This window comes from Pongo pygmaeus, chromosome X (genome assembly GCF_028885625.2).
Source record: "Pongo pygmaeus isolate AG05252 chromosome X, NHGRI_mPonPyg2-v2.0_pri, whole genome shotgun sequence".
NCBI lineage: Eukaryota > Metazoa > Chordata > Mammalia > Primates > Hominidae > Pongo > Pongo pygmaeus.
In genome coordinates this window covers 77,684,851-77,829,029 of record NC_072396.2, presented here as the reverse complement: position 1 = coordinate 77,829,029, position 144,179 = coordinate 77,684,851, and the positions used below count along the sequence as shown (strand labels likewise).

General features: G+C 44.2%; 1 protein-coding gene and 2 pseudogenes across 1 annotated transcript; 1 reads left to right on the top strand and 2 right to left on the bottom strand.

Moving 5' to 3' along the window:
* Positions 1-24,998: 24,998 nt before the first annotated feature.
* On the bottom strand, positions 24,999-134,737 carry SLC16A2 (solute carrier family 16 member 2). Its single transcript, XM_054472583.2, has 6 exons — positions 133,411-134,737; positions 37,776-37,920; positions 34,097-34,547; positions 33,013-33,156; positions 29,508-29,736; positions 24,999-27,585 (listed from the first exon to the last, which is right to left on the bottom strand). Exons 1-6 carry the CDS (start codon positions 134,060-134,062, stop codon positions 27,365-27,367), a joined length of 1,842 nt encoding a protein of 613 aa, XP_054328558.2. The 5' UTR covers positions 134,063-134,737; the 3' UTR covers positions 24,999-27,364.
* Positions 82,469-83,407, top strand: LOC129025092 (heterogeneous nuclear ribonucleoprotein A1-like; annotated as a pseudogene).
* Positions 134,738-143,626: 8,889 nt separating the features above from the next.
* LOC129024805 (small ribosomal subunit protein eS7-like) overlaps positions 143,627-144,179 on the bottom strand; it is a 589-nt pseudogene continuing 36 nt past the window's right edge.

Genomic DNA, 144,179 nt, shown 5'->3' with positions numbered 1-144,179 from the left:
TTATTAGTTTTATAAAGGTGGTTAGTTTGGCAAAGGGCTATTATCATTTAAACTATAAACTAAATTTCTCCCAAAGTTAGCTTGGCCCACATCCAGGAATGACCAAGGAAAGTTTGGAGGTTAAATGCAAGAGGTTAAAGGTTAGATGAGATTGCTTCCACTGTCATAATTGTATCACTGTTATAATTTTGGCTGGGATGAAAGTCTGGGCTCTCTACATAGTCTTCTGTAACTGCCCAATGAGTTCACCTTGCCTGCTGCCTAGATAGAGCCAATTTATCAAGATAGGGAAATTGCAATAGAGAAAGAGTAATTCATGCAGCACTGGCTATGCGGGAAACCGGAGTTTTGTTATTACTCAAACCAGTCTCCCCGGGCATTTGGGGATTGGAGTTTTTAAGGATAATTTGGTGGGTAGGGGCCAGTGAGTCAGGAGTGCTGATTGGTTAGCTTGGAGATGAAACTATAGGGAATCAAAACTGTCCTCTTGCACTGGGTCAGCTCCTGGGTGGGGTCACAATATCAGATGAACCAGTTTATTGATCTGGGTGGTGTCAGCTGATCCATCAACTGCAAAAAAAAGATCCATCAAGTGCAAAAAAGCACTGATCTTAGATTTTACAATACTGATGTTATCCCAGGATCAATTTGGGGAGGGTCAGAATCTTGTAGCCTCCAGCTGCATGACTCCTAAACCATAATCTCTAATCTTTTGACTAATTTGTTGGTCCTACAAAGGCAGCCTAGTCCCCAGGCCAGAAGGGGGTTTGTTTTGAAAAAGGGCTGTTATCATGTTTGTTTCAAAGTATAAACTATAAACTAAGTTCCTCCCAAAGTTACTTCGGCCTACACCCAGGAATAAACAAGGACAGCTTGGCGGTTAGAAGTAAGATGGAGTTGGTTAGGTTGGATCTCTTTCACTGTCTCAGTTATAATTTTGCAATGGCGATTTCACTTCTGTAATGCTATCCTGGTGATGGAAAGGAAGGGTAGTATGTTACAGGAAGATGAAAATGGTTATCTAAGCTTTCTACCTCACTTTTGCTGGCTGGGGTGGAAGTGGAATCACAGTTTTTTCCATGGTGTTTGGCTAGAGTAGAGCAGCTATTGTGTAAAAGTTTTCTGTCTTGCTAGGCTGTCCCTTTCCTGGTTATTTGGCTAGAAAGAGCAAGATTTTATTGGGCTTTTTATGTCTGTACCCGTTCACATTTCTGGGTTGCTGGCTTCTCCAGCACCACATCTGAGATGTATGAGGCAAAGAAAAAAAAAAGCCAAAAAAAACAGAGCACTTACCTCAGGTGACTCAATACTTAAGTTCTGAGGCTTTAGCTGGTCTGCTTTTTTCTCTCCACCTTTCAGAATCATTTTAGGTTTGTTTTATATGAAATATTCAGCATTTTAAGCCGTTCTTCATGGGATGAATAAGAAAAAATACATATAATCAGTCTTTCCAGAAGTGTAAGTCTCGATTGCACATAACTTTAAAAAAATGTTTTAAATTTCAAACAACAGAATCATTTTTTTTCAATGTTAAAACCATTATTCTGATTGAAGAGAAGGAAGAAAGGCCCAGCACTCCACAATCTATTGTTTTCCCAGATATTCAGTGAACCTTGCAGTATCTCTGTAAATCCTCCAAAGATTCACAGAGCACAGTTTGAAAATCACTGGACCTGAAGTTCTCCACTATTTCAACTCTGACCTTCTTTGGGTCTTTGATTTCCTCCTGGTAGGATTGATAGACTTAACCAATTTAGTTAAGTTTTTCTCACTGAATTTTCTCACTGTCATGTAGGCTGTTTCCCCAGTAAGATGAAATCTTATGGCCTATCCCAGTTAGATAAATACATCTATTCTTGTGTTAAGGTATTTCCCACTGGTACGTGGATTAACTGGTAGACATCAGGAAGTCCTAGCTGGCACACATTTGTCATCAAGTAGAAATGGTTGAACTACAGCAAGTCTGTAGAAAAGGTAGTGTGACCACCTGTAGAGTTATCAATCACTTTAAAAGGTGCAATCAAAGGGGTTGCAGAGTCAACAAACAGGGCAGTTCCAGAATGGAAGGCAAGGAGAAGAAAGGCAGTTCAGAAAGAGAAGACAGTGGCAGCAAGAAGAACTAAGGTGGAAGTGGCCTTGACAGAGTGCAAGGAGGGTAACAAGAGGGTACAGAGTTCTTTTCAGTTTTAGATTTAGGGCCTGATGTAGATTTTCAAGCTTTTGAAGACACTGATTAAATTTTGAATTAGTCTCTTTCAAGGAGGTAACTAGAGACTCCATTTCTTTCTTTTTTCTTTTGTAAATTTTTGTGGGTACTTGGTAGATGTATAACTTTATGGAGTACATGAGATGTTTTGATACAGGCATACAATGTGATATAAGAACATCACGGAGAATGGGGCATCTATCCCCTCAAGCAATTTATCCTTTGAGTTACAAACAATCCAACTATACTCTTTATTTTAAAATGTACAGTTAAGTTATTATTGACTATAGTCACCCTGTTGTGCTATGAAATAGGTCTTATTCATTATTTCTAACTATCTTTTTAGAGCTTTCATAATACCAGTTGAAAAAGGCCTCCCAGGCCGGGCACAGTGGCTCACACCTGTAATCCCAGCACTTTGGGAGGCTGAGGCAGGCAGATCACCTGAGGTCGGGAGTTCAATACCAGCCTGACCAACATGGAGAAACCCTGTCTCTACTAAAAATACAAAATTACCTGGGCATGGTGGTGCATGCCTGTAATCCCAGCTACTCGGGAGGCTGAGGCAGGAGACTAGCTTGAACCCGGGAGGCAGAGGTTGCAGTGAGCCAAGATCGCGCCGTTGCACTCCAGCCTGGGCAACAAGAGCCAAACTCCGTAAAAAAAAAAAAAAAAAAAAAGAAAAAGAAAGTAAGAAAGAGAAGAGAAAAGAAAAGAAAAGAGGCCTCCCATTGCTTTTGAGAGGTCCAGAATTCTCTCTGCTCTAATTGTGCATGTTGATAGACTAATTTAGGCATATCAAAAGTTCCCAATTATTGCCAACAAAGCTTTGAGTCATCCTGGGTTATTTGCATCCAGGATCCTAAATATTCACAGGAGTTTTTCCCATAGTTTTAAACATATAGGCTGCTGGAGTTCCCAATGGTGGCTGGCCAGTGACCATTACTTTAGTGGGTGAACTACCTAAAGCACTCACCTAAAGAAGTCAACTTCAGAGTGTAACTATAGAGCAGGTGTTCCTGTTTATAACACAAGCATTAAGGTCTACCTGCAAACCAGATGGATTGCCCTATTTAAAGAAAATAAAACCTCCTAGATCTCAACCTAAAAGGAGATCTTGGATCCAAGAATGCTTACCCAACTCTTTCCTACCATGGCCAGAAGACAACTGGACCTTACAGCATCCTTGCTGACACCTAGGCATTGATTGAGGCAGTAGAGGAAAAGAAATTGGGGACCACTTTGGATCCTATTCTCATCATCAGAAATGTTAACAAAATGACTATGAGATCTACAGAGAAAGAAAAAATGAGAAAACTTTTATTTTCAGAGCAACAGTCTGCAGAATGGAGAATGTAGCCTCCAGGGAAACTGTGAGTATGCATTCTATGGAAGGGAAGGAAACAGCAGCATTTAAGCCTTCCAGGACTTGTCTTACATGTATATTCATCAGGTTTGGGTAATATCTATAAAATTTACAGGGAAAGTCAAGCACATGTGCAGTGAGTTAACATATGCAGTATACATATTATGTTCACTTTGGGATGGGGCTTTAACATTAAAATGAGGTTGTTACAGGTAGTTAGGCATAAGCAGGGCAGGAGAGGGCTCTCCCCTCAACCCACCAGGAATGTCAGGCAACCATCAGCTGATGGCTCAGCAGTTACCACACCGCCTCTCTAAAAATGACAATTTGGCAGCCGGTGCCAGGGAGAGACAATCTCCTGATGGTCCACAGCTGTCATACTAAAGTGTTAATTGAACACAAGTGCCAGGGAGAGGCAACTTCCCAAACAGATAAAAACACTCGAGATTGGTAATTGGCTTTCAGTAAAATCTCAGGAGTTGGGCGAGTGAGCCTGGGCATGTGCATTAAGAGACAAAATGGTGGATTCCACCAGAAAAGGGAAGAAAGCCTCAGATGGGCACGCATACAACTTCCTAAACACACTGCGCATGCTCACTTCCCAAGCATAAGGGCATTGCGCATGAGGGCAGCCCACCCTAAGGGAAGAATCACGGGAAAGGGGTACAAGACGCCGAAGGTGGGCCCACATATAAAGTCCTAGCATCAAGGTTAAACACTGCACTTGTCCTTCAAGTTGCTTGCTTGGGTCTCTTCCAAGTGTACTTTCTTTCTTTCCTGCTCTAAAGCTTTTTAAATAAACTTCCACTTCTGCTCTGAAACTTGCTTCAGTCTCTTTTTCTGCCTTATGCCCCTCAGTTGAATTATTTCTTCTGAAGAGGCAAGAATTGAAGTTGCTGCAGACCTGTACAGATTTGCCACTGATAACTCAGATACCGTCTAACCCAACAAGGTGGAATTTGCCTTTTTAAGTCAACGGGTGAACTATAGGGCACAAAGACATTTTGTGCATAGTCTCTGTAAACTGGCTGGAACTGGTTTAGGGTCTTTAGCTGTTTATCAGGAAAGAATTTTTGTAAGGTTGATCTATCCAGTTGGTGCCACTGGCAGGATCCTCAAGGCAGACATGTCCCAGTTGGCTGGTGGTCAGGCAGTCCACAGGGGTCAGTTGGGCAGTGTTTTGTTAGAACATGTTCCTGCCTACTTGTAGGAAGGAAAACCTTATGGCATTTAACAAACCTTATAGTATTTAACAAACCTTATAGTAATTAACAATGTAGGAGTACATGACTAATCCCTTTTCCTGGCTATGGTGGCTTACTTTTTCTCTTTTTTAGAGACAGAGTCTTGCTCTGTCATCCAGGCTGGAGTGCTGTGGCATGATCATAGCTTACTGCAGCCTTAATCCTGGGTTCAAGCAATCCTCCTGCAACAGCCTCCTGAGTGCATGGCTAGGACTACAGGTGTGTGCCACCATGTCTGGGTAATTTTTTATTTTTGTAGAAACAGGGTGTCACTGTTTTGCCCAGGTTGGTCTTGAACTCGTGGGCTCAAGCCATCCTCACACCTCAGCCTCCTGCGTTGTTGGGATTATAGGTGTGAGCCACCGTGGCCCACTGTGGCCACTTAATTTTCTCTCAAATCTCTCATCTCAGCCACAGAGTCCATCTCATCTGTAAGCTGGCATTATAATGTTGATACCTTTATTTATTTTTATTTTTTTATTTTTTATGTTTTTTTGAGACAGAGTCTCGCTCTGTCGCCCAAGCTGGAGTGCAGTGGCGGGCCATCTCGGCTCACTGCAACCTCTGCCTCCTGGGTTCAAGCAATTCTCCTGCCTCAGTATCCCAAGTAGCTGGGATTACGGGCACGTGCCACCACACTCAGCTAATTTTTGTATTTTTAGTAGAGACAGGGTTTCACCAGGTTGGCCAGGATGGTCTTGATCTCCTGACCTCGTGATCTGCCCGCCTCGGCCTCCCAAAGTGGTGGAATTACAGGCATGAGCCACCGCACCCAACATGTTGATACGTTTAACCCCTGATTTCCTCTTAGTAATTTTCCATCCTCTGACCTCCATCCTGGTCCTTGGCTATAAAGTCCCACTGGCCCATGCTGTATTTGGAGTTGAGCCCAATCTCTCTCTCCGACTGCAAGACCCCATTGCAGTGGTTCTTGTACCTATCACGATGGTCCTGAATAAAGTCTTCCTTACCATGCTTGAATAAGTATAATTGAATAATTTTTAAAAATACACACACGGAGACCGGGTGCGGTGGCTCATGCCTGAAATCCCAGCACTTTTGGAGGCCGAGGCAGGTGGATCATTTTAGGTCAGGAGTTTGAGACCAGCCCAGTCAACATGGTGAAACCCCAACTCTACTAAAAATATAAAAATGGCTGGGTGCGGCGGCTCATGCCTGTAATCCCAGCACTTCGGGAGGCTGAGTTGGGCAGATCACCTGAGGTCGGGTGTTTGAGACCAGCCTGATGAATATGGAGAAACCCCATCTCTACTAAAAAAAAAAAAAAAAAAAAAAAAAAAAAAAAAAAATACAAAATTAGCCGGGCATGGTGGCACATGCCTGTAATCCCAGCTACTCGGGAGACTGAGGAAGGAGAATCACTTGAACCCGGGAGGCAGAGGTTGCGGTGAGCCGAGATCACGCCATTGCACTCCAGCCTGGGCAACAAGAGCAAAACTCCGTCTCTAAATAAATAAATAAATAAATTTAAAGAAATAAAAAATTTAGCTGGGCGTGGTGGCAGGCACCTGTAATCCCAGCTACTCAGGAGGCTGAGACAGGAGAACCGCTTAAACCCGGGAGGCGGAGGTTGCAGCAAGCTGAGATCATGCCATTGCACTCCAGCCTGGGCAACAGAGCGAGACTCTGTCTCAAAAACAAACGGACAAAAACAACAACAACAAAAAAAACAGGTGGGAGACACCCAAGGAAAAATGAGTAAAATGGGTAAAAATGAATTCGTTCAACTGAAACAAAGAAAGTGGGGTTGGGGTGGAGGGTGCGGTAATGGGGAGGTAACCAGGAAAAGGACAGTAAACAAGGGTAAGGTTTGTAATGCAGAGTTAAGTTGATGTCTTCCCTATTGATAAGAATCTCTCATGATTTAGTCATCCTTTTCTTGGTACTGAGGGAGAGACACCCTTGCAAATGAAGATTTTCTTTATAGATGTAAATTTCCCTTATAAAAGGGTAACTTCTACTCTGTATTCAGAGCTTCTCTTGCATCTGCAGTTTCTCAAAACAATCAGCTCAAAATAATCCTTATGCCAAAAAAGGCATACTTTTGAGTGGCATATTCTAGTCTTCTACAATCATATTTTGTGGTGGCATATTCTAGTCTCACACTGTCTTCTCAAGTGGCTGTATCATTATGCATTCCACAAGCAATGAATGAAAGTTTATGGTTTGTCATTGTTTTAGTTCAGCAGGTCTAATAAATAGCAGTTTCAACAGGTGTGCAGTGCTATCTCATTGTTCATTTGTTTTTTTGTTTGTTTTTTTAGACCAAGTCGCACTCTTGTTTCCCAGGCTGGAGTGCAGTAGGGCGATCTCGGCTCACTGCAACTTCCACCTCCCGGGTTCAAGCGATTCTCCTGCCTCAGCCTCCTGAATAGCTGGGATTACATGCATGCGCCACCGCACCCGAACAATTTTTGTATTTTTAGTAGAGACGGGGTTTCGCCATGTTGGCCAGGCTGGTCTCGAACCCCTGACCTCAAGTGATATGCCCACCTCGGCCTCCCAAAGTGTTAGGATTACAAGCGTGAGCCACTTGCGCCTGGCAGTGCTATCTCGTTGTTGTAATTTGCAATTCGCTAATGATATGTGATACTGAGCATCTTTCTGTATGCTTATTTGCCATCTGCATACCTTATTTGGCAAGGTGTCTGTTTATATCTTACCCATTTTTAATTAGGTTGTTTGTCTTATTTTTTAGTTTTGAGAGTTCTTTGAGTATTTTGAATACAAATCCTTTCTCAGATATGTATTTTACAAATATTTTGTCCTGTCTGTGGCTTCTGTTTTCATTCTTTGAACATGGTCTATCACAGACATGTGTAACATTTTTAATGTTATAATATCCATATTATTAACTTTTGTGTGTGGATCAGCTCTTGGCATTGTATGTTAAATCTCATCACCAAACCCAAGGTCACATAGATTTTCTTCTATGTTTTCTTCTAGAATTTTGATAGTTTTGCATTTTTAATTTGTCTGCGGACTATTCTGAGTAAATTCTTGCATAAACTGTAAAGTTTGTATCTATGTTCATTTCATTCCATATGGTTTCAAATGACTTGTTCCTTCAGCATTTTTGTTAAAGACCGGGATAGTGGGCTCCATTTTAGTTTGCATTTCCAAAATTACGGCACTGAATAATCTGCACATTGAGTTTTTTTTTTTAATTTGAGATGGAATCTCACTTTGTTGCCCAGGCTGGAGTGCAGTGGCACCATCTTGGCTCACTGCAAACTCCACCTGCTGGCTTCAAGCGATTCTCTTGCCTCAGCCTCCGGGGTAGCTGGGATTACAGGCGCGCACCACCACGGCCGGCTAATTTTGTATTTTTAGTAGAGACGGGGTTGCACCATTTTGGCCAGGCTGGTCTCGAACTCCGTACCTCTGGTGATCCACCTGCCTCTGCCTCCCAAAGGGCTGGGATTACAGGCTGCACGTTGAATTTAATTGATTCAGCAGGACAGCCAGGAGGGGGCGCACGGCTACCGCTACACAGTGAGTGTTGAGAATCCCGCACTGTCTCTGGTGGCCAGAAGGGGGCGCGCGAACCCGCCTTTTCTGACCCCATGAAGCGCCCTGTGTTCCGCTTATGGAGTTCAGCACCAAGCCCACTTCAAAGACAAGAGTTTCGTTTTCCTCAGCACAGACCTAAGGGGGCACCGTCTCACTTTAGGACAACTGGAGACAACGTCAATGGTGAATAAAAACCTTCCTGTTCGCAGCCGTGACTACTGAGGGGCAGTAAGTCTTCAGAGTACCCAGGAGAGGAAGGGCTTCATGTGGAAAATTGGAAACAAAAAATCCTACTGTTTCCACCATACCTCAAGGTTCTTCTCCACAACCAAGGTGTAGTGGCCAGTAACATTACGTCCACACAGTGGCCTCTTAATACTAATGTAACATTCAGACTCTTAGAAGAGCAATTGGTTTCACAGCTTTGGCTGATGTGGATTTGGGTCAGGCTTAGCCTCTATAACAAAGTTTGATATTGTTTCTGCTTTACTGAAATGATATTGACATGGTTGTTTTAAAAAGTAGTTTACTTCCTAATAATTTCGTACTTGTAGAAAACCTGCAATAGCAGTACAAAGTACTCTTTATCCTTTCTCTTAGATTCCCCAGTCGTTATTGCTGTATCAGATTCCCAATTTCACACAAAATACTCCAGTATATTTTACCCAAAGCAGGGACACTCTCCTAGGTAACCATCACATAATCCCCAAATCAGGAAGTACATGATTTCTACCTGACATTCCAATCTGCAGACCCATTTCACTTCACCATCTGCCTCAACTAGGAGAAAAAATGTCTTTTTCCATTCAGGTCCAGTTTTCTTTTTCTGGAACTGTTCCTGAGACTGTCCCTCAGTTTCACAACCTTGGTAGATCTAAAGAACAGAGGTGACTCCAAACTAGATTTGCCCGGTGTTTCCTCCTGAGCAGACGCAGACCCTGCATTCCTGGCAGAAACACTCTGGCCTGATGCTATGGTCTCCTCAGTGTAGTCCACTGGGAGGAGCACAGATTCACCTGCCCACCATTGGTGAACTCAACTTGATAATGGCAAAATACTGATTCACAAACATAAATCTCATCATGTCATTTTTTTTTTTTTTTTGATGGAGTTTCACTCTTGTTGCCCAGGCTGGAGTGCAATGGTGTGATCTTGGCTCACTGCAACCTCTGCCTCCCGGGTTCAAGTGAATCTCCTGCCTCAGCCTCCCAAGTAGCGGGGATTACAGGCATGTGCCACCACACCTGGCTAATTTTTGTATTTTTAGTAGAGACGGGGTTTCTCCATGTTGATCAGGCTGGTCTAGAACTCTCGACCTCAGGTGGTCCACCTGCCTTGGCCTCCCAAAGTGCTGGAATTGCAGACATGAGCCACGGAGCCCAGCCCATGTCACTCTTCTGGTTTAACTTTGGCAGTGGTTTCCCACTGGCCACAGGGCTTGAAAAATACATTCAGCTCTCCATATTAGCAGACTCCACATCCATAACCAAACAAGGATCAAAAACATAGTATTTGTGGGATGTGAAACCCACATATATGGAGGGCCAACTTTCTGTATCCACGGATTTCACAGGGCTCACTGCAGGACTTGAGTGCGTGTGGATTTTGGTATTGGTAGGAGTCCAGGAACCAATCCCCCATGGATACTGAGGGATGACTGTAGTTTCATATTACTATTATTTTGTTAAGGTTTACTACATCTATGTTTAGAAGAGATATTGTTCTGTAGTTTTCTGTCCTTGTGATGTCATCCCTTTAATATGTTTGGTTTGATCTGGGGTTGGGGTTGGATATAGTATTTAGGCTGTTTAGGATTAGAGGGTTAGGGTTTAGATTTTAGGGGTTAAGGTATAAACAGGTTTGAGGTTTAGAGTTAGGGTTAGGTGTAGGGTTGAGGCTGGGGCTAGGGCTAGGGTCAGGGTTTAGGAGTTAAGGGAATAAGGCTAAAGGCCAGGTGCAGTGGCTCAGGTCTGTAATCCTGGCACTTTGGGAAGCTGAGGTGGGTGGATTGCTTGAGTCCAGGAGTTCAAGACCAGCCTGGGCAACATGGCGAAACACTATCTGTACCAAAAAAATATTACTTCTAATGGCAAAATCTGCAATTACTTTTGTACCAACCTAAATAAAAAAAATTAGCTGGGGCCACGTGGAATGGCTCACACCTGTAATCCCAGCACTGTGGGAGACCAAGGAATTTGAGAATCTTGAGGCCAGGAGTTTGAGAGTAGCCTTGCCAACATGGTGAAACCCCGTGTCTACTAAAAATACAAAAATTAGCCAAGAGTGCTGATGCATGCCTGTAACCCCAGCAACTTGGGAGGCTAAGGCATGAGAATTGCTTGAACCCAGGAGGCGGAGATTGCAGGAGCCGAGATCGTGCCACTGCACTCCAGCCTGGGTGACAGAGTGAGACTCTGTCTCAAAATAAATAAGATAAAATAAAATAAAAATTAGCCATGCATGGTGGTGTGGACCTGTAGTCTCAGCTACTTGGGGGGCTGAGGCAGGAGGATCACTTGAACCTGGGAGGTTGAGGCTGCAGTGAGCCAAGATCACGACACTGCACTCCAGCCTTGGTGACAAAGTGAAACCTTGTCTAAGGAAAAAAAAAAGCTAGGGTTAGGGTTTTGGCTACAGCTACAGCTAGGGTTAGGATTGTTTCACTATTTCCTTCCCTTCTCTCACCGTTACCTTGTGGGTTAACTAGCATTCCCCCTAGGCTAACACCTTGCCTCTCTACTACATTTCCACCTGGTCCTATCCTTCTCTGGTCCTTCCACTCTTGTCTGGATTGTGGATCCCAAGTATTTACATGTATTTCAGAGGCTGCTCTGTGGAGCTGGAAGTCTCAGGGAGGAGAAAAGTGCACAAATTTGCACTCACCCCAGCTTACTCCTGTCATGCAGGTATCTTTGCCTGTCTCCACTGTCACCTGCTCTGATAGTTGAGTCCACACCCACAGGGCCTATTTCTCCATCTGCAAGAGGAAGTGATCTCTAAGGCCCTTCTGGTGTAACCCCACCAGTGAGCTCTCCCAGGTGCACCCTCACCATTCTGCTGTCCTCCACCTACCCCCACAGTGTTGTACAGCCCCTGAGTCCCAGGAGCTTGGTTGGGCAGGAAGCAGCAGGATCATGACCAGATACTGCCAGTTAAGGCCAGTCATGGCAGGTCAAATCTGGTAAAAAAAAAAAAAAGTGAAGACCCATCAAGGTCAGTCTAAGCCAGCCAAGGCCTGTCAAGACTGGTCAACGTCAGTCAAAAGTGGTCAAGACCAGTCAAAACTAGTCAAAGCTGGTCATGGCTGGTCTAATCTGGTAAAAGCCAGTCAACTCCAGTCAAGGCTAGTCATGACCAGTTAAGACCAGTTGAGGTTTGTGAAAGCTAGTCACAACTGGTTATTGACAGTCACAGCTGGTGAAGTCTGATTATGGCTGGTCAAGGCCAGTCAAAGCTGGTCATGGCTGGTCAAGGCAGGCCAAATCCAGCATGGCTGGTCAAGGCCAGTCAAAGCTGGTCATGGCTGGTCAAGGCAGGCCAAATCCAGCATGGTTGGTCAAAGCCAGTCATGGCTGGCCAAAGCTGGTCATGGCCGGTCAAGATAGGCCAAAGCCAGTCACAGTTGGTCAAGGCCAGTCATAGCCAACCAAAGCTGGTCACAGGTAGCGAAGGCCAATCACGGTTGGTTAAGACCAGTCATGGCTGGTTAAAACTGGTCCAGGCCAGTCAAAGCCAGTCACAGCCAGTAAATACAGGACAAAGCTGGACACAGCTGATCTAAGCCGATCAAAATCAGCCAATTCTGGCCAAAGCCAGTCATGACTAGTCAAAGCCAGTCACGTGTGGTCAAGACCAGTCATGGCTGGTAAAAACTGGTCAATTCTAGCCAAAGCCAGTTATGGCTCATGAAGGCCAGTCACGACCAGTCAAAGCTGGTCATGGCCAGTGTAAGCCAGTCAAAATTGGTTAAACTCTGTCATGACTGGTCAAAGCTGGTCACAGCTGGTCTAAGCTGATCAAAACCAGTCAATTGTAATCAAAGCTGGTCACAGCCAGTCATGGCCAATCAAGACAAGCCATGGCTGGTTAAAACCTGTTCAGGCTGGTAAAAGTCAGTCACAGTAGTCACGACTGGCAGAGACCAGCCAAAGCTGGTCATGGCTGGTCTAAGCCAGTCAAAACTGGTTAAGGCCAGTTACAACTGGTTAAAGCTGGTCACAGCTGGTTAAAACTGGTCCAGGGCATCAAAGCCAGTCAAAGCCAGTGAAGACTGATCAAATCTAGCCACAGCTGGTCAAGACAAGCCAAAGCTAGTCATGGCTGGTCAAGGATGGTCACAGTAGGTCCAAGCCAGTTACAGCTGGTCAGGGCCAGTCAAGACCAGTTAAGGCCAGTCAGAGCTGGTCACAGCCAGTCTGCCAGTCATGGATGATCAAGACCAGTCAAAGTCAGTCATGAATGGTCAATATCAGTAATGGCCAGACATAGCCTGTCATGACTTGTTACTGGTGGAGTTGGAGTCAGGGTTGTGATCAGAGTCTGGTTTAGGGTTTAGCATTAGGATTAGAGCTGGGGTTGGTGTTGGGGTTAAGCTTAGGGTTAAGAATAGGGTTAGGACTAGGGCTAGATTTAGGGCTAAGGTTAGGATTAGGGAGGGAAACCTGTCTCATGGTATGATCTGGAATAGATTATATGGTATTAAAATAGACTGCTTCTTGGAAATGTGCAAAAAAAATCACCAATAAATAGTTTGATCCCAAATAAATAAAGGAAAAATTTATAAAGATAGCTTTTCTCTTTTCTTTCAGTTTGTTTTTCTACAAAATTGATGGATATATCATGGATTGCCTTAATTGTCCAAGAATATAGAGAAAATAAAAGCCTAACAAACTAAACACAATGCCCATTGCATTATTTATTCATCAGACATTGATTGAATACCTGCTGTGGGTGAATTGATTTGCTGAGTGTTGGGGTTTGTATAACATAAAAACAAAAGGTTTTCTTTTCCTCTTATACTACACACACTAAACACATAACACTTCTGGCCACCAATTGTGAGGGTTTTCCCACATTGACAAATTTTCTGATTCTCTGCAGACACCAGCTGGATCCATTCCATTCCATCCCATCCCATCCCATCCCATCCCATTCCATCCCATCCCATCCCATCCCATTCCACATTCTGCATTCCTCATAGACCCCACAGGTTAAGGGCACAGTCTCACAAGAATCCTCCTCGCTTCAGATGCCAATTACAAGTCCCAGGTTGTAACTTGTACTTCTGACTGACCAGCTTTAAATTGGGTTTCCTATGACCTCCGACTTGGGTTGGATAATTTGCTAGGAGAGCTCACAGAGCTCACAGAAACACTTGCTTACATTTACTGGTTTATTATATAACTAAGGATATAAAACAAGATACAGATGAACAGCCAATGAAGAAATATATAGGGTGAGGTCTGGAAGGGTCCTGAGTGTAGAGCTTCTGTCCTTGTGAATTTGTGAAATGCTACCTCCTGGCATGTAGATGCCTCAAAGCTTTCTGAACTCTTCAGAAGCTTTGTGAACCTAGGAGTTTTCTGAACACCATGGTTTAGGGACTTAAAAGCTTCATCACATAGGCATGAAGTTTTCTGAATGCCAACCTAGAAAGCTTTCCGAACACCATAGTTTAGGGACTTATATGGAAGCTTCATCACATAGGCATGATCTATTATTACCTCAATTTCCAGCCCCTCTCTCCTTCCCAGAGGATAGGAAATAGAGCTGAAAGTTCCAAGCTTTTTATCACAGCTTGGTCTTTCTGGTGACCAGTCCCCATGCAGGAGCCCACCAAAAGTTGCCTCATCAAAACAAAAGACATTCTTATTACTCAGAAAATTCCAAGAATTAGGAGCTCTGTGTCAGAAGCCAGGGTCAAAAAACAAAAATTTTTTTTTTTAAGATGGAGTCTCGCTCTGCCACCAGGCTGGAGTGCAGTGGCGCAATCCTGGCTCACTGCGACCTCTGCCTCCTGGGTTCAAATGATTCTCCTGCCTCTGCCTCCTGAATAGCTGGGACTACAGGCGCACACCACCACACCCAGCTAGTTTTTGTATTTTTAGCAGAGACGGGGTTTCACCATGTTGGCCAGGATGGTCTCAATCTCTTGACCTCGTGATCTGCCTGCCTTGGTCTCCCAAAGAGCTGGGATTACAGGCGTGAGCCACTGCACCTGGCCACAAAATGTTCTTTGTTCCTAACACTCCTATTGCTCAGGGAATTACAAGAATTTTAGGAGCTCTGTGCCAGCAACTGGGACAGGAGACAAAACATATATTCCTTATTATATCATCATATCACAGAGATATGAGGGTATATATCACCAAAAAGAAAGGTAGAAAATTATGAACCTGAAATTACTAATAATTGGTTAAAAGGGATAAAGGAGATAGTGTAGGAAGAAGATGGTTCACAAAAACCCAATGTACAAGTTAATTATACATAAATTTAGTATGTATTTGTGTTAGTGTGTATATGCATGGAAGAAGAGATGTATTAAAGGATTGTCACTTTATTTCTGTCACTATATTGCTGCCATAACATATAACCATAAATGTAGCATCTTAAAACTCATTATCTCACAGTTTTCATGGGTCAGAAGTCCAGGAATAGCATGGCTTAACTGGGTTCTCTGCTTAGGGTCTCACAAAGATGAGATCAAAATGTAGTCCGGGATGCAATTCCTTTCTGCGGGCTCTGGGGAAGAATCTGCTTCCAAGCTCCCTCAGGTTGTTGGCAGAATTTAATTTCTTGACCAGGTGCGGTGGCTCACGCCTGTAATCCCAGCAGTTTGGGAGGCCGAGGCAGTTGGATCACCTGAGGTGGGGAGTTTGAGACCAGCCTAACCAACATGGAGAAACCCCATCTCTACTAAAAATAAAAAATTAGCCGGGCATGGTGGTTCATGCCTGTAATCCCAGCTACTCGGGAGGCTGAGGCAGAAGAATCGCTTGAACCCGGGAGGCAGAGGTTGCGGTGAGCCAAGATCACGCCATCGCACTCCAGCCTGGGCAACAAGAGTGAAACTCCATCTCAAAAAAAAAAGAATTTAATTTCTTCTTGTTGTAGGACTGAGGTTTCCATTTCTCACCAGCTGTCAGCTAGGGCATTTCTCCTAAGAACTTCAGACTGCATGTATTTCTTTTCACATGGCACCCACATCTTCAAACCAGCAAGGACATGTCAAGTCCTCACACTTCAAATCTTACTTTTTTTCCTTTAGCGATGAGGGTCTTGCTATATTGCCCAGGCTGGTCTCCTAGGCTCAAGTGATGCTCCTGCCTCGGCCTCCCAAAGTGCTGAGATTACTAGGCCTGAGCCACCACACTTGGCCTAAATCTGAGTTTCTTTTCTGTTCCTATTCTCTGCTTTTAAGTGCTCATGTGATCACATCAGGTCCACCTTTATAATCCAGAATAATTGCCCTATCTTAAGATCAACTGGTTAGTAACTTTAATCACATCTGCATAGTCCTTTTTGCCATGTAATGGAACATGTTCATGGGAGTAACCCCGGCGAGTGAAGATCATGGGGGCCAAAATTCTGCCTACCACAGTCAGCAGAAAATTAATTGCAGTCACCTCAAGGTAGAACAATTTCAAATGTTCTCTATTTTTATCCACATACATTCCTAAGGTGTTTGAATTTTAGAAATGATTTATATGCACTAATTATAATCAGGAAAATAGCTATTTATTCTATAGGGAAATAAAGCTCACTGGCGTAACAGCCCTGGCTCTTAATTATTGATTAGTGTTGGTGGTGGGGGTGGGAGTTCTGCAGCCCCCCAGTGCCTTCGCATCTAGAGGATATATTATCCCATCCTGTCACTGTTTTGCTTAAGACTATCCAACTGCTCCCCTTGCTTTCACAATCTGAGAACGATAAGATCCATTTTTGGGAATTGAATCCTAGGTAGGGATCTGTGTGTCACTCCATGCCAGTTGCCCAAGATGGTATGCTGAGCCTTTGCAGCAGGTTGCAGGACTTGAATTTTTCAAGCCGCTTCCAGGAGAAGATCGCTTCCAATAGAGTCCTTTGGATACAAGCAGCCCCAGAAAAGCTCTGATTTTCCACAGTCCTTTGGGAGACAGCAGGAGGACTAGCTCCCAGGTATCATGTGCCAGGTTAACAGGCTAATAAACTTCATCTCTTGGCCACTCTCAGGCCCAACTAGAGAAGAGAAGAGCAAACCCACCAGTCTGCTGGCCTTTTCTGGGCTAAGGGTTAGTGTTTCTGGGAATCCAGTCTTCCAGGTCAAAATGATTTCTGCTTTCCTTATAAGAGATCAGCACAAATCAGGTTTGTGAGGGATGAAATGAGTCCTCTATGTCCTTTTCAATGACCGGTAAGGTGACCGACTTGAATATTCTCTGTGGAGGAAGTGGTGAGTCTATGTGCTATCAGGAGCTTCCTAGGGTTGATAGAGTAGATGGTCCCTTCAAGTTCAGAATGTGCATGGATGAGCAGAGCAGCCTGGGCTATGCCTGGCCAAAGCTGAGCAGAGGTCCCACAGAGCAGAGGCCTCTGTTTGGGGGCAGGAAGGGTCTGTTTGGGGCAGACTTTGCAGAGATACTATGAATGTTCCTAATATGGGAGGAACCTACTATGGGTGTTTCCTTAGGTGCAGGGTAGAATATAACTTCATATTAGGAAGATGAAAAAAAAATATGTTTCTATGCGTCTATACTTACACATCTAAATATCTATCTCTGCAGGGAGCATGGGCTGGAGTGTTCATGGCAGTCACCTCTTGCAGGGGTATGAATGGTCAGGAGTATGAGGGAAATACTTCTGATTTTTACCATCTGAAATTTTTAACAAGTGCTTGTATTATGGGAGAGAGTGACCATGACATTAATGTCAGGGCCTAGCAGCCTGTCCCTCAGTTTTGTCTCTTCCCTGGTCTGTGGCCATGACCAAAGGCTTAGCAGTCTCCCAGCCTGTGGCAGTCCTCTCAGTCCTAGGCTAAGCAGCTTCTGTTGTTCTAAACATACAGTTTGCTCCATCCTATGGGAAAGAGAAAAGGGCCTGAGGGGGTCATGAGGCTCTTTTCCACCTGACATTGATCCTTAGCTGGATTCCACAGGTGTTTACGGCCACTGGGCATTTGAGTTTACATAGTAGTCTTCTCCAAAATCCCTGGCTTTTTTTCCTCATATAATCTGGGAATTATGAGAAATAAGTGTGATACAGCCAAGAAGGGAAAAAGTATTTAATACCGTGATTGTGAAATATGAGACCTGAGGTGAATGGGAAGGTCAGTAGAACAGAGCATATGAAATTGAGGCTTTTGGTGGAAATGGGGAGGTTGCAATTGAGTGTGTGTTTCCTAGAACCTCAGTCCCTCCCTCTCCACACTTTCCAGCTGCTAAAACACTGAATATATTCCTTCTCTGTTCCTAAATTAACCCCATGGTTATAGTAGTCTCTTTCTTAGATCATTTTACATTCATTCCAGCCTTGTCAAGACAATGATCCAGACATAAGTACAGTTCTATTGCGCAAATGATGCAGATTCATATGGAAAAATAGATTCACATCTCCTTCCACCCCCACATCCATAGTCCCTGCCCGTTTCTGTATTAAACCACTCTAGTCAGAGCAACCCACTATGTAAATTCATTCTGCATTCAACTCAGCACCACCCAGAAAGCTAATCAGAAGGAAAAAGTACAGCCCTAGGGCATAGGATCACAGAATAAGAGAAACAAGTATGTTCTTAAGCGCTTCCACCCACAACCTGTATACTGCCAGATCAGCCAGGCCACACCCACCCAGTCTCAAGCACACATCCTTCTTTAAAGGTGCAATAAAATATGTCGAGCCAAAATAACCAATTATTTAAGCATTTACTTCCAATATATAAAAAAGGAAACTGCAGAGCTGTTGATCAGATAGGCACAGATGGCTTTATTCCCCTTCAGGTTTCTCTGTTTTACTGCTGCCCCTGTCTCAAAATTTGAAGTTTTCGAGAGGGCTATATCCCAAAGAAAAGGGTGAACTGGGCCCTAGGGAATCTTGGGTGTGCTCCCAGCTTTAGCAAGAAGGAGAGGTAGGTTGACAGTGAGGCTGAGGATAATGCTCTCACCTCAAGTGCATGGTGAAATGTCAGTAATCTCTGGAACAGTGGTCTCTCAAGACAAACAAGGATGAAACATGGGTAAAGGCTCACCTAACAAAACTCCCTGAAATGGTAAATTCTCCATGGAGCTCGCTACACCAACCAAGAGCTTAGGGTGATTAGGTGAGATTGCTTCATCCTACAAACAACAGAACACAAACTCCTTCTATTGATCCTTCATTGGGAGTGTCTAGGAAATTTAGACTTACTACATGGGAAGCAGCAATGATATCACCAAGGTCATGTAGGTCATGTTTCCAGGAAAATGTAAAGAGAAGGTAGTTCCAGAAAGGAATCCCTGGCAACCACCAGTTGAGCTTCTTACTATGCAGGTTATAGAGTAGTGAGCAGACTAGGCTTTTCTTTTTTCTTTTTCTTTTTTGGGATGGAGTCTTGCTTTGTTGCCCAGGCTGGAGTGCAGCAGCGCAATCTTGGCTCACCTCCTGGGTTCAAGCGATTCTCCTGCCTTAGCCTAGTGAGTAGCTGGGATTACAGGAACGAACCATCATGCCCGGCTAATTTGTGTATTTTTAGTAGAGACAGGGTTTCACCATGTTGGCCAGACTGGTCTCGAACTCCTGACATCAATTGATCTGCCTGCCTTGGCCTCCCAAAGTGCTGGGATTACAGGCGTGAGCCACCACGCCCAGCCAAGGCTTTTATATAATGTGCCTTTGCCACCCTTAGACTGCATAAAGGACCTTGATCAAAAGTTGGTGCATTGCTGGTTTGTGGTCATGCCTGTGTTCCCGTTTCTCTGACCTCATCTCCATCTTTCTTTCTCTGGTTTTTCTTTTTGCTGGACCTCCCAGCTTTGTCTGGAAGTTTCAGACTCAACATCATGTTTCCATTTGCTGAAAAGAATAGGAACAACAACAAAACCCCAAAGTAAAGCAACGATATTGAGAATTCTTCCAATTCATTTTATCGGGGTAAAGCCTATATTGTTTTTCAAACATTTAGCAGCCTCTGATGGTTTGTAGAAGAAAATATATAAGAAACAAACATATTATATGGATATTAACCAAAAACTGTGAAGAAATCAGTTGGATAGAAAAAGGTAAATAAGGTATGTTGGTTTGAAGCTCCTGTGCTTTGTCAACATGTTAAAAGTGTTTCTGGATGTCATCAGTTACAACTATTTACTGAACTACCGAAAGGAACTAGCTTTGCATGGAACTTGACTTTCCCTGAAACAGCTCCTCCTGTTTTCTAGGCCCAGCCATTTGTGGATGACAGGTGAGTCTTCATCTTGGAGAGACCAGGCTTGGATGCTTGAAGCTATTCATCCTGAAGGAAAGGCTTAGGCTAGAACTTATTGGGATCTGGAGAGTTAGAGACCACCGAAAATGTGGTACTGAGGGGTAGGGGCTGCTAGAAAACACCAAACTCCCCTGTGGATATAAGGAGTCTCTCAACTGGCACCAGGCAAGTTGAGGTGGAGGGTAAAGGCCACAGTTGGGAGGCATATACAGAACAAGTCCACCTCACTGAGGTGTGTGGGCAGGGGTTTATTTATTTATTTATTTTTTGAGACGGAGTTTCGCTCTTGTTGCCCAGGCTAGAGTGCAATGGTGCGATCTTGGATCACCACAACTTCCGCCTCCCGGGTTCAAGCGATTCTCCTGCCTCAGCCTCCTGAGTAGCTTGGATTACAGGCATGTGCCACCACGCCCGGCTAATTTATTTTTTGTATTTTTAGTAGAGACGGGGTTTCTCCATGTTGGTTAGGCTGGTCTCAAACTCCTGACATCAGGTGATCTGCCTGCCTCGGCCTCCCAAAGTGCTGGGATTACAGGTGTGAGCCACCACGCCCAGCTGTGGGCAGGGGTTTAGACATGTTCTTCCCTTTTCTTTTCCCAGGGGCTATCTTGGGAGCTCCCTTATCCTTTTGCATAATATTTGCTGCTCTTTTCCATTTCCTCCCTGTAGCTTGATGCAGGGCTGGAAGTCTGGAAGAGAGGAAGCCCTGGACTAGCTGTGTTGACCTCTTAGACACGCAAATCCTTTCTCATGAAAGCAGAGCCTCCCAGGAGCTGCTCCTCACCCTCCCGTCCCCAAATAATCAGCCCAAAGAATTCTTCCTTTGGTGGCCTGTGGGCATCAAGCAAAGCCCTGGAAATTAGCCCTCAGTGATGATAATTTTATTGAATCATGAGAGAAGGACTGAGGGAGTGGAGCACAAGCAAGCTTATTTTGGAGTTTTTCCTCCATGTTAAGGGGGAGAGGAACCTAGAAGACAATGACCCATACTCCCAGAGAAAGGCAGACTTCCTCTTCCACATGCCCTCCTTGGGGGAGTCCAGGGGGTGCACAAGGACTGTGGTTCCGCTTCTGCGGCCCTCCATGCCTCCATCTTGGGGCTGTAGTGCCGCTCCCAAATAGTGCCTTCATTGGGGGATAGAGTGGACAAGGGAGGAGCAGGTGCTGACTCCAGGAGCAGCAAGCAGGCTTTCTGAAGTCAGGGAAAATGAGAGATTTGCTCACTTCCCTACTTTCGGTGAAGCGGGGTGGAAAGGGCCTTGCAGAAGCGTTCAAAACCCACATTCAGTTCCCCCCGGGCCTCAATTCCCCCAACTATAACCCGGCTTAAGAGCAGTTGCCTCCCACGGTTGGGGGGAGGGCCAATTGTGATGAGGGATATAGGAGCAACTGTGAACTGTAATTTGTCCACGCACAGGTGTTTGGAGATTTCTCAAGGTTTTTGTTTTGTTTTGTTTTGTTTTTGCGGGGTCGAGGGGTGGTCTATGTCCAGATATGCTGCGGGGAAGGATGAAAGGAGTGTGGGAGGAGGTGGAAATGTGGCAGGAAGCTGGAAGATCCCAGACTGACAGGAGGAAACTCTGCCTTTGCAAGGCCTTAAGGCAGAAGGATCTGCGAGGCTGCCCGCCTCCCAGGAGACTCCACCTTAGGGGACGGAGGGTGTATGTGAAAGTTGGGGGGAGAAGTGAAGGTAGTTGTCCTCTCCTTCACCCCCCACTAGGCAAGCGCAGAAGGAAGCCGGTTAGTGGAGACTAGGGTAGAGGTGTGTAGGAGAATAGCAAACTGAAGAGGGCGGCTCTTAGAGTCAATCTGGTCCTTCTCACCACTCTTGAGGCTCCGTCCAGGCTTGGAGGAGGGTTCTCAAGCCTAGGAAATCCCGCTTGCTCCCCTGTGTGATCGGGAACTGTGAGATGGGGGAGTAGGCCTGAGCTGGGAGCTCCCACCAGCATGGTTGATTCCCCGGAGTTCTGAAAGAGTTTTTATGGAGACTGGGGGAAGGGGCGCTTGAAGGGTGGGCCAAGTCTTTGGCAGAAAGCAGCCCCACCGGGCTGACCCACTGTGTGGAGGAGGAGGCCCCGTAGGGCCCTCCCGGGTTGGAGGTTGCAGAGGAGGGCGGAGGAGAATGGCTGCCCCGGGCGGGAGCGCTTCCTGGCGGCCGAACCCGCCCTCAGTCTCCGTATCCTGGCGGGCCTCGAGTCTGGGCTCATGTAGGTCTTTCGCTAGCAGCGGCCTGATCCCGCCCTTGGGACGCTAGGGACGAGGCCGGTCGGGAGAGAATAGGGGGCCGCCGCTTGTAAAGGATCCTCGACAGGCCCAGCGCGGATCACCTCGAGGGCTCCGGACCGAGCGCTGGGGGTGGGGCGCCGTCGCCGCTACCGCCCCTGGTGTCGGTGGAGCGAGCAGGGAGGTAGAGGGCGGGGGATCGAGGAGGAGCTGAGCTCAGACACGCGGCAGCTGCTGTCTATCCGTCTGGCTTGCTGGCAGTTGGCAGGGCCCGAGGCTAGGTCTTCCCGCCCCCTTTCCCTAGGCGGGAAGGGCGGTTGTCATGGGCGGGCGGATTCCCGTCTGAACAGCAGGGGCAGATGCATTTCCGTGGCGCGGCTCCCGGGTTATTACCCCTCCCAAATGGGGAAATGGATGGAGACCCGCGGAGGGGGAGGAGCCAACCCCACTCTCCGCGTCCCCGCCCAAGGTGGCCGGAGGCCAGCGGCAGGTCCAGGAACGACCGCCAGGGCCAAATCCATCCCCAGGCAGTCCCGGAGTGTGGAGTGGGCATGGGGACCTGGCGGGAAATAGTGTCGATTAGCACCCTTAGGCCCGGATGTCAGGGCCCAGTCGTGGCGAGGTCAGTGGAGGGTGGGTGTGTGGTGGGAAAGGAGAGTAGAATACCCCTCCCCTGGCATTCCAGTGTATTAACATTTGGCAGGTGGGCTCGGCGCGGTCTCTGCTGGGGCGAGAGTTGGGGAAAGATGCTCCCAAGTGTAGTCCCCCCGGTCTCCGCGGCGGGGCCACAGTCTCTGGCAGGAGTGAGGGAACGAGGAGGCCCACGACAGGTGCTGTCTGTCCGCTGGTCTGACAGGCCCGGGCGGGAATGCGGCCCGGCCCAGTGCTGCTCTCCCCACCCCCTCAGCTGGACGCGTACTCTGACACTTGTTAGTGTGAGCAATCGACTAATTTTATCCGGCTGGGGCTCAGCAGGAAACCAACGCCGAGGCGCGGGTAGTTCTTCCGGGCGACTGTCGCCCCCGGGAGGATAGTCGTGGGGAGAGGAAGAAGGGTTGGGGGTGGGATTCCTGCCGCCTCCATTTCACTGGGGGCGTGGTGGCTCCTGCTCTGCCTCAGAGAGGACCGAATTTTGGCGCTAAGGTCGGTACTCTCCGGGCACTGGCGCCCAGAGAAGAAAAGGGTATCTTGGAAGTTAGGTAGTACAAACTCTTTGTGTTCTTCTGTTTTTTTCTACTTATGTTCCTTTCATTCCTGAAGTTCCCGGATTCTAGCAGAGTGTCTGACACGCAGCAGGTCTCTAGAGAAGACTGCTTAAATGACTTGAAAACCAGGCATGGAACTTTGCGCTTGGTGACCGCTAGAGAGAGCTGAAAGGCAGGAATCAAAGGGGCTTTGAAGCACAGCCTCCTGAATCCCTGCAGGATTTGGGTATCTAATCCCTTTCCTTGTGCCTCTGCAGTCTCTGCTGCATTTCAGCTTATTAGAACTTCTGAACTTGCTTCAAGGGCTCTTATTCTACCCGTCACCCACCCTATCTAGGCGCCAGCTATGAGACACTAGGGATTTGTAATCCTTGTCAGCTGGCCTGCACTGCTACTATGGAGAAGTGGCAGGGAGCTGCTGGCCGCCTTTTCAGACATGAAAAGGCCCTAGAGGAGAGCATATGCTCATAAAAATTATGGAGATTCCACAGCTTTGAAATCTAATAATCCTGAGTGATCAAACACAGACTGGGCCCTTGGGGCTGCTGGGGAAGGGGCTAGGGGAACGGGGCAGACCTTAGGTGGGAGAACCTGGGGCCCTGCAATGGGACAGAGTAATTAGCCTCAGTGGGAGGAGATGAGGAAGCCAGCCTGAGGGTGTCTACACTGAGTCTGAGGAGAAACAATAGCCAAGAGCTGGGTGGTAAACCACCTTCTTCCAACCGGAAACCAGTCACTTCTCTTTGCCCTTGCCCTGCCCAGTATGTGGCCATTTGGAGATGGATTTTTTTTGTACCTCTTGAGTTGCTGGGGGTGGAGGGACAGTAGGTGAAACCAGGTCTCCAAGCCAAGATTGCATGAAGGTCTGGAGTGACTGGGAGACAGAATACCAAAAGTATGTGTCAGTTGCGGGTGAGAGTAATCATGAAGACATGGGGTATGCTAAAAGTTAAACTTTGCTAAACTTTCATTTTTGCTCAGAGCTGGTCCTGCTGACACACTTATGGAAATGGGTTTGGTACACAGTTGTTGAATGAAGTGGGCAAGTCATTTATCCCTCCTAGGGCCAGTTTCTTCATCTGTAAAACCAGGGGTGTAAACTGTACTGGAAGTCAATGACACGAGTTCAAGTCTCATCTTGCTCTGTCACTGATGAACTGTGTGAACCTACTGCAGTCTCTTCCTACCTCTAGGCTTCAGTCTCTCCACTTAAATTCAATGCAGAGTATGGACAAGGGAGACTCTAAGGTTACTCTCAGCTTTGTCATTCTTATAGGTCTGTCTCCCGCATCATCCTTAATTCCAGGCTCTGTCACTGCCAGGCTGTGTCAGCCAGCCATATAAGTCCCTTTAGGTTCCCCATAAATAACATAAGGGAGAGGGAAGGAGAGCTGAATTGGATTATTGTTAATGCCAGTTTTCAATATGGCACATTTGTAGCAAGGCTGTGGCCTTGGTGGGGCCTCCATTCCAACTCAGCAAGTAACCACATTCTCATTTTGTGAAGTTACCACTTTTCCACTTCAGATCTTGTTTAAAAATCCAATCTCAAATAGTCGACCAACTCCAAACCCCTATATAGCTCTTTTTCTAATGTCTGCTCTCACAGAGAGCATAGAACCTGGCAGAAATTTGATTTGAAATGAGACTTCAGCTCTGAAGTCAAACTTTCTTTTTTTTATTTTTTTTATTTTTATTATTATTATTATACTTTAGGCTCTATGGTACATGTGCGCATTAATCAGGTTAAGACTATTTCCTCCTTGTAGGCAACATACATACCCAAACCAAATTTTTAGATCTGTTTATTTTGTTCCAAACTCCTTGAGGATTTAAATGTCCCATGTCTTGAGCTCTGAAATTTTGTTCGTTCTAGATTTAACTGTGGTGCATAAGAGGCTGCATCCTACTCTAAATATTAATACTGTGCTGCTTTTGCCAATCAACATTCTCTCCAAAAGCACACAAGCTCACATGTGCACAACCACATGTGTGGAAGAAGTAAATTGATACCCCACCATGTTATGTGACATCTGAATGGGCAGATTTGGGACCTATGAATGTCTTCCCTTCATCTGGAGAGAAGTGAGAGACTGCCTGATTCTTAAGAGCTATCTGCATCTTAAGCAACAAAAGAGGTCCTACAGAACCACCCTCTGGTGACTTGGTGAGAGTGAGGTGGGGAGGAATGGAAGCAGGGGCATTGTTGCTCCAGTATTTTCAGTGGTCTCTCCTGGGAGTTACAGGGCTCCTAGGGCCCAGATTCTCCTGTTCCACTACTGTTAGAACAGACAGGGTAGTAACTAGGCCCTTTCTAGGGCCCCTTCCTACCCACAGAGCTAAGAACCAGTGGGTTTTCCTTTGGGGAGTTGATAAGAGCTGGACTGGGACCAGTGGAGGGGGCTCAGGACTTTGGCCTTGAATGAAATCATCGGAGGCCAACCATGCCCCAGCTGCCTGTTTGTAACGGAAAATCATGAGTGGGAACTATTGTCTTCTTTGGAGCCCCTCAGGACAACCTCATCCTCCTGGCCCTGGGACGACCCTGCCTTAGGGTGGCAAGTTACTGTTGGCTCCAAGTGACAGCCAGGAATGCCTGGCAAAAAGATGATGAAAGGGTGGGTGACAGGAACACAATAGACAAAGGCTCAGAGAGGGGAAAAAGAGACACAAAGAGGCAGAGTGAGGAGAGAGGCTGAGCTCCTAATGAGGTGAGCTGTGCTAACTGAACACAGCCTGGCAGTGCCCTCTGCCCCTAGCCAGGGGCACTGGGAATGTTCTTCAGTAAGATTGTTGCCAGAGCCTGGGCATGAGGAAGCATCAGTCACCTACTTCAGAGGGATCAAAGTGGTTCAGAGTCTACCTTTCATGGCACCTTTAATGTCCTCTAAGCAAAGTGGCCTAGGATGCCCAGCATGGGAGACACATTGGGTGGTAAAGGCTAGGATGGCTTCCCCTTCCCAAGAGAAATTGTCCAACCCTATGTGCAACTGCTGCCTGTACCTTTTTGGGATCCAGGCTGGGAATTGATTTTTTTTCTTAAATAGTCTCTTTCCTGGCCTGGCCCAGGTAGAAATATAGACCTGCCATGAAAACTGAGAGATGGGGCTGGTCCACCATATCAATAACTACTGCCCCTCCTCCCACCATGGCAGCTCGTGTCATGAGTCCTCCTCTGCCTGCTGAGATGAAAGGAGTTTCTTCACATTTTGCCATGTGTATACAAGAATGGGGTGCTGGGAGGGCCTTGAGGTTAATGCCTTGGACTGTAAAATTTGTAAAAATCAGTGACTGGAACATGGAACGCTGTGGTGTTTAAGGTTTCTTCCCTATATGATATTCTACTCTTCCAGTCTAGGATTATATAGCTTGAGCCAAAAAGTGAGATGTGGCTCAGCCTGAGATGAGTGGGACTGATGCCAGTGTTAGGAGTGGACTGGGCCAAGGTGAGGCTGATTGGCCCAAGTTCCGGGTCCCTCCTTTCTCCAAGCACCCATGTGTCTACGAAAGTCATACAAAGAAATAGAGGGGAAAGAGTATGGAGAGCAGTCAGTAGAGGAAAAAAAAGAAGGAAGGGAAGAGGGGAGCAGACTATTAACCAACCATACGATAAGGGCACTGCCTGTACCCAGTTCTTGGGAAGCCACAGCCACCAGCAACTCTAAGGCTAACCAAGGCTACTTGTCTCATTTTGCCTCCCTGCCCCTCCACCCAGTGGCTCCCAAATATGGATGGCAATGACCTCCTCAGCAAACAGAGGCTTGGGCCTACCGTATTAGGCTCCTGGGGACACGGTAGCACCTTTGGCAGTTGATTATAGTGGGTGACTAACAAGCTGGGGCCAGGAGGTCTCATCCTCCTCCTCCCCCAGGGCTTAGAAAGTATATGGAGAGGTTCCAAAGGCCAGGGGGTGATCCCAAGCTTTCCCAGATCCTGGGAGGAGAAAGGCCCTGGAAAATTTAAAGGCATTCTGGGGAGAATTTAGTTAATGAGTTTGGAACACCTGGAGCTTTGACTCCAAGGAGATTGTCAGGTAGCTGAAATGCTGTGTGCGCAGGTCTGGGAACAAGTGTGCTGGTGGCAAAAATGTAAATGCTGAGCAGGGTGGGATGAAGGGGAAGAGCTGGGAAAGGGCACACAATGGCAAGAAAGGCATTAGATTGGTTCCTCAGGGTTGGGGGAGCCCGGCAGTAGCTCCCCATTGGGGTCTGGGTCAGGGGCCAACATCTTATCCTTGCTGGAATCTCTCTGCTCTTTCTTGAACATCCTTTGATGCATCAGAGGGACGAAGAAGAGGATTACAGCCCCAATGATGGGGGGCACACCGGCAAAGTAGAAGGCCACATGGTAGTCCCCAAAACAGTTGCGGAGTAGGCCTGAAACAGTCAAGAGAGACAAGTCAAGCTCAGCTTTGCCCTACTGTCCAAAGGTACTCTCAGCCCCTTCTAGGGGCCATCACAGTGCCTATCCAGATAATCTTGGCGTGTATTGCCTTAACTCAGGAGCTCCCTCAACTTCAAGGGCAGGTGACTCCTCCCTAAGGCATTGGAGCTGCAGGCCCTTGAGCGAATGCTCATTATGAAAGAAGCTAATGAAGCTTCTCTTAAAGTTTCTCCATTTATGACTTTCATCAATCTAAGATCTAGTCACACCTAGTTACGGAGTTAGGAGGAAACCTAGTTTAAAAGAACTCCACAGAAGATGGACAAGTGTTGTCTTGGTCCACAGTGATATTTCCCAGCCTCCTACCCCCGCCCCCCACCCCCACAAATGGTTCCTGTGGTACATTTCAGATGAGTTTTTATTTTCCTTTTCTCTGAAGTGACCCTTCTCTGAAGTTCCATTTGTCCTAGCAAGAGGCTATACGTGCTCCTTTCAGTTACATGTATGGTTGTCCCCTCTGGGTTTCTCCAAGCTGCCAAACCAAGGATATGTTTGACCTGGGATGCAAGACCTTCCCTACTCACTTCCAGAAGCTAATGTGTGGTACCTCATAGTACCTCAGAGCCCAGAAACAGTATTCAGGAAAGGCAAAAAGGCCCTTGGCCTTTTGCTTAGTCAGGAGTTAAGCAAATTGGAAAGAAATGTGGATTCTGGGGCACTGTTTGGATCGGGGGTGAGTAGAGGCCCCCTTCCCCCAATGGGTAGTGTGGCTGTTGCCCAGAAGCCTGAGTGAAAGCTTTTGCCACTGTCACACAGTGCCCTCATATCACCTTGCACATAATTTGTGTTCGAAGAATATTTGTTGAATTAACCCATTTGACCAGCCTAGGAGAAGCTAATGCATGAATCAATGTTTGCAATAAATCCTACAGAAAAGAAATGGAGTTGCTGGGTGCGGTGGCTCACGCCTGTAATCCCAGCACTTTGGGAGGCTAAGGCGGGTGGATCACAAAGTCAGGAGATCGAGACTATCCTGACTAACACAGTGAAACCCCATCTCTACTAAAAATACAAAAAATTAGCTGGGTGTGGTGGCACGCATCTGTACTCCCAGCTACTCGGGAGACTGAGGCAGAAGAATCGTTTGAACCCGGGAGGCAGAGGTTGCAATGAGCCGAGATAGCCAAGATTGCACCACTGCACTCCTGCACTCCAGCCTGGCGACAGAGCAAGACTCTGTCTCCAAAAAAAAAAAAAAAAAAAAGAAAGAAAAGAAAAGAAATGGAGTTCTCTTGTCATTGGTTTTCTGTTCCTTGTTCCCTGGGATACCAACAGTGCCCTTCTGGGAAACTGGAGGGAGAAAACCAGGAGTGCTGAAAGATGGCAAGTCAACACTTTTCCTGCTGAAGGTGAGCCTCACTGGCTTAATTCTGGGGTGTTACTTTAATCAAATATCTTCTACAGGCTCAGTTCAGAAGCCAGCAGAGGAGGAGGAGGATGTCCCTAGGTTTTAATAAAACCAGAGCCTGCTTTCTCCTTCTCTTCCTACCCAACTACCTTGCAAATAATCACATGCCTGTAGAGAGAGTGAGAGGATACTAGATCAGTGGAATTGTCGGAAGGCCAAACTCATTTTTCTCTCCACCCCCCTGGAAGGATCCATGCTGTCTGAAATAAAATCCTATTGAAATAGATATACTGCCATGGAAAATCCATCCCGCAGAATGGATCCATGCATGTGTACTGTGTTTAATCTCTTCCACCAGTAGTGATAAGGGGTTTCATGCACTCTGACAAAGCTGCTTAAATAGATGATAAGAGGAAAAGGGGCCTCAAGGAGAGGTGCTCAGGAGAGCCAGTACCCAGGGAAAACAGGACTCCCTGATTCATGCCCTCCCTGGAAGATCAGCCTCACCTGCAATGGGGGGCCCAGCAATCATTGGCAGGGCCATCATGCCCAGGAGGTAGCCAATGGCCTGTGAGGCCTGCATTGGGCCCACCAGCTCAAATGCAATGGGGGCCATGATGGTGATGAAGAAGCCATCGCAAAGGCCCAGGAAAAGACAGACGACGATAAGGCCCCCGAAGTCCCGGCACAGGGGAATCATCATGGACATCAGGCCCAGGAGCAGGAAGGAAAGGACCTGGAGAAACAAGGGCCTGAGGTCAGGTTGTGCTGGCCAGCCAAGACCACATAGCATCACATCTCCTTTCTCAAGTCTTCATTTCTACCATCTATAAAATGGGGAGGTGGGAGGGGGAAGGTGTCAACAGAGAGAGCAGTTGGACTGAATGGTTAGGCCCTTTCAAAGTCTTGCACTGAGGGATTCAAAGTCCAAGAAAGCCCCTACTTAACTGATTCTGTTGGGATTAAAAAAAGAAAGTTGGGGGATACTTGGCCCCTGGCCTCAAGAAGTTTGTCTTTGCACTAGACCCTAAGATAAAAGGAATTGTTGTTTCTGCTTTCTGAGCCTGTATTTGGCTTCCCCAGGGATCAGGGTCTGGGATCAGGCCACACTGGTATTCTCAGATCCAAGTAAAATATGGAAAGAGGGAAGGGAGGACATGAGGATGGCTTGCATGATGATCAGATGGGGTTGTAAGTGGAAGGCACAGCTTCTTGAAATGGGGAAGGAGCCAGTGCCCATTTTTGTGGGGGCTGATTTTATAAAATACCTTGGCATAAAGGAAACCATTGGGACGTTCACCCAGGTTCCTATGCTTTAGGACATGGACTGCACTGCCTATCTCAGACATCTCAGACACATGGCTCTGGGGGCCTCTGGGCTTGGCTGGACACCCTGAGAAGACAACAGAGGAGCCTTTCAGGGGAACCAAGCCACTGGGAAGGTGTATGTCTAGGGAGAATGAAGCCAACCCAGGAACACTGACTAGCCACTGGGCTTTCTTTGGGCTAAGCAAAATGACTCCAAAATGAAGAAACTGCCTTTCCAGAGGTTGTTTTTTTTTTTCCCCTTCTCCACAGAGAAAAGGGCCGCTGCAAACACAGCTGGTCTTCATTTGCAACCTGTGTTGGCCAGCTAGACTGAAGACCTGGGCTTCAGGCAGAGAAAGGAACCCTGCCCCCATCCCGCTGCTGCCAACCCCCTGCAGCCAGTAGAGCCAGGTCAGAGCCAGGTCATCCCAGGGTCAGGGCTAAGATCTGATCTCTTTATCAAGGCCTTAATAGGCCCAAGGATTTTCCAATAGTTCACACAAGCAAGCCAACTTAGCCAAGAACACACGGAAGGAGTAGGGGTCAAGGCTATTTGGTGCCTTAAAGATTTTCTATGTTGTTGCTGGCAGTGAGTTTTTTAGGTTGATCAGTTGATTTTTGGAGAGGATAATGCCATCTGAGGACATCTTTTTGTTGGGAGACTTTGAACTTTGCCCAGGCAGTTTTGAGGTAGCTAGGCAGAAGCTAGGAATAAGAACCCCGGTACCTGAGCTTCTCCTCTGAGAGATTCACACACAACTATAAGATAAAACCAGCCACACCTATCAACAAAGCCCATTATGGAAATTAAAAGTTAATACCATTATATAACACAAAGGACCCTATTAACTGATTTTAATCAGGTCTAAGTATTACCTATTGTATCTAGCTGTCTGTTAAACATCCTCCATGAGGCTTTGCCAAGATTCAGAAATTGAAAATCCCTCTTGGACGTGAGAAACAGGCCTCAAGAATTGGGCACAAAGTGAGGCTGTCCTGCAGCCTGTCGCTATTTCCTTTCCAGCAGACTGTCCAGGGGCTTGATGCCAGAGACATGTGCTTGTCTTTACCAACAGTAGGAGCCACAGAGTCTAATGGATAGCTCTTCAGAACCTGAAGGTGTGTACACTCCTTTCCTCCCCCAGGCCTGTACTCCTGCATTACATGCAGGGAGAAAGGGGGGCAAATTCCTGTGATGGAGTATCTTAACAAACTCAAGAGAAAGAAGTTCATCCATTGTCTTGTGCTCTTGGCCCAAGACACTCAATTTGTAAAATGAGGAAGTTGAACTACTAGTTGATGAAGATATGTTTCAGCTATAATGTTCTAAGATTATTTTATATTATTCTAAGTGGTAAAACTCGGTGAAGCAAGAGTAAGGAAAAGGGGCAGGAGCAGTGGGTGGGTGGTCAGCAGAGGCACTGGGTCCTAAGCCTATCTTGGCCTCTAACTGGCTAATGGCTCCCTGTCCCTTGGACTCCCACTGTATAACAGAAAGCAAAAGCTGCTCAGGCTCTACCTTTCTCCTAGGGACTGTAATAAGAATCACATGAGTTATACGACTAGGCAGGGGCTGCTGCCTCTTCTCAAGATAAAGCCCTGGCCCAATGCCAGATTATCCTGATTTCCAGAACCCTTTGGCATCTTGGAGCTGCTAATACTGGCAGGGAAGACTCACAGGGGTGTCATGTGGGTGAGGCTGGGAAAGCCACATATACTCCTATGCAAATAGCCACCCAGATAAAGCACTTGCTGGTATTTGCACAGGCATTCAAAATCTCAATTGGTTTATCTCAATCACAAGATTATCTCTTGGTTTGACCTTGGTCAAGTCACTTATCATCTCTGAGACTTGGCTCTGCCATCACTTAGGGCAAGGTAGAATATGAGAAGTGTGTTGCATAGGAGTTCAGCTCTGCTACTACTGTCTGTGTGAACCTTTCCTTCTGTTTCTCCAGCACTGTAATGAGGTTGGATTGGATGAACCTTAAAAGCAACCCTGCCTCTGACAAAGCGGATTCACCAACTCTTGCAATCTAACACCAAAAAAGTTAAGGAAAAGTTAATCATATTTCCATCCAAGATATTTGAGGGTACTTAGGAGACCACTTGGGGCTATAAGAGACAGAGAAATCACCACTGTAAGTGTAGCCAGGTCCCCTTGCAAGTGCTTTTAGGGCTTTCCCAGGAGATAAATGAGTCAGAACTCAATCACCTTCCTGATGGATTATTTGTGACTACTTGATTTTGGGGGCTATCTTTGCCCCTTCACAGGGTTCTGGACTTGGGTACCTCTTCATAAAGCCACCTGCAGGATCATAAGTCAGATAAGAAAGACAATACTGCTGCCAGGTAGATAAAGACTGACAGCCTGAACAGTGGCCTGTATTCAGACCAGACCAGAGCCTAGTTTACACAGAAAATAGCCTTGGAGCATGGAGAGCCATTATTAATAAAATCTTCCTTTACACGTGTTCTAATAGGTTCCATATACACTGCTCTCACAGAATCCTCACTCAATCTTGGTAAAAGGCAGAACAAGGATGATTTTCTTTGTTTAAAAGCAGGTGAAATGGAGGCTCAGAGAATTTGATTGACTTTCCCATGCTACACAACAAGCTACCATTCTAACCCAAAGGCTGTGGATAACCTTGCATTTGTGGCAGGCTGTTTCTCCCCACAGTGGACAAGTGGTCACACTCACCTGCAAGTAGATCTTCTTAAGTCCAGGGATGGAGTCACTGATGTGGCCTGACACAAGACGCCCAAGGCCTGAGGTAGCCCCAATACACACCAAGAGCACCCAGGTCTCCTTGATTTCTGAGAACTCCTCTTCCACATACTTCATCTAAAAAGCATAGCACAAGGTTCCCCAGAAACAGGAGGAGAAAGAGGAGCTGACTGGTTAACTGTAGGCATATCCAGAATCCTCTACTGCTTACTTTCCTGGAGCAGGACAGAAACCCCCTCTCCTGTAGCCCTACCTCCATGACAAGCTCTCTAGCTGCTTATCCCTTGGCTCTCTGGATTCTGGACTGCTGAGCAACAGCTAAGGAGGGTGGGTACCTCCACGCCCCTTCTAAGCCCCAGCAGGACAGAAAATAGCCTAAATGATTGAGAAAATCCAAGGGTTTCTCTACAATCTCCCCATTCCCTTACCCCAAACTGACAGCCTAGGGCAACATCAAATCACCAGGGGAGAAGAATCCACCAACTTCCAGGCAACTCTTCCAAAGTGTGTTTTAGGAAACATGAAGCCTGTGGAGGATAACAGCTGGACTACAACCAACAGTTCTGTAGTTGTATAAGTTTGGTGGATGGTGAGTTAAACAAAGCTGAATGGGTTTCTTTCCTACAAATTTTTTTAGTCCCTTTAAGAGATTACTACACATTATAAAGCTAGAGAGATCCAGCATATGTTACTTCCTAAACAAAATCATTTGACCACAAAGACCAGTATTCCACAGAATCCTGTCTTGGGTCACCGGGGCCAGTCTCCTGCATCCTGGCAATGCGTATCTCTTCAAAATCTATCTAAATTTTTACTGTGGGAGAAGCCATGGTCCATGGGCTTCCCCCTGTGGAATTGCCCCCATTTTCCACTAAGGTCTTCCCTCGACCTCTCTCTTTTCCCCTCTCTGGATCTCTCCAACAAATATTTTGTTTCTTTTCCCAAAGGTCCCAGCTCTGCCCTTTCAATGTCTCCCACCCCCACCCTCTGGAATCTAGGCAGGTTGAGGGTAGCTTCTTGGGGCCAGGTGGGGTGGGCCCACCCTGGTATTCCTCACCAGGTGTACGTAGGGAACAAAGTAGCCAAGGGCAGCAGCAGCAATCCCGAAGGCCCAGATGCGGTAAGTGCGTTGGCGGAACACTCGCATGTTGAAGTACTTCCTGAGCTGAGCCAGAAAGCGCTGGTGCAGGGTGCGGACACCTCTCTTGCTTGGGGTGTCCTGGGAGCTGGGCAGGAGGGGCCGGTAGGTGAGTGAAAGCAGCATAAGAACAAACATGAAGGTACTCAGCACCTGGAAGGTTTGGGCCAGCTTGATCTTATCCCCCAGCATTCTGATGAGGAAGGGGAAGGACATGGAGAAAATGCTACTCCCAGCAGACACCACACCATTGGCCAGACCCAGGCGGCGTTGAAAGTAGTGGCCCAGGATGACGAGGGATGGCTGAAAGGCGAAGGAACAGCCACAACCAAAGAGAATCCCGTAGGTGAAGTAGCGCAGGCTTAGGGAGCTGTGGGAGAAACACCAAGAGCTGTCCTCAGCAGCCTGACCAGCAATCTACCTGCCCTCCCCTGTCAGCTTCCTGAGACTTCCATTCCTCCACCCTTAACCCACAGCCCCACTTGCCACTGACCCTCAGAACAGACAAAGAAGAGGGCCTTCTGATCCCTGTGTTGCAGATGGGGAAGCAGAGGCTCAGCGAGGTAAAATGATTAGCCCAAGGTAACGTAACTGGGAATCAGCAAAACTTGGACTTGAATCCAGGTCTGTGTGACTCTAGCATGACTCATAGCACCCCATCAAAGAGGACTGTTCAGAGGAAAGCCAGAACTAGCCCATGTAAAAGCTGGATGAGGGGCTACAGGGAGTCATTGTCTTAGAGAGAATAGTCTCACCTTACTATTGGTGGTGGCCAAAGCTTTTATCCCAGGTAGCAACAAAGGTCTGCAAGAAGTCAAAATCCTGGAAGATTGAAACCTTCCATGGGACTCTTCAGTGTCTTTCTCCATGCTAAGGCCATTAATATTTCAGAGAATGGCTGATGATCTTCTGAGACATATGCCCTCCCCAACCCTGCCCAAGGTCCCCATATCCCAAGTCCCTTTACACTAGGCCCTGGATGATCTCAGTAGGGATCATTAGGTAAGGAGTCTCTTTAACTTTTAGAGTCCTGCTTTTGTTTCTGGATATGGTATAGATTTGTTCCCTAGAGTAGCCTGGCTCCTTGACAAGAAGTGGAGCCTCAAAGAATTTGTGGGCCTGGCCAAGTAAGACAGGTCCTGGCTTAAAACTCATAGGCCCTGCTGTGGCCATAAGCCTCTGTAACATAAAGGGTCAGAAGGGGAAAGGCAATAGGAAGGTCAGTTTGGCCAGCCATATGCCCCCAGATAATATTGGCACAACCTAGTAAAGAATTTTGTTTTCTTTTTGATGCCTCAATATATTTTGCAATAGTTCTTATCTGGCCACTAAATTACCTAATACTCTTCTTGGCCAGGCAGTTCTTCTCTGGAGATAGACCCAGTCCTCATACTAAATTACTGGGCCTAAGCTGCAGAGAAGATGTGGTGCGTGATTCTAAGATAGCTGTCATCACTATTGCTTTCCATCTGCTGGTATTCATTGGACGTGAGCAAGGATTTGGTTTTGAAAGGGTTGTCTCTGCTTGGAACACATAGCTAAGCCAACTGCTCCTCTTCTGTCAGGTTCCTTTGGGCCTGTGCCCATTAGATTCTAGGTACCCTATGGGATTGGCCTGGCTTGGGGGCCTTATCCAAGGGGCCTTGTGTTAGACCTTCAGGGAAGGGGCCAGTGGGGGAAAAACATAGGATTTGGTTTAGGGTGCTGTGTGGTGGATCTACTTCTAGCTGGGCCCCAGGACTAGAGGCCCATTGTTTGGGTTTTCCAAAGCCCCACCAGCCCTGCCTGCATCCTGCCCCATTCCATGTCATTCAGAGGAACTCAGGGCCCTGATTGAGACAACAGGAAGGATGATTTGGAGCTCTAGCCATGAGCAGAACCATTTTTCCACTGGATGTGAAGCCATCCAGAAAGTTTCTTGGCTCTGAAGATCCTCTTACAGAAAGAACAAAGCGGCTAGAGAATAAGGTTAGGGGCTAGAGAACAGAATGCCTACTCCAGTGTGCATACAGAAGTGCGCCAGAAGAAAACACCACATCTGAGCTCCTTCCCCTCCTGTAATTGAGCCCATGTGGATTGGAAGGGAAATGGGATCCATATGTTGCTAATTCGTTTACACTTTGCTCTGCTCGGTCTTAAAAAACAGACCTTTGCTGTATAGTGCTGAGACTGGAGCTGCTTTTGAAGCCTAGCTCCTCCCCACAAGGAGCCAGGCACCAGCTTGCTGGGGGCGAATGAGGCTGACCACCAGAGGGGTTCTGAAAAGGTTTGGAGCTGCTGCCCTGGGAGTGCTGAGTAGTTTCCAGGCAGGACACGGTTTTTCCCTTCTCTGTCCCAGTTGGACGGGACGAAGCCAAGAAATGACTGCAGGCCAAATCCAAGCTCTGCTGTAGGGTAGGCTGGGCAGCTGGAAATGCTCAAGTCATAAAGAAAGCTGGCTTACCTCACAGGGCCCAGTTAAGGCAAAACACAATTATCATTCTCTACTGTGAGTGGAACCTTAGGCCTAGAGAGCCATGACGCTTTTCTGGGCAACTAAGCTCAGAAAGCAAGTCTCTGACAAATTAGCTCTGACCTCATCCCAGACGTGTCACCATGGCCATTTCTCATTTCCGTGTTTCCAGGCTGGCATTCCCCTACATCGGCCCAAGCAGATTGGAAGTAGGAGGTACCATAACTTCCAAAGTGTCTTTGGCAGAAAGTCAACAGAGTTCTTTAGGAATTCCATATTCCTCAGGCTGTGGTATAGGGTATTTATTCTCCCTTACCCTACACACATTCTTCTGCAGGGCTGGCAGAAAAGAAAGCAGAAAATGAACCTAGAGCTTGCTTCTCGCCTGACGCTGCCAAGTTCTGCCAGTGGAACCAGTGGGACTAGGGTTTCAGTTTAGCCCAGACCTAGCTGGGTAGCTGGGTTCTGGGTTTGTATCTCAGTAAGGGATATTGCTAATCATCCTTCTGATGCCCATGCTGTAAATCATTATCTGTCCCAAATCATCCATATGTCAGCAGCCTGAGCTATCTGGAAAAAGAGTCAGAAATGCTAAACATCCTTGGGCTCAGTTGACCTCTTTTTCAGCATAAGATTCCTTTGGGAATCCTGTGCTAGGTGTTCACGTGGGCTCACTAGAGAAGCTCAATCTTGGGATGGAAAGTGAGGTTGTGAGATGTGTGGCACACTGAAGGGGAATCGAATAGCAGAGTTGAAAGAGATGTAAAAAGACCATATGGTCAAATCCCCTCATGTTACAGATATAGAAATTGAGGCATAGAAACAGCAATGGTACTCATCAATTGTTCCATTGCCATTCAGTGGCCAAAACCGGACTTGGGCCCAGCTCTATGAACTACCAGGCTTAGAGTACTCCTACCACTTTGGAACTCTTGGGTCCTCTCTGGGGATATTCCCTACCAATGTGTCCTGGGGACCCTACCTAGATGAGTTCACTGGATTCTGAATCCAGGGTGGAGGATCTTTGAGGGCCCTACAGGGCCATGGCCACAGGGGATTCTGCAGTGAGAAAAGTAACCCTAGCTAAAGCCCAGAAAAAAACCAACCCTCAGCCTTGGGGAAATAACCACCAACTCTTAGCCTTACCTGGTGAAGGAGCTGGTATGGAGGCCAATGAAAGCAACGGCAGCCCCCGCGGTTGCTGTGATTCGGCAGCCCAAACGGTCAGTGAATATACTCACAATGGGAGAACAGAAGAAGATCATACCCATCGCGAGGGCTCCTACCCATGCTGCAGAGAAAACAAGCGCAAAGACACTTTAGCTTAGTGTAGTGCCTGGTGGTACTGCTGGTATCTCAGCTCTTCTTCTCTGGCCTTTCACAGGGAGCATTGCATTGGTCTGCATTGCCAGCTTACTAGTCCCTGATGATCAGAGAGTTTTGCAAGAAGAGACTAGATATAAAACAGGGGATTCTATCACTGGGGTAAGATTTGGACTAGTCAATATTTCAGGCCTTTCCAGGGATGCTAAGCCAGATCTACAGCCTTAGGTTCTAAGCCACTGGCTTCAGGGGCAAAAAACATTGGGGTTGAGCTTTCAGGAGCTAAGGTCAGGCTTGTCTCCAGCATTAGAACAACCCTGTGAAGATGATAAGACTAAGGAGCAGAGAAGGCGACAGACAAAAGCCTCCTGGAATTGTACTAGGATACAAGGCAGGTTCATGGGCCACCTAAAGATTTCTAAGGACACTGTGCAAGAGTCATGTAACCCTCATGCTGAAATCCGTCATCAGAACCCATGTTTGGCAAATTCCTGACTTCAAACTCAAGAAGATATTATCCTGTTTCTAAAGGCTTTTAAGTGTCTATAACAATCCTCACTAAGGAGGAAGGAACTTGCCCTTTTACTTAGATTCTTCCAGTCTGTTTCCCTTTGCTCAGCCCTCAGAAGGAAAGTTCAAGCTTTTTTTTTTTTTTTTTTTCGTCTGAAGGCTGTTATCAAGTTTCATCTCGAGTCTCTCTTTTCTCCGCCAAATAATCTTAGTTCCCTTAACTTTTCCTCTTAGCTTTAATTTCTAACTCTGAAATTAATTTCAGAACTCTCCTTTGAACACTTCCAACTCTTCATCATCATCATCAAAGAGCATTAATTGAGTGACACATGAGCTAGGCACTTCTGGGCCAACTTCTGGCTCTCTCCAATTGTGGAGCCCCAATGGGCCAAAGGAGCTCAGTCTGGGGCTAGTCAACTGGCTGTGTCTCTTACCTCAGTGCCAAATAGGTTGCTCAGCTCCCCACTGGGAATCTTTACTTTGTTGGAGCCCTACCCTGAGCCCTCTCTGCCTGGCTTCAAAAGTACTAGCCTGGGACAGCAGGAGACCTTAACTTTTTATCACAGTTTCACCTCTTACCTTGCCATTTCATCTCCTATCAGCTGTGAGATCTTGAGAAGTCACACAGCATTTCTCTAATCCTCAGTTTTCTCATCTGTGAAATGGAGATTAAAATTTCTGCTTGTGCCTGCCTCAAACATTTCTTTTTCTTTTTCTTTCTTTCTTTTTTTTTTTTTTTTTTTTTTTTTGAGACACAGTCTTGCTTTGTCGCCCAGGCTGGAATGCAGTGGCCTGATCTTGGCTCACTGCAAGCTCCGCCTCTTGGGTTCACGCCATTCTCCTGCCTCAGCCTCCTGAGTAGCTGGGACTACAGGCGCCTGCCACCAGGCCCGGCTAATTTTTTTTGTGTGTTTTTCGTAGAGACGGGGTTTCACTGTGTTAGCCAGGATGGTCTCAATCTCCTGACCTTGTGATCCGCTGATGATCAGGGCCGGGCGTGGTGGCTCACGCCTGTAATCCCAGCACTTTGGGAGGCCAGGGCAGGCAGATCACGAGGTCAAGAGATGGAGATCATCCTGGCTACCACAGTGAAACCCCGTCTCTACTCAAAATACAAAAAATTAGCTGGGTGTGGTGGCGGGCGCCTGTAGTTCCAGCTACTCGGGAGGCTGAGGCAGGAGAATCGCTTGAACCCAAGAGGCGGAGCTTGCAGTGAGCCGAGATCTCACCACTGCGCTCCAGGCTGGGTGACAGAGTGAGACTCCGTCTAAAGAAAAAATAATCAGATTTAATTATATGTATAAGAGAACTTTGTAAATATCAATAATCACATCATGTTTAAAAATCAATGCAAAATGGATCATAGACAATGTAAAACTTAAAACTATAAAACTTCTAAATGTTTAAACATTTAGTGGCCACTGAAAAATGTACTCAAAGAAATCACATTATATCTATATAATGGTATCACATCATATGTATACATCATTGGTGTCGACATGTTACTAGTTTGAGAGGAGTATAGAAACCTAACCTCCCTTATATCTCCTCACCCTCCCTCATTTATAATAAAATTGTCTTAAATATTTCCTCTACATCTATTAATAACCACATTAGGCATTATTATAATTTTTCTTCAACTGTTAAACCTAATTTACAAAACACAAAAGGGACCAGGCACTATGGCTCATGCCTGTAATCTCAGCACTTTGGGAGGCCAAGGTGGGCAGATCACTTGAGTCTAGGAGTTTGAGACCAGCGTGAGTAACATGGCAAAACTCCATCTCTACAAAAAATCAGCTGGGCATGGTGGTGCACACCCATAGTCCCAGCTACTCAGGAGGCTGAGGTGGGAGGATCACCTGAGCCCAGGAGGTTGAGGCTGCTGCAGTGAGCCATAATTGTGCCACTGCACTCCAGCCTGGGTGACACAGTGAGAGCCTCTCTCCAAAAAAAAAAAAAAAAAAAAAAAAAGAAAAAAAAGAAAACACAAAAGGAGAAGAAATCTAAATCAATTATATTATAATATCTGTTATATTTATGTATAATTTTACTTTTTCCACTGTTCTTTCTTTCTGATGTTCCAAGATTCCTTCTTCTATTGTTTCTTTTCCGGTTAAATAATTTCCTTTAGCTATTCTTTTAGGGTAGGTCTGTTGGGGACAAATTCTCTTAGTTTTCCTTCGTTTGAGAATGTATTGATTTCCTCATTCATTCCTGAAGGATACTTTCACTGGATATACAATTCTGAGCTAAGAGAGCTTTTATTTCAGCACTTTGCCCTCCATGGTTTCTGATGAGAAATCTTCTGTCATTTTAATTGTTTTTCCCCTAGAGTTAAGGTGTCATTTCTCTCTTACTGTTTTCAAGATGTGTGTGTGTGTGTGTGTGTGTGTGTGTGCAGGCACGTGCATGTCTGTGTGTTTAGTTTTTGAAAGTTTGACTATGATGTGTCTTGGCATAGAGTTCTTTGAGTTTATTCTCTTTGGGATTTGCACAGTTTCTTAAATCTACAGACTTATGTTTCTACCAGATGGGAAGTTTTCAGCAATTATTGCTTCAAGTATCTTTTCAGCCCCGCCTTTTTCCTCTTCTGGGACTCCTCTGATGACAGAAATGTTAAATATTTTGTTATAACCTCACAGGCATCTGAGGCTCTTTCCATTTTTTTCAATCTATTTTCTCTCTGTGGTCCAGACTGGATAATTATTATGGTTCTGCCTTCAAGTTCAGTGATTCCTTCTTCTGTCTTCTCTCATCTGCTGTGGGGCCCATCCAGTGGGCTTATTTTATTTGGGTTATATATTTTTCAGCTCCAAAATTTTCCATTTATTTCATCTTTATATCTTCTATTTATCTGCTGAGACTTAGTATTTTTTTCATTTGTTCCAAATATGATTGTAATGATTTGTTAAAGCATTTTTTAATGGCTGCTTTAAAATCCTTGCCAAATAATTCAATTTCTGTGTTATCTTCATGTTAGTGTCAGTTGATAGTCTTTTCTTGTTGAAGTCAAGATTTCCCTGGTCCTTGATGTGATTCGTGATTTTCTATTGTATTCTGGAAATTTTAGATATGAGACTCTGGATCTTATTTAAATCTTGTGTTTTAGAAGGCCTCTTCTGATACTGTGCCATTGAGGGACCACTTCATTACTACCAGATGGGGATGGAAGTCCAGGTTCCCTGCTTAGCTTCTATTGACACTCTAAGAAGGAAGGGTACCTTGTTATTGCTGAGCAGGGGTGGGTATTCAAGATCCCTACTAGGCTTCTTTTGATATCTTCCTGGTTGGGAGGAGTAGGGGTTCCTTGTTACTGTGTCCCATGTGGTCTTACCTCAGTGAGTGATGGTGAAATTCCCAGTTTCCTACTTGGCTTTCACTGACACCACCTTGGCACCTTGCCAGGAGTGGGAGAAGTGGTTGGAGGTTATACCTGGGCAAGGGTGAAAGTCCAGGCTCCCTATGTGGTCTCTACTGACACCATGGGGGAGGGGTAGGCCTTGTTACTGCTGAGAGGGGAAGAAATTCCTGGCTCCCTACTAAGTTTTCTCTGACACCACCTCAGCATGGGAGGCGGGGAGGTTGAGCACCTTGTTACAGCTGGGTGAGTGTAGAAGTCTTGGCTCGCCAGTAGACCTTTGTTGGCAAAGGTCAAGTGGGGTGCATTTTTTCCCATGGTGTTAGGCTGGAGTAGAGGGGTTATTGTTTAAACTTTTTTGTTTTGCTAGGCTGCCCCTTTTCCTGTCTTTTGGCTAGACAAATCAAGCTTTTTTTTTGTCTGCTTCCATTGGCATTTCTTGGTTGCTGGCTTCTTCAGCTCCAGGTCTAAGATATGTGAAGCAAAAAGAAAACTCAGGTTTTCTGTTACGTTTTTTCTTAGATCCCAAGTTTCCTAGCCCATCTGCCTTCTTCTCTCCAATTTTCAATCTTGTTACATTTGTTTTAAAGATAATGTCCAGCATTTTTAGCTGTATTGCATTGGAAGTATAGAGAAAAGTGCCTTAATACAGTTTTTAATACTAAATGTATATTTTTAAAAATGAAGTAATTCATATGTTATATTAATTTATTCAACAGTTATTTAACATTCTCTCTGGCCCAGACACATGTCTATCCCATAGGCATTCAAGATGTTAAATGAGTGACATATGGTATTTGACTTCAAGGATCTCACAGTGGAGTAGGGAACACATTGTTTTTTTAAGTAGGGCAATAAAATTTATGAACCTCATGGTTCAAGGCCAGAATAAAATTTTCTATTTAAAGATTTTCAGAGAAGTCAGAAACTCCAAGTGAGAGAAAATTTTCTATAAAGGGAGAGAAAGGTAATCTAATAGTTAGATTGTGACTGAAGAAAAATAGCATTATATAAGAGAAGTGACTTAAGGAACTGTTAGTGGGATAGGTTATCCAAAAATTTTAGTAAGAGAAAAATAATCAAGCAATGACTATATTAAAAAAGAAGAACTAATAGTCATGATAACAATTATGGTGACAATTATAACCATATTGATAATAGATAGGTGTTATTGGGTGTTACTGGTTATCCTTTACCTTTCTTACATTCAGTTTCCCATTTTGGAAAATGCAAAGAGTAGGTAGAGGTTTTCTAGAATTCTAACAATTCTTGGACTCAAAGCTAGGAGTTTCTTTCATTCCCCATAATTACCCCTGCTCTTATATGGGGAAGACAAAGAGATTTCAGTGAAGCAGCTGAGATATGTGGGAGAGTTGGGTGGATTTCAACAGGCAATGTACAGACCTATCTTTCTAAACAGACTTGGAAAAATCAGAGGTGGAAGCTTATAACATTCCATCAGGGAGAAAGCATTATTTTCAATCCACAGTGCATAAGTGCTGAGCAAGTATCTGATTCCTGACTAATAAATTTTGTGTTCAACAGATCCTTGGATTTTGAGGATGAACTATTATAATTCATATAATTCAATGGTATAATTATTATACCATTCACACTTTTCCTCAGTGGTTCCCAGAGTTATTTTCAACCTTAACCTTCTCCTCTCAGCGGTAACAAGGCCTACCCCTCTCCTATGGTATCATGGAGTGATGCCATAGGCCCCAAAAGGCCTGTACCTAAGTGAACATATGTCTGTATTCAGCAGGCACCCTTACTTTCCTCCTCAAAGCACCCATATCTAACTAGATTTCTGTTGGACCTGGGCACCACAAGGCCAGAACTCTGGCTTTTCCAGCACCATCCTGGATCTGTTGGCTCTCAAGCTTCCTCATCCTCAAAGTCTTTTTACTCAAATACTCAATTAGTGCCTTGGCTCCTTACCCAGGCACTCAGGCTAATGTCTTTGAAGTACAGGAGACTGCTCAGAAAATAATTCAAGTGTGAGACCAGATTCCTCACTCCTTGGCTGCTGAAAGCCAACCTCTCTGAGCTATCCCCCTCTGAGTTGAAAGAGAGAGAGGGGGTACTCCAAGAGCCAAACTCTCCAAATACATTATAAGCTTTCATAAATTCCTGTTATTGTGGGGAACTAACAAAAGCTCAAATGAGGGAATGATGGTGCAAAGTCAAATAAGGGTCAAAGCTAGGTCAAGGGTAGATAGGAAGAGAGATAAGGTGGGTGACACAGGGGCAGAGATGGCTCTATTCAAGAGCCCCTACTTCCTGACAAGATGCACAGTACAGTGAGAGAATAGCAAATAGGATTAAGAGGACAGGTTCTAAGGCTAAGCTATCCAACTGCTATACCCAGTGCTAAGTGGAGAGAATGGCACCATGAATTGGATTCTGTGTTGCCAGAAATATTCACTTGCTTCTGCCCCATCACCACACCTCTTCAGAGTTCCCAGAACATGGTGATGTGTCTACATCTAGTTTGGATAAATGGGATAGTTGGAATGGTATTGGTTTGGCATGGGGACAGTGTGTGGCAGGTAGCAGGCAGCCCAGGACTGTGATGACTTATGCCGGCACATCCAGCCAGGTGGTGGGCACGCATTAGTCAGATGACTGAAAGAATTGGTGAAACATATTTAAAAGGAGGATGTAGGTGAAGGCACTTCAGGGGTCAGCTGGGGAACTCCAGAGGGAAGAAATGCAAGACTCTGTTCTTCTTTGGGGACTGAGATAACAGGAGCCCTTATCTCTGCAGCGCACCAGAAGAGTGACCTCCAGCTGAGTGTCATTTATTAATTATTTCCCTGGCCTTGGGCAGGGCCCAGAGTTAAGTGCTACATAACTGTCTGTCCAGTGAATAGATGAAACACTCTTGCTCAGAGAAGCTTCTTTCAAACCTTTTTCCATTTTCTGACAAACACTGTGTTGAAAAGCTCTTTCTTCCAGCACTCAGACACTCTAAGCCCATTTACTTTGGTAGCTACTCACCATCCATCCATTGTGTCTAGAATTCTACTTCATATTTCTAGCAAGTCTTTATTTTAAAAGCCCAAAAGTACTTTCATATTTGTCCTGGCATTGGGTTCTCCCAGTATCTTACTTTTTTCTTCATTATAATGTGATGGTGTTTTTCTGGGGGTGGCACAGCAATACTAGAAAACATTACTTTCCAAGCATTCCATATCTAAACAAATCGCGGCCGGGTGCGGTGGCTCACGCCTGTAATCCCAGCACTTTGGGAGGCCGAGGCGGGCAGATCACGAGGTCAGGAGATCGAGACCATCCTGGCTAACACGGTGAAACCCCGTCTCCTACTAAAAATACAAAAAATTAGCCAGGCGCGGTGGCAGGTGCCTGTAGTCCCAGCTACTCGGGAGGCTGAGGCAGGAGAATGTCATGAACCCGGGAGGTGGAGCTTGCAGTGAGCCGAGATCGGGCCACTGCACTCCAGCCTGGGCGACAGAGCAAGACTCCGTCTCAAAAAAAATAAAAATAAATAAAATTTTTAAAAAAACCACACAAATCTCATTTTTATCTTTCCACATTTTGTCTCAAGACATGTCAATTTTCTTGGGCTACCTAATTTGAATTTCAAAACTTTGTTTTCTTTTTAGAGACAGGGTCTTGCTCTGTCACCCAGGCTGGAGTGCAGTGGCACAATCATGGCTCACTGCAGCCTCAAGCTCCCATGCTCAACCTATCATCCCACCTCAGTCTCCTGAGTAGCTGGTACTACAGGCACGCACCAATGCACCACCACACCCGGCTTTTTTTTTTTTTTTTAAGTTTTTGAAGCGATGGTATCTTGCTATGTTGCCTAGGCTGGTCTCAAACTCCTGGTGTCAAGTCGTCCTCCCTCCTTAGCCTCCCAAAGCTCTGGGATTACAGGTATGAGCCACTATGCCCAGCCCAAGTTTCAAAGGTTTTAAAGCCAAATATTCACTGAAAATATAAGTTGTCTTATTACCTCCATATTAGGTTATTTGGCCTCCTTCCCTCTGCAGCTATTGTTTATTTACTTTCACTTTTGGAGTTAGAAGATTTAGGGGTTCAGTTACTAATTTTACAGAGAGTCAAACTGAGACAGAGTCAGACAGAGAGAACTACACTTAAGAGTGCCCATGCCAAGTCTGAAAATGAGACATTTTAACTCTTGTTCCAGTCCTTCAAGGGTAACTGGGCTCTACTTATGGCCTATGGCCACTGATTTGAAACCCACTGCTTTTGGACAATGGTCAGTTACCTACTTTAGTAGCTAAGGCAGATTACAGGTTTTTTTTTTTTTTTTTTACTAAAACTCACCAGTATTGGGAGAAACTATGGCTTGAAACAGTTTCCTCATCTTTCTCTGAGAAGGCTGGCCCAGCACCTACAGACTCAGATTGTCAGACATTCACCTAATAGAAGGTATGGGAAACAGGCCAAAGACAAAGACAGACAAGAAATAAGGAGACAGAGAAGAGACACACATATCTAACACAAAAAGATTGAAGACAGAGTCTTATTAGAACTGCAAGATGGTCTTATTAGAATGCAAGCCCCATATGAATCATAGAGGGGCTGACCAAGATGGCTTCAATTGTGAATTCCAAACATTTAAGGAAGAGATAATACCAATTCTACACAAACTCTTCCAAAAAATTGGAGGAAACACGTCTCAACTCATTCTATAAGGCCAGTATTACCCTAACACCAAAACCAGATAAAAAATATCACAAGAAAAGAAAATGACAGATGAAGATCCATCCTGAACACAGTTTCAAACTCTTAACATTTTAGCAAATTGAATCCCACAATATCTAAAAAGGATAGGCTGGGAGCGGTGGCCCACGCCTGTAATCCCAGCACTTTGAGAGGTCGAGGTGGGTGGATCACTTGAGGTCAGGAGTTCAAGCCAGCCTGGCCAACATGATGAAATTCTGTCTCTACTAAAAAAATACAAAAAAATTAGCTGGGCATGGTGGCACGTGCCTGTAGTCCCAGCTACTTGGGAGGCTGAGGAAGGAGATTCGCTTGAACCCAGGAGGTGGAGGTTGCAGTGAGCCAAGATTGCGCCGCTGCACTCCAGTCTGGGCAACAGAGTGAGACTCCGTCTCAAAAAAAGAGGAAAAAACGCTCAAAAATCGATCAATGCAATATGCAGTTATACCAGACTTAAAATTAAAAATGTATATATAATCATCTCAACCAATGCAGAAAAAGCATTTGACGAAATCCAGTATCCATTCAAAATTTTTAAAAAACTCTCAGCAAACCAGAAATACAAGGGAATTTTCACAACCTGATAGAGGGCAACCATGAAAAGCCTATAGCTAGCATCATCTTGTGAAAGACTGAATGGTTCCACACTACGGTTAGGAATAGGGTGCCAGGTGCAGTGGCTCACACCTCTAATCCCAGCAATTTGGGAGGCCGAGGTGGGTGGATCACTTGAGTCTAGGAGTTCAAGACCAGCCTGGGCAACATAGTGAGACCCACTCTCTACAAAAAATACAAAAATTAGCTAGGCGTGGTGGCACGCACCTGGAGTTCCAGCTACTCAAGAGGCTGAGTCAGGAGGATCACCTGAGCCTGGGGAGGTGGAGGCTACAGTGAGTGTGATCACACCACTGCACTAGCCTGGGCAACAGAGTGAGACCCTGTCTCAAACAAACAAACAAACAAAAAGGATAGGAAAAAGATGTCTGCTCTCACTAATTCTATTTAACATTCCATTGGAGGTTGTAGCTAATGCAATAAGACAGTAAGAAGACGTGGGAGGGTGGGAAGAGGGAAGAGGGAGAGTAGCAGAAAAGATATTTACTGGGTACTGGGCTTAATACCTGGGTGATAAAATAATATGTACAACAACCCCCCGTGACACATGTTTACCTATGTAACATATTTTCCCATGTACCCCCAAACCTAAAATAAAAGTTAAAAACGAACAAACAAGACAGCAAAAAGAAATAGAAGACACACAGGTTGGAAATGAAGAAGTAAAACTGTCTTTATTTACAGACAACATTAAAATTAACCTAGAAAAATCAAAGGACTCTACAAAAAAATCTACTAGAACCAATAAATAAGCTAAGCAAGATCTCAGAATATACAAAGTCAATATACAAAAACAAATTGTATTTATATATACCAGCAATGGATAATTAAACATTGAAATAAAAATACCATTTGCAATGTCATCAAAAATTTGTAATACTTATGGATAAATTTGATTTAAAACATGTCAGACCTCTATATTGAAAATTACAAAAAGTTGCTAAGAGAAATTAAAGAAGACAAATAAATGGAGGGATATATATTGTTCATGGGTCAGATGTCAATTCTCTACAATTGTTCTGTAGATACAATGCAACCCTAATTAACATTCCAGCGAGGTTTTTTTGGTAGAATTTTGCAAGTTGATTCTCAAATTTAAGTGTAAAGGAAAAGAACATAGAATTGAGAAAATAATTTTGACAAGGAATAAAGTTAGAATACTTATATTATCTCATTTCAAGACTTACTATAAAATTACATGGTTGGTAGGAATGTAAATTAGTACAGCCATTATGGAAAACAGTGTGGTGATTTCTTAAAAAACTAAAAATAGAACTACCATATGACCCAGCAATCCCACTGCTATATATTTATCCAAAGGAAAGAAAATCAGTATGTCAAAGAATTAAGTGTACTGCCACGTTTATTGCAGTACTATTCACAACAGCCAAGATATTGAATCAACCTAAGTGTTCATCAACAGATAAATGGATAAAGAAAATGTAGTATATATACACAATGGAATACCATTTGGCCATCAAAAAGAATGAAATCCTGTCATTTGGTATTTGACTTTCTGTGCTAACTTATTTCACTTAAGATAATGGCCTCCAGTTCCATCCATGTTGCTGCAAAAGACATGATTTCATTCTTTTTTATGCTTGAGTAGTATTCTGTGGTATAAATATGCCACATTTCCTTTATCCAATCATCTACTGATGGACACCTAGGTTGATTCCATGACTTTGCTATTGTGAATATTGTAAACTTTGCTATTGTGAATATTGCTGCAATAAACATATGAGTGCAGGTATCATTTTTGTATAATGACTTATTTTCCTTTGAGTAGATACTCAGTAGCAGGGTTGCTGGATTGAATTGTAGTTCTGTCTTACATTCTTTGAGAAATCTGCAAACTGCTTTCCACAGTGACTGAACTAATTTACATTTCCACTAACAGTGTATAAGTGTTCCCTTTTCTCCACATTCTTGGTTTCCTGCGTATCTACATATGTAAAAATGCGTCAAATTATACACTTGAAATATATGTGGTTTACTATTTGTAAATTATTCTTCAATAAAGCTTTGAAAAAACAAAAACAAAAACAAAAATCACAGATGAGGCTGGGCGCGGTTGCTCATGCCTGTAATACTAACACTTTTGGAGGCTGAGACAGGCAGATGGCTTGAGCTCAGGAGTTCAAGACCAGCCTGGGCAACGTGGCAAAACCCCGTCTCTACAAAAAAATAAAATAAAATAAAAATTAGCCAGGCGTGGTGGCACGGGCCTGTAGTCCCAGTTACTTGTTGGGGCGGGGGTGGGTGTTGAGGTGGGAGGATCGCTTGAGCAGGAGATCGAGGCTGCAGTGAGCTGAGATTGTACCACTGCACTCCAGCCTGGGTGACAAAGCGAGACCCTGCCTCAAAAATAAATAAATAAATAAATAAATAAATAAATAAATAATAAATATCACAGATGAGAACACTGAAGCTCAGAGAGGACATAAACTACTCAAGGACATACAGCAAGTCAATTGCTAACTAAGCCAGGATAAAAATCCCCAGCTTTGGAATCCTAATCCTGTGCTCCTTCTACTGTACCGTGATACCTGATAAGCCTCTGATAAGACTGTTCTCGTCATATCTTCTCTTCTATTGCCCTCATCTTTCTGAGTCTCTCCCCTGGGGCTCCATGGGAAAGTCCCTGAGATCTCCCTTCTCCCCTAGACCTGCTTTTCTCTGTCTGCCCACTGAACCATTTATTTGACCTCTCTCTCTCTTTAGATATTAAGTAAATCCCAACTTACCTCTCAGCCAAACTCACCTGCCTCCAGGGGTGCTTTTCTAGTATTCAATTAGGCAATGGCATTATGGACTTGGCCTTCGTGAACTCTAGGGCAGTGCCTCCCAGCCTAGATTTACCTCAAGGTTTTTACAGTCCCCTTCCCAGGTTCCCTGCCCCATATCACTAGGCATGGAGAGGTATTAAGCAAAGACCGATCAATGATCTTTCTGTTGTTTACAGATGGAGACATGAGGCCCACAGACTTGGTTTATAGCAGGGTAGGGACCAGGTCTCAGGTCTCCTCCATCACCATGCCCTATCTACTTCCCTGTCTGGCTTTCTGTCATTTTAGCATCTCGGCCTTGCAACCTTTAAATGGTGGGTTGGAGGCCTTATGGTTACCAGAACCCTGTGAGGTTAGGAAAAGGAACCCTGAGCCCATGGGCCAGAAGGAGTGAGTGTGAAATTAGAACTGCGCAATGATGTCTAGAGCTCACCAGTTGCTTCTTATTAGGTTAGCAAATCTCTATACCCTCCTTGGAAACATGGCTGCTCCATCGATCTGTCCCACCACCAGAGAAGAAGCAGCGGGAGTCAGATGAACAATTTTCTAAGCTCAGCTTTCAGGAAGCATCAGTGCCTTTGTAAAGCCAAAACAAGAAACAAGTACCAAAATGATGAGCCTCTTCCTACTCTTGAGACTGAATAGGGCCCTGCTTATAGCTTTAAGGCCACTTTTGAGCTAAAGACGCAGCCAGTTTGGGCAGCTGCTTCCAGCAGGCACCCCAATGGGACAGGTTATCACTCTGTTACCAGAAGCAACTCTCACTATACTGCAGTTTAACATTAGGAAGGAAACCTGGGATGGTCGGCCTGGGGCAGATGACAAGGTAATCAATCCAGGGAAGGCTGGCTGCCAGGATTAATATGGCTTTGATCCTCAGAGCTGAGCCAAGCACTAATGTTGGCTCCACCGTCAGGGGGCCTGCTGCTACGACTTCATGAAGCATGAAAACCTGCAGGAAATCTCAAGAGACCACTTAGGCCATGTTCCTGCCTCTAAGCAGGAATAGGCTGACAATCCCTAGCACCCTTGAATTACTTGTCTGAAGGAAGGGAGGTAGGGGAAAAGAAGGCAGAGAGACTGCAAAAGTATGGACAGAGCTCATTTTTCAATCTAAAATGCCTTTTCCGGGATAATGCCCCTTTTTGTTAAGTGTTTTCTGAGAGAGATGGGGAAAATGAACAAACAGCAGAGGAAGGAAATCAAAAGTCCCTTCAGGACAGAGGATATTACATCAGTTGGCTGGTTAACAACCTGCTTCCCAGCTGGGAAATTTCCTTAAGCCTCACCTTAGCCTTCCTCAAATAAGGCTGGGACCTCTGTCACTACATGAAGCTTCTAGGATAGATGAATTTTCCTCCTTTAGAATTTTTTTTTCCCAGCCACTAAACTATCAGGGATGGGCTGGATTAATCTTTCTATAATGTTTGTATAATGATAAATGTGCAGGCTCTGAGTCAGACAGACATGGGTTTAAGAACAAGGTGTATGTACCTGCTATTTGTGTTTTTTGTTTGTTTGTTTGAGACAGGATCTTGCTGTCACCCGGGCTGGAGTGCAGTGGCATGATTACAGCTCACTGCAGCATCAACCTCCAAAGCTCAAGTGATCCTCTCACCTCAGCCTCCTGTGTAGCTGGGTCTACAGACATGCCATTACACTCCGCTAGTTTTTGTATTTTTTTGTAGAGATGGGGTTTCTGCCATGTTGCCCAGGCTGGTCTTGAACTTCTGGGCTCAAGTCATCTGCCCACCTTGGCCTCCCAAAATGCTGGGACTACAGGCGTGAGCCATTGCTCTACGTCCTTACTTTCTATTTGACCTTGAGCAACTTATTTCATGTCTCTAAGCCTCAGTTTTCTCATCCGGAAAATGGATCTTATAAAAGTACCAACTAAATGATTGTTCTGTGAGGATTAGGTGAGCTAATGTAAGAGACCTGGCATGTATGACTTAAATATAGTCCTGGGGCAGGCAGATGTGGACAGCCACTTCTCCAGGCTGCTAATGAAGACAGCACATGTCCCAGGCCCTCAGTAGGGCAAATGCAAAGTGAACTCTGGGTCTGCGTTGGGCACTGGCTACTTATCTGACAGGTGCCTCTGTAGTAGGGGTGGGAGTGGTAGAGTTAGCAGAAGGTTGGAGGTCAAAGTTTCTAACCCCTTCCTCTAATTCAATATGCCAGGAGGCAAGATGGGTGGGTGGGAAGGGAAGACAATAGCCACTCATGCCAGCACTGATCAAGTCAGAGTCCATGGACTCAAGAGCGACCTGGCAGTGAGGGAGAAGGTCCCAACACCTTTATAATTTAACGTCAATCTCACCTCACTTCTGTAGAGTTCTTTTATCTCCCAAAACCCTTTTTCAGCACTTATCTCATTAGATCTTCACAGCAACTGTGTAAGATAAATAGGGCAGCAAATGTCCTTCCTCACATCTTTCTTTTCTTCATAGTAGAAGTAGAAGTAGTAGTACTACTAGTAGTAACAATAGTTAACACTTACTTAGCACTTACTATGTGACAGACACCGTGTCCAATTCTTTACATATATTAGCTATGCTATTTCATTTAATTCTCACACCAACTGCATAAAGTAAATAATATTAGTGTTCCATTTACCTGCTCTCAAGTAAATAAACATACCAAGAAAGACTTGGTAAGTAGATTAGATCACACAGCTAGTAAGTGGTAGAGTTGGCATCCAATCCAGGTCTGTCTGACAATAAGGTCTTTGCTCTTAGCTATTATGCTATATGCACCCTATTTTGCAAAGGAAGAAATTGAGGCTGAAGAGTTTGAATGTCTTCTCCAAGGATACGAAGCAAGTTAGTACCAGAAGACCAGAAGTAGGCCTAACTTTGGGTCTTCTGACCCTCCATCTAATGTTATTTCCCTTATTCCCAACTGCATTATCTATGGCATGCCCTCACACACTTGGTACTACGCTCCAGGCTCCCTGTGGTCACTATGAGATTGGAACATCAGGGATCAGGTAAACATGCCATCTTCCAGCAAGGTCAAGGGTTAATCTTTCATTCCTTGATGCCTGATCTGTAACGAAGGTGCAAAGAAGGCAAAGAGCTTGCTCCAGACTCCCCACTGTACCAAGAGTGGAAAAATTCCACTCCTGAAGTTCTTAACTTTGAAGTCTGGGCTTGTTTCACTTGAATACCTATGTATGTGCCAACAAGACAGCAAAGAAAGCAGTATGGGTCAAAAGAAAATCAGAAAAAAGAAACCCAGTCTACTCCCTGTCTCCTTTTAATTGGGTCTGTGTGAGGTGGCTGAAGAGAAGGTCAGGGTCCTTTAGAACAAGACGGGTTTGAAAAAATCATATAATTTGGGTAGAGGTAGAGGGAAGGTAATGTCAGGGTCTTAAAGGCTTGGAGTGTCTTCTTGTAGAGGCTCTGTGATGGCCCTGAAGAGGGTGGGGAGAGAGCAGGAGTACAGGAAAGATTGCAAACACATTTCCACCCTGGTCCTCAGCTCTGAAATCAACACTAAGAACCTGCCAGGATTTTGGCCTAGTGCTAGGGGTTGTAGTAGCTATGGAGTAATGCAATCCAAAGATCTGGCCAGTCCAGGCAGAAGGCTAACACACATGTAAAGGGAGCTTGTTTGGTGATCCCAAATGCCAGCCCGTGGACCATGCTTGACTAGCTGCATCTGCACCGTGTGGGTAATATGAGGGCACTGCCAGGTTTGAGAGGCAATGGATTGGATCAACTATTGTCTATTGTCAGGGTCCATTGTGGGGAACAGGAAGAGCAGGAGAAGGAGGTTAGAGGGACCGTCTGGATGGAGTTCTCATTCACAAAAGATCTCTAGTGTACACTTTATCTATCCTGTAATTATCTTGTGAATGCCATCTGTTGCATTGTATTTGCATGATATGTGTTACAATGTTTAGCTGTTAAAAGTAAGTATTTCAAAAGTACCACAATTTTTGAGACTGTATTTTGGCATTTCTTCATTTACAAATATCCAGAGAGCCTCACAAAATAAATGTGTTGTGAGCCTTCCACCAACTCCTGAGTGTAGAGATCTTTGAATGACAGGGTCAAGAAATGCACTTGGACCTTTAGGAACTGGAGAGGACACACAAGTCCTAGTGGAATGTTAAAAACTATGACTGTGATTATTATATCCACAAGGGTATGGAGGCAGGGCTGAAGCTGCCACTGATGAGGCTGGTATCTGAATTTTTTAGAGAGGGTAGGAAGGAGCCTGGTCTGGGGACCTACTGAATGGTAGCAGAGATAAGACTGAATCACATACGCAAGAGTTTGGAATAACAACACAGTGATCATCTAGACTAACCTCCTCATTTTACATGTGGAGAAACTGAGACCCAGGAAGATTAAATGGTATCACCTAAAGTCACAAATCTGTTAGTACCAGAGCCTAAAGTAACACACTGTATTTTTCTACTACACAAAGATTTAAGATATCAAAAGAGACAAGAGTCTGTCTGCAGAGGGGAGAGGAGATAGCTGAGAAGGACTACAAGGTTTTTTTAATGCTCAAATTAATATATTCTTTTTTATTATTATTATACTTTAAGTACTAGGGTACATGTGCACAATGTGCAGGTTTGTTAATATGTATACATGTGCCATGTTGGTGTGCTGCACCCATTAATTCATCATTTACATTAGGTATATCTCCTAATGCTTAAGCCTATACCTATATCCCAGATAGTGCTTGAACACAGGACCCCAAAAATGTTTTCTGTACTCTCCCGTCCCTGTGGAGGGTAAACAGGATTTTGGGGAACACTTTGAAGAGAGTCACTGAGGCCTCATCCTTAGGCCTGAGGCATGGAATACCCCAGACGCACTTTCCATGCAGTGGGCCAGCAGCTGGTCTGGGCTCTGGCTAATGGTGTCCATGTGGTAACTTTTGCTGGAGCAGAGGGAGGGCCCACCAGAGACACAGAAGCAGCACTGGGTTCTTGTTCCATGCCCTACCTGCTCCAGGGTTATAGTTGCACCTTCTACAACCTCCCCATGAAAGTGGCTAGTGCTTTTGTCATCAGCTGCCTCTGAAAAATCTTTTCATCAACAGGCCTGGGGATCGTAAGCCCTCTGCCCTCCTCCTACCCTAGGCTCTTTGTTCTCTGTACTGTCTGCCAATCCCAGGTAAATAGCATGTCCATTGGGGCACAAGTAGAGGCCAAACTGTTCTGGGCATACTACAGGTCTCTCTGGGGAGAGTTTGGTCGACACTAAAGAATAATATGGCAATTGACTGCCCAGTTCTAGCACCACAAAATCTGAATCAGAAGCCTGGCTTCACCATTTACCATTTATATTACCATTTATATTTCTTCAGGCAGGTAACTAAAACCTTTCAAACTTAATTTCCTACTCTGTAAAATGAGAGAATTTGTCACATTGTAGGGTTATTGTAAAGACTATATGAAACAATATAGGTTGGTGCAAAAGTAATTGCAGTTTTGCCATTACTCTCAATGGCGAAAACTGCAATTACTTTTGCACCAGCCTAATATATGAAGAAAAATTAATGGCACATAAATAGGGGGGAAACATATTTTATTATATGTACCATGCTAATTTTGAGAAGGACTTTTAATTTTAATAATTAGAATGGGACAATATTTATAAACTGGAACATCTGGTCATTCTATTTATAAAGGATACCTATTATTAAGAGAACCTTACTTTGAGTTCTGCAATTGATTGCTGTAGAATTTTGTGCAAATGACCTTTGTTCTCTAGAACTCATTTTGTCCAATTGTGAAACAAAGTAAACAGGGTGCAAGGGGGAAGCTCAGAATTACATTAAGGTTGATAATTGCCTCTGAGAGATTCATCAAAAATTGTACATCTGGAAAACTAAACATTATATGTTCTCACTGATATGTGGGAGCTAAGTGATAAGGATACAAAGGCATAAGAATGATACAATGGACTTTGGGGACTTCCAGAGAAGAGTGGGGCGGGGCGAGGAATAAAAGACTATAAATATGGTGCAGTGTATACTCACAAATTTTGGTGCACTCACCACTAAATCACCACTAAAGAACTTACAAATCACCGCTAAAGAACTTACTCAGGTAACCAAATACCACCTGTACTCCAATAACATATGGAAAAATTTTTAAAAATATACATTCTATTCCAGAATATAGCCCTGCAATAAGCACTGTTTTAAATTACTAGCAACTGAGTAATACAGGAGTTTCCAGCTTTCTGGTTCCTGGAAGAGGGTCAAGTGCCCTGTGTTCCCTGGACCTCAATTACCAGCTCTGAGAAATAAGGGACAGGATGTCACCATACCCGTGTTTCCTCCCTCATCCAAAGTCTGATGGGGATGGGGCAGACCTTATGCCAGTTTTAGCCAGTTTATAGAGAATGTGCACAAACTGTCCTGTGTCCCATAATTTAAATTTTGACATAAAAAGCCAAATTCTACCTCATTTTAATGCCAAAACCTCACCCCAAAGTGAACATGGGATGTATGTTACATACATGTTTAGCCAACATGCATGCACTTGGCTCCTCTCATAAATATGTATAGCTTTCCCCTCAAACCTACTGAATATGTAAGATACCAGTCCTGTGAGGCATAAGACCCAATCTGTCCTTCCCTTCTTTGAAGAGAGAGTGCCTTTGGTCAGTCTCTTTGCTGGAGACTTTCTCTTCCCAGCTTGCAGACCGATATTGCTAATAAAGTTCTACTATTTAGCCATCCTGGTGGTTTTTTGGATAATACCAGTAAAAAAAATATTTTATTCAGAAACTATTATAAGAAATGATGGGGCGTGGTGGCTCATGCCTGTAATCGCAGCACTTTGGGAGGCCAAGGTGGGCAGATCACTTGAGGCCCAGAGGTTGAGTCTAGCCCGGCCAACATGGCAAAACCCCATCTCTACTAAAAGTACAAAAATGAGCCAGATGTGGTGGCGCATGCTTGCAATCCCAGCTACTTGGGTGGCTGAGGCACAATAATTGCTTTAACCTGGGAGGTGGAGGTTGCAGTGAGCTGAGATTGGGCCACTGAACTCCAGCCTGGGTGACAGAGTGAAACTCTATCTGGAAAAAAAAAAAAAGAAAGAAAGAAAAGAAAAAAGACACTATTGCAAGAGAGGAAAACCTCAGTGTGGAACTGGTTCCAATTCTGAATACTGAGGAGGAGCTAAATACTGAATTCTGTGGGGCTGTGAATGCTTAGTCAAGGAGAAGAGTAGTGGCGGGTGCAGCCAGGGAGTACAATTGATAAGAGACATCAAGGATAGAGAGGATTCTTGTTAGATTGACCAAACAGGATTCTTTCTGAGAGCAGACTAGAGTAATCAGATATTAAGAATGAGGGGATTCTCTTTAAACTGACTTTGCCAGATTACTGCAAATTGGGGCTATGCAGGTGTGGCAATGATGAGGGCAAAGTCCAGATACAGCCAAGAAGAGGACTTAGAAGAGCCTGACTAAAATCTGATTCCAAAGAGATTCATTGCCAATGCCCCCATGCCTGTGCCTGCTCCTTCATCCAAAGTCTGACTGGGGTCTGGCCTAGGAGAGAGAAGGGAGATGGAACCCTGAGCCCCAAAGGACTGGAGACCCACTGTATTCCATGGGCTCAGGCCCCTTACCTGGGCCAGTAGCCAAGAGCAAAAACCCCCAGGTGGATCAAGAGTCAGTGGAGGAGGGGGTCATGTCGGGGACCAGAGGGCCCATCTGCTCTTTTGAGAAAACAGACAGCTCCTCAATAGCTCAGGATTTACAAACCAGCCTTGAAAAGAGGAAGACCCAGAAACCTGAACAATGGGACTGACCAGGCAGCTAAAATAAGGCATTTCCTTAGTATTTCCTTGAAAGTGTACTCAACCAATGGGTTCTTCCTGCCCATTGCACAGACAAAACCAATTCACTGAGACCATGCTATTGCAGTAGAGAAATAAGCTTTATTAACACAAGGTCAGCCATGCAGAAGACAGAGTTATTACTCAAATCAGTCTCCCCAAAGGCTCAGAGGTTAGAGTTTTTCAAGGATAGTTTGGTGGACAGGGGACTAGGGAATGCATGCTGCTGACTGATTTGGGATCCAATCATAGAGGTGTGGAAAACTATGGTCATGTGCTGAGACTGCCTCTGGTTGAGGAGGGTGCACAGGATCAGTTGGGTCATGAATCTCGAGTCCACTTCTGGGTGGGATCAGTTGGTTGTCAGAATGTAAAAGTCTGAAAAATATCTCAGAAGACCAATCTTAGGTTCTATAATAGTGATGTTATCCACAGGAGTAATTGAAGAAGTTACAAATCTTGTGACCTCCAGAACAATGGCTGGTTATTGTCTGACTATACCCTACATCTTAGCAGAATTCAGGCTCCTCATAATCCTAACCTTGTGGCCTTTCATTAGTTTTACAAAGGCTGCTTAGTTTTGGGAAAGGCTATTATCATCCTTGCTTTAAGGTTAAACCATAAACTAAATTCCTCCCAAAGTTAGCTTGGCTTATACCCAGGAGTGACCAAGGACTGCTTGGAGGTTAGAAGCAAGATGGACTCAACTATGTCAGATTTCCCTTACTGTCATCATTGTGCAAAGGTGGTTACAAAAATCCCACTTAAACATCTCTGCATGTCACTGAACACATTAAATATAGAATCCACAGGACATTTTCTCATTCGTTCTCTCTTCCTTCCAGTGTCATCCCCCCCACCCCCATACATAGGAGAAGAGCAACAAGGATATACAAAAGGGGCAGCCTTGCTCAGGGACCTTTATGTTCATTATCAATGTCAATGAAAGCTAAATCACAGACACTGGTTTGAAGAAGGAAACATTTTGGCCCTCTGCATCAGCAGGGAAGAGAAGAAAGGATTTTACAGAACAATTGATAGAAATTGTGCCATTATCTGAGGCCCTACAGCCCACACTTCATATCCCCACAGCCAGCAAGAGAAAGGGCACCCAGTTTCAATATGCAATTTCTGCTTGGAAAAACCACTGAAGCTTTAACCATGAGCTTTGGCGTACCAACCCAAAACTTTGAGAACCAAAAACAAAAAACTTTGAGAACCCCAGTCTAAAGAAGGGTAGCCTCAGCTCTCCTCCAAGCCCCAGAAGCTGCCCAATTCTCGCTGAGATGACAAAAAGTGCTGGAAGGTCGTGCACATCCTCAACCTTCTTTGTCTGTCCTGAAGAGGGGAGACCAATTGCTCCCTAAGGCTACCATCTCCAAGCAACCAGAACTGACTCCCCCAGAAATGGGCACAGCCAGTGATATGGAAGTGCTAGGAAGGAAAGAGCATGGTCCCTTTAAATGATACAAGGGGTTAAGGTCCTGGTCCCTGGCTAGGGCTCCACCCCGGACCTGTGCCTATGGACCTAAGTGAGGACAGGCATTTGTGTTTATCTGCCCAAATGTTGCATTTCCCAAGACCTCCCCTGGCCTGCCACGCCCCCATCCTGTGCCTATAAGAACCCCTAGACCCTAGCAGGCACACACACAAGCTGCTGGACGTCCAGAGGAGCAGATCAGCAGAAAAAGACACAGGCAGCTAAACACAGAGAGGAACACATCAGCGGAGGAACACATGGGCAGCTGGACGTCCACAAGAATGCACCGACAGGCACTAGCACACCTGCAGGCTTCAAACAACCCCGACCAGCAGAACAACATGGAGTTTGACTGGGACACTCGGAGGAGAGCCCAGGCCACTGAGCGACCCAACTCCAGGGGAAAACCCTCTCACTCTAGCTCCTTCTGGCTTCCCCCAACTGCTGAGAGCCACCTCCACTCAATAAAACCTTGCACTCATTCTCCAAGCCCAGGTGTGATCCGATTCTTCCGGTACACCAAGGCAAGAACCCAGGATACAGATAGTCCTCTGTCCTTGTGACAAGGTAGAGGGTCTAATTGAGCTTCACCAGGGCACAGCCTGCAGCACAGGATGGTTCTTGAGCACCTGAGATGGGTTGTTCTGGGTTCCCACAGTTCCCTGGCTTACTTCAGCCTTGGGTAGCTCCCTGGATCAGAATCCTCTCTTGAGCATCTGCCCCCTGCTGAGCTAGGCTGCAAGTTCCTGAGAGAGAGGGCTGAGGCCATGTCCCTCTTGTTTACTGTTTGATGCCCAGTAACTCAGTCACTATTTGTTGAATACATGAAGCTGCTGGGAGACTCATGGCCCCTGGGTGGGATGGTCAAGTTAGAGTCCCATCTCAGTTACCTGGTAGTCAGATATTCTTGTGATCTCTTCTCCTGTGGGGTGTGTCTGTGTGTGTGTGTGTGTGTGTGTGTGTGTGTGTGTGTGTTTTCTGTCTTCCCCGAGGAGGACCCAGGAGCTCCCTGAGGGTTTGTTTCATAAACTGCTTTTAGTTAATGCCCCAACTCTGCTCCTTAGGCTCTCCTCTTCACCATCCCCACCCCTGCCCAGGAAAGATCCCTCCTGAGGGGTCCCCAGCTGTTCCCTTCTCCAGCTCTGTGTTTCCTGGGGAAAGTTCCTGCTTCCTTATCTGGAAGACCGGGGAGTTGGGCTCCTTGGAGAGCAAGGAGCCATTTGGTTCCATGATCTCTCATCTACCTGTGGCCTGAACACTGCCCCCTCCTGAACACCTTGGGGATTGGGAGCAGGGACTTGGCTGGGTCTAGACCCAACTCTCCCACCATGGTGACCTGAGTTGTGGTGATGAAAATGCCTGTTGCCTGCCCAGGCACTTCTGGGACAATAAACATGCTTATCTAGACAAGGGCCTCGGCCAGAGGAAACAAGGCTCAGAGACAGAAGGAAACAGGCAGGAAGACCTTCCTGATAGTAAAGGTAATTAAGACCAGAAACCATTTAGCAAGGAATGTGTGGGTCTCCTTTTCCTGGAGATTATAGAAACCTGGAAGCTAATGGGCCCCCAGAGAGCAGCTGGTCCAGCCCCTTCGTTGTATAGATAAGAAAACTGAGACCCACAAAAGAAGGTCCCTGCCCAGGGTCATGGAGCTGCATAATGTAAGAGCAGAGACCAAGACTTGATGCTAGGACTCTCTGGCCAGATCAGTTTCCATTACTCTAAGCTGAGAGGCCTCCTTCAACCACAGGACAGCCTGGCTGATTTTCTTGAGTGTCTTTGCTGTACAGATGAGAACTTCTTGTCCCCAGAGGGTAAAAGGCCTATGGGAGGGAGAGGTGAGGCCAAAGGCCCTGTCCTCAGGATGCTCAGGCCCAGGATGTTGCCTGGACACTCCCTTGCCCCTGCTGAGGACAAGAGGGACATGGTCACTCTGGAGTGTCTGATGGCTGGCTCCCTGGCTGGGATCTGTGATCTCTCCCCAAAAAATTTCCTGTACTTGCAGCGCACCCTCCCCTGCCACACACGCACACACAGAAGGCCCCTCACTCGGGCAGTCCACACCCCTTTGGGGAGCTGCTTCCAAAAGGCTCACCTGGAGTGTGGGGCACAGATATTTAGGAATCAAGGTTTCTTCTGGGTGAGGCGGAGACTGAGGCACATGCACCCAAGGGCAGTCACCTGGGAGGAGAGAAATGGGCCAGGGAGATCACAGAAGGTGGGATTGCACTGGTCTTGACAAATCCTGGGTAGGACCTGGACTAGTATGAGGGTGGAGGCAGGAGTGGTGGAGGCCTTTACTGCCCCCTTCCTAAAGGCTTCCCTCACCTTTCTGGAGGTAGAGCAGGTAGGGGTGTCAGAGTGTGGTCATCATGGCACATATAGGAGTTTGGACTCCTGATATGAGTTAACAACCTGACCCAGTCCCTCAGTAGCTGGGTGACACTGAGCTCTTCGTTCTTGAATCTCAGTCTCATCTCAAAATTTAGAAACTAACAATACCTTCTGTAAATCAAAGTGGAGCTCACAGGGGTCTCAGGAAGAGCCTGCAGGTCCATGGTTTCCAGGACAATCCTAGTTCCTTGTAATTTCAGGATATTCATGAGAAGGAACTCACAGATTAATTTATTTACATCCTGACTACAAAAAGTGGAAAAAACACCATAACATAAACCCTCCATAACATTGATGAGACATGAAACATTTAAAGTTTGGACATTCCCTGGGTATTTGATGATATTATGAAATGATTACTAATTACTTTAGATGTTATAATGACACTGTAGTTATGCCAAAAGGGGTTCTTATCTTTCAGAGCTCCATACTGAAATACTTATGGATCCAATGATGTGTGACTGGCCAGGCGCTGATAATTGTTGAAGCGGGATGCTGTGTATAGGAGGGCTCACTACGCCTTCCACTTGTGTATAGGCTTGAAATTTTCCATAACAACATGTTTTAAATATGAAATAGCGAAGGGTGGAGCAGTTTACCCAACTGTGGCATATCTGTCCTTTGGAAGACTTTTCAAATACACATAACACTGGCAAATATAAGAAAAGCCTTGTATCCAATGTGTGAGCACCAGCGGTATTGCCGATGGGTGCTTGTGACTGGAGACAGTAACTGCACCCCCTCATTTCAGCCCCTCATTGAGCAGCATCTGTGCTGCTCCTCTCAGCCTGTGGCAGCTGGTTTGGTTGCCAGGCAATGGAAGGCAGAGACCAGAAGCTCTTTTCTTGGGAGGAAGAAAGGGGAGAGGGAGGGGAGAAGCAAGAAGGAAGCTCACAGCCGGAAGGCTTGTTCCCACCTGAGAGTCTGGCCCAGGGCTGGGGGGATGGGAATGGGGGTAAGGTCCTCACAACCCCCACTTTCCGTGGTTTACTCCTGAGGGACAGCCCCACTTTCAGAGCTTGAAGCCCCAGAGAGACAGAGAGGGAATGCAAGCACCTGCACCTCCTGTGAAGGTCAGAGAAATCTGTGACTACGGAAGATGCCAATTAGCACCAGTCCACAGAGTTAGAGCTCTGGACAGACCTCTCCTGGGTACTTCTAAACTCTTATTATTTCAACAATTCTAGGAAAGCAGCTCGTCAAATGAAAAAATGTGCATTGGTGATCACCCTGAGCTCGGGCCATCCCAGAAGGCAAGAGGGCAGGGTTCTTCTTAGGTGGTGGAGAAGCGTGTTCTTGCTGTCCTTCGGGGAAGGGAAGCAGAAGCCTCTGGCACTGCACAGTGGCCTGGAAGTCTCATGGGTGCAGACTATGTTGGGGAGCCCCATGTTCTGGCATTCCTTCAGACCTGGCTGTCACTGAAGGGCTGTGTGGGCCCGAGCCTGTCCTGACTCTCAGTTTCCTGATCTCTAGGAGGGAATTATCTTATATGGTCTCTTGCCTGTCTTCACGCTCAAATGGACTGGATTACAACACGCTCCCCAACCTCCACCCCGGGCAGGAATTTCTCTCACCCAGGGTTATAGGAGCCTGTGTGGCACACTGTACTCCCACCCACCAGGCTAGACTGAAGAAACACAGCTGGTTACCTCTGTCCCTCTTCAGTGAGGGCACTTCCCAGAGCCACACTACTGTGAACATGAGCTGCCTCCTGGTGGCCTGGGAGGTGGGATTCAGAGGGGCTGCAGGCAGGCAGGTTGGGGGGTGAGGTCAGAAGCTGCCCCAGAGATCAGCTTTTCAAGAACAGGCATCTGAGACAGAGTGTGTCTGTGCTGGATGAGGAAAACATCGGGGAGGCCAGCTGTCTACAGCTGAGCAAGAGCAGGGTCCAGACAGCCCCCTCTTTCTGCAGCATCTTTGTGGCTCCTGGTTGCTAGGAGCAGGCGCTTCTGTTACTAAGCAACAGGAGCTTGGTGGATTAAAACCAATTTCCTGAGCTCTCTAAAAGGGGGAGGGAGAGAAGGTGGAATGCAGATGGTCTAGGGAATCTCATGTTTGCCCCCAAGCTTAGCTGGACGTTGGGGGTGGAGAGTGAACATGCACCAGGTACTCAGTATAAAGACTGAGAGTAAGACTGGCAATTAAGATGCTGATTAGAGCAGTAATGAATGAGTAATGAATGCTAATTCTGCTCCTTTGCAAAACCCCAGGAAAGGCCTGTGGTCCCTGGGGTGTTTCTGAACTCTTATTATGTCAAAAATCCTAGGAATCACCTGACTTGGCTAGACAAAACTGGGCAGAGTTCCTTCTCCAAACACAGAGGATCAATGCATTTTAGGGTCAATGGTCACCCAAGGGTCCTGGGATTCTAACTCTAAATGAATGATAGAGGGTCCTGGACATGTGGCCCTCTACCTTTTACTTAGATAACCTCAGTGATGACAGGGAGCTCACTTCTTCCTGAGGCAGCTCTTTATGTACTTTACCCTTAGAATGTACTTTTTCTTCTGAAACCCAAGTCAGCCTCCCTGAGGCTCCTTCCCTAGGGGGCCAACGGAGCTACTCCAATCTGCTTTGCTATAGAGAGCTGTAGCCTCTCTCTTCTATGAGTCCCCCTCCCACCACCTCTATTCATCTCTTAGGGGCGAGACTCAAGGTGGGGAATATGCGGGGGGGCCTCACTTGCTCCCTTCTGATCCCCTATGTCCCACCTTGTGTTTAGCCTTTTTAAATGGCAAGTCGCTAGGATAGACACATTTATCAAGAATGTCTAGACCCAATTTGGGCCTTAAATTCCAGGCTTCTCCCACTGTCCTGCTTATGTAGGGACATCCTGTCCCAGGGCAGTGTTTTTGGGTTAGACAGATTGAAGAAATCTGTGTTGGGGGGAAGGAAGTGTTTACAGACTTAACAGAGAGGCTTCCAGTTCCAGAATGGGAGTATGAGGAGCCCTGTGGACCCAAAAGGAAAAACTGCAACTGGTGAAATTCATTTAAATATCAACTATTCAAAGTCTCTGGAAATTGTCCTAATTTTCTACAGCAAATGAAGGAACATTTATTCAAGAAACTCTAATACATCTTGGTAAGAATAGCAAGAGTCTCTGGTATTTGAGCCATAACCTGCGCCCATCTGTAAACCAAAAATAAAATTCTAAGGCTCCCCAACCATCTGAATGGACTTCCTCCTCAGCCAGGGCTCTTTTAGAATTTAATCTGAGCGACTGTTTCAGGCCATGATGGGAAGTGGGAGTCGAACATGCCTCATTATACCTCTCTGGTATTAACATCAACACAGACTTTAAGTCTGATAAGAAACATTTAAATGTATTCTCTCTGAAGCCTGCTAGCTAAAAGCTTCCTCTGCACAATTAAACTTTGGTCTCCACAATCCTTTATCTTAGCCCAAACATTTCCTTTCTATTGATCACAAGTCCTTAAGCAAACTCAACTAATTGCCAACTAGGAAATTTAAACATTTACCTATAGCCTGGAAGCCCCAGCTTCCAGTTGTTTCACCTTTCTGAACCAAACCAATGTATATCTTAAATGTATTTGATTGATGTTTCATGCCCCTCTAAAATGTACAAAACCAAACTGCACCCAGACCATCTTGGACAAATGTTCTCAAGACCTTCTGAGGGCTGTGTCACGGGCCCTGGTCATTTATATTTGGCTCAGAATAAGTCTCTTCAAATATTTTACAGAATTTGACTCTTTTCATTGACAATAATTTTGCACCCAACGTGGGACCTCAGAGAAGACTCAGGACCATGAAGGAAGTTGCCCAAACTCAGAGCTAAGGAGCGGAGGCCCATTGAAGCCTCCCTGACTTCGAGCTTCTCCTCCAGTGGAACTGGTTAAGTCCTCCTGAGCCTTCGCCCTCTCTTTGGTTAATGGTCCTTGATTTATTCTGAGCTATTTTATTTTTCTCCTAGGAAGTTGTTTAAAGATGCTACTTCTAGTTCAGAGGTGCATTTTAAAGAATCTTCTCCATTGCATTTTCTCCCAAAATTAATCTCAATTTGGCTTGTCTGTGTGCATTTGCATGATAAATTATACTGTTGTTTTTATAGGTAAATGAGAAACTGTGTTTCCTTAGCTCTGAAGAGAAAACACATTTGCTTCTCCCAGGCAAAAAGTGCCTGTGCGTGACCAAGGGCCTCATGGGAGTGTCTGGTGGGGGTTAACCCCCCCATGATGTGCAGTGGCCCTACAGGGAACCCCCAACAAAATTAGTTTTAAAAAAGGCTTATTCAGGAAACACATATAGGAGCTGGTCACTCCACAATTTGAGCCCTCCTGGAGGGGCTTAGACCTCCAGAGAGAAAAACTGAGATAAGTAAGAGGGCACAATGACTCAGTGGTGACACACTGTGAAGTCCTGCCTGCAAGCAGCCCACTTCAACCCACTCCACAAAAGCCCCAGGCCACAGCTCAGTTCCTCCTTTTTTTTTTTTTAAGTGTGGGAAACAAATAATCTAAGAATGAGGAGAAAACAAGAAGAATTACCCCCTTTGGGGCACTCCATTGGTTTTATGGCACCTCTACTTGCTAAAGTTTATGTAAAATGAAAATAGTATGGTCATTGTTCACATTTATGTTAAGGAAAAAGAACCCCAAGGTCAACCTGCAAACTGTAAAGTTCCTAAGTTCTCTTTTTCTCTATTTTCTTTTCTGCCTGCTTTAGATCTGCTGTTATCTTTCTACTGAGATAACAACCACTACTTGGATCTAACATTTTTTTTTTTTTTTGCAAGCCAGTGAATTTGTATTTATCTCACGGCTGAAGTTCTGAAGTAAAAGCCATAGGATCTTTGCGTGTGTGTGTGTGTGTGTGTGTGTGTGTGTGTGTGTGTGTATGTGTGTGAATATATATTTTAAAAGACCTTTATAATAGACTTCTATAATTTTATGTTTAATTGGCAAATTAAGTCTGTTTTAATTTCCCTCTAGCACACCAGACTTTCTCTCTTGGTACCTTAAGATGTAAATTTTGCTGATTTTTCACGTAAGAGTTGTTTCCTTTAATAGGCAAATGTAGGGCTATTTAGCTGACAACTGTCTAGGTTGATGAAACAGGTTATCAAGAATTTAAAAGTCTAAGTTAGGAAACAATGAGGTCTTATGAATCTATAAGATGTACTTCTATCGGCATGCCTAATACATCTATGTATTTATGTGCTGTGTACACAATGTTTCACTACTAAAAATATATAAAAGAGCTCTAATTAATTGGCTTAAAGAAAAACAAGTGCTTAAATAAAATATTTTATCAAAAAAAGACTAGTCAAATGTTTTTTACAGTTCACATCACTTGAGTAAAATCTTTAATAAATAAGCTGGCTCTAAAATTATTGGTAAAACAATATTAGAAATGTTTTAAGAATTGTTAGCATTTTTGTTTGTGTTTATTGATCAAGTGCTTTCATGCTTATTCCTCCAGAATACAAGATTAGTCATAAGGGTTATAAAACTATAAAACCCAGCCAAAGGCAGAATGATCTTTGCTTGTATAATTTTTGATAAGTAAGATGGAATATTGCTGGTTTAATGAAAACAGCTAAATCCTGAGTTATTGGTAAAAATACCCTTATATTTAACCCTAAGGTTGTTACTTAAGGAAACACCTGAAATTCACAGCTATCAAGATGGTTAACAGGGAAGTAACTTAAAGAATGACTAATACCTGAAATTCACAGCTATCAAAATGGTTAACCAGGAAGTAACTTAAGGAATGACTATCACAGTTTTTGTATATAATCTAGGTAAACAATTAAATCAATCAATCAGGTAAATATAATGAAAGAAATGCTTGTAAACAAATGTCATATAATTTAGGGTCTAAGGTTATTAATAAATATTAAGTATGTGGGTAATTTCCAATTTAAAAACTATAGTAAAACTTTTTTTAAAGTGTTCTTATTAAAAGGTAAATATCTTCATCTAATTCTAAGTTTATTTAAGGGTTATGTATAAAACAAGGTAAAAGGAACCAGAAAATAACAGATGGAAGAAAGTTAAAGACATAAAGAGGTATTTTTCAGTAAAGAAGGTAAAAATGAAAGTAATTTTACATAAGAAAGAATCTTGTGTGGTGAACTTTTGTCCTAAAATAAAATGACTGGGTTGTTCAAGAAAGAGAGACATTTAGGACAAAACAGAAAATCCAAACATGTTGTGAATAGCCTATGGAAGTCATAATAATGTTAGTAAAAAGTAATTTTGTTTAAAAAAAGGGTTGTATAATTTAGTTGACTATGATTAAGAAAAAATTATAATAGTCTTTCTGGAGATGAGTCTTTGTTATTAAAAATATATACACTAATACAAAATTAAATAATTGGTTAAAACAAGATTTTATTTAAAATATTTACTTATTCTTAATGCAAGAAGTTTTTATATAATCTGTCTGTTTAAAATTCTTCAGATAAACATCTCAAAGGTTCAATTCTTTCTCTTTTAAAAAGGCCTTGGATAATAGCTCTCTCCTTTACCTTTTCTTGACTCCTATAACTTTTATTAATTACCTAAAGTAAGGGAGATAATTTTTTGAAAAACAGGTAAAAATATATTTTGGACCTGCTTTTTTATTCTGCATGCCTGTTATATCTCTATCTTTATATGTGTCATATGGAAGTGACATTTCACTACCAAACTACATGGAAGAGCTCTAATCAAGTAATTTTTTTGAAAGTATGTGTTTATTAGACTGGTAGAGGCTAGCTCAGATACCTTTTAATTCACATGACTTTGGTAATCTTTGGTAAAATTAATTTGGTAAATTTAATCTCAACTCTCTCCAGTAATTTAAAATCTTAAAAGTCATGTTATGTTAAAACATAGCTGAGAATTTTTACTGGGAATTTTGGTTACTACAAGCTAAAATAGTAAATGCATAAAATATGTTTTTGGTGAAGTTTATAAAACACAAGGATGTTGATTTTTCTTAAAAAATTGTGTTTGTTTCTAAACTCTTTAACTCTGAGACCTGTGGCTACCAACAAGTTGATGTGGAGGAAGGGCAAAACCAAGTAACTTTTAAAACCAGAGAGTATAATGTAAAGGGATTGTTCCATTTTGTAAATTGGTATCATCCACTTCTTTAAAAAAATCTTTACTATAGTGGATTGTAAAAATAACCACTTTAGGGACAAAATCCTTAATTTTAAATGCTGCAGAAATTAAGAGCTTGTTTGGGTTAATGCAGGCCCCACAACTCACTATTAAACAATCACTGATAAGTATATGTGATCCAAATGCACAGGGGGTTATTTCTGAGAGAATGATCAGTGTAGTGGGCCAGATAAATGCCACTGTAAGTCTGTTTGCCCTGTAAAGGGGACTACCCAGCTCTCCCTAAAAAACACCAAGTAGAGCACCCCAGATGAAGCAGTTAATATGTTTCATATGGGAGCCATGTGGAACTAGCTTTATAATGACTAGGATATCCTCCAACAAATAGGCTTATTACCCAGGTCATGGTAAATTTGGGGGTTAAGGGACTCCTTTTTACATGGGTGCCCCTCCCACAGAATCATAGAACTGTTTGAGAAGCCTTATAGAATTTGTTGTCTCTCAATAGGTCTTACGAATGCAACTCTTTGCTGGGAACCCAAATCCTTTTTCACCAAAAAAGGTAAAATGATCTAAGGGTAAAAAATAAATAAATAAATAAAGTTCCTGGGACCAGAACATAAAAACCTACAGGTTAATAGAATTATAAAATTTAAGATGTTTAAACAAGCTTTATATAACGTAGTAGCATGATTTATAATCCTTTCGATAATTTGCTCAGAATGATGGTTTCCAGCTTCATCCATGTCCCTACAAAGGACATGAACTCATCCTTTTTTATGGTGGCATAGTATTCCATGGTGTATATGTGCCACATTTTCTTAATCCAGTCTATCATTAATGGACATTTGGGTTGGTTCCAAGTCTTTGCTATTGTGAATAGTGCTGCAATAAACATACGTGTGCAGCATGATTTGTAATCCTTTGGGTATATACCCAGCAATAGGGTGGCTGGGTCAAATGGTATTTCTAGTTCTAGATCCTTGAGGAATCACCACACTGTCTTCCACAATGGTTGAACTAGTTTACAGTCCCGCCAACAGTGTAAAAGTGTTCCTATTTCTCCACATCCTCTCCAAAGTCACCTGTTGTTTCCTGACATTTTAATGATCGCCATTCTAACTGGTGTGAGATGGTATCTCATTGTGGTTTTGATTTGCATTTCTCTGATGGCCAGTGATGATGAGCACATGAAATTTTAAGGGCCAGTTTTGAGGGATAAAATTAGGTCAAGGTCAGACTGTCCAAATCAAGAGGATACAAGGATGCCTAAACAGCTGATAGAACAAGCCTTCTAAACTATTATGTGTCACTTTTGCATCCACCCCAACCATAAATAATTTTCTGCTTCCTATAGAATTAAAGAAAAATATTTACTGACAGTGAGAGACAGGACTAGCCGGATTTCCTAGGCTCACTAAGAATTCCTAAGCCTAGCTGGGGAAGGTGACCACACCCACCTTTAAACAAGGGGCTTGGAACTCAATTCACACCTGACCAATCAGGTAGTAAAGAGGGCTCACTAAAATACCAATTAGGCTAAAAGCAGGAGGTAAAGAAATAGTCAAATAATCTATCATCTGAGAGCACAGGGGGAGGGACAATGATTGGGATATCAGCCCCAGGCATTCGAGCTGGGAGTGGGTATCCCCCTTTGGGTCCCCTCCCATTGCATGGGAGCTCTGTTTTCACTCTATTAAATCTTGCAGCTGCACACTCTTCTGGTCTGTGTTTGTTACGGCTCGAGCTGAGCTTTCACTCACTGTCCACCACTGCTGTTTGCCACCATTGCAGACCCACGGCTGACTTCCACCCCTCCGGATCTGGCAGGGTGTCCACTGTGCTCCTGATCCAGCCAGGCACCCATTGCTGCTCCCAATCAGGCTAGAGGCTCGCCATTGTTCCTGCATGGCTAAGTGCCTGGGTTCATCCTAATCGAGCTGAACACTAGTCGCTGGGTTCCACGGTTCTCTTACGTGACCCACGGCTTCTAATAGAGCTATAACACTCACCGCATGGCCCAAGGTTCCATTCCTTGGAATCCATGAGGCCAAGAACCCCAGGTCAGAGAACAAAAGGCTTGCCGCCATCTTGGGAGTGGCCGCCCCATCTTGGGAGCAGCCCGCCACCATCTTGGGAGCAGCCCGCCACCATCTTGGGAGCTCTAAGAACAAAGATCCCCCCGGTAACATTAGGATAAAGATACCTTGTGACAAGGCCTTCTGAGTATAACACTCCCAGTTATAAGTTGCAAAGATATATATATATAAAGATATCTATATATATTTAAGTTTTTCTAGAACAATGCTTATGTTTTCTTTTGCGAATGGCTAAAAGTCTGTAACTAAAACCAAGCTTACTGTAGCTCAACACATAGAAGTTAAAAATAAGTCAGTTTTGTAACTTTGCCTTTTTTTGTTTGTTGGCTTTTTCCTTAATTTTTTTTTTTTTTTTTTTTTTGAGACAGAGTTTTGCTCTTGTTGCCCAGGCTGGAGGGCAATGGTGCAATCTCAGCTCACTGCAACCTCCACCTCCCAGGTTCAAGCAATTCTCCTGCCTAAGCCCCCCAAGTAGCTGGGATTACAGGCATGAGCCACCACGCCCGGATAATTTTGTATTTTTAGTAGAGATGAGGTTTCTCCATGTTGGTCAGGCTGGTCTCGAACTCCCAACCTCAGGTGATCTGCTCGCCTTGGCCTCCCAAAGTGCTGGGATTATAGGCGTGAACCACTGCACCTGGCCAAAATAAGAATTTTAAGAGGTAATAAATACCTGTCCGCATCCATTCCTATCTGGCCTAGAGCAATTAATCGCCTATAAGTCTTTTGACTCTTAAGGCCCTGGGCCATAAAGAGCCCCACCAAGGGACAGAATGGACCTGGTGCAGGCAGCCTTGCCACCCTGACAACGCTATGGGATAAAATAAAGATTTGCTGGCTTTTAATGTTTCCTCTGCCAGATCTTGGCCAAAAGGGGGAAAATGTAAACCAAAAATAAAATTATAAGGCTCCCCAACCATCTGAATGGACTTCCTCCTCAGCCAGGACTCTTAAAATTTAACCTGAGAGACTGTTTCAGGCCATCATGGGAAATGGGAGTCGAACATGCCTCCTTATACCTCTCTGGTATTAACATCAACACAGACTTTAAGTCCGATAAGAAACATTTTACAACCTATTCTCTCTGAAGCCTGCTAGCTAAAAGCTTCCTCTGCACAATAAAACTTTGGTCTCCACAATCGTTTATCTTAACCCAAACATTTCCTTTCTATTGATCCCAGGTTCTTAAACAAACTCAACCAATTGTCAACAAGGAAATTTAAAAATTTACCTATAGCCTGGAAGCCCCAACTTCAAGTTGTTTCGCCTTTCTGAACCAAACCAATGTATATCCTAAATGTATTTGATTGATATCTCATGCCCCTCTAAAATGAATAAAACTAAACTGCACTTTCACCATCTTGGGCACATGTTCTCAAGACATTCTGAGGGCTGTGTCATGGGCCGTGGTCACTCATATTTGGCTCAGAATAAATATCTTCAAATATTTTACAGAGTTTGACTCTTTTCATCAACACATCCCTACCCCCCAGTTTAGCATGATGGAAATTCTATTCTAGTTGGGTGTAGTCAATAACATGGAGCTCTCTCTTCCTCCAGCTCCTAGTACAGGGCAACAGTTTGACTCTAGGAGGGTAGTCTGCTGGAATCTCTCATCCTCTAATCCCAAGCTCCATGTTGCAGAAGTTTTATTCCACTTAGGTGAGGCCAAGAGGACTGGGAAGCCCTTCCCCCAGTCAGCTCCCATTGGTAAAATGGAATCTCTACCTCAAGCATGGTGGGCCAATAATACTGTGTCTCTGATCACTCTGCCCCAGCTCACTCATAGGGTGCATGTTCAATGCTAGAAAAAACAAGTTGAGAAAATCCATAGCTACCATTCCTGCCCAGCACCCTGCTCATAGAACAGGGGTGTCATTCTGGAAGAAAGAAGCTTCTCTCCCTACCTCTAATGTCTAGTGTAGTAGAGCAGAGATTCTGTCCATGAGGTGAGATGAGTTTTAAGAATGGAGAGCTCCTTAGCTCTCCCCAAGGAGTCTATCTTTATTTGGAAAAGAGAGTGAAGAAGTTTTTATCTATAGTATTGTCAGGAACAACGACAATCTTGGTGGTGAGCAATCAAGAGGGCACCAGAAGCTCTATGATTCTAGTAGCAGCTGCAGAATGGTTCACCAGCTAGAAGTTTAACAGAGAGAACCAGAGAAAAAACTAAGAAGAACACTTTTAGGGCCTGGGCAAGCCTTGAAGACTTGAAAAGACCCCATTTTAATGTGGAAAAATTTATTTCCCAGGGCATTCATTGTTTAAAAACACTAATGGAATTAAGAAGTGGAGGCTAATAGCTGACTGTGATATTATTAGAGATAGATCATCCAGAAGCTCAAAGAGGATCTTAGGTAAGGAGACAGAAAGCCCAGTTAAAATCACAGTATCACTGGTAGTAGATACTGTGTATCTACCGAAGTAGATAGTCTTGTGCCCAAGACTGTGACCTCTGAGGAGTGACACAGAGGCTGTATGCTGCAGGGAAATAGACTTCATTGAACTAAGCCAGATGTTGAACTTAGAGGACAAAGCAGCTACTATAAATATGTTCAAAGACCTAAAGGAAGCTATGCTTAAAGAACTAAAAAAGTCTGTCAGGGTGGCTTATGTCTGTAATCTCAGCACTTTTCAGAGGCCAAAGCAGGAGGATCACTTGAGTCCAGGAGTTTAAGACCAGCCTGGGCAACACAGTGCCCATCTCTACAAAAAATAAACAAAATTAGCTAAAAATAGCTGTTTGTGGTGGCAGATGGCTGTGGTCCCAGCTACTTGGGAGGCTGAGATGGGAGAATCAGTTGAGCCCAGGAAGTCAAGGCTGCAGCGAGCCAAGACTATACCACTGCACTCCACCCTGGGTAACCTAGAGAGACCCTGTCTGAGAAAAAGAAAACAACTAAAAGAATTTGTGAGAAATTGTTTTCATCAAATAGAAAATCAATAAAGAGATCTAAATTAAGAATGTCTAGTGTTGAAAATACAATAACTGAAACAAAAAATTTCATAGAAGAGATCAACAGTAGACTTCAGGTGGCAGGAAATAAAGTTAGCAAACTTGAAGATAGATCAATACATATTGTGCAAATTGAAGAAGATTGAGGACACAGAATGATGAATAATGAACAGAGACTCAGAGAAATGTGGGGCATTATTAAGCACACAAATATACATGCAATGGGATTCCAAAAGAGAAGAGAGCAAGAAATAAACAGAAGAAAATATTCAAAAATAAGAAAAACTTTCAAAATTTGAAGAAAGATATTAATCTACACCTCTAAGAAGCTCTACAAATAACAAATAGGATAAACACAAGGAGAGACACTTCAGACTACACCACATCAAAATGTCAGAAGCCAAAGACCAAGGGACACTTTAAAAGTAGCGAGAGAAAATTAGTTATCACATATAAGAGGAATTCCAATAAGATTTATGGCTGATTTCTACCAGAAAGAATAGAAGCTAAAAGGCATAGAGGAATGACATATTCAAAATGATGAAAGGAAAAAACTGTCGACCAAAAGTCTTTTATATGAAATATCCAGAATAGGAAAATTCAGAGATACAGAGAGTAGATTATTGGTCATTAGGACCTAGGGCCTGGGGCACTAAGGAAGAAACTGCTATTGGTTACAGGGTTTATTTTGGCAGTTTTGAAATGTTGTGGAATTAGATCATGGTAATGGTTGCAAGACATTGAAAATACATTTAAAACACTGAATTGTACACTTTTAAAGGGTGAATTTTATGGTCTATGAATTTTATCTCAATAAAAACATTTAAAAACATCTCAAATCAATAACCTAATATTCCAACTAAAGAAACTAGAAAAAGAAGAGCAGACTAAACCCAAAGCAAGCAGAAGGAAGGCAATAATAAAAACTTAACAGGAACAAATAAAATAGAGTAAAAAACAACGGAGAAAATCAAATGAAATCATAAATTGGTTTTGTGAAAAGATCCACAGAACTGGCAAACCTTTAATTAGACTTAATGAGAAAAATAAAGAGAAGATGCAAATCAGTAAAATTAAGAATAAAGAGGAGACATCAGTATTAATCTTACAGAAATAAAAGGAACATAAAGAAATACTATGAACAGTTGTATGCTATTAAATTAAATTACTTAAATGAAATGGAAAAATTTCTATAAAGACAGAAACTACCAAAATCTATGCAAGAAACTGAAAATCTGAATTTAATTGTAACAAGTAAAAAGACAGAATTAGTAATTAAAATGCTCTGCTCCCCCTAAATAAACCCCCAACTCAAATGTCTTCACTGGTGAATTTTACCTAATATTTAGAAAATAATTAATACCAATTCTTCACAAACTCTTCTAGAACAGGAGGGAATATTTCCCAACTCATTCTGTGAAGTCAGCCAAAGATATCACAAGAAGAGAATACTACAGACCAATATCTTTTAAGAAAATTGATGCAAAAATAAAATCATTGACAAAATCTAGCAAATTAACTCCAGTTACATATAGAAAAAATTATAAATCATGACCAAATGGGGTTTATCCCAGGAATGTAAAGTTGAGTTAACATTTGATAATCAACCAATGTAATACACTATCTCAATAGAATAAAAGACAAAGAAGATCACATGATTATTTTGAGAGATGCAGAGAAAGCATTTGACAAAATATAACATTCTTTCACAATAAAAACATTCAACAAACTAGGAATAAAAGGGAATTTTTTCAACATGATAATGGTCATCTATGAAAATCCCAAGGCTAATATCATACATATTGCTGAAAGACTGCTTCCCCTGTAAGATCAACAACAAGACAAGAATGTTTGCTGTCATCATATCTATTATTCAGCATTGCACTTGAGGTTTCAGCCAGGACATTTAGACAAGAAAAAGAAATAAAAGGCATCTAAATTGGAAAAGGAAAAAATAAAACTACCTCTATTTGTAGATGACATGATCTTTTATACAGAAAATACTGACTTTTTCTTGAGGGTGGAGCCAAGATGGCCGAATAGGAACAACTCCAGTCTACAGCTCCCAGGGTGAGTGACGCAGAAGACGAATGATTTCTGCATTTCCAACTGAGGTACTGGGTGCATCTCACTGGGGATTGTCAGACAGTGGGTGCAGGACAGTGGGTGCAGTGCACCGAGCCTGAGCCAAAGCAGGGCGAGGCATCGCCTAACCCAGGAAGTGCAAGGGATTGGGGAATTCCCTTTCCCAGCCAAGGAAAGGGGTGATGGACAGCACCTGGAAAATCAGGTCACTCCCACCCTAATACTGTGCTTTTCCGATGGTCTTAGCAAACAGCACACCAGGAGATTATATCCCGCGCCTGGCTGGGAGGGTCCTAGGCCCATGGAGCCTCCTTCATTGCTAGCACAGCAGTCTAAGATTGAACTGCAAGGCAGCAGCAAGGCTGTGGGAGGGGCGCCCACCATTGCTGAGGCTTGAGTAGGTAAACAAAGCGGCCAGGAAGCTCGAACTGGGTGGAGCCCACCACAGCTCAAGGAGGCCTGCCTGCCTCTGTAGACTCCACCTCTGGGGGCAGGGCATAGCCAAACAAAAGGCAGCAGAAATCTCTGCAGACTTAAATGTCCTTGTCTGACAGCTTTGAAGAGAGTAGTGGTTCTCCCAGCACGCAGCTTGAGATCTAAGAACGGACAGACTGCCTCTTCAAGTGGGTCCCTGACCTCCGAGTAGCCTAACTGGGAGGCACCCCCCAGTAGGGGCAGACTGACACTTCACACGGCCGGGTACTCCTCTGAGACAAAACTTCCAGAGGAACGACCAGGCAGCAACATTTGCTGTTCACCGATATCCACTGTTCTGCAGCCTCTGCTGCTGATACCCAGGCAAACAGGGTCTGGAGTGGACCTCTGGCAAACCCCAACACACCTGCAGCTGAGGGTCCTGACTGTTAGAAGGAAAATTAACAAACAGAAAGAACATCCACACCAAAACTCCATCTGTACATCACCATCATCAAAGACCAAAGGTAGATAAAACCACAAAGATGGGGAAAAAACAGAGCAGAAAAACTGAAAATTCTAAAAATCAGAGCGCCTCTCCTCCTCCGAAGGAATGCAGCTCCTCACCAGCAATGGAACAAAGCTGGAGGGAGAATGACTTTGACAAGTTGAGAGAAGAAGGCTTCAGAGGATCAAACTACTCCGAGCTAAAGGAGGAAGTTTGAACCCATGGCAAAGAAGTTAAAAACCTTGAAAAAAGATTAGACGAATGGCTAATTAGAATAACCAATGCAGAGAAGTCCCTAAAGGACCTGATGGAGCTTAAAACCATGGCACGAGAACTACATGATGAATGCACAAGACTCAGTAGCCGATTCGATCAACTGGAAGAAAGGGTATCAGTGATGGAAGATCAAATGAATGAAATGAAGTGAGAAGAAAAGTTTAGAGAAAAAAGAATAAAAAGAAATGAACAAAGCCTCCAACAAATATGGGACTATGTGAAAAGACCAAATCTACATCTGATTAGTGTACCTGAAAGTGATGGGGAGAATGGAACCAAGTTGGAAAACACTCTGCAGGATATTATCCAGGAGAACTTCCCCAATCTAGCAAGGAAGGCCAACATTCAGATTCAGGAAATACAGAGAACGCCACAAAGATACTCCTCGAGAAGAGCAACTCCAAGACACATAATTGTCAGATTCACCAAAGTTGAAATGAAGGAAAAAATGTTAAGGGCAGCCAGAGAGAAAGGTCGGGTTACCCTCAAAAGGAAGCCCATCAGACAAACAGTGGATCTCTCGGCAGAAACTCTACAAGCCAGAAGGGAGTGGGGGCCAATATTCAACATTCTTAAAGAAAAGAATTTTCAGCCCAGAATTTCATATCCAGCCAAACTAAGCTTCATAAGTGAAGGAGGAATAAAATACTTTACAGGCAAGCAAATGCTGAGAGAATTTGTTACCACCAGGCCTGCCCTAAAAGAGCTCCTGAAGGAAGCACTAAACATGGAAAGGAACAACTGGTACCAGCCACTGCAAAAACATGCCAAATTGTAAAGACCATCGAGGCTAGGAAGAAACTGCATCAACTAAAGAGCAAAATAACCAGCTAACATCATAATGACAGGATCAAATTCACACATAACAATATTAACCTTAAATGTAAATGGGCTAAATGCTCCAATTAAAAGACACAGACTGGCAAATTGGATAAAGAGTCAAGACCCATCAGTGTGCCGTATTCAGGAAACCCATCTCACGTGCAGAGACAAATATGGCCTCAAAATAAGGGGATGGAGGAAGATCTACCAAGCAAATGGAAAACAAAAAAAGGCAAGGGTTGCAATCCTAGTCTCTAATAAAACCAACAAAGATCAAAAGAGACAAAGAAGGCCATTACATAATGGTAAAGGGATCAATTCAACAAGAAGAGCTAACTATCCTAAATATATATGCACCCAATACAGGAGCACCCAGATGCATAAAGCAAGTCCTTAGAGACCTACAAAGAGACTTAGACTCCCACACAATAGTAATGGGAGACTTTAACACCCCACTGTCAACCTTAGACAGATCAACGAGACAGAAAGTTAACAAGGATATCCAGGAACTGAACTCAGCTCTGCACCAAGCGGACCTAATAGACATCTACTGAACTCTCCACCACAAATCAACACAACATACGTTCTTTTCAGCACCACACCACACCTATTCCAAAATTGACCACATACTTGGAAGTAAAGCACTCCTCAGCAAATGTAAAAGAACAGAAATTATAACTATAACAAACTGTCTCTCAGACCACAGTGCAGTCAAACTAGAACTCAGAATTGAGAAACTCACTCAAAACCACTCAACTACATGGAAACTGAACAACCTGCTCCTGAATGACTACTGGGTACATAATGAAATGAAGGCAGAAATAAAGATGTTCTTGGAAACCAATGAGAACAAAGACACAACATACCAGAATCTCTGGGACACATTTAAAGCAGTGTGTAGAGGGAAATTTATAGCACTAAATGCCCACAACAGAAAGCAGGAAAGATCTAAAATTGACACCCTAACATCACAATTAAAAGAACTAGAGAAGCAAGAGCAAACACATTCAAAAGCTAGCAAAAGCAAGAAATAACTAAGATCAGAGCAGAACTGAAGGAAATAGAGACACAAAAAACCCTTCAAAAAATCAATGAATCCAGGAGCTGTTTTTTTGAAAAGATCAACAAAATTGATAGACTGCTAGCAAGACTAATAAAGAAGAAAAGAGAGAAGAATCAAATAGACGCAATAAAAAAAGGCAAAGGGGATATCACCACCGATGCCACAGAAATACAAACTACCATCAGAGAATACTACAAACACCTCTACACAAATAAACTAGAACATCTAGAAGAAATGGATAAATTCCTCAACACATACACCCTCCCAAGACTAAACCAGGAAGAATTGGAATCTCTGAATAGACCAATAACAGGCTCTGAAATTGTGGCAATAATTAATAGCTTACCAACCAAAAAAAGTCCAAGACCAGATGGATTCACAGCTGAATTCTACCAGAGGTACAAGGAGGAACTGGTACCATGCCTTCTGAAACTATTCCAATCAATAGAAAAAGAGGGAATCCTCCCTAACTCATTTTATGAGGCCAGCATCATCCTGATACCAAAGCCTGGCAGACACACAACAAAAAAAGAGAATTTTAGACCAATAGCCCTGATGAACATCGATGCAAAAATCCTCAATAAAATACTGGCAAACCGAATCCAGCAGCACATCAAAAAGCTTATCCACCATGATCAAGTGGGCTTCATCCCTGGGATGCAAGGCTGGTTCAACATATGAAAATCAATAAACGTAATCCAGCATATAAACAGAACCAACAACAAAAACCACATGATTATCTCAATAGATGCAGAAAAGGCCTTTGACAAAATTCAACAACCCTTCATGCTAAAAACTCTCAATAAATTAGGTATTGATGGGACGTATCTCAAAATAATAAGAGCTATTTATGACAAACACACAGCCAATATCATACTGAATGGGCAAAAACTGGAAGCATTCCCTTTGAAAACTGGCACAAGGCAGGGATGCCCTCTCTCACCACTGCTATTCAACATAGTGTTGGAAGTTCTGGCCAGGGCAGTTAGGCAGGAGAAATAAATCAAGGGTATTCAATTAGGAAAAGAGGAAGTCAAATTGTCCCTATTTGCAGATGACATGATTGTATATCTAGAAAACCCCATCGTCTCAGCCCAAAATCTCCTTAAGCTGATAAGCAACTTCAGAAAAGTCTCAGGATACAAAATCAATGTGCAAAAATCACAAGCATTCTTATACACCAATAACAGACAAACAGAGAGCCAAATCATGAGTGAACTCCCATTCACAATTGCTTCAAAGAGAATAAAATACCTAGGAATCCAACTTACAAGGGATGTGAAGGACCTCTTCAAGGAGAACTACAAACCACTGCTCAATGAAATAAAAGAGGATACAAACAAATGGAAGAACATTCCATGCTCATGGGTAGGAAGAATCAATATTGTGAAAATGGCCATACTGCCCAAGGTAATTTATAGATTCAATGCCATCCCCATCAAGCTACCAATGACTTTCTTCACAGAATTGGAAAAAACTACTTTAAAGTTCACATGGAACCAAAAAAGAGCCCACATTGCCAAGTCAATCCTAAGCCAAAAGAGCAAAGCTGGAGGCATCACGCTACCTGACTTCAAACTATACTACAAGCCTACAGTAACCAAAACAGCATGGTACTGGTACCAAAACAGAGATATAGATCAATGAAACAGAACAGAGCCCTCAGAAATAACACCGCATATCTACAACTATCTGATCTTTGACAAACCTGACAAAAACAAGAAACGGGGAAAGGATTCCCTGTTTAATAAATGGTGCTGGGAAAACTGGCTAGCCATATGCCAAAAGCTGAAACTGGATCCCTTCCTTACACCTTATACAAAAATTAATTCAAGATGGATTAAAAATTTAAATGTTAGACCTAAAACCATAAAAACCCTAGAAGAAAACCTAGGCATTACCATTCAGGACATAGGCATGGGCAAGGACTTCATGTCTAAAACGCCAAAAGCAATGGCAACAAAAGCCAAAATTGACAAATGGGATCTAATTAAACTAAAGAGCTTCTGCACAGCAAAAGAAACTACCATCAGAGTAAACAGGCAACCTACAGAATGGGAGAAAATTTTTGCAATCTACTCATCTGACAAACGGCTAATATCCAGAATCTACAATGAACTCAAACAAATTTACAAGAAAAAACAAACAACCCCATCAAAAAGTGGGTGAAGGATATGAACAGACACTTCTCAAAAGAAGACATTTATGCAGCCAAAAGACACATGAAAAAATGCTCATCATCACTGGCCATCAGAGAAATGCAAATCAAAACCACAATGAGATACCATCTCACACCAGTTAGAATGGCGATCATAAAAAAGTCAGGAAACAACAGGTGCTGGAGAGGATGTGGAGAAATAGGAACACTTTTACACTGTTGGTGGGACTGTAAACTAGTTCAACCATTGTGGAAGTCAGTGTGGCGATTCCTCAGGGATCTAGAAATAGAAATACCATTTGACCCAGCCATCCCATTACTGGGTATATACCCAAAGGATTATAAATCATGCTGCTATAAAGACACATGCACACGTATGATTATTGCGGCACTATTCACAATAGCAAAGACTTGGAACCAACCCAAATGTCCAACAATAGTAGACTGGATTAAGAAAATGTGGTACATATACACCATGGAATACTATGCAGCCATAAAAAATGCTGAGTTCATGTCATTTGTAGAGACACAGATGAAGCTGGAAACCATCATTCTCAGCAAACTATCGCAAGGACAAAAAACCAAACACTGCACGTTCTCACTCATAGGTGGGAATTGAACAATGAGAACACATGGACACAGGACGGGGAACATCACACACCAGGGCCTGTTGTGGGGTGGGAGGAGGGGGGAGGGATAACATTAGGAGATATACCTAATGTTAAATGACGAGTTAATGGGTGCAACACACCAACATGGCACACATATATATATGTAACAAACCTGCACGTTGTGCACACGTACCCTAAAACTTAAAGTATAATTAAAAAAAAAAAAAGAAAATACTAAGGAATCTGCAAAAAAACCTACTAGAACTAATAACTTAGTTTAGCAATGTTACAAGATAGAAAATCAATATACAAAGATGAATTATATTTCTATATAGCAGCAATAAACTATCTTCAAATAAAATTAAAACAATTCCATTTACAAAAGCATCAAAAAGTGTACACTACTTAGGAATAAATTTAACAAAAGGAGTATAAAACTTTTACTCTGAAGGCTACAAAATATTGTTGGAGGAAGTTAAAAAATATCTACATAAGTGGAAACATTCCATTTTCATGGATCAGAAGACTTAATATTATTAAGATGGCAATCTCTGTAAATTTACCTACAGATTCAACAATATCCCTGTAAAAACCCTGGCTGCATTGTCTTTGCAGAAATTGACAAACTGATCCTAAGATTTGTATGAAAATGCAAGAGAACTAGAATAGCAAAAACAATCTTCAAAAATGAACAACAGCTTTCTGCCCATGGACACTGCTGAGGAAGCATCATTAAAGTCTGTCTTCTCTCCGCCATCATGTCTAAGTCAGTATCTCCTAAAGGGCCCGAACAGCTGAGGAAGCTCTTCATTGCAGGGTTGAGCTTTGAAACAACCTGAAAATGGCTCAAAATGGTTGAGCCATTTTGAGCAATGGGGAACGTTCACAGACTGTGTGGTAATGAGTGATCCAAACACCAAGCCCTCCAGGGGCTTTGGGTTTGTCACATATGACACCATGGGGGAGATGGATGCAGCCATGAATGCAAGGCCACACAAGGTGGATGGAAGAGTTGTGGAACCAAAGAGAGCTGTCTCAAGAGAAGATTCTCAAAGACCAGGTGCCCACTTAACTTTGAAAAAGATATTTGTTGGTGGCATTAAAGAAGACACTGAAGAACGTCAACTAAGCGATTATTTTGAATAGTATGGAAAAATTGAAGTGATTGAAATCATGACCGACTGAGGCCGTGGTAAGAAAAGGGGTTTTGCCTTTGTAACCTTTGACAACCATGACTCTGTGGATAAGACTGTCATTCAGAAATACCATAGTGTGAATGACCACAACTGTGAAGTTAGGAAAGCCCTGTCAAAGCAAGAGTTGGCTAGTGCCTCATCCAGCCAGAGGTGGAAGTGGTTCTGGAAACTTTGGTCATGGTCATGGAGGTGGTGGTCGTGGAGGAAACTTCAGTGGTCATGGTGGCTTTGGTGGCAGCCATGGTGGTGGTGGTTATGGTGGTGGTGGGGATGGCTATAATGGATTTGGTAATGATGGAAGCAATTTTGGAGGTGGTGGAAGCTACAATGATTTTGGCAATTACAACAATCAGTCTTCAAATTTTGGACTCATGAAACTTTGGAGGCAGAAGCTCTGGTCCCTATGGTGGTGGAGGCCAATTATTTGCCAAACCACAAAACCAAGGTGGCTATGGTGGTTCCAGTAGTAGCAGTAGCTGTGGCAGTGGCAGAAGATTTTAATTAGGAAACAAACCTTAGCAGGAACGGAGAGCCAGAGAAGTTGCAGGGAAGCTACAGGTTACAACAGATTTGTGAATTTAGTAAAGCACAGTGGTGGCAGGGCCTAGCCGCTACAAAGCAGACATGTTTTAGACAAATACTCATATGTATGGGAAAAAAACTCGAGGACTGTATTTATGACTAATTGTATAACAATTATTTTAGTTTCTTTTCTGTGGAAAGTGTAAAGCATTCCAATGAAGAGTTTTAATGTAGGTTTTTTTTTTTTTGCACCCATGCTGTTGATTGCTAAATGTAATAGTCTGATTATGATGCTGAATAAATGTCTTTTAAAAAAAAAAGAAGAAGAAAAATGAACAACAAAGTTGGAAGATTCACACTTCCTAATTTCACATCTACTACAAAGGTACAGTAATAAAAACCGTGTGGTACTTGCATATTGTTTCATTAATATAGATTAATGAAACAAAATTGAGAGTCCATTTAAAAACCCCTTTATATTTTCTGTGAATTGATTATTAGCAAGGTTGCCAAGATAATTCAATATAGATAAAATAGTCTTTTCAGCAAATGGTGATGGGTCAACTAGATATTCACATGCAAAAGAATGAAATTGAATTCCTACATGACACCATATATAGAAATTAGATCAAAATGAAGTACATACCTACATATAAGAATTAAAAATATAGAAGTCTTAGAAGAAAGCATAGAAGTAAATAGAATAGGCAATAGTTTTTAGAAACAATTTTAAAAGCACAAGCAACAAAAAAACACTAGATAAATTGGAGTTCATAAAAATTAAAAACATATTTCTGGGTATATACCCAAAATAATTGAAATCAGAGACTCAAACAGATATTTGTCCACTAAAGTTCAGAGCAGCATCATTCACAATAGCCAAAAGGTGGGAACAACCCAAATGTCCATTGATGGATGATTGGATAAACAAAATGTGTATGTATATGCATGTATGTATGTATGTGTGTATATACAATGAAATATTATTCACCCTTAAAAAGGAAGGAAATTCTGACACATGCTACAACATAGGTGAACCTGGAAGACATTATGCTAAGTGAAATAAACCAGTCACAAAAAGACAAGTAAATACTGTATGATTCCATTTACATGATGTACATAGAGTCATCAAATCCATAGGGACAGAAAGTAGAATGGTGGTTGCCAAGGACTGAGAAGAGAAAATGGAGAGTAATTGTTTAATAGATACAGAGTTTCAGTTTGGGAAGATGAAAAAGTACTGGAGATGGATGGTGGTGATAGTTGCACAAGAACGTAAATGTACTTAGTGCCACTGAAATGTACACTTAAAATGGTTAAAATTATAAATTTTATGTTCTGTATATTTCACCACAATAAAACCATGAAAAACTTGTGCTTCAAGGGACACCAGTAAGATAGTGAAAAGACAACACACAGAATGAGAGAAAATATTTTCAAATCATTTATCTGATAAGGGTTGAATATCCAGCATATATATTTAAAACTCTAATAATTCAACAATAAAAAGACAAATAACATTTACAAATGGGCAGAGGTTTTCCAGTCTGGCATGTAAAGAGCTTGGAAGTTATCACTCTGTCCTAATAACAAATAAAAAGCTAAACAAACTGAAAAATAAACCACTGTTCTTAGAGCCATCAGAGAAATGAGGTCACAAGATTATAATAACTGTCTTTCATTCCTAATCCTAAAAGAACAGTAACAACACAGAGCTTACACCCTTCACAAAAATTCACACAAAACTAATCATAGACCTAAATGTAAAATGCAAAACTCTAAAATTCCTAGAAGATAATATAAAACCAAATTTCAATGACCTTGGGTGGTAATTTTTTATATATAACAACAAAGGCACAATCCATAAAAGATATAATTTGTAAACTGGACTTAATTAAAATTAAGAATCTCTGCTCTGTGAAAGACACTATCAAGTGAATGAGAAGATTGGGAGAAAATACTTGCAAATGACATATCTGATAAAGAATTGTTAATAATATATACAAAGAACTCTTAAAATTCAACAAAAAGAAAATAAATAACTTGATTTTTTTTTTGAGACGGAGTCTCACTCTGTAGCCAAGGCTGGAGTGCAGTGGCTCCATCTTGGCTCACTGCAAGCTCCGCCTCCTGGGTTCACACCATTCTCCTACCTCAGCCTCCCTAGTAGCTGGGACTACAGGCAGCTGCCACCACACCCAGCTAATTTTTTGTATTTTTAGTAGAGACGGGGTTTCACTGTGTTAGCCAGGATGATCTCGATCTCCTGATCTGCCCGCCTTGGCCTCCCAAAGTGCTGGGATTACAGGCGTGAGCCACCGTGCCTGGCATAACTTGATATTTTTAAAGGCAAATCTAAATGAACACCTCACCAGAAAATATGTATGGATGGTGAATATGCATGTGAAAAGATGCTCAATATCATATGTCATGAGGGAATTGCAGATGGAAACAATGAGATACCACTACACACCTATTAGAATAACCAAAATCCAAAACACTGACAACACCCAATGCTGGTGATGATGTGAAGCAACAGGAACTCTCATTTAGTGCTGGTGGGAATACAAAATGGTACACCCACTTTGGAGGACAGTCTGGCAGTTTCTTACAAAACTAAATATGCTCTTATGGTACAATCCAGCAATTGTGCTCCTTGGTATTTACCCAAGTGGGTCAAAAACCTATGTCCACAAAAAAAAAAAAACCCTGCACATTATTGTTTATAGCAGTTTTATTCATAATTGCCAAAACTTGGAAGCAACCAAGATTTCCTTCGGTAGGTGAATGGATAAGCTCTGGTACATCTAGACAGTGGAGTATTGTTCAGCACTCAAAAGAAATTGGCTATCAGGCCATGAAAACACATGGAGGAATCTTAAGTGCATATTATTAAGTGAAAGACGCCAATCTGAAAAGGCTCCATACTGTATGATTCCAATCTGATGATATTCTGGAAAAAGCAAAACTATGGAGACAGTAAAAGGATCAGTGGTTGCCAGGGGGATGGTGAGATGAATAGGTAAAGCACAGGGAATTTTTAGAGCAGTGGAACTATTCTGTATGATACTATAATGGTAGACACATGTTATTATACATTTGACAATACTTATAGAATGTACACCAACAGTGAACCTAATGTAAATTATGAACTTTGGGTAATAATGATGTGTCAATGTAGGTTCATCAATTATAATAAAAGTACTATTCTGGTGAAGGAGTTAATAGTGGAGGTGCTGTGCATGGTGGGGGGTAGGGGGTATTGGGAAATGTCTGCACCTTCTGCTCAACTTTGCTACAAACGTAAAACTGCCCTAAAATCGTCTTTAAAAACAAAAAACAGGCCAAGGGTTTCAACAGACATTTCTTTAAAGAAGATATACAAATGGCCAATGAACACATGAAAAGATACCTAATATCTTTAGTCATCAAGGAACTGCAAATAAAAACCAAAAGGAGATACCACTTCACAACCACTAGAATAGCTATAAAAAAATACAAAAAATAAGTGTTGGTGAGGATGTACAGAAATTGAAATCTTCATGTGTTGTTTGTAGGAATGTAAAATGGGTCAGCTGTTTTGGAAAACATTTTGGCAGTTCCTTAAAATATTAAACATCAAGTTACCACCATATGATCCAGCATTCCCACTGCTGGGTATATATCCAAAAGAAGAAAAATCAGAATATCCAAGAGATATCTGCACTCCCATGTTTGTTGCAGCACTATATGCAATAGCTAAGACATGGAACCAACCTAAGTACCCATCAACAGGTGAATGGATAAAGGAAATGTGATAACATATACACAATGGAATATTATTCAGGCATAAAAAAGAATGAAATCCTGTCACTTGCAACAACATGAGTAGAACTGAAAGTCATTATATTAAGTGTAATAAGCCAAGCACAGAAATGTTGCATGTTCTTATTCATATATAGGAGCTAAAAAGGTTGATTGGTCTCATGAAGGTAAAGGGTAGAATGATGGTTACCAGAGGCTGGGAAGGGTCATGGGGAGTGGGGGATAAAGAAGGGTTGGCTAATGGTTACAAAAATATAGTTAGATAGAAGGAATAAGATTTAGTGTTTGCTAGCACAATAGGGTGCCTATAGTTAAAAAAAAATGTGTATTTCCAAATAACTAGAAGAATGGAATTAGAATTTTCTTAACACAAAGAAATGATAAATGTTTAAGGTGATGGATATCCTGGTTACCTTGATTTTATCATTATAAGATTGTATGCTTATATCAAAATATCACATGTACCCCATAAATAGTGCAACTATTATGTACGCATAAAAAAAAATTAAACATTTTTTAAAAATTGAGGTACCATATCATCCAACAATTCTGCTGTTAGGTATGTAACCAAGACAAATAAAAATGTATATCTAATTTAAAAACTTGTACTGGACTTCTCATAGCAGCATTAGTCATAATAGCCAAAAAGTAGAAACAACTGAAATGTCCATGAATTTGTAAGTGCATAAACAAAATGTGGTACAGTTTATCCATGCAATGGCTATTATTCAGCCATAAAAAGAAATTTGTTGCTAATACATGCTATGACATAGAAGAACCTTGAAAACATTACGCTAAGTGAAAAAAGCCAGTCAAAAGACCATATATTATATAATTCCACTAATATGAAATGTCTAGAACATGCACATTTATAGAAATAGAAAGTGGATTAGTATTTGCCAAGGTCTGGAAGGGGGTGATGGGGAGATTGTGGTGGTAGGGATGCCTAAAGCGTACATGTTTCTTTCCGGGTGATGACAATGTTTTAAAATTGATCGTGGTAATGGTTATACAATTCTGTGAATTCACTAAAAACCATTGAATTATGTACTTTAGTTGGGTTAATTGTGTGGCAAATAAATTTTGTCTCAATAAAGCTATTTTTTTAAAAGTTTAACAGAATAGAGGGTGATCTTTGAGTTGAGCCCTGAAGGATAATCTAATAATCAAAAAGTAGAGAAAGGTATCTCAAGCTGATGGAACAGCATGAACAGTGGTTTGGAGGCTTGAAATGTGAATGATATGGTGTGAATGAAGAAGGTATGTGTGGGTGGTTTAGGTAAGAGTTGGGTGGGAAAAGATGATCCTGGGAAAGTTGCCCAGGAACTTGAATGGCATGGCCAGGAGTTTGGATCTAATCTCACCAGGACTATGGGATTCATGAGTGGTTTCTGGGCGGGGGACTGACAAAGTCAGATTTCTATGTCATGGAGCATGCCTGTGGAATATATGGAATATATGGAAGGAGGCAAGAATACCTTTTTTAAACTGGTTGAATTTTTTGTACTATGTAGTTACAAAGGCTCTCTGGGGGTTTTCTTAATTGTCTTTTCTGAGATGCCTCCCTCAGGGCTTTGTTCCTACAAGGCTTTGCCTATACTAGGATTTTATTTTTGGAAAATTAAATGTGCACAGCCTTCAAGCTCCAAAAGAATTACCCAGAGGTGCCATTTCTGTTTCTGAGACATACTTTGGGCGGGAGTGCTAGGGGCCTACAAGGTAACCTTCAAACCAATCCTAGATGTGGCCACAAAGTCTAGGTTATGGGTCTTGACCTGCTTTTCACATGTTCCCACATCCACCCCAATGCACATACTAACTTGGGATATTCTTTTTGTTTTAGAAGCCCCCCCTTAGCCTTAGACACCAACTCCAAGCCCTACTGCTAATCTGCTGTGTAGCCTAGGTCAAGTTTCTTACTCTTCTGGGTCTTGCTTTCTCTGTCTGTATCATGAGGGGTTCTGAAAAGATTATATCTAAGTACCCTTACCACTTTCCAGCTTAGCTTTCTCTAGATGGAGCTGAGCCTGTATGGGCAGAAGAAGTGCAGAAAGGTAGAAAAAGGCAGGAAGATGGAGGCGAGGGGTGGGCCCTTAAAGGGCTTTATACCTCTCTCTCTGGCTGAGAGCTATCTGGGTATATGGTGACATGGTGCTCAAGAAAGGTTTGTTGAATTGAAGAAAACTCACCATTTGTGCCAGGAAAGTGTCTAGCTCCATTTGGTTCTGTGGCCATAAAATGATCTGGGTTGGCAGAATCAGACCAAAAATATCAGAACCTTGACTGAAAGTCTAAAACCTCTCTAGGGCCACATTACTAAATATTGAGTATTGTGACAAAGCCATGGGCTTCTAGACCAAGGTTGGTAAATTAATTCAGGGAAGGGCAATGTTGTTTTTACCAGACACAAAAGGGCAACTTTGTGGTGAGGAAAGTAACAGAGACTAAGAGCCCTGGAAGAAGCATGGGTTTGCAGCAGACCCTAGACAGAATCTTTTGCCTCCTTATCAGTGGGTTCTGCATCAGTGGGTTCAACCAACAGCAGATCGAAAATGTTTGAAAAAAAATGGATGACTGTGTCTGTGCTAAACGTGTACAGACTTTTTTTGTTGTTACTCCTTAAATAATATAGTATAACAACTATTTGCATAGCATTTACATTGTATTAGGTATCATAAGTAATCTAGAGTGATCTAAAGTTTATGAGAGGATGTGTATAGGTTATACGCAAATACTACACTATTTTTTATAAAGGACATGAGACATGAGCATCTGTGGATTTTGGTGTCTGCAAGGGGTCCTGGAACTAATCTTCCACATATACCAAGGGATGGCTATTCTCCCACAGTAAAGTAGGTGCTCAAGAAAGGTCAGAGGAATGGCAAGTAGGGAGTCAGGAAAGGGGGTGGAGAATGCTGTAGCCTAAACAGCTGTTTGGCTTTCATAGCTTTTTAGAAGCCAGGTTTAGAAAAAGCTCATAAAGACAATAAAAGTAAAAAATTAACACCAGCCACAAGCACCAGGGCTTTGAAGCATTGGTGGGAGAGTATGGAGTCTGAATCCTCCGCCCATCCGGACTCCTGAAACCCTGCGGGCCTGGGATGGAGCCTGCCTGCTTCTTTCTAGGCTTTCCCCAAGAATGATGCTTCCTGCTGGGCTTGCAGTTCTCTTGGGTCCCTTCTCTTCTCTCCTTGGAGGTGGTATTGACCAGCCCTCTCCCACCAGATAAGGACATCTTGTTCTTTCTGATCTAGGAGAGCAAAACAGTTCTCATTCCCTGGGGGCTGGGAGGGTCACAGAGGGGAAGTTCTGATGTTTGTAAGCAGATCAGTCAGCCCCAGGGGCTTCTGGTCCCCATATCCTCCACCACCTCCCCCTTCTGTCCCCTCCCTCACAGGGCCAATTTACTACTTTGTTCATGGCCCAGAGGCTAGCAGCAAGTAGAGAACAATGCATCCCATTTCCCTGGAATTGTCACCCCCATATGGGGATTGGTTGTGAAAGAAAATTGCAGCATGCTTCTTACTGGGCCTCTCTCCAACCCTCTCCAGCTCTTTCCTGCCTTCTAGTGGGGACTGCCCTGGTGCACAAACACTGTCTCCAACCCCCACAAAATGGGCTGAGTACCACTCCCAACTCCCCGGGCAGCCTAGAAGAGCGAAATATTGTTCAAGCTGGCCTTGAGGCTCAGGGAAAGAGTCTGAAGGGTGGGCAAGAGCAGCAAGAACCTGATTGGCTCATCAGGTTGTAGCAGCTGATGAGTCGATGCTCTCTGAAGGGTTCTGCCCCTGCCTTTCTCTGCCGTAGTTCATTCTCAAGGACACTTGCAGGAACTCCAGATCCCAGGACAAAGCTTTTGTGCTTGGTTCCCCATTCCAGGCTTCTCCTTTCCATACTGTGGCAAAATCTCATGCCACACTCTCCTCATGGCCTGAAGAGTCATCCTTGGTTTCCATACAGCCCCATGAAACCTTTTAAAATTTTATTAAGGAAATGTAAAATAAAATAAGAGTGAAATACAAGTATGACCATTTCCTTGGGGAGTACTGGAAGGAAGACATGAGATGGATCTCATATCCTGTTTCATTAACAGTTTTTCACACCACGCAATTTCTCTCTGAACCCCTTTCCTGAAACAACAGCTGTTTGCTGGCCATAGGCCAGCCTAGTACTGGAGATGGGAGTCCTCTCTGTTGCCATGTTCCCTGGCTCCATGGAGGAGCAATAGGTCTGTTTGTTGTTGTTGTTCTTGCTGTTATTGAGATGGGATCTTGCTATGTTGCCCAGGCTGGTCCCAAACTCCTGGCCTCAAGTTTTGTGTTGTTGTTGTTTTATAGAGATGAGATCTTGCTATGTTGCCCAGACTGGTCTCAAACTCCTGGCCTCAAGTGATCCTCCCCCCTCAGCCTCCTCCCAAAGTGCTGGGATTACAGGCATGAGCCACTGCACCTAGCCTAGGTCTGAAACTGAATATTTTAGGGTTGTGTCTCTTGCTCACTTATGGACTTCCAGTCTCCCCTAGCTGGGTGGAGACTCTAGCCTTTGTCTAGGCCAGTAGGTTTAAAAGGAAATTAATACCATCTTTATTTGGTATTATATTTAGTGGTTTGTTTTAGTAAATATAAAATATTTACAAGGGTTTTTGCTTCTCAGTCCCCCTCAAGAAAACACCTTATACAAGTCTTAAATTATTCAACTGAAATTCTTCCTACAAAGGCTTTCAGAAATCTATTCACAATGCTTGGGGAGGTGCAACTGTAGGATCAACAATGTGTAATAACATCAAAGGATATAAAATATCAACAACAACAAAAACTGCCAAAAAATAGCTTGAGTACAAAGAGACACACAAATGCAACATTTCCCAAGTCAGTTTCTGCTGGAAACATTTTGAAAATGGAAGTCATTAGTTAAATTTTAAAAGTACTTGTAAACAACTTGTACATAAATGTTCAGAACAGCTTTATTTGTAACAGCCCCAAACTGTAAATAACCCAACTGTCCATCAACAGGTAATTAGATAAGACAAACTGTGTTATCAACACAATGTAATACTATTTAGCAACACAGAGGAATAAAATATTGATACACACCTTATTCTGAATCTCAAAATAATTATGCTAAGTGAAAAATCTCTAGACAAAAAGAGTAAATACTGTATAATTCCACATATAAATAATTCTAAAAATGCCAATTAATCGATAGTTACAGAAAGCAGAGCAGTAGTTGCCAGACGATGGTGGTGGAGGGAGGGATGAACTAAAAAAGGGCATGAAGAAACTTTTGAGGATGATGTACATGCTCAATATCTAGATTACTGCAATGATTTCATGAATGTACACATTTGTCAAAATTGACCAAATAGGCCGGGCGCAGTGGCTCACGCCTGTAATCCCAGCACTTTGGGACACCGAGGCGGGTGGATCACGAGGTCAGGAGATCAAGACCATTCTGGCTAACATGGTGAAACCCTGTCTCTACCAAAAATACAAAAAAATTGGCCGGGTGTGGTGGCAGGTGCCTGTAGTCCCAGCTACTCAGAAGGCTGAGGCAGGAGAATGGCGTGAACCTGGGAGGCAGAGTTTGCAGTGAGCCAAGATCGTGCCACTGCACTCCAGCCTGGGCGACAGAGTGAGACTCCGTCTCAAAAAAAAAAAAAAATTGACCAAATAATGTACTTTAAATATGTGCAGTTTATTGTACATCAGTTATGCATTAATAAGCTCTAAAAAGTAATCAAATTTAGAGCAAAAAATATTAGTTGTAGTGGATGCTGTTGAACTAACTCAATATTCTTATTTTCAACCCTCTTCTCTATTTCTAACATCATTACAAAAGCTATAAAAACTACATTCTTACTTTTTCAGACTCACTTGTAGCTAGAAGTTAGAAAGTTAAAACCTTCCTAAATCCATGGAACCCCCTTTCCTTTCCAATTGCAATTTTACACTGAAGTACTTTGCATGAATAATATAAAAGCAGGAATGTTCTGATGTGATGGAGGCACTTGTCAGCCTACTGGAAACTCCACCGATTTTTTTTTTCTCATTTCTTTTGTCCCCATCCATCCTCTCCCTCTGCAGTAGTCCGTGGAAAAATCTGAAGAATTTCTAGAGTTGTGTATACCTCTTCTTTCCCAGGCTAGCTACTTTTTCACTATCCTAAGATGATAGAGTCCAGGCCCCTCATTTTATAAGTGGGTAAATTGAGCCACAAAGAGATGAAGAGACCTGCATGTGGTCTCACAAGAAAGAAGCAGAAGTTGGTGGCCCAAGTGTTTTGGGCTTCTCAGGCCAGAACCCTTTGTTGAGTCTGTGGGCAGTGTTTCTGAAGGGCTTTTATTTTGATGGGATTTTGCTTCAGTTTTTTTCACAGATGTCTTGAGCCCCCTAATGAATTTCTGCTAAATTAGTCCTAAGCACAATTACTCCTCTGTCCCATTCAGTCGTGTTTCCCTTTGGTCATGGTCTCCCAGGGCTGTGAACCTTCCCCCTACCTTCTGGAGAAGCCCATTTTTCAAAGATCCATAGAAGGCTCAGTACAGAAGTTGTGAGATGCTGGGTAAGAACACCAAACCTGCCGGGTGCAGTGGCTCACGCCTGTAATCCCAGCACTTTGGGAGGCTGAGATGTGCGGATCACGAGTTCAGGAGTTTGAGACCAGCCTGGCCAACATGTTGAAACCCCGTCTCTACTGAAAATACAAAAATTGGCTGGGCATGGTGGCAGGTGCCTGTAATCCCAGCTACTCGGGAGGCTGAGGCAGGAGAATCATTTGAATCCAGGAGGCGGAGGTTGCAGTGAGCCATGATCATGCCATTGCACTCCAGCCTGGGTGACAGGGCGAGACTCCATCTCAAAAACAAACAAACAAACACCAAACTATAACCAAAAACTCTGGGTGAAACATTAGCAGTCAGGCTACTCGAGAAACAAATACTTCAGATCCACGGCTAATGAAGAGAACCTCAAGCCCCAAAGGCGCTTGGGAACCAGAAAGCACAAAGGGCCTTGATTCCAGTTGTTCTCTGGATGCCTGCAAGGGCTCTACCCAAACTCCGAGGGGCATCTCAGGACCCTCTTCAAAGACACTGGGCCAACAGAGGTGGGGTTTCTGCCACTAGATGGAAGAGGAGGCAGGAAGAGGGAGTTCAGGGGGAGGGGCAGCTATTAAGGAGCTGGCCTGGACTGGGCTGAAAGGCTCAGGAGGAGACACTCCAATGAAATAGGAGAGAGTGGTGGCCGCAGCAGGGGACAGGGTTAGATTTGAGGGATTCAGGGGCTTGGGACAAAGCATCCTGGCCTCTGTAGATGGGGATGGAGATGGTATTAAGCCTGAATTCCTCCTAGGAGGAGTTGTAAGTGATTAAGTTTCAAATCTCTGGAGTGGTTTCTGGTAACACAAAGCTAAGAGCTGGAATGCCTTTCATCCTTACAATTTTCAAAATTTGGTAATGATACCAGAGCCACCAATCCTCTGTTCTTTACATCTGTATCTGCTGTTTAGTGGCAGACCCATCCCAGGCAAAGGAGGAAGGTAAAGAAGACTGTAACTCCAAAAAAGAGCCTTCTTGCAAAAGTAGGTCACCATATGTGTTGCCTAGCACTGCGTGTGAGGGAATCGCCAAGCAGAGCTGGAAATAAGCTGCACAGAGATGTCTTTCTTTCACCTTCTCTCTCCCTCTGCTTCTCTCCTTCTCTCCAATTCTTCCTCTCCCTCTCCCTCTTTCCCTCTTTTTCACAGACAGACACATATGCGCGCGCGCACACACACACACACACACACACACACACACACTCTCTCTCTCTCTCTCTCTCTCTCTCTCTTTCCTTTTCTAACAGACCAATGTCTTTTAGGAGAACTTGAACACTGGTTCTGAGGAATGGAACTGAGGAAACAGAAAAAGTGGTAGTCACAAAAAATAAGAGCTGAGGTTCAGAAAGGGAAGGTTACAGAGAGTACAGGGACTTGTCCAATATGACACGGTTTGTCACTGGCAAACCTGGAGCTAGATTTCTCTGACTCTCAGTCCAAAATGGAGGACAGGAGAAAATGTGTGCTTCCTGGGAAATATTATAGTTAGATTAAAGAAACATCTTCCATAAGAAGGCATATAAGACATTGAGTTGGAACATTAAATAAAAGAAACTTATTTGTCTGAGATATTCATTCAGAGTAAAGCAGGGCAATAAATTTATATCACTCACGAAGTCTTTCCAAACTTTAGGGATACTTCTCCAATGTTTAGAAACCTGCTGAATGTTGGCCGGGCACAGTGGCTCACGCCTGTAATACTAGCACTTTGGGAGACCGAGGCAGGTGGATCACAAGGTCAGGAGATCAAGACCATCCTGGCTAACACGGTGAAACCCCGTCTCTACTAAAAATACAAAAGAACTAGCTGGGCTTGGTGGCGGGCGCCTGTAGTCCCAGCTACTCAGGAGGCTGAGGCAGAAGAATGGCGTGAACCTGGGAGGTGGAGCTTGCAGTGAGACGAGATCGCGCCACTGCACTCCAGCCTGGGCGACAGAGCAAGACTCTGTCTCAAAAAACAAACAAACAAAAAATCTGCTGAATGTTTTCTAAAAGTGGCCCAAGGCTAGACCCTGGGTACAGGCCAGGCTCTAGGCCAATACATTTGATTTCATGTTGGTCAGGATTTGTGTTACTCTGGGACCTCAGAGAAGTGGACAATAAAATGGGATTGCATATGCAGGGATTTATTAAGAGAAATGACAGCAGATAGGGAGGAAGTCTGAGAAAGCTAGGAAAGACGTGAGACTGCAATGTAAGTCTGACTCTGAGTGAAAGAGAGGATGAGGGAAGGTTGGATGGAAGCTTCCTAGTCTGCCCTGCACTCTAAGGAAGGTTTGGCAACACCATCATGGATTCATGAAACCAAGGTCAGTTGGTGGTCAGTTGGCAATCAGAGGAGTTCTGTGTCTCCCAAGAACAGGCTCACCTTAGTATCTTGGCCATGTAGCAGGTGTGACCTCAGCACAAATGCTGGGACGATTTCAGAGTGCAGCAGCCAAGACCCTTGGTCAATTATGCTCCCCGTAGTTGGAAGTCTTCCAGGAACATTCTCATGGGTGCCACAGAACTCCATCTTTAGCTGCTACTGTATTACTTATTTTCTCAGATGCAGCTGCTTTCCCCATACCCACAGGGACTTTTAGTCTTTAAAAAGGAGAACAGAAGAGGACAGGGACCAGCAAGCCTCTGCTTGATGCATTGAAGTCAGACCACCTTGAGTCTTGGCTCTTTCCTTCCATGGCCCTGACATCCCAGTACTTGTTCTGTTATGGGCTAACATGCTCATGCCACCCATGCTAGTTGTTGACCAAAGTCATTATACTCCAGAAGCCCTTGCAGGTACCCTGAATGTATGGACCCTTATGTGCTCCAGACATTCCTTATCTTTTCTGTCTTCTTAATCACCCGAGTCTGGAGAATGGCCAAGGAGGTGGGGTAGGAGTTGGAGAGAGTGTCAGATGCAATTGTTTTCTTCCAACAGTGGGTGTGACTATTGGGACTAGGATAGGGAAAGGTTGGGAAACTAACATTTCCTTGAGCACCTCCCCTTTATATACTTAACCTGCATTACTACACACAACTGCACTGATAGGTATTAAGTATACCTGCTTGATGACTGAGAAAACAGAATGTATCTAAGCCACTTGCCCACAGTCACACAGTTCTAAGTGGCAGATCCCCAGTGGGGAGGGGGAACTCAAACTCTGTCCTTCAATGAGTGTTTTCTCTTCCAAAACTCCAGGGACTGGCAGGGGTACAGCCTCTCCCTGCAAGATGTTTCCACTGGAGGCCACCATTAGTTGGCATTTCTGTCTGCTGACAGCCATGACTTCAACTCAACTCCAGCCCCTGGTGGGGGGCACTGGCCTCAGCCTCTTTTTCCCAGGATACTGCTCAGCTTCTAGCCTTGATAGGAGGCAGGGAACACTCGTGAGAGAGATATATATATATATATATATATAAAAAATATATATATACACATATATATATGCATGCTGAGGGCCATCTCACTCTGCTAAATAACATGGTTGATCAAGATCAGAGTCATGGCTCAGTTACAGGTAAACGCCAGAGCAGAGGTCTATAACTGGCTTCAGGGGATCCAGCTGGGCTTTCTGGGCACTCCAGTTCATCCACCACCCACTGCACTGAACAGAATAAGTTATTCTTTCACAACACTGGCCCAAAGGGATTTCTTTATTGCTCTAACTTTGATTTTACATTTTAAAGCCCACACAACACCAATCCAGGAGATTTAACAAGCAAATTCCTGAACACTGAGTCATAGATGGAAAGAGGTAGAGGAAAGATTAAAAATCTTACCAAGGGAGGGCATCAAACGACCACAAATACTGTATGTGTAAAATCTAACAAAGTTGAACTCATAGAAGCAGAGTTTAGAATGGTGGTTACTGAAGGCTGGTGGTTGTGGGTAATGGGGAAATATTGGATAAAAGGTACAAAATTTCAGTTATGAAACAAGTTCTGGAGATCTAATGTACAGCATGGTGGCTGTAGTTAATAGTAGTGTATTGTGTACTTGAAATTTGTTAAGTGTAAATCTTGCCGGGCACGGTGGTTCATGCCTGTAATCCCAGCACTTTGGGAGGCAGAGGCGGGTGGATCACCTGAGGTCGGGAGTTCAAGACCAGCCTGACCAAAATGGAGAAACCCCGTCTCTACTAAAAATACAAAATTAGCTAGGTGTGGTGGTGCATGCCTGTAATCCCGGCTACTCGGGAGGCTGAGGCAGGAGAATCACTTGAACCAAGGAGGCGGAGGTTGCAGTGAACTGAGATCACGCCACTGCACTCCAGCCTGGGCAACAAGAGCGAAACTCCGTCTCAAAAAAAAAGTAAATCTTAAGTGTTTACACCACACCAAAACAATACTAACTATTTGAGGTGATGGATGTGTTAATTAACTTGGCTGTGGTAAATTTCAGACTCTATATGTATATAAAATCATCACATTGTATAACTTAAATATATATAATTTTAATTGTCAATTATGCTCCAATAAAGCTAGGATGAGGGGGAGGCCACTTAAAAAGCAAAGTGACTATATATTGCCAAACATTATTGATAATCCCTTCTAGCCTCATTATTTGAGGGCAGGTTTATGTAATGTGTTGAAGAGGATGTTTTGTTTCTTTAGTATCACTAATGTTTAGTTTTGTGGAATATTTCAGTGAATCCTATTTTCTGAAAAAAGAAAGACCACTGTTGGTGTGGAAAAAGATACACATCTGCACTTACTCATCCCTGGGCAAGTCAAGTTTATACATAACTATGGGCCCATAGCCAGCAAGACAAGAGGCAAAATGCTGAACAGCATTAGGGGTCCCAGTGCCCAGTGCCTCCCTTCTCTCTGCTTTGTGCTGGCTGTCCCTCAAAGTCTGGTTCTTAGGAAGCAAACTCTATGTGTGGGAATGGCAAGTAGATGGAATGGAGGCTGGCGGGTGGTTCTAGATACTCAGTACAAGCCCCTTGGAAGGAGCCAAAGAAGAGACATTCCTTGTGTGTGTGTGTGTCTCCCAAAAAAGTCAGAAGCTGGGACAAATCGTTTGTGCCTACTGGAGGCAGGCAGTCTCCTCAGAGGCCTTTGTGATGGGTAAAGAAAAAGTAAAAAGTCTGGAAATAAAATACTTCTGATCTAGCATGAAGGGAAAGGCAATGACAAGAGGGTCAATGGAGCTCAAGGACAGCATTTGTGACCCTGAAATTCATACTTTCAGAATCCTACGTCCTCCACATACCAGGGTTTGGGGACCTACTGAGGTGCAGAGTGGCCCAAAGTCAATGGAGCCTGGGAAGTCTGCTTCACTGGGAGTCTGTCCTTTAAGTCTCCTCATAGACATGAGGCTAATTTTCTCCTGAGTAGAGATCCTTGATCTTGACTGTACATTAGAATCACCTAGAGAGCTTTTAAAAATATCACTCCATCATTGATGGACATGTATACATATGTAACAAACCTGCACGTTGTGCACATGTACCCTAGAACTTAAAGTATAATAAAAAAAAATCACTCCATCCCTCAGAGACAACGATTCGGTTGGTCTGGGGTAGGGCCAGGACATCAGTATTTTTTTAAGCTCCCCAGAGGATTTTGATGGGCTACTGGGGCTGAGAACTACCAGTAACAACTCAAGTGACTGAAATTGGTGGAGATAGAAGGATAGGAAGTAGAGAGAGATGGATACTATGGAAAGTGCACACTGGCCTATCAGCTGGGAGGGCCAGCTGGATTAGGGCCGTTTCTGCCACTGCATTACTGTGTGACCCTAGTCACGTCCCTGTTTCTCTCTGAACTCTCATGTTTCTATCAGTATAATGAAGGAGTCAGACTTGATGGCCTCTAAGGGTCCTTCCAAGTACTTTAACATTCTAGAAATTTACCAGACAGAAGGGACCCGGTGGCTTTGCACAGACAAGTCTTGGCTTGCAGGGGAGTGCAAAAGAGCATTTCTAACCCAGCTCACTAGGAAGGGCTGGTCCTAAGGAATTGTCTATGCAGATCCAAGATTGAAAGGCATGGAAACAGTCTTCAGGTTCTCCTCAATTTTGAGCCCATGAAGCAGGGGCAGTACCCAAAGTTAGGCTCTTTAGAATGCTGGCAGCATCACATGAGTTTATTATTATTCTTAGTAGTAGTAGTAGTAGTTGTTGTTGTTGTTGTTGTCGTCGTTGCACAGTGATAATAATCTTAGTTTGACATCCAGTTTTCCCATCCCATAATAATGACAGCTCAAGTGTGTCTGCAGCAGCATCCCATGGAGTTGAAATCACCTCAACTGCTCTCTTATTCATTCTTTTTATCTCCCCTGGGCAGATGAAGACCCAGGGAACTAACGTAGAAAGGTACATGGAAACTCATATTTCAATTCATCATTTTCCAAGCTTGGGCCTGGCCAAGAATCTTGGCCCACACACTGGACTCTAAGGATGGCTAGCTGCCCACTTGGGAAGGAAGCAAAATGTCTTCTCCCACCTTCAATCCAACTCTTAACCTCCCTTCTCTGCACTTTCTTTTCCCCAGCCAGTGCCCTCCTGCCACCCGGCAGTTTCTTTATCTACTTCTTGTCTCTCCCTGATAGCCCTACTTATGAATTAGAACACAATCCATGAAATAATAATTTCTCCATGCAACAACAATAACTTACACATAATCAACTATAGTCAATTACCTAGACTGGGACTTCCTTGGGAAAGAGACCTTGCTTCTTCCTTCTCTTCAGTTCCCCACAGCCTAACACAACTGAGTGAACAGTGGGTGCCATTCAAAGAGGTCAGGTGGTTAATCTGATAAAGTTGCCTGAGCTAATCAATCAAGGATTCTAATGGCCCAGAGCAGTAGCCAAATATTCATGGACTTTGTGAATAGGTATTTTGGAACACAGATCCAAAGCCTTGTCTGCAGGCTCTCCTCTCTCTCCCACACACTATACTCCTGCACATACCACAGAACTACTACTGACTGCTCCTCACATGGCTGCCATGCCCAGATGTCTCCTCTTCAGATTTTTTTCTCCTCTTGCCTCTGACCATGCCCTCTATACCGGAAGCGAAATGTAGGAGGAGCCACACCCTACCTCCTCCACTACCCCTTACTCCACTTGAGCCCTCTCTGCCTAAAATGGCTGGATGGACACTTACCAAGGCTGACCCTATCCTGCACCTTCTTCATTGCTTCTTCATCAACATCAGCAAGCCTTTCCTACCCACCCCAGCCAGAAGAGCTTCTAAATTCCTAGGGGTCTTTTGCTTCCCTCTCTTATGGCCTTTAGTATTTTCTACTTTATAATTAATCCCCTAATGACCCTGAGACAGCTCACTTATATAATCTTACACTGTCACTTAACCTTTCAAACTTTAGTTACTCATCCATAAAACAGGGATGACAATCCCTGCTCTAACTTCCCCCGAGATAAAATATATGAAAGCATATAGTATATAATCATAATGATAGTTAATATTTATTGAGTGTTTATATGTGTCAGGCACTGTTTCAAGTACTTCAGATATATCAATTCACTTAAACACTAAGCAAACCTATGCAACACATACTATTGTTATCCTGATTTTGAAGAAACTGAGACATACAGAGATTAAGTAATTTGCACAAGTACACGCAACTACTAAATTATAGAATTGTACATCTGAATTTGAACCCAGGCATTCTGGCTTTAGAGTGCCCACTTGTGTGAGTCAGCCATGCACCTACAATGCAGATAATAAGACATTTATATGTATTTTTTATAAGAGTACATATACTTATACAAAACTAAGCGTGAAGCAATACACAAGAAATACAGTTGAAATTTACAAATTCAGAGGATAGATCAATATGATCTAAAGCTACTGAATAAAGAATCATGGAGGATATAATGACTTAAGTTGGGCCATGAAAGACATTACGGCAAAGAGGGTATCATAAGCGAAGACTTAGTGTAGTCAAAAGCCCAGCGGTAGAATTCTTTTTATTCATTTTACTTTAAGTTTTAGGGTACATGTGCACAACGTGTAGGTTTGTTACATATGTATACATGTGCCATGTTGGTGTGCTGCACCCATTAACTCGTCATTTAACATCAGGTATATCTCCTAATGCTATCCCTCCCCCCTCCCCCCACCCCACAACAGGCCCTGGTGTGTGATGTTCCCCTTCCTGTGTCCATGTGTTCTCATTGTTCAATTCCCACCTATGAGTGAGAACATGCAGTGTTTGGTTTTTTGTCCTTGCAATAGTTTGCTGAGAATGATGATTTCCAGCTTCATCCATGTCCCTACAAAGGACATGAACTCATCATTTTTTATGGCGGCATAGTATTCCATGGTGTATATGTGCCACATTTTCTTAATCCAGCCTATCATTGTTGGACATTTGGGTTGGTTCCAAGTCTTTGCTGTTGTGAATAGTGCCACAATAAACATACGTGTGCATGTGTCTTTATAGCAGCATGTTTTATAATCCTTTGGGTATATACCCAGTAATGGGATGGCTGGGTCAAATGGTATTTCTAGTTCTAGATCCCTGAGGAATTGCCACACTGACTTCCACAATGGTTGAACTAGTTTACAGTCTGCCCAGTGGTAGAATTATGTCTCGAGTACAGGAAAGAAAACAGTGAGGACACTGGCTTGGCTAGAATAGGGGCATCATGGTAGTCAGAAAAATAATAGATGAGCAATAAAAGGAATGGTCTGTCCCCAACAGGAAGAAATTATAAATGTTTGAGGTGATGGATACCTAATTACCCTGATTTGATCATTACACATTGTATGCATATATCAAAATATCACAAGTACCCCATAAATAAGTACAATTATTATGTATCAATAAAAAAAATAGTTAAAAGCCAGGCACAGTGGCACACGCGTATGGTCCCAGTTACTTGGGAAGCACGAGAAGATCACCTGGTGCCGACTGGGTGTCTGCACTAAGTTTAGAATCATTATGGTGACCTCCCAGGAGTGGGGAACCACCGGTTTGCCTAAGGTGGGGTGAACCTGCCCAGGTCAGAAATAGAGCAGGTCAAACTCCCATGCTAATCAATAGTGGGATTGTGCCTATGAATAGCCACTGCACTCCAAGATGGGAAACATAGTGAGACCCTATTTCTAAATAAATAAATAGAAAAAAAAATAACAGTTTTTTTTTAAAGGAATAGTCTGAAAAAAAAAATATGACCTTCTGAGAGAGAGCTACATGGGGTTTAAATGCAGCTCCCTCTGAGCCAATGAAACCAGATTTAAATATGCATAGAGATGGTCATGGATGGGATGTGTAAATGCATTTTTAAAAGGTGAGTCAAGGTGAAAGGTAAACTCTAACAAAGATAAATGACAGTTTCTGTACTAGGATTAAAAAGCAACCTGCTGCCAGGCATGTTGGCTCACGCCCGTAATCTCAGAACTTTGGGAGGCTGAGGTGGGTGGATCACTTGAGGTCAGGAATTCGAGACCAGCCTGGCCAACATAGCGACACCCCGTCTCTACCAAAAATTAAAAAATTAGCCAGGCGTGGCACCTGTAATCCCAGCTACTCGGGAGGCTGAGGCAGGAGAATCGCTTGAACCCAGGAGGCAGAAGTGAGCCAAGATCGTACCACTGCACTCCAGCCTGGGCGGCAGAGCGAGACCCTGTCTATAAAAAAAAAAAAAAAAAAAGCAACCTGCACAGCAGTAGGATAAGGGAGCTAGGGTTTAGCAGTGACATGTGTGAGAGATACCTAGGAGTTTTAGGCAACTGTAAGTTCCATGAGTACCAAGTTGTGAGATTCTACCTTATTGGAAATCTTGAACTGAATTGTTCGAAATCTACTTGGTCAGAACAAATGAGGAGATAGTCATGTTTTCCTCTGTTCTGAGTAGGCTATACCTTGAAGGGCTGCTGAGGTTCTGGGGCTCCATACTTTAGAATCAACTTGACTGTGTCCAGAGGAGAGTGAACTGTAGACTGAGGACAATTGAAACTATGTCAGTGACCATCAGTGAAGGAAGACCTGTGTACATTTATATATCTGTGTATAGCTATATATGCAATAATGTATATGTATACATCACATATGTGTCATGATGTAAAATGTACACATATATAACCGATATATATTTAAAACTGTATATATAATCTTTATATATACCTCAAGCAAATTTCACAAAACTAATTATCCCTACTCTGCGTGACAAACTCTGAAATTTTCTAGTGCATATTATTTTTAAAATGCTTATTGTGACCTTCTAAATTAATTTCATGGGTTATAATGGACATTTTGGAAAACATTTTACTAGATAACCTTTGAGGTCCCCACATGCTCTAGGCCTTCACCCTTCTGTGTTGCTCACTGCTCACTCTCTGATTCAACAGGTACCTGAGCCTTTGGCATCTCTCTGCTTCTGTTTCCTAGAATGGGAACAGACAAGACTATTCCCAGCAGGATGAGAGGGAAGGCCTGCCATATTCCAGGCCACTTCCCAAATCCACCCTGCTGAGAGTGTGGTGGTAATGCTCCGAAGAAGAGAGTACACTGGCAATTGGAAGTGTGGTGGAAACTGGCTGACCCAAGCCTCAATGCATGTCCAGTCTGGAGGGTGCCTTGGGGGCTTGCCAACTCTATTATCATCATTTCACTACGATCCAAAGGGGTCAAGGACCAACCTACTGCTAGTAATTTAGCTCGTATTGTGCTCTGATAGCGGACAGTCATTGAACTTTTCCCTTCTGGAAACAGAGGGCTTCTTTGGCTCTTAACTCTAGGATCCTCTAAGCCCCTTATTAATGGTAGCACATCCCGTCTGTTTCTGACAGCATGACATATTTAAGTCCAGGCTCATTCCCTCCTATTTATAACACCAGAAAGGTTCAAGTATGCCAAAAGCATCTGATCTGTGTGGCACATTTGCTGTCACATTCTCCTATAAGACATTTGTCCCATGACAGGTGGGGGGACCCCCCAGGGGATGACATTTCAATGCAAATAGGCACATCACTATAAGCAATTTTCCCTCATGTACACACTTCCTTCTTGATCTATTTTTGAGCTATTGAGTCCTGAGGATCCAAAGGGTTCACCCTACTTCATAGTTCATGGCCCATCACTAACTATCAATTTTCCATATCACTTTATGGCCAAGCCTACTAAGGTTTAGCCACTTTACAGTCATTTGTTCCTTGCCTGGAATAAAATATTGAAAGTAACCACAGGGGATTCATTGGAAAAGTGCACTTGCAAGTCTGAATAATCTCACACAGTCAGAGAAAAAAACATCAGAACTGGAACAAACCTCAAAGATTGTCTAGCCTAAATCTGATGTTTGATCATGGAGCCTAACTGTACGTGTCAAGGAGGAGGGAGGTATGAGTAACCAGCTTCTCAAAGTATTGAACACATGTTTTAGGCTTCATACATTCTTTGTCTGATAAATATGCTTTGCCTTTCCTCAAACAGCACTTCCACTCTGAAATTCACCACATACTCACATAGTCACTGCCCAATCCCAGCTTCAGCCTGACTCATCACACTAAAAGAACACACACAAGACAAACCACCTTTCTACTGGTTACATATTTTGAATCAGAGAATAAAAGATTTCCAATATTGGAGGTCTCTTAAATGTCATTTTAAGTTTTTTTAAAAAGTGTTTAAAGTTCATGTGCTTTACCCACAGACCCCTATGGAAACCCAATTCAGAGAGTCAAAAAGGGAAAGGCCAACTAAGAGAGATTCTACCTTTTCTGGTTTTCTGCCTAGTTCCCTTTAATCCCAGGCAGGTTGGTCTGTGTATATTTTTATGGCTGCATAAGACGTTTAAAATCAAGACCTATGTGCTTATAACAGTGGACAAGAATTTTGTTCTGCAATGACCAGGACTCCCAGATCTCCAACAGCCTACTGACTCCAACCACTACCAGAGCCCAGGGGATATTGTTTGGTCAACATACTTCTCTTGGGACATCAAATACAAGGCAGAGGAGGCAAGGAGCGGAGGACCTTGAATGTTGTGCCTTTATGTCATAGGAGTGAGACCTAATCAGCAATCCCCATTGGCATAATGGGAAGCGGTGGCTTCTCTGATATTGGCTTGGTCCAAAACCCCAAGTTATATTCTTTTCCCTATCAGCATGATCCCAATACTATCTGATGACTAGATAGAAGTTTCTTTTACTTCTTTGGGTGGGGCGGGGCAGAGCAGGGGTGATGGCGGCAAGTGGTATTTGGTACATGAGTACGGATCACAGAATTATGAACTGCCAGAAATGGAAGACCCCTAAAGGATCACTGAGTTCAGTGCAAAATTCTACAGAGGAAAAGACTTAGACCCAAAGAGAGGAACATGCTCAAGGTTACAAGACGGATTAGTGGCTGATCCAGGTCTCCTGACTCAGCCAGCATTATTTCCTTTAGCTTTTAGGTATGTTTAGTCTTCATCTGTTCAGCCATTATTCATTCAACAAATATTTATTGAGCATCTATTATGTGCCAGCCAGCCCTTGTGCTAGGCCCTGGGGCATATAATGGGGGTGGAGGGTCCATAATTTCTCAATAGAAAGGGCTTAGGGAAAGCAATTTGGTTGGAAGGAAGTGACTAAAGGACTTGTCTTGATGCTTGCTAGCATAGCAAGTGCATGAGTTTTGCTTAAATTATCTATTTATTAGTCATGGCTTTGAGCGATGCTAAAATTCCCCAAGCTAGCCTTGTTGCTGTCACTAGTGGTGGAGGAAGGATGGACCTTCCTGGTAGTCTATAGTGCCCTGTTTCAAGACAAAGATCATCCCATTATCCCTAGGGGATTTTGAGGGAAGTGGGAGGGAAGAAGTGAAGGAAGGTTGTTGAGGGGAGAAGGTTAGGCAGAGGAGAAATTACCAGAGTAAAACAGCTGCCAAACTTAAAAGAGTTCATCACAACCAGGATGAATCAAGGCCTTTCCAGTTAGAGAAACCACAGCCTGTTGGCACTGAGCCAGTGCCAGCAGGTAACCTACTTAGAGGGGTGTGTGGCTAAAGGAGTCAATGCACTGAGAAGCCCCACAGATGCTGCAGAGCTGAACAAGAGAGGACCAGGGAGGAGACCCTGAAAAGCAGAGTTAGTTACATTGTCAGGCACCCACATCCAGTGGGAAAAGCAGTGTTCAATTGCATCTGACTGCCTTTGAGAAGTTGACATAAGCAGAGTACAGTGGAGCCAGGCTGTGTTGAGATGTTGTCAGCACAAAGCCAACACAGCAGGGTGCCAATATATTATGCAAGTTAGTTACTTTGGAGGTTATATCTTGAGCCTTTGGGGCTAACAACATATCTTTTCCAAGAGTGGACTCAAGATATGCGATGAATGAGGGCCGGGAATGAGCATCACTTATTAGATACCCACCCCTGACCCTCCAGCTTGGCTCTTAAATTAGCATCACTCAATTAGAACAGAAAGGTTGTGAGTCCAAGCTACTCACTGCACAGATGCAGAAATGGAGGCTTAGAGGAGTAAGAGCCTAGTCCACAGTCACACAGCAAATGAACATGACAGTGGTAAGGTTAGAACCCAGGTCTAATGACAGTCTGTGCTTCGTTCATACTTCCCTCCCCAGTTTGGCACGAGCTCATCTTAACACACAAAAATGCAAACTACCGAATGGTTAGTCCTGCCTTGCCTTCCACAGCCATCTTTTTATTCTACTTCCTATCCTGGCTCCAAGAACAGAAGACCAAGGCTCCGGACAGCCCTGCACAATTAGGCAGGGTGAAACACAGTGCTATGAGAGTGATAAGCACAGCTAAAGATGCGGGCATGAAGGAACAACTCCCAGGGGCTGTCTCAATGCTGGGTAACTGACATTTGAGGCATTTTTCAAAGCATGTCATTATCCTTGCACGTAAGGCTGCTGTCAGCGATAGTAATGGGAATGACGCCCAAATTCTCCTGAGATCAACACTCAGCCCCAGCCCAAGCTTCAGGTAACCTGGTGCCACTGGACATTCCAGCTCCCTTGGCACAAGAACTGGCCTCCATACTTCACATACTTCAAACTTTGCAGCCTGCCTTGCTTTTTGAAGGAAGGGAGACACTATGACTCCTGCCCCAACCCATGGTCCCTGGAAACAGAGGCATAGGGTCTAAGAATGTATACCTGCCTAGTAAGTTGGGAGCCTAGCTTTAAGGATCAAGCTCAAGGACTTGGAGTCCTCAGAGATGGATCTGACATGGTCCTACCATCAAAGTACTCACAGTTCTAGAGACATGGCAGGACAAGTAATTGATCAGAAAGGGTGAGAGAACATAACATAGGTGTTCTATGCAAAGAGGAGATGATGAGAAGCAAGGCAGACATGCTCTGCCCTTACTTTCCCATCTGGCCACTTTGCTGTAGGCTCCTGCCCCTCTGAGCCTGGTTTCCTCATCCAAAAAAAAAAAAAAAAAAAAAAAAATCCAAAGGATTCAACCAGACAAATAGTTCCCAAACCTGTCCTATTATCAGAATCACCTGATAAGATTGTTTAAAATACAGACTTTGGGGCTTTACCTCAGAAATTCTGATTCAGTAGGTTTCATGAGCCCCAGGGAAGTTATATGTTCAACATACTCCTTACATGATTTTGATAGTCAGCTAGGGTTGGGAACCGTTGGGATGGATGACTGCTGAGAAATTTCTAGCCCTGTATGGCAGGTTTGGACTAAGTACTTTATCATATCAATGTCACTGTCACTGTCCAAAAGGTTTTTTTGGGTTTTTGTTTGTTTGTTTGTTTGTTTGAGACAGAGTCTCACTCTGTCGCCCAGGCTGGAGTGCAGTGGAGGGATCTCAGCTCACTGCAACCTCCGCCTCCCAATTTCAAGTGATTCTCCCACCTCAGCCTCCCAAGTAGCTGGAATTACAGGCATGCACCATCATGTCCGGCTAATTTTTGCATTTTTAGTAGAGACGGGGTTTTGTCATGTTGACTAGGCTGTTCTTGAACTTCTGGCCTCAAGAAATCCACCCGCCTCAGCTTTCCAAAGTGCTGGGATTGCAGGCATGAGCCACTGTGCTCGGCCTTTTTTTTTTTTTAATACATAGAAACAGGTTCTCACTCTGTTGCCTAGGCTGGAGTGCAGTGGTGCGTTCATAGCTCACTACAATCTTGAATTCCTGGGCTCAAGTGATCCTCTCACCCCAGCCTCCTGAGTAGCTAGGACTACAGTGTGCGAGCCACCATGCCTGGCTACTTTTTAAATTTTTTTGTGGAGACAGGGTCTCGCTATGTTGCCCAGGCTGGTCTTGAACTCCTGGCCTCAAGTGATCCTCCCACCTCAGCCTCCCAAAGTGTTGGGATTACTGGTATGAACCACTACACCAGGCCCCCAGAAACCTTTTTATCATGCGACTCCCTTCACATGACTTACGTCTGGGTACTTTTTTCACACAGGGAGTTAGTGGGCCTCTGTGAAAACTCACAAAGATTGAAATTGACCATGTGTTCAGCCCCAAAGAACATACTTAATATCTCTTGAATATTGGACAAACTTTTATTTGAATAAGTCAATAACTTAATAACCTTATTTAGGAAGAGAAGGGCAAAAGCCTATTGAGGGGTGGCAAAAGGAAAGATACTCAATTACATGTTGGGGCAGGACAGGGTGGGGAGGAATGCATTCTCTGTTGCAAACAGGTAACTCCGTCATTCTGTCATCCTCATCTTCACCTAGGCCTTAGGCCAAAATTTGAACTTCCCACAGTAAGAAAATAGAGACCTTCATCTGTCTGGCATGGCCGGAGGCAGGAGGTTGAACCTAAAGGCTTAGGGAGAACTGTATCTGTCACAGTGCTTTAGAATCCTAAGTTGAGAAGTTCTTTCTTTTGGCTTAATTTTCTTCTGCTGCAAGTCTACCTCATCAGTACTCTGGTCTTTGCATAAGAGGTAGGTAAGCTTAAATTATTTAACCCTGGATAATTATGTGGCAGAACCTACTGGAACTCAGGATTCTATCTGCCTGACCTATCCAAAGATGGCAGTGGGCTAGCAAGAGAGGAGTCTGTTCACCTTGCCAGCTTTTCTCATGAAGGGGAATAAAGCAGAGAATTTTGGTTTGTTTGTTTGGTTGTTTGGTTTGTTTGTTTTGTTGTTTTGTTTGTTTGTTTGTTTGTTTGTTTTGAAACAGGGTCTTACTCTGTCACCCAGGCTAGAGTGCAGTGGTATGATCATGGCTCACTGCAGCCTTGATCTCCCAGCTCAAGAGATCTTCCACCTCAGCCTCCTAAGTAGGTGGAACTACAGGCGTGTGCCACCACACCTGGCTAATTTTTGTATTTTTTTGCAGAGATGGGGTTTCGCCATGTTGCCTAGGCTGGTCTCAAACTACTGGGCTCAACCCTCAGCCTCCCAAAGTCCTAGGATTACACATGTGAGCAACCGCGCCCAGTCTTAAAGCAGAGAATTGACTTAGGTAAGTGGAAGTGGGAAAGCCAGGCTTCCCAGGGAAGGACAGGACCAATGTGTGAGAAATTTATCCTGCCCAGTTGCACCTGGAGCACAGATGAGGCAGACCATGCTTTGGGAATTCTAGACTTGGACAGAGGATCAGTGAGAGTGTGGCTCTACCCTGGAGTTCAGAAACCTGATTGGTCCCGGGGAAGAGGAGGGGGCAAAAAAATCTTGGCCCCCGCAACTAGAATCAGAGTCTGTGGACAGGGCAAGGAAGTGGGAGAGTCATTTGCCAGGTGTCTAGAAGCAAAGTGAAGCTTGGGGGCTTCCTGTGGGATTTCTTAGGCAGAGGGGCATGGTTAGCAGTCAAAGGAAAAGCTAAAAATCTGACCTTGGTTGCTAAGAACAATGATGTCGGAAAACAAACCCAAACACAAAGCACCTTTAAAGCAGCCTTGCAAATAAGGCCTGAGAAGTCAGCAGTGGATCCTGGCTTTGCCCAGCATGCCTAGAGTGAGAGGCATGAACCACTTGGCCCCTCTTGCCCACAATGCCTTCCCCAAAACATGCTCATGTTCTCCCACTCCTGGCCCTCATTTCATTTCAATACAAAGTTATCAAGCACTGACTATGTATAGTGCATTGTGTTAGGTGATAGAATCACTATATCTCTCCTTATGAAGCATTATACTCAATTGTTAGCTCTAACAGTAAGAGCTAACAATTGAGTATAATGCTTCATAAGGAGAGATATAGTGGTTTATAATCAAGGTAGATCTGTCATGGTCTACCTTGATTCAAGTATGGCATGAGTGTATGTATGTCTGTTCATACAGACATAAGACATACAGACATGAGACATCGTTCTCTATCTCCCCTTGACCCACTCCTATCATAGCATCTAGCAAAATGTGCTATATATAGTGAAATGAAATAAGTCTTCTTGCAGGAATACAAGCCGAATAGAGAAGGAGGCAGAAAGGTAGTGCACAGTCAGTATCTTTTTGATCCATTGCCTAATTTTTATTAGGCTTGCTGCCTGGTTTTATTTGATTCGTGGAGACTGATGGTTATCTTAATAGCGAATCCAGATCCCTTGCCTCTCATATGCTTCCAGAAAAACTTCCTACCCACCTCAATGCATGCACACATGTGCAAACACACACACACACACACACACGCAACTTAGAACTTGCCACTTATTATTTATGTGCCCTTTACTTCTCTTCTCTGCGCTTCAATTTCCTTATCTGCAATAATGGGCTAATAATAATATCCAGAGACAAGCTACATCTTCCCAAATAGATCTCTCTTACGGTTTGCATTGATTTGAGGTTGTCACTGCTCCTGTGGGTGTGATGACAAGGCCTTTCTGTTCAGAAAAGCCCAGCTACGTTTTTCCATGGAAGAGGAAAGAGGACCCTGTGAGAATCCTGTGTGATTCTCTGTCATGGACATAGACATTACAGAAGCAGATGATCACCTCGTCTTTACAGCAAACAGTGGAGGCGGACAGGACATAAGCTAGGCTGGGCAAATTTGCATTATTGTGTATACGGAAGGGCAGTCAGGCAGCAGGGAATATTAACAATAACAACTCCTCCTTTTTGAACAGTACTTTAGGGCTCACCAAGTATTTCCAGGTCATTCTCTCATTTGATCTTCAAAACAAGCAACAGAAATCTCCTAGATGTTTTTTCCATATATTTTTCCCACTTAACCCTGTGTCAAACTTTAAAAAACAGGCTGGTCTTTACAAATGAGAGAACTGAGGTTCAGGGCAGTAAAGCACCTTTCCCAAAGTCAGGGAGGGAGGGAGATAGTGGTAAAATTTGCAGATAGTGGTAGAATCCAAGCTTTCGGATTCCCTGTGGCATGCTCCTTCCCCTGTAACAAATAACAAGGGTAGATGAGTCAGGGGCAGGATATGGTGCCAGGACAGCCAGGGTTGAAGAGGGAGGCAGTATGGAGAGGGAATACAGAGAGCATGAGGATGAGAGAGGATAAAGAATGAGTGGTTTTTTTATCTGAACCACAGCCGCTTCCCCGTATTAATTTTCTAAGTGCTACTCAGGGGTCTCCCAGGGAAACTCCTTTCCCTCAGATGTTGCCTCCACAAGCAACTTAGCTTATTCCAGACCCTGAGCAGTGCTCTGCTGGAGCCAGCCTAATACCACCACCTCCTCCTGCCCCTGCCCCCAGACACACATGCACACACATACACACCTGGTACCAGACTCTGGATAATATTACTCTGTGAGCCAAACTGCCTTCCTCTTCTGCTCAAGATGCAGAAGGGGATAGAAAATCCATCAGCAGCTTCCAAGAGGAAAAGGTATGATGGGGCGGGCAGGGAAGGAAATATTCATCTCAGCCCACCCAGGAGGGCTGTGGACAATGCAGAATCAAGTTTAGCCTCTGTCTGCAACTCCTCCTAGCTCTGTCATGCACTCAGAGAAGGATGCACACAAACACAGGCACAATCACACAATGAATGGAGTGGCTTCCCTGGGCCCATCTTGCAGGAATTTCTTATTTGCCAATTTAAGTAGATATTTCCTGTTTTTCTCAGGAGGGAGAGAGTTACAGGGCCCAGGCCTAGAACCCAGAGCACTTTCTGGATACTGTTACAGAAAGTACCTCACCTGAGACCTGGGGCCAGGAGTGAGGCAGCTGAGTCAGAGCCCCGGGCCAACTCAGCCCGAGCTGACTGGGGGTCATTCACCCGCTCTTTTTCTGCACCACACATGGAGAGAGCCTAGTGGGGAGGAGAGAATGGCAGGTTACAGCCAAGGGACCCAAGGCTGCTTGAGTTCATGGGGAGGGATTACCATAGAGTTGCTGACCTCTGGAATGTCAAAGCTCGAAGGGGCCTTAGGAATCATCTAGATATGGAATCAGATATCCACAGAGGAGCAGGGAAGAGATGACCCTAGGCTTGAGAGTCACAGGTCTGTATTTGAATCCTGGATCTACTGTGAATACTAGCACTTGACCTTGGATGAGTCACTTAACATTTCTGTTCCTCAATACTCTAATGTGTGAAAAAAAAAAAAGGAGGAATATCCCCTCATAAAGCTATTTTGAGGCCTAAGTGAGACAATCCATGGAAACATTTTAGCATAATATCTAGCATGCAGTAGGCTCTCAATAATTTCTTTTAGTCAAGCAGAGTTAAGACTGAATTCTCACTTCCCCACTCCTAGCTGTTTTACTTTGAGCAAGCCACTTCACTTCTTGGAGTGTCTTTTTTTTTTTGACGAAGTCTCCCTCTATTGCCCAGGATGGAGTGCAGTGGCACAATCTCAGCTCACTGCCACCTCCGCCTCCTGGGTTCAAGTGATTCTCCTGCCTCAGCCTCCCGAATAGCTGGGACTACAGGCGTGTGCCACCACGCCTGGCTAATGTTTTTGTATTTTTAGTAGAGACGGGCTTTCACCATATTGGCCAGGCTGGTCTCGAACTCCTGACCTCATGATCCACCCGCCTTGGCCTCCCAAAGTGCTGGGATTACAGGTGTGAGCCACCGCGCCTGGCCCTCTTGGAGTGTCTTAATGGGACTAATCCTACTTCACAGGGCTATTGTAAGGATTCAATGAAATAATTAATACATGTAAAAGTCTAACATCATATTAGGTACATAGGAAATGCTCAATAAATATTGGCTGAAACTGAACTGGTATATCACTAGGACATGAGACCTGGACTGTTTTCTCAGAGCTATGCTGCAGCACCCCACACTCTTTTGTCTCATCTTTTGTGTGACTGGTCAGACAAATGGGTACAGCCTAAACAGAGGTTCAAGCAAGATGAATTTGTTCAGATGAGAAATGAACAGTGGTTTTGGATTTTAGCTTCATTAGCAATGGGCTACCCTAACTTGCATGACCAATTCCTCGGCCAACGCTAATGAGGCTAATGGCTGCCACCCACCCTTCTCCTGGGGGCACAAATTCTCATTTCTTTTTTTTTTTTTTTTGAGACGGAGTTTCACTCTTGCTGCTCAGGCTGGAGTGCAATGGCATGATCTCGGCTCATGGCAACCTCTGCCTCCTGGGTTCAAGCGATTCTCCTGCCTCAGCCTCCCGAGTAGCTGAGATTACAGGAATGCTCCACCACGTCTGGCTAATTTTGTGTTTTTAGTAGAGACGGGGTTTCTCCATGTTGGTCAGGCTGGTCTTCAACTCCCAACCTCAGGTGATCCGCCCGCCTTGGCCTCCCAAAGTGCTGAGATTACAGGCATGAGCCATGGCACCCGGCTGCAAATTCCCATTTCAACAGCCAGCCCTGACACTCCTGGGGCATCTCTAGCCATTTCCCCTGCCCCAGAACCTGAAGTGATAAGGGCAGGTACAGGAAGATCAGAGACTGGGGGTGAGGGGGAGGCTTTCCTGTGTCTTATTGCCCAGTCTGGGGACACTTTCAGCTTATGTCTGGCCTGCATCCTGTGAAGGCCTCTAGTGGATCTCTAATAGAGATCAAGGTTTGTCTCCAAGACAAACCACATCTCTAGGTGGTGGTGTTGGTGAGGTGGGGAGTTGAACATAGTCAAAGCCCTGGAAAGTTTCCACTGCTGGACATGGTCATTCAGGGAGACAGGCCTAGTGGATCAGCCATTTGTCAAATCTCCTTCTGCTCAAGTCTAGGCCTACGACACCTCAAGCTTACTCTTAGGCAGCTCCCTCACCCCACCTTGACAAGCACCCATTGTTTGCAGAAACCTTAAATAAATACTGGGCTTTTATTCCAATGCATGGATTAGCAGCTGGTTCCCAATCAGGATTATTGTGACTGCTGCTAGTATACTCTCAATCACTGTCAAGCAAATTGTAAAAGTGTGTAGGTCCCTGCCTGGTGCGGTGGCTCATGCCTGTATTCCCAGCACTTTGGGAGGCCAAGGCAGGTGGATTACCTTGAGGTCAGGAGTTCGAGACCAGCCTGGCCAACAAGGTGAAACCCCGTCTCTACTAAAAATACAAAAATTAGCCGGGCATGGTGGTGGACGCCTGTAATCCCAGCTATTTGGGAGGCTGAGGCAGGAGAATGGCGTGAACCAGGGAGGCGGAGCTTGCAGTGAGCCGAGATCGTGCCACTGCACTCTAGCCTGGGCGACAGAGACAGACTCCGTCTAAAAAAAAAAAAAAATCCAGGAGGCGGAGCTTGCAGTGAGCCGAGATGGCGCCACTGCACTCCAGCCTGGGCGACAGAGACAGACTCCCTCTCAAAAAATACAAAGTGTGTAGGTCTCATTACACATGCCTTTTTCCTCACATGTAAAATGAAGTGGTTGTCTATGTGATTGCTCTTTGAAAGTTAAGGAGTTCACAACTCAGTGAACCAGAGGTCAGACCTGACTCTACCCTATCCATGCTCATGCATGCGTGTGCACACACACACACACACACACACAAACCCACACAAACACACACCCTCATTTATTCTTACCACATCCATGTTCACGTCCACACACATCCACATCTACATTCATGCCCATAGTTACACACAGTTGGATATACTTACAATCCCACTCACACACATACATACTTTCACAGCTTTGACACAAACACATACACACAATACACAAAACCACACACCACAATTGACTCTCTCTCTCTCTTCTCTTCTGAAGTTGACCAGGAAATAAACACACTTGGCTAAGAGCTCCATTACATATTTATGTACAGCAGCAAAAAAAAAAAAAAAAAAAAAGGAATTTATATTCAGAGTAAACAATCTCCAGTACCAAGGCTGAAAAGGCTGAATAATCTCCCTGCCCTACTCTCTACTGCCCAAACCAACACACGCACATATACACACACACAAACAAAACAGGCCTGGTGGTGCATGTCTGTAGTCCCAGCTACACAAGGAGGCTGAGGTGGAAGAATCACCCGAGCCCAGGTGATCAAGGCTGCAGTGAACCATGATCACACCTCTGCACTCCAGCCTGGGCAACAGAGTGAGGCCCTGTCTCAAAAAAAAAGAAAGAAAGGAAGAAAGGAAGGAAGGAAGGGAGGGAGAGTGAAAGAGAGAAGAAAGAATGAAAGAAAGAAGAAAGAAAGAAAGAAAGAAAGAAAGAAAGAAAGAAAGAAAGAAAGAAAGAAAGAAAGAAAGAAAGAAAGAAAGAAAGAAAGAGTGAGCAAGCCAGAGAGAGAGAGAGAGAATGAGAGAGAGAGCTTGATTCAACTTCAACTTCATTTAGGCTCTGTGACTAATTTTCATTAGGCATGCTGCCCAATTTCTTTTAGCTTTGGGGCATGTGGGCCAGTAACTATTTTTGTGGCTGGATTAACTACGTTTTGAAAAAAGTCTGAAAATGCTGTCAGCTCTTTGCAAACATGGCTATAAATATGCTGTGCAGGCTAGAGTCGTAGTGCTATTCAAAGAGCAACTGGACAAGGATCCCTGTTCTCCAGACATGTGTATGTCACATACTGCAGCTTGAATTTTTGCAGCAGCTGTGCTACTCTGCAAACAAGGTGGAGACAGAGAAGAAGCCTCAGCAAGGGCAAAAGGGACATTATCAGTATCAAGTGGAGGAATTTACAAACAGGGCCTTTGTCAGACCCCTGGAAAACTGGATTATCTAGGGAGAAGCTGAAGGGTATGGTATGCTCACCTGTACAGCTATGAGGCTGTAGATGTACACACATATGCATGCACACACTTACAGAGATACATATACATTTGCTTGTGTGGGTGTATATGTGTGAGAGAAGGAGAAAGTATATCCATGTGGATAAATGTGTATGTGTATGCACTTTTAATTGTCTATGTCATGAGTTCAGGTTTAAGGTCAGATGTATGTGTAGTTTTGTACATATAAGTGGTTGCTTATACATGTGTGCATCATGGGTGGTATATCAATCTGGCTATACATGCATAAGCACATGTGCAAGTCTATAGATAAACTTATGTATGTGGTAATCATGATGATAATTCAAAGCTGTTTTCAAAGGGCTTTCACATCCATCTTTCCATTTGAACCTTATCGTAAGACTGTGAGGTAGGGATTATGATGCTCCCACTACCCCTTTTTTACAGATAGGAAGTGAAGCTCAGACTTGGTCAAGATTGTAGATCAGGTAAATGGCAAATCCAGGACTCTAACACTGGTCTGTCTGTTATAAGATCCTGTGCCTTACCCTATACCACAAAGCATGTGGAAAAGCGAGGCAAAGGAGAGTTGAACTTTGGGGTCTTCTTTATGACTTCCCACTCCAAGGCTATCTTTTCCTTTAGTGCTAAAAACAGATTCCATTTTTAAAAAGAGAGCCTCAAGGCAAATGTTAGTCTCTGTTGAGCTATGGCCTGGAAAGTAGCCTTTAGGTTGGGTGGTCTTACCTGGATATAATAACCAGATCCACTCATGGGACACAGATGAGCCATTGCCTTCTTGAGCAAGTGATACGCTGGAGCCCATAGGTGTGTGATGAGGGTAGGGGTCCTGTGATTAGGAGCTGGAACAATAGGTTTTTTACCTCCCTATTCTCTCTTCTGGCTGCCTGTGGATCTATCTATCTTCTCTTCCTAAAAGCTGCAGGCTCTCAACATCTGGTCTGACCGGTTTCACCTGAGCTTTCCATGTTTGAGATATTCTGTGAGGAAGGCAGCAAATAAACCTGTCTGGAGTCCTGCTGACCTCCCTTATCCAGGCCACCAGGTCCCTGCAGCTGTTTGGCCGGGAGATCTAAGGAAACCTTGCTTTTGGCTAGTTTTTCTATAGGCAAAATATCTAGGGTAAGGCAAAAAACACTGGCTCTTGGAACATAAAACTGTGCTGTTCACCATTTGGATGGTTAGAACCTGGCCAAGATGTGTAGGGTAATAAAGATACTGATAGTGACTCCAAGTTTTCCGGGAACACTGACCTGAAGTCCTTGAACAAGTTAGGGCTCAGGGAAGGAGCTTGATCTCCTCGTCATGTGGAGACAAAAGAGCCTCACACATTCCTCTTCTGTATCATGATCATGCTCAGTCATCTGATCTTGTCACTACAACTTTAACTTGCTAATGTTTAGAGCTTCCTGCAGGGGGACTTATTTGGACTTCCAGGCATTTGTCCTTCTCTTCCCCTGGCCCCAGAAGATAAACCATCCTTCCAAGTAACAGGATGGGAGGTCCCAACCGGCAAGGAGGTCACGAGGCTTGGCAGGTTAAGCTCTCAGAAGCTGGGACACAGGGCACCCCACTGTGGATGGAGCAGCTTGGGTTCAAAACTGTTCTTTGTGAATGTGTAGCCCCCTCTTAGTCATTGGTTCCCTCCAGAGCATAGGGAGGAGCATACAGGCTGGCGTGGCCAGTACAGGATTATCCAATAAATGGATGAGCATGAGCTTAGGGCACCAGTGAAGCAGGACCACCATCAAATGAGAAAAACGTAGATTTAATTATTTCCGAATTTGGCCATCAGTAAAGCAGTATTTAGAACCTCTGAAGGTCTTAATCTGGTCCTAGGTGTGGCCAACATCAGAACAGCCTAGAAGGTACCCTGATAAGCAACCCCTAACTCCCTAAATTTCTGACTGGGTAATACTGAGCTCCTTTGGGTTCACTTGGGGGTCATACTTGCTCTCTGAAACCCAGCTGTATAGATGCATGAGCTGTAGTCTACTCAGTAGATAATAAGAATAGGAAACATTTACATAGTACTTTGCATATGCCAGGCACTGTTCTAAGCTAGCTAGCTAGAGATACATATATAGACATAGATATCAACTCATTTAACAACCCTACATGGTATGTACTCTTGCTATCTTCCTGTTACAAATGAGGAAATAGAGGCACAGAGAGTTTAAGTGCCTTACCACAACATACAGCTAGTGAATGGTGGAGCCAGGATTAATGCAGACAGTGTGGCTCACTCAAGTGGGCTCCATGAAACGGGGACTTTCAATAGTATCTTACCCATAAGGCACAAACCCCTTTTTAAAAGTAAAACCAACGTCTTAGAAAAGTGATCTTAAAGTGGAGATTATTAAAGAGATTTCCAGAGATATTGACTCAGCATATTACAATCTGTCCCACCAAATATTAGCTTCGCATTGAGATTCTTGCTCACTTGTGCGTGCGTGCACACACACACACACACACACTTTCTTTTTCCCCTCTCTTGGATAGAATTCTCCAAGGATATAGGATAGAGACTATGAGATAGATACCCTTTCCAAAACTCACCTTTGCTCAAATTTGAGAGGATCTGTTTTCCATTTTCATCAGAGAAGTTCTCTTCCACTCACAACCTCACCACTCTCCATCACCCTCAGCTCCTTGTCAGGAAGTTCCCAAAGCCTCCTTGGTTTACAGATACCATTGGTTCTAAGTGTCATTAAGTCTCTGGGAAGTTCAACTTTCTCAATGCATAAGTGGAGAAATTTGAAATTGAGAAAGGGGAAGGGACTTGGCAGGGTCAGAAAGACAGCCAGTAACAGAGCCAGAACCAGAACCCAGGTCTCCTCACTGTTAGTCCAGTGCTCTTTCTTGATCCCAGCCAGCAGGCATTATTTATGTCCAGATCCTTCCTTTCATGAGCCCCTGAACTTTTAGACTCTCAGTTCTTTGTTTCTTCATACTATAGTGCTTCTTACCCATACACTTAAACTTTAAGCTGCTACTAAGTTTAGGAAAATTTTTATTCCACCTTTCAGGTAGCTTCTACATTTCTTCCCCTATAGAACATGGAATTGGGAGGCCTCGGTTGTAGTCCCAGATCCACTAAAAATATATATATATATATATATAAAATATATATATATGCATATACATATATATTAGAGATGGGATCTTGCTCTTTTGTCCAGGCTAGGGTGCAGTGGCATCATTAGAACTCACTGCAGCCTCCAACTCCTGGGCTTAATCTGCTAAATATTAAATGTATTACCTCAGGGCACTCACTTGCCCTCAATGAAAATGCTGTCCGTTTTCTGCAACTGTAAAGTGGGAATATGAATCTCTATACAGTCCTTCACTGCAGTGAACTTTTCCCTAAGTAATACAAACCACGTTGACTTTTCATTTCCCAGAAACTCCCAACATAGCACTTGATGTGACCAAAGATATTGGCACATGATGAAATTCAACTGGGTATTTTATTTCATAACTGCCTCTGTTGCAAGTATCAATGTAAACTAAGATGTAGGGCTGGGCGCGGTGGCTCACGCCTGTAATCTCAGCACTTTGGGAGGCTGAGGCGGGCGGATCACAAGGTCAGGAGTTCAAGACCAGCCTGACCAACATGGTGAAACCCCGTCTCTACTAAAAAAAAATACAAAAATTAGCTGGGCATGGTGGCATGTGCCTGTAATCCCGGCTATTTGGGAGGCTGAGGCAGGAGAATCACTTGAACCTGGGAGGCGGAGGTTGCAGTGAGCCGAGAAGCCGAGATTGCGCCACTGCACTCCAGCCTGGGTGACAGAGCGAGACTCTGTCTCAAAAAAAAAAAAAAAAAAAAACTAAGATGTAAACTACAATGCCCACACACACAGGGGATTATTATCATTCAATATTCTTCCCTCTCCTAGGGCTTATGGGATCTGGGGACCTGTTTGGGACACAGAGTGAGGGGTTGAGGGCTGCTGCTACTTATGCTCTTCTTTTCCTTGGACCTCCTAGAAATGCACTTGGGCGGCTGACATGGAAGAGCAGGTGGTGGGGGCTGAGTGGGCTGTGCCACAAACCATCTGTAGGCACCTCATTCTGTGGCCCAGTGCCCAAACATTCCCCCTCCCCGTGTCCTTCTCCCCAAATGTCCTCAGTATTTTCCTCTCCTCCTGCCCCTCCACCCCACCTGCTGGGTAAGGCCTAATGGGGAACAGTGACTCACCAGGCTGCCAGAGGGCAAAGACCCAGAATCCAAGAAACAGCCCAACTGTCCAATTCTCAGCCTCCACTCTGCCACTGCCCAATCCTCCACTTAGCTAAACCCTATTTCAAATTCCAATTCTATCAGGGCCTTGATTCCTCCTGCCCTCACAATCATTTCTCTTTTTCTACATCACCACATGAAAATTGCATTCAATGTAATATACACACTTTTTTTAAAACTACTTAGCACAACTGTAGTTGTTTGGTGTGTTATGTCTTCTCAAAGGAATCATACACTTCTTGAGGGACCCTTTTCCTTCTCTGGTGCATCCAAGGTCCAGTCTAACATAGGTCAAAGACCTATTGACTTGAATTCAACCAATATTAATTGAATTGGAGGTGGAAGGTATAGGGAGGGCTCGTAAGCAGGGAGAGCACAAACACTTATTGAACACTTAGTACGTGCCAGGCTGTATGCTAGATGTTTTACACGCCTCATCTCATTTAATCTCCACACCAGCAATGACAGGTGGTATTATTATACTTATTTTATGTATGAGAAAACTCAGGCTCCAAGAAGCTTTAAAACTTTGTCAAGGCAAGTCATGTGGAAAGTAATCTGAATCTAGCACTGTTTGACACTAAAGCCCCATAGTCAAAGGTTAGTAGCAGTCTGAATGTAAGGTGTTGATTAAATAGATTGTGATACGGCCATAAAAGGGAATATGGTTCAATCATTTTTAAAAAATGAAGACTTTATGAACTTAATGTACCAAGATATAGTTCGAAGTATGAAAAGCAAAGTGGAGGATAAGGTGGATGGTAGCCTACCATTTGTACTTTACAAGTAGGGCATACCACATGTTCTTATAAGTGGGAGCTAAACATTGAATACACATGATCATAAAGATGGGAACAATCGACATTGGGGATCACTAGACAGGGGAGGGAGGGGTGCATGGGCTGAAGGACCACTTGTTGGGTACTATGCTTACGGCTTGGGTGATAGGATCATTAAGACCCCATGCCTCAGCGCCACAAAATTTACCCACGTAAGAAATCTGCACGGGTACCTTTTTTTTTTTTTTTTTTTTTTTGAGACAGAGTCTCGCTGTGTTGCCAAGGCTGGAGTGCAGTGGCACAATCTCGGCTCACTGCAGCCTCCGCTTCCTGGGTTCAAGCAATTCTCCTGCCTCAGCCTCCCAAGTAGCTGGGATTATAGGTGCACACCACTGCACCCAGCTAATTTTTATATTTTTGGTAGAGACGGGATTTCACCATTTTGGCCAGGCTGGTCTTGAACTCCTGACCTCAAGTGATCCACCCACCTCGGCCTCTCAAAGTGCTGGGATTACAGGTGTGAGCCACCATGCCTGGCCTGTGTGCTCTTTAATCTATAGTAAAAGTTGAAAGTGTTAAGGGTAGGGTATACACACACACACACGTGCACACACACAATTGCTTGTACATATACAGAGTATCTCTGAAGGGACACAACAGATAACACTGGTGGCCTTTAGGGAGGGAAACAGGGTGGCTGGGAGATAGGAGTGGGAAAGAGACTTTTCACCATCACACCTTTTGAATTTTGTCTCCATCTCTTTCCACAAAGTAGTGCCTGGGGATTGACTTTGAAAAGTTCAGGGAGAGAGAAAGGGGAGAAGAATGCCAGTGATTGAGCTGGGGAACACCTAATGTGACAGCAGCCTACCCCTTATTCTCCAGTCCTCTGACAAACCAACCTCCACTATAAGCATCTACTCACAATGCTGATTAAAGTCACATCTTTCCAGGTCTCAGTTTTTCACCTTAAGATGGGAACCAGAGGGAGTAAGATTATGTGATTTCCAAAATGCCTTCCAGATCAGAAGGCATTTAAATTACCGAAAATCAATATGGTGAGTCCTAGTATATTTGAAATCTTAGTCTTAAAGAAGGGTTTAGGAATTTTGTTTTGTTGTTTGCAACAAAAAAGCAAAACATTTTTTGTTCTGATTTGCCTACTAGCTGGTCTTAATGAAAACTCCCTTAGTGGCCATTGAAATGCTTAATCAAAACTGCTTTTGCAATCCTTCTTTGTGAAGGCCACAATCCTGTGGCCTCTGTTTTCTGGGGCTATCCTGTTCAGAACACAAGGAAACTGGCCCACTCCAAAGCTGAATACAAAGGAGCAAAGCTCCTTCTATGCTTGATGTCCCCTAGCCCAGACCTTCTGACCCTAAATATCCCTTTCCTTATTCTTCGTTACCTGCAGGAGAACAGAGGCTCTGTGAGAGACCCTCGGGAGGAAGTGACACCCTAACTCCACCCCACCATCTGCCCCCAACCCGTAGCAACTCCTACTAAAAAAACTCAGTCCTTGACTTGTAGGGAGGTTTGTGAGCTCCTGCCAAGTGCTGTAAATATTTCAACATGCCTTGCTTCCTTGAATGTATATGACCTAGGATCTGGCCCCTCCTCTCCCTGGGCTCTCAGAGAACTGAGGAACAAAGAAAACACAGCTAGTATTTAGCTACAGGACACAGAGGTCAAACTGCAGAAGAACACAGTGGGTAGATGGAAAAGATGGAGTGGGAAGGTGGGAGACGGGGAGGAAATACTTAGAGAAACATTTAGAGAAATGGATGGGGACTCTCTTTTTAGAGGCTGGAAAAGGATAATAATAATAATAACAACCGCTTCATAATTTACAAAGATCTTTCGCATACTCACACTTTCATTTGACCCTTCATAGTCTTATTAAAGTAGATACTGTTTGTCTTATTTTGTAGATAAGAATACTGAAGCCCAGAAAGTTATGTGACTTGTTCAGGGCTAAAGAACTAAGAAGAGACAGTTTCTTTTTCAACTTTTATTTTAGTTTCAGGTGTACATGTACAGGTTGCATGTTGCTGAGGTTTGGTGTACGATGATCCTGTCACCCAGCTAGTGAGTATGGTACCTGATGGGTAGTTTGTAAATTCTCATCCCCTTCCCACCCTTCCCCATCTAGTAGTCTCCAGTGTCTATTGTTCCCATCTTTATGTCCATGTATACTCAATGTTTAGCTCTCACTTATAAGTGAGAACATGTGGTTTTTGGTTTTCTGTTTGTTAATTCGCTTAGGATAATGGTCTCTGGCTGCATCCATGTTGTATCCATGTTGTTGCAAAGGACATAATTTCATTCTTTTTATGACTGCATAATATTTCATGGTGTATATCTACCACATTTGGTTTATCTGATCCACCATCAATGAGCACCTAGGTTGATTCCATGTCTTTGCTACTGTAAATAGTGCTGCAATGAACATACACAAGCATGTGTCATTTTTGGTAGAATGATTTGTTTTCCTTTGGCTATGTACCCAATAATGGGATTGCTGGGTCAAACGGTAGTTCTATTTTAAATTCTTTGAGAAATCTCCAAACTGAGGCTGGGTGCAGTGCCACACGCCTGTAATCCCAGCACTTTGGGAGGCCAAGGAGGGCCAATGGCTTGAGTCCAAGAGTTCGAGATCAGCCTGGGCAACATGAAGAAACCCCATCTCTACAAAAAATACAAAAATTAGCTGGGTGTGGTCATGTGCACCTGTAGTCCCAGCAACTTGGGAGGCCGAGGTGGGAAGATCCCTTGAGTCTGGGAGGTCAAGGCTGCAATGAGCCACGATCGTGCCACTGCACTCCAGCCCGGGTGACAGTGAGATGCTGTCTCAAAACAACAACAACAACAACAAACTCCAAACCGTTTCCAGCTGAACTAATTCACATTTCCACCAACAGTGTATAAGTGTTCCTTTTTCTATACAACCTTACCAGTACTTGTTATTTTTTTACTTTTTAATAATAGCCATTCTGACTGGTGTGAGATGGTATCTCATTGCGGTTTTGATTTGCATTTTGAAGAGAAAGTTTCTATGGACCTTTTGGACTCAAGAATTATGACCCTTTGCATACAGACCTGGGTAGAGTAAAATGCGTAGTTAGAAGAGTATGCCATGTATCATGAGACTATCAATCTTTTGATTTATTAACCACTTCTTGGTCATCTCTTTTTATCCTTGAGTCATAAGGATGCCGGAAGGTACAGGAATGAAAAACTGCAACTCCCCTGGTAGTTGCCCCCTACACCTTCACTAGGTCTTAGGTGAGGTCTAAAATCAGGAGTTCTAAACTCAGACTGTCTGGGTCCAAATCCTGGCTCAGCCATTATCTGCTATGAGTTTGAGCAAGTTACTTAATTTGTGTGCTTCTCTTCATCTGTGAAATAGAGGAAATAATGGTACCTACCTCATAAGGTTGTTGAGAATTAAAATGAGTTGATACATGTAAAGCGCTTAGTATAGTGCCTCACACAGACTTAATTGCTAAATGTAAAATAAATGTTGGCAATTATTATTACTATTACTACCACCACTATTATTATACTTATTAGGGTGCATATTAGGCAGATGTAAGGAGGTAAATGTCAACGAAACTCCACCGTGGAATGCAGCAGAGCAGCCATCATTAGGCTGTGTGCTTCACATTTTTTTCCCCAGTAGCAGGGAAGGCTTATGAGAAGTCATCTCTATTCTTCTACCTGGTCTCCCCTAGCATTAGTGACAGCTCCACACAAGGGACATGGGCCGTGAACAAAGGAAGAGCTCTTTTCTTTGTGAGAAGCTCAGTGACCTGAACAAGTCACTGAACCTGTGACCTCAGTCTCATAAGCACCATGTTCTAAGTAACTGTGCTAATTGGCTTGAACAGACATCACACACCCTGCTGTACACACATACACATAGGTCTGGACACATGAGTGCATGCATATATCCTTCCAGTCTGGATAAGCGGGTGGGTGAGGAGATCCATGGGTTAAGTTGAGGAAAAAGATGGTGTGGGCATTGCTTGTTTGGCAACATTTCCCTTTCTTTTCCCCTTCAGCCGTGTAAAAGCAGAAGAGTAACTAAACTGGGAGCTTCACTCCCCCACCTCCACCCTCCCTGAAGGCACTTTTTTTTTTGAGACAGGGTCTCACTTGTCACCCAGGCTGGAGTGCAGTGGTATGATCATGGCTCATTGCAACGTCAACCGCCTTGGCTCAAGAGATCCTAATATCTCAGCCTTCCAAGTACCTGTGACCACAGGCATGTGCCACTATGCCAGCCTAGTTTTTAAAAATTTTTTTTGTAGAGACGGGGTATCCCTATGTTGCCCAGGCTGGCCTCAAACTCCTGGGCTCAAGTGTTCCTCCTGCCTCAGCCTCCGAAAATGCTGGGATTAGAGGCTTGAGCCACTGGGCCTGGCCTACTTTTTTCTTTTTCTTTCTTTTTGTTTTTGAGACAGGTGCAGTGGTGTGATAATGGCTCACTGTAGCCTCAACCTCCTGGGCTGGAGCAATCTTCCTGTAAAGGCACTTTTGACTCTAGTTAGGACTTAAGTGTCTGTCTTCTCCCTTCTCTGACCCCTCTACAACTAATTGTGCAGCAGTTTTGGCAAGAAAATAGATGTCAGTGGCTCAAAATAGAATGAACCAGAAACACGGAAGCTACCAAAAACCAATATGAAATCTCTGGAAGTTCAGCTGGCCCAGGAGATGGGGGACAATGATAGTCAGGATTTGAAAAGAAAGGAATACAAGTAACAAGGACATTTGTTGAATATTATTGAGTAAGACTTTCTACAATACTGTCTTCTGAGCTGGGTTATTAGGGCTATGGAAAGAGGTGTAGAAGTGACAAAAAGGGTGTCATAGCAGCTATCTTAATGCAAAAATCCAGAGGTGATGGCTTCCACACTCTTGAGTGCTCCATCGAAAGTCACCCTTCACCCAGAAAGTGGAAAGTAAGAGAGGAAAGGAAGGGGAAAGGGGGAAGGGAGGCCTCTGTAGGATGTGTAGGAGTGGGCCTGTGAGTCTGGCAGGAGTTGGGCCTATACAACATCCCAAACTCCAGTTGTTCCTCTAACTGAGCAGTAGGAAGAAAAAGAAGAGAGGGAACAATACTGGGAAAAAAGGTATGGCACATATAGCAAATGTGATAAAAAATGCACTGTGAAAGTAGGAGACGCTGAGAAAATATGTGATTAGGACAGCCAATTTCATCCCTTCTCCCACCAATGCTGGAAACTGGAGCAAAGTAAAAGATAAAAGAGGGTGAGATTCCTAGGGTGAAGAGGCTGCACTTCCTCAAGCCACCCAAACAGGCCACATTCCCCATCCACAAGGAGGTGTCAAGCGGTTTCACATTATCTACCACAGCACCCAACTTCAGGCAGGTGATGAAATCTCTCTAGGTTTAGTCTTCTGTCACCCCTAAAGCCAGAGAGAGCTGGGGTTGCCTAAACCCGCTTCCCAGTAATCTTTGAATACTGGGAGAGATACAGGAGGATGAAGGGAGAAAGAAACTTGCAATAAAGTTTCCCAGCCCCACTGCTGGGGAGTTGCAAATGGGTCCAGCTCAAGAGGTACAACCCAGGCTGGCCATACTCTTCATCACCCTCGCCTAGCAAGCTTCTTAGACTGGTTCCTTTGCACTAGTATAGCATAATCTTTACAGAAGCCTCTGGTACACCTAATTCCATGAACAGATGGGAAATGACTTATTTCAGATGGAATATTCATAATCTATGGCTTAGGGTTTAGGGTATGGGTGTGTGTGTGTGTGTACGCACGCCTGTGTGTGCACGCACGCCTGTGTGTGCATGCGTGCACGCACGCCTGTGTGTGCATGCGTGCACGCGCATGTGCACGTGTGTATATGTGTAGAACAAAGCCTTTTCTCTAGGGTTCATTCATTCAATCTCAAGTGAGACAACTCCTTTCAAGACAGGAAATCCCACTCCGTCGTTCACACAATCTGAAAAGAATAGTTTTTATCTTTTCAAAATGCAACAAAACCATAAAATGAGGCTGGTGGGAAAAGCAGTGCATCTTCCTGGGAAACTGGTCTGCTCAAAAGGTTGAGATGGCATCCTTTATATACTTCTACAAATGTTGACAGTCCAGATACTTGTTTACTCCTCATGGGCTGGAGGCAATACTGTCAATGACTTCCAAGGAAAAGGAAAGAGAGCTCTGTGCCTACTACTTCTGTAGGCACACTCTCAGCTAAGCCCTGACGCTGCAGTTGACCAGGGATTGTGGACATCTAATGGGCCTTCTCCAGGATCACAGTAGCAACCCTCCCCAACCCCACCACAGCAGGATCCAGGCAGTGGCCCTGAGCCAGCTATCAAAACACCCTGTTTGAAGACCTCTGAAGGGAACCTCATTTAGGAATCCGTTTCCTCTGCTAACTGGAAGTAACAGCAAACCAAGGTCACACTGACTATGCATTTCTGAGAAATAAGACTGTGCTGTGGGAAATTAAATTTCAGAAGGGGGTCCAAACTGAGGCTTGAGGAAATGTTTATAATTTAATACTTTTGAGGAACAGGTTCAAATGCTGGAAAACAGCAGCATACAGACCCACCCTGCTTGCCTGCCAAATCGAGGGAGTTCTCTTGGAGACTCAGCTCTATACCAATCAGGACACTCTGGAAGAAGCAGCTCCACATGCAGGGTTGCCCTTACATACTGGGTAAAAAGGAGTGGGTAATTTCTAAACACATCTATACCCATGGGCAGTCCCATAGTCTTTAAATACAAATGACGTGGGGAAATGATGTATATATGGCTTTTCCTTGCTTTCCCAATCTTCTCCCAACCCATCCTCACTGTCATTCAGGCAGCTTAACAAACTTTTATTTACTTAAACGAGTCAAAATGTATGACATATGAATAGTAAAGAATAAGATATCACATAATTTTAGAAGGATAGAATGGTAGGGCTAGAAAGTTTATTTAGTAAAACCCTCTCATTTTATAGATAGATAAACTGACATACAGAGAGGTGAAGTGCCTGTCCAAAGTCACAGAATAAGTTAGGGGCACAAGTTGTCTAAGTCACAGTTACTGCCTAGCTGGTTATCACTGAGACTGCCAGCTTTGGGGAGTCCAGATTTGGCCCTGGGTCTTGCTTTTTTAGACTTAGAATGAGCATTTGAGGCCACTGGACAGTGATCCAGGCATCCAGCCTCAACCAGCTACGCCAACTCAAACAAGCATCCTCCTGGTTGGCCTCCAAATGACCCAACCTCTTATTCTCATCCCTTTCAGTATCAGTCATGGTCATAGTTCAAGATCCCGTTTGATTGGAAAGGGGGTAGGGGAATGACTTGAGAGATGCCTGGCCAAGGGCTGTGTGGCTTGAAGCACCACAGCAGGCGCTAAGCCAACCTGATCTAGCTCTGCTGGACAGTAGTCAAGAGCCTTCAGCTGAAGTCAAGAGACTGGAAGATTTGCTCAAAGTATACTTTGCTCCTGAAGTCAGCAATTTAGTGTTACAGTCCAGTGAGACACTGAACCAAGCAATGAAAACCCCTAAGGTGAGAAGGAGAAAGAGCCTACTCTACTTGGCCCCACCCAACCTTGGGACTCTTGGTTCACCCAAAGGCAGAGTGTATCATTCTTCCCCATGCCTAGAAAATTCTGTTTCCATCAGAGTGGACCATCAGCCTGAACTATCTTGTGCCTAGTAGTGAATCTTCCTGACCATTGTCCCTTTCTCTGGTGATGAGAGCCTCAGCCTTGACCCGCCTTGGGAGCTTACAAGGACCATGCTTATAAACTGCCCAGTAAAAAAAAATGCCTTCCATATTTTATGGCTCAATGGTGGACCGGCAGTCAAGTTTTACTCTGGAGTACTTTTAAAAAGACTTAAGCATAGAGCCAATGTTAGCAACTCTGGCTTGTTCTGCCTTGTCCTCTGAACTCCCAACCCTAACCCTATTGCAGGTCCAACTCACTTAGGGTCCCAATATTGAGCTGGGGCCTACAATCAATGGTGTCTTGCTTCTCTTTACCCTCTTTCCTCCAAAAGGCTTCCCTACCACCCCAGGAAGCTATGCTTCAGCCTTTACTTTCCACAGAATTGCCTGGTTGCCTCCTGTCCTGTCTGCTGTTTGGTCTGGGTTGGGGAACTCCCAAATTTCCCATGATCTTGGCAAGAAATACAGGCTCATTTCCCTCCTGATCTTCTCCCTTTTTTCACTAAACCAGACTTTGATCACTTGCCTCCCTCTCAGGAACCTTTTGCCTGCCAATCCACCCAAGCCTAGGACCCAGGGAAAGTTGGCTTTCCTCCAAAACTGGTGAAGAGAGGGGATAAGATATACAGCTGGTGACATCACAAAACTGTATACATCAAAGGGTCCACAAAAACTGTACATTGCATGCTCTAGTAAGGCCTGAATCCCATATCCCTTCTAACTTCTGTGGCTTTTTCCCATGCCCAGAGGCACTCTGATGTGGAGCTGTTCCTCAAACATCAAAACTACCTTTCTTCCCAGCTACTTGGGAGGCTGAGGCAGTAGGACTGCTCGAGGACAGGAGTTTGAGACCAGCCTGGGCAACATAGCAAAAGTCTGTTTTTAAAAAAATAAATAAATAAATAAAAATTAGCCAGGTGTGGTGGCACATGCCTGTAGTTCTAGCTACTTGAGAGGCTCAGGTGGGAGGATTGCTTGTGCCCAGGAGTTTGAGGGTGTCGTGAAATATGACTGTGCCACTGCACTCCAACCTGGGCAACAGAGCAAGATCCCATCTCCAATAAAGTATAAAAAACTACCTTTCTGTGGGGCTTCCTCACAACAATCCCAATCATCTGCAGGACCTTCCACCCATTAAGCCAATCAACACAGCTTTAGGTCTGTGAAGATATTAGGCCTAGTCAAAGAGAAATTGGGTTACGAGGTGCCTCCAAACACCAAATTCATAGACTCTTAGAGATGGAAGTCATGTCAGATATTAATAAAAATGGACAATGCACCAAATTCCTTGAGCGTGGGGGTGTACATTCTGTTTCTCCCAGATTGGCTATTAGACAAATACTGGCTGATAAAAATGATACAAACTTCTATTAGCTTCTTCTATCCCTTTGAGACACCAGTGCTGTGGCACAGATGGCTGGGAAATTTTGAGTAAACAGCAGAAAGTGTCTGCAGGCAAAGACATTCAGAATCTCAGGATCTGAATGGTTGCTTGGGAAAGTTGAAGGGCTCAAGAAAGGTAGTACTGAGGATGAGATTTTCTAGGAGCTCCATAATGTGGTGGTAGGGTGTTCCTGACTTTTCCAAAATAAAAACTGTGGTGTCCCTGAGAACCTCTAGTATCAAAAATAATGTCAGTGAGTTCAAGATACACCACAGCAAGGACCCAAGCCAAAGTATTCTGAGACCCTAGGGACATACCAAATTCCTTTCTGTTTCTTCCTGACCTATACTCACTATAATTTAAACCAGTGACCTCAGCCCCTCAGTGAACCTGGTCTGTGTCAGAGTATCCACTAGCCACACCTCTGCATAGCCCACTGCACCCCCCACCACCACCCCCACCCTCTAGCTGCACTGTGAGGTCTTGACCGGAAAGTCCCAGCCAGCCCTCCCCCTGAGTCCCCTATGATCACCTACTTTGAAGTCTGTTCCCCAGCAGTGAGCCTCTTCCTGGTAAAATAGTGGTTTTTCCAAGTTTTATTATACACTCCTAAGATCACAGCTCTAGGCCTCTTCACACCATATAAATGCCAGAGCCTAGCTTCAGCCTAGCCTCTACTGCTTATCATCAAGGTTCACTCAGACTTTGCCACTCACTGATCCTGAAGGCCAACAGCCTGCCTTCAACCACAGGGCAATGCTCAGCAGGTGCCCTTGGAGGTAACCTTGGCAACAGCATGAGTCCCTACACTGCCTGCTTTCCCAGGAGCCCTTGAACTTCATCAAAGCAGGGAAAAAGGTGGTCCCAGGGGTGACTGTGGCAGCCATCTTCCCCGCAGAAGTTGCTCAACACTGTCCCAGGACCCCTCCACTGCAGCATCACAGTGGGCCTGGGTAGTCAAGAGGCTTCCTTTGACAGCCACTGACGCACTATCTTCAATGGGGCCTGCACACTGCTGCTGCGCCAATGGATCACAAGGTCTGAGACACCAAGATCCCCAAAGCCCCTTCTGCCAGGGAAGTCCAGCAAAGCTGCAAACTAAAACCACAAGTCCTCGGTTGAAATTGGTGGGAGAGGGCCCAGGGAATCCACAGGTGGACACTCCAGAATTCAAGGTTTCTATGTTCACTTAATAATTCCCAGGTCCCCTCAAATGGCAGCAGAAATATGTGGGGGTTGGAGGTTGGCGAGAGGAGGGAACTCCTCAGTCCCAGGGCAACACTGCGAAAAGCCACATATTCTCAGTTGTGAACTTGGGTCTGGTGGCAAGAGTCGAGCTGTCCTGAGGAGCCACGAGAGAGAGCAAGCCTTGCCAGAGAGGGCATCCCAATCCCCCGTCTTCGTCTGAATCCCTCACCAGAACTGCTGAGGGATTTCGCCTGCGGCTTTGCTGGGAAAGCGAGATGGTTCCTCTGACTTCTCCCAGCTCACAGGCGGCCTCAATGAGAAGAGCGCACACGCCTGGGGTCTTGCGTCCACTGGCCTGGAGAGCGAGGGCTATGCCCCCCAACTCTGTCTGAGATCAAGTCAGCTCCAGGCGAAAGCTGGAGTGGCGGGTCTGGCATTAAGGCTGTAGGCCGAACGAGGCACCCCACCGGTAGCAGAGAAGCGCGGGGTGCCCGGGAAGGCAGGGCTGAGGTTGGGGGCGGTGCGGAGTGAGCAGCAGGGCCCAGCCTGCCTGCGGCCTCACGCCTCTCTGGCAGGAGACTGCGGAGACCGCCTCCCCGCCTGCTTTGGGGCTCGGCTCATAGGGCACGGAGATCCATTCACTCGCGCGGGGCGGCAGAGGACTGCCGGGCCCAGCTGGGCCGTAACGGCGGCGGCCAGAGACGCACTCACACCCCGACTCTAACTCCCTCCCTCCCTTTCTCTCCTGCAGACACGCACGCCTGCCATGTGTTTGACTCTTCGCTCATAGTCATCAGGATTCCTAAAGTGTTTTTAACAGAAAACACCTCCGCTTCCCCAAAGGAACCAGGGGGCTGCTGCGGAGATCGGCGGTACAGTGCTTCTCTCAGAGCCCGCCCCGCCTCTCAACTCTCTCCTCTCCTCATGACTTCTCCCCACCTCCAAAAAAAAAAAAAAAAAAAAAAAGTCTTGCAAATATTTTCCCCCAGCACACACGGGCAAAGGTACCTTAAACCCGAAAGGTGCATTTAGATTTGTCCCAGGGCAAAAAAAAGTCCATTGCTTGCCAAGGATCAATGAATGTCCCAGTTCGTACCCCCGGGACGCCTTGCACCTAGTCTCCCCAGTCGAGGCTGCCCAAAGCCCCGCAACCCGCGCCCTAAGAGAGCCACGGGAAAGGGGCAAGGGGCAAGGGGTAAGGGGTAAGGGGAGGAGTCGGAGAGGCGCGTTGGAGGGGCGCCTCGGACCGGGAGGTATGGGGTCGGTGGCAGCGGGAGCGGCCACCCTTGCCCAAAATGCCAAGTGGGGCGTGCGGGGCCACTCACCTGCTTGGAACTCCACTTGGCGATTTTTTTCCTTTTCCTCCTCTAGCAGCATGGAGTAGAGGATCCCGACAGAGTTATGGATGCCGAAGATGGAGCCGTTGCACCAGGTGGCAGCGAACACCACCACCCAGCCGAAGCCACCTTCGGGAGGCTGGAAACCGCGCGCGGTGCCGCGGGTCTCTACCGTAGGCGTGGGCTCGGGTTCGTGCACCCGCTCGGACTCGAACTCCAGCTCCGGCAGGGGTGCGGGGTCCGGTAGGGGCTGGGGCTCCGGCTGGGGCTCGGGCGGGGGCACTGGCACGGGCTCGGGCTCAGGCTCCGGCTCAGGCTCCGGCTCTGGGCTACCCACCGGCTCCTGCTGTTCCTGGTCTGCCTCCTGCCAGGGCCCCTTTGCTTCCTCGCTCGCCTGGCTTTGCAGCGCCATCGCGGCGGGGGGACTGTGGCTGCTTGGGCCAGAGGAGCCGCTGTGTGGCTGGTACTTGTTTCTGCTGCTGCAGCTGCTGCTGCTCGGAGGGCTGCTGCTGCCGCTGCCGCTGCCGCTGCCTCCTCCTCCAGGCTCCGCGCCCCAGCTGGCCAGCCCGTCCCGCGACAGACGGTCCCTCGAGCCCTCTCCTCCCCCTCCCACGTCCAACCCCCCTCCTCCTCTCCCCATGTCATCTCTCTCTCCTCCCCCTCCTCCACACCCCCCACCTCTTCCTCCCTCAACAGGCAGCCGCTACAGCCTCGCTCTTCTCTCCAGCCCTTCCTCCTCCTTTTACTCGCCTACCTACTCCAGCCGCCACTGCCTCCCCCAGCTCCCTTCCCAAACTACTGAACCCTGTTCTTGCCCGGATGCCCGTTAGAGGAAAAGTTAAAATGGAAAAAAGGGAGCACAAACTATCCTGTTCTCCTGCCCTCTTTTCCCCGCAGGCTCTAGAACCGACATTGATCAACCCCGAGCCTCGGGAAGACCCCTCCTGTTCTTTGCTCCCATTCCCTCCTTCCTCACAAGCAGCCCGCAACTGAGGTGGCCCCGGGGACCCTAGGACGACAGCTGGCCCGCGAGGAACCCCACCCTGCCCTCAGGAGCTCCCATGTCCCTCCTTGGACTTGAGGAGGACGACCCGAGGGGACGGCCTGGGCCTCGGACAGCGGGTGGACACAATCTTCTCGAGCCCGAGGACTCGGCCCCCCGCGGTCCTGCGCACCCCCGGGAGTCTCCCCCTGCCCCCGCCCTTCCCGGCAAATCCCTGGCGGCCTGGGAGGGGAGGAGGCGGCCATGCAGCGAGGCCCGCCCCTCCGGGCAGTCAATCAGGGCTTTGTTTGCGCCAACCTGGAGCCCGGAGGAGCCGCAGAGGGCCCGGTCTGGGCCGGGCCAGGGCCGAGTGTGGGCCAGGAGCCGGGCCAGGAAGGGAGGGAGGTGGCACCAGTGGGGGCCGGGCCCGGGCCCAGGCCCAGTCGGGAGCCGAAGCTCAGTTCAAGCTCCTCCCGACTCTCTGTCCCGGACTGGGGAGGGACGAGTTGGAGTCGGGTCCAGCCGTCAGTTTGGGCTTGGGCTGCCCCGCCCCCGATATCTCGGCTGAGCTGGTCCCTCAGGCCTCGGCGGCGGCTTTTCAGGTGCTGGAGACTCAGCTGAGCTGCAAGCGGACGGATGTCTTCCCAGCACCCACCGCCCCCTTCCGCCCACCTCAGGCATGCAGACATGGGAGTCCCACTGTATGTCGCAGACTGAGGCCCCAGCCCCGCTGAGGGTAAGGGAGAGTTTGTTCCCCAGGAAGCGCGCCGGGTCAGGGAGAAGGAAAGGTGGGGGATCTGTCTTTCTGGTGGCCGGGCACTCAGCAGGGGTGCGCAGGGGTGCCCAGGGGTGCCCAGCCTCAGCCCTCAGGGCCCGCTCGGCGATACCGGGAAGCTCTGCCTCCCCTAAGGGTCTGCGCGTCTAATGCACTAAACGTGAAGTCGTGGTGTTGTTACCAAGCTACTCGGCTTCCACGAGCGGGCGGGCGAGTGGCAAGACCTCTCTACCCTGCATCTCATTAACCCTCCTGATAAGTGAATGACTGCATAGCCAGAGGTGATGCAGCTCCGGGGCTGCGTGGCTGCGCTAGATGCCTGTAAATACAGTCATTAAGCACCTGAGGGCTGGCCGAGCTGGGTGGAAGGATATAGACGTCCTGAGGAGCTTGCAGTGCCATATGAGAGGAATCAGCCAAATTCACAAATCACAGGGCCACGCCACTCAGCAGGGAAGGCATTGCCCTAATAGAGCACGTCCCTTATTGCCCTAAGGTTTATTATTACCTGCTTTTTTGCACGAAAACTGAGGCTCAACAAGGTCAAGGCATTTATTAGCCTAAGATCATGGGCCAAGTCAAAGACAAGCTAGAATTCAAGGCAGGTCTCCATATAACGAAGCTTCATGCTCCCTGTGTTTCACCAAAAAAGTCTAGGATTTGAGGCTCCCTGGGAGAAGACAGAGGAGGGAAGGCAGGATCTGGCTGAACTATCACAGTGGGCTTCTGGAAGAGGTGATGTTCAAGATGGGCCTGGAATTTTTTTTTTTTTTCTTTTTGAAACAGTCTCGCTCTGTAGCCCAGGCTGGAGTACAGTGGCGCGATCTCGGCTCACTGCAACCTCTGATCCCTGGTTCAAGCGATCCTTCTGCCTCAGCCTCCCGAGTAGCTGGGATTACAGTCGTGCGCCACCACGCCCGCTAAGTTTTGTATTTTTAGTAGAGATGGGGTTTCACCATGTTGGCCAGGCTGGTTTCAAACTCCTGACCTCAAATGATCCACCCGCCTCGGCCTCCCAAAGTGTTGGGATTACAGGCATGAGCCACCATTCCTGCAAGGCCTGGAATGTTGAGTAGGATTTTAAAAGGCCAAGGGTGGGGGAAGGTGGTCCCCTACATCAGAGCATGCTTTGAGCTGAAAGCACAGAGCTATAGACTCTACTCACAGAAAGAGGGAAACGAAGGCTAATCAGGCCAGAAAGTTAATATGTATGCCGTCTGCCTCTCCTAGGAAACATTTACATTTTAATAAAAATCCATAATGCTTCAGCTACGAGGAGTGACAAGTCATGGACACTATGGGTATGGGGGCTTAAGGTCTGCTTTTTAGTCAGGGGTCTCACCATACATATGACCACCTGTTGCCCCAGGAGAACACTAGTTTGGTTTCCACTTGCAGGGAACCTGATTGAAGAAGACCCTAAAAATAGTTATTTCCCACCCCAGAACTAGGAATAGACCCTGGAATCTTGCACCCATCTAGATTCTTACTATCTTGAATTCTACTTCCCTCATCGTTTAAACTGGTTTTTAGATCACTGGAATGAGAGTACGGGTGGGTGATGACCCTCACTGAGAATCTCCTGTGAATCTAGCACTGTGCTAGGCCCTTTATATATGAGATCTTATGTAATCTTCATAACATTACTATAAGATTGGGATGATTTGTTCCCATTTTATAAATGAGGAAACAGAGGCTCCAAGAGGCTAAGTTACTTGTTTTAAGTCTGCAAAGCTAGTAAGAGGTAGAACAGGGATCTTTGCTCATTTGTGTGAGTTTCAAAGTATGTGCCCCACCCAGAAGACAGAATTATGTAACTGCCATTTCACCATTCTAGTAACATATGCAGTACTACCATTTCTCCCCTCTTTAGAAGGTACTTTATAATGGCTAAATCGCTGGCATCAGGAGACCAGGGTTTTAACCTTGGTTCTACCACTGCATGCCTGTATGATCCTAAGCAATTTCTTTTCCCTTTCTGAGCCTCAGTTTATCTGCAAACTACTTTGCAGAGTTATTAAATGCCATGCTAAGAGGTAAAGGCTTTATTTTTGATATATAATACAAGATCACCACTGTTTTGAATAGGAGAGTAACATCAGAACTGCATCTTAGAAAGAATATTGTGGTGACAGTTTAGATCAGGGGTCTCCAACCCCCGGGCCACAGACTGATACCAAGTCCATGGCCTGTTAGGAACCAGGCCACACAGCAGGAGGTGAGCGGCAGGCGAGTGAGCATTACCACCTGAGCTCCGCCTCCTGTCAGATCTGCCGCAGCATTAGATTCTCATAGGAGTGCGAACCCTATTGTGAATTGCGCATGCAAGGGATCTAGGTTGTGCATTCCTTATGAGAATCTAACTAATGCTTGATGATCTGAGGTGGAACGGTTTCATCCTGAAACCATCCCCCTCAACCCCTGTCCCGTGGAAAAATTGTCTCCCACAAAACCAGTCCCTGATGCCAAAAATGTTGGTGACTGCCGGTTTAGATGATGGCATGGAAAGATAAGATGTAAGGAAATGAACCAAGAGACTAAGTCAAAAAAAAATTGTTGATGATCTGGAACAGGCACAGTGGCTCATGCCTGTAATCCCAGCACTTTGGGAGACCGAGGCGGGCAGATCACTTGAGGTCAGGAGTTCGAGACCAACCTGGCCAACATAGTGAAACCCCATCTCTACCAAAATTACAAAAATTAGCTGGGAGTGGTGGAGGCTGAGGCAGGAGAATGGCTTAAACCCAGGAGGGAGAGGTTTCAGTGAGCCGAGATCGAGCCACTGCACTCCAGCCTGAATGACGGAGTGAGACTCTGTCTCAAAAACAGAAGAAAAAAGGTGATCATCTGAAATAGGGCACTGACTATGGAGATGGAGACAAAGGGATATCTCTGTCAATCATTGTTGTGGTAGAGTTGATAGAACAGATTTGTGTAATGAGAGAAAGGGAAGAAACTGACATTTCTTGCTTGAGTAAAGGAAAGTATGGTATAGTGTTAATGGAGATTGGGAATTAGGAGCTGAATCAGGTTTGAAGTGCCTGTGGCTTCCTGTCTCTTTCCCCTTGGCCCCCAAACAATCCTGTCAATTATAGCTCTAAAATACGATTTTAATCACGACACTCCTCTACTTTACAAATCTTCAATGACTGTCCATTTGACTTTCAAGTTTAAATTCCTCAGCCAGGCATGAAAGGTCCTTTGTGGTTTGGGACCAGCCTCATTTGTTCATTCATTCATTCATTCTTCATTTACTGAGAACCTCTATGTGTCAGGCTCTGTACTGTATACCAAATGCAAACATAAAAGACCTGGTGCCTGTTTCTGAGGGGCTCATATTCAACCACTCTAGCATTACTCCCTGTCATTTTCTTCCCACCCTTTTCTCTCTTTCATACCATGCTACAAACACACTGGTTAGCCACCATTCCATGACTTATGGGCATCTGCTGGTCTCTCGGCCTTCACCAACCATTTTCTTAACTATCTTCCAGTTGAGATTCTATACCGTTCTTGACTCTCCAGAGTAGGTTAAATAAAACAGATAGCAGAGTTAGTCTTGAACTGAGGAAGCATGTCACTTGCCTTTCTCATACCACTCAGCCATTCATTTCCCAAATAGTTATCAAGCAACTATGTGTACCATTCACTATATTAGGCACTGGGGACATATAATGGTTCTTGTCCTCATGGAGCTTACATTGTAGTAGAAACTGTTAATAATTATAACTACCATTTATTGAATGTAACTCTACTAAATTGGGTGAAGACATTTTGAGATAGAAGTATATAAAAGATGAGACAAGACTGAGAGTAAAGTTGTAGAAATAGGGCTAGTGTCCTAAGATGCATTAAGTTTCCTCTATAAATCTCTAAATCATGCTTGATCAATAAACATCATCAGCAACAACAGATCTTTAGAGAATACTACTACCATGTGTAGATTAATCAGCTTGACTCATGCTCACAACAAGTAAGTAAGGTGTGGCTCCTGTAGCCCTTCACATTATTTTACTTGTCTGACTGTGGACCTTGGAAAAACTCTAGCAGATGTCTCTCATTCATATTTTACAGAATGTGCTTTTCTTCTGTCCCTAACAGAAATGAGCCCATAATGGAATCATTCCAATTACTTATGCCCTTGATTATTCACTTTAGGGGGTGAAGCAGAGCAGTGGTTCCCTAACCTGGTTGCACATAAAAATCCCCTAGAGACTTTTCTAAAAGCACCAACTCCTAGGTCCCACTCTACCCTTGCTGAATTGGAATATCTTGGGGTGAGACCCAGGAATACATAGTTTTGACAAGGCCCCTAGTAATATTAATTCACTGCCAGGTTTGGAAACCAGAAAACCAAATCTGAAAGACCAGTAAAATTTCTCTAAAGTTTCTCCAGAAACTTTGGGGACCAATATAATGCCAACTTTTTGTCATGTAAGGACATGTTTCTTCACTGTCATGTTATTATTGAAATGATATTTTAACATCAAAATATAGAAAGTGTGGAAAGAACAGTCTTTTACTCAGAAAAGGCTTTCTTAAGATATGTCAGTTGATAACAATTTTTCTCATGTGTGTCAGCACACTGATGAAAATGTCATAGACTGTCATGGGTATGCAGCTTAGTGCTTGGGATTCCATGGACCAGATGACCTCTGAAAGTCTTTTCTACCCCTGAAATTGTCTATTTTAGGCAAAAGGCACATCTTTGCTTTGGGCCTCTCCTATTCTCCAATAGGATTTTCTGGCTGGAATGGAATTCACTAGGTCATTCACATCATCTCCCTGCCCTGTGCCTAAATCATTCTAACTACTTGAGAATGGATGATATATTGAGGGCATTCTCAAGAAGGTGAGTACGTAATCTTTCTATCCTTTACTCCTTTTCTTTATTCATCTTTATAAGGGTAACTTAAGAGTTCTGATGACACAGCATCACCTTGGATTCAAGAGCCAAGTGGGATGGATTGTGAGAAGGAGCCAGGGTGCTCTGATAGTGGCAAAAGAAGCCCAAAGACAGAGAAGGCTTTGGTTTTGTTACCCGTAATCAGGAAGAGTCCTGATAGGAACCCACATTACTGGGAAATGGATTTGAATGTCAACACCTTTAGATGGCCAAAGTGGAAGCATGGAGGGTAAAGGATATTGGACATAGCCTGATTTCAGCTTGAGCCAGAAGCCTATTCATAATAATAGGTGCATTAAAAACAAATCAATTGGCTATGTGCATGGAGCCTGCTTCCTGAATGCCAAGGAAGCAGTCTGCTTAATAGTTTGTCTATTATTAGAGCAGGCATAGAGGGGGAAAGATGATGGAAGCAGCAGGAGCATTATGGAAAAGAAAGAGATAGAAAATACTTAACCCTCTGAGGGTAGTATAGAAGAGCAAAGCTTGAAGTGAAAGTATGTAATGTATTGGTTTCTTGACCCTATCCAAGGGAGAAATTTAATGAGTTTTATTTTAGCCTTTTATTAATTCATTTTAAAAACTCATTTAAGAGACATTTATTGAAAGCCAATTATGTGCTAAATATTGTGCTAAGAATTTCCCCATTCTGAAAAGTGGAACCCTTGTAGGACTGGAACAGAGATGTCTTGGGTACATGGTTACAATGCAGTATAAAGATGGGCTTTGCCCTTATTACATCTCATTCTTTTCTGATAGACTGACCTTGGGCATAGAATCAGCATTATTTGTTTTTGTATCCTTAGCATTTAACACGATGCCTTATACAAAGAAGGTGCTCAGTATGTAGATAAATAAATAGATGTCGCTACTTGATGTAATAAAGCCCTGGTTTCTTCATTGAGAAACAATAGGGATGAGGCCTATCTTTAAGGTTTGTTGTGAGGATTAGAAGTAAAGTATGGAAAGCTCCTAGTACAGCACCCATCACGTGCTCAATAAATGTTAGCAATAAGATAGTTTGAAGATTGCTTTTATTGAAAAGAGAAAAGAAAACCTGAGATGTTCTTTGGCATTGGTCGAATTCCGAAATCTAAAATAGTGCATCAGAGCTGGAAGGGACCTTCTACAAGTCCAAACTCCTCATTTTACAGATGGGAAAACTGAAGCCTAAAGAGGGAAAAGGATTTACTTAATGTTACATCTAAATTATCTACGCTTTTCCTTGTAATTACCTCAAATCACTGTGGAAGGTGATATAACATACAAACATACATATGAGCTAGGGACATCATTTTATAAATGAGGAAATTGACATGGAAAAAAGTTAAATAATTTGCCCAAGGACCTATGATTCACACTATAGCAGTCTGGCTTCAGAGTCTATGATTTTAACCATTATACTTCTCTATTACAGCACTTATAAAATTATATTAAAATGACCCATTTGACATGTCTCCCCACTAGAACTTAAGCTCCTTGAGGGCAGGAAGTGTGTAATTTCCACTGTGGATAGTTATTTATTTATTTAACAAATATGTATTGGGCAACTATTATACACCAGGACTTGCTAGCCCCAGAGAGCAGGCCTTATCTTTGAAGCCAGATTATCTAGCTCTGTAACGCTATTGGTGTTCATTTTCCTTCTATTATCGCCTTCCCTTTCCTAATGTCTTATTGAGCGTTTCAGCTTAGTCTTATCTGTTCTAAGGAGCACGAGGTTCTGTGCCCATGCCTGAACCAGGCTGTTAAAGGAGAATAGCCAGTGAGAAACTTCATGGGGAAAGTGAAGTGCCAGAGATATGATAAAATCTGGAGTTCCTCACCATTTGGAGAGGTTTCTTTTAGTAAAAGTTTTGGGGTATTGCATTTGGCAGGATTTTTTTTAAATTCAATTTAGAAAATGTCCTGGCCTTACAGTACCCTTTTGCCTATCTCCCACTCATTTGGCCTTCTAAGAAGTCACAGTCTAAATAAAAAGTTCAGTCATTATATACATCCAGAAAGATAACTCCCCTGGTACCAGGTCATCAGTAGACACTAACTGCTAAAGAGGCCATAGGAGGGAAAGATGAGGGGAGACCTGGGGGTGGGGCATGGTGGGGCTCAGGATAGCTGAGGAAAGGCTAGCAGTGTATGTACTTTGTGTACCTGCATTCTCAGACCCTGGCCCACCTCTTTAAGAGTGACTTCTCTGGCTCTAAGACAGCCACAGACCTACGGCCTGAGGAACCTTAAGACCCTTGCACAGTAAGTTTCTAGACAGCAAGAGCTCAAAGAATGAAACATTGCTGGGCCTTAAATCTAGAATCAGGTATCAGTAGCTGAGCTGGAGTAGAGTAACTAGTATGCTCTCTCCCAAGGGCCATGTTTCAAGTCCAACTTGCTGATCTTGCAGATGAGGAAAGCCAGTTAAAGGGCAAGAAAAAATCATTCAAATGGATCAGGGCAAGGGGGCAAGGGGCAGGGGCAAGAGAATTGGGTGGAGCGGAAGGACAAGGAGGAGGCAGTTTATTTTTCTCCTTCAGTATATATTTACAAAGTTCCTTCTGTGCTACAAAGTTCCTTCTGTGCCTAATTAAACTTAGTTTTTCCAGGGCCTCTTTTTGGATGGAGGAGGGGACAAAGGAAGAAGAGTGCATTTTGTTGAAACATAGAGATATCGACTCACCCAAGGACATATTGTGAATGTGACCAGAACCTTTGTCTCCTTACCTCCTAACTGCCTACATTTCTCCATGCCATACTACCTCCTATTATGTCATACACAGCTTAAAAATCTAAGATGATTCTTCACTGTCGAAAGGGTAAAGTCCAAATTCTTGTGCCACCTTGGGCCCCTAATTATCCTGACACTGTTAAACTCTCCAATTGGTTCCTAGACTACCTCCTACAATGAGATTTAAGCCCAAGTCTCACAGAGTTCTCTCCACATCACTGTCCCCAAGTGCTCTTGGTCTTCTTTTTCTTAACTGCTCCCTCTGCCCCCACAACAAATTAAAAGAATTTTACAGTGATCACTCATATACTCACCACTGGATTCTACCATTAACAATTTCCTGGCTGGGCGCAGTGGCTCACGCCTGTAATCCCAGCACTGTGGGAGGCCGAGGCCGGCAGATCACCTGAGGTCAGGCGTTCAAGACCAGCCTGGCCAAGATGGTGAAACCCCTCCTCTACTAAAAAATACAAAAAGTAGCAGAGCATGGTGGCACATGCCTGTAATCCCAGCTACTTGAGAGGCTGAGGCAGGAGAATCGCTTGAACCCGGGAGGCGGAGGTTGCAGTGAGCCAAGATCGTGCCATTGCACTCCAGCCTGGGTGACAGAACAAGACTCCTTCTCAATAAAAAAAAAAAAAAAAAAAATTCCCATATTTGCTTTATCACATAGCTGTCCATCTATCCACCTTTCCATTGATCCAGCCACTTATTTTTTATACATTTCAAAGTAAGTTGAAGATATCAGCACACATCCCTCCCCCAACACTTATGTATGTATTTTTTTAACTGCGAATATATATTTTATTTAGTCATTTTTTGTTTACAATTGAAACTCTGGGAATTCAAAATTAACATCCTTGCCCATGAGCTTCTTATAGAAACCAGAAAAGGTTTCAACCTTGTGTTCCACATTGTTCTGCTGTGCTTTGTCCAAATGAACCTTTATGAGGTGGCTGCCATCCAGTTTCACGTGGATTCTCTTGCTCACAATTTCGCTTGGGAAGACCGAGTCCTCAAGGATGGCATCATGCACAGCTGTGAGAGTACAGCTCCTAGGAGGCTTTTGCTTTTTTTTTTTTTTGTACAGCTTTTTTGAGTTGGCTTAGGCAGAATTCTCCTCTGAGCGATAAAGAAAATATGCTTCACTGAAATTTTTCTTCAATTCGCGTACTAGCTGGACTTGGATTTTCTGGAAAGATTTCAGTTGAGGAACGGAAACAAAGATTATGATAGCTTTCCGACCACCACCAACTTCAATTTCCTTGGCTGCCGTAATATTCAGCTCCCAGAGCTGAGCCTTGAGGTCCAAGTTCATCTCCAGCTCCAGAAGAGCCCGGGAGATTCCAGATTCGAACTCGTCTGGCTTCTCGCC

Bases quoted from the DNA above. Each gene is read 5' to 3' on its own strand.
- SLC16A2 (XM_054472583.2), bottom strand. From the start codon at position 134,062: ATGGGGAGAGGAGGAGGGGGGTTGGACGTGGGAGGGGGAGGAGAGGGC. The intron at 37,921-133,410 runs GTGAGTGGCCCC...TTTTCTCTGCAG, and splicing joins CCAAGTGGAGTTCCAAGCAG to CATGGGTAGGAGCCCTCGCG. The intron at 33,157-34,096 runs GTGAGGAATACC...TATGCTTTTTAG, and splicing joins TTGTTCCCTACGTACACCTG to ATGAAGTATGTGGAAGAGGA.